This window comes from Zalophus californianus, chromosome 7, assembly GCF_009762305.2.
Source record: "Zalophus californianus isolate mZalCal1 chromosome 7, mZalCal1.pri.v2, whole genome shotgun sequence".
Taxonomy (NCBI): Eukaryota; Metazoa; Chordata; class Mammalia; order Carnivora; family Otariidae; genus Zalophus; species Zalophus californianus.
In genome coordinates, this window is record NC_045601.1 from 30,341,725 (window position 1) to 30,485,903 (window position 144,179).

Genomic DNA, 144,179 nt, shown 5'->3' on the forward strand with positions numbered 1-144,179 from the left:
GCCCAGGGCGGATCCACACTTGGATCTCAATGTGGGGCTCATGGTGGAGTTTGACCTGGGGCTTGGTCTCACAACCTTGGGATCACACCTGAATGGAAATCAAGAATCAGATGCATGGGGCGCCTGGGTGGCTCAGTGGGTTAAGCGTCTGCTTTCGGCTCAGGTCATGATCCCGGGATCCTGGGATTGATTCCCACATTGGGCTCCCTGCTCGTTGGGGAGCCTGTTTCTCTCTCTCCTGGCTCCCCCCTCCCTGCTCGTGCTCTCTCTCTCTTTCAAATAAATAAATAAAATCTTAAAAAAAAAATAAATAAAAGAATCAGATGCTTAACTGACTGAGCCACCCAAGCACCCCTGGATTAAAAATTCTTTAAGACGCCTTCAAATGCCGTGTTACAGTCTATAATTCTAGGTGCTAATTGGTCAAATACTAATCTTTGTAAATGTCCTAGCAGCAAGCACAGCACCTAAAATCTATGAAGTATATATATAGAGTCAGAGATGAATGGATGGTAGCTTTCAAAGGAAGGAAGTATAGTATCTAGGTCCATTTGATAAAGCATAGGATTGTAAATGTTTTCCAACTTTGGTGTAATAAGTGCTTGTTGTAATAAGTACAACATTGTAGAAGTTTATAAAAGAAAAAGAAAAAGCTGTCCATCTCTTGAATGAAGTAACCCATTTCAGCTTTTTGGTGTATAACTGTCCATTCTTTTCTCTAATGCTTATACACAAGTAAGTTGTTTTTATTCATTAGAAAACACTATACATTTTTTAATTTGACAATATATCATGCAAGTTTTTAAATTCATACTTTTAATAGCTATATAATTTTCTTCAGCATGATTGTATAATGCATTTAATTATGTTTCTATTCACCCAAATTTTTGTTATTACAACCAATCTTGTAATAAGTGCCCCTATACATAGAGTCCTGCATACCAGTGTATATAGTTCCAAAGAGTTTATTCTCAAAAGTAAGATTTCCAGGTCAGTGGATAGGCACATTTTAATTTTGTATAAATTTTGCTAAATTATTTTCCAAAATATTCATATTCCCCTCAGCAGTATAAGAGTACCTATTCCCCCAGAGTCTTGCCAGCTTTGAATACATAACTTCTTTAAAAAAATATTTTCCAGTAGATCTAATAAGTGAAAAAAGTTATCTTGCCATTTTAAATTACATTTTTCTAAGTATCAGAAATTCTGGCATTTTTACACATGTTTATTTGCATATGGTTTTGTTCTTTTGCCTTATGCCTTTACTGATTTGCTTTTTATACCCTAGAAATCTTTTCTATTAGGTTATTTGTCTTTTTCTTATAAAATTGTAGGAGCTTTTTGTATAGACGTTAAATCAACCCTTTGTCAGATGGATTGACATAAATTTTGAAAAAACTTTCTACCTATTACTTACCAAATAAGCACTATGATAATATTCATTTTGTAGAATTGATATGGAAATTGAGAGTGTATCAGTACCAAAAATAGTTTCACATTACAGAATAACTGCTATGCCCTGAATCATGTGTCCCCAAAATTAATATGTGAAGCTCTACACTTCAACAAGATGGTGTTTAGAGATAGGACTTTTGGGAGATAATTAAATTTAGATGAGGTCGTGAGGGTGGGGCCCTCATAATGAGATTATCTCCCTTAAGAAGAAACACCAGAGAACTTGCGCTCTCTTTCCTCCTGCCATGGGAGGACACAGCAAGATGGTAGACATCTCCAAGCCAAAAGAAGAGATCTCATTAGAAACTGATCATGCTGGCAACTTGATTTTGGACTTCTAGCCTCTAGAACTATGAGGTAATACATTCCTGTCGTTGAAGCCACCCAGCCATGGTCAAGCTGACTAAGGGATTAACAATTTACAAAACCCAGGGGCCTCTGGGTGGCTCAGATGGTTAAGCATCTTCACTCAGGTCGTGATCCCGGGGTCCTGGGTTCGAGCCCCACATCAGGATCCGGGCTCAGCAGGGAGCCTGCTTCTCCCTCTCCCTCTGCCTCTTCCCCTGCTCCTGGTCTCTCTCTGTATCTCTCTCTCTCTCTAATGAATAAATAAAATCTTTTTTAAAAAAAATTAAAAAAAACAAAACCCAAAGATATGTTGCCTAAAAGAGAGCAGCATCCTTCAACTTTCTCAGCAATTATTGATATCTATTTGGACATTTCCCATCTAAACTGTTAACTGTTTCTTAACTGAACATTGCTTTCAGCATTAAAGGTCTCCTTGTGCTCATTTATTGAGCATCAACCATGCTCACAGAAGTGATGGAAGGGGTACAGGGCATATATAGTTATGGCTATAAAACACACTACCTCAAACTTAGCACCGGGGCGCCTGGGTGGCTCAGTTGGTTAAGCGACTGCCTTCGGCTCAGGTCATGATCCTGGAGTCCCAGGATGGAGTCCCGTATCGGGCTCCCTGCTCAGCAGGGAGTCTGCTTCTCCCTCTGACCCTTCCCCCCTCATGTGCTTTCTCTCTCTCTCTCATTCTCTCTTTCTCAAATAAATAAATAAAATCTTTAAAAAAAAACAAAAACAAAAACTTAGCACCATTTTATTATTCTCACAGACTCTGCCTCTGCTGCAAAAAGTCTCAGACCTAAGCCGAAAACCTCAAACAGCTAAGCGACCCAAACACTTTGAGGCTGGAATCACTCAAAGGCTTTTCTACTCACATGTCTGGTGTCTGGACTGGGGTGACTTGAAGGTTGGGCTCAGCTGAGACTGCCAACTCGAGTGTCTACTCCTGTCTGTCCTCTTCGTGTCGCTTGGGCTTCCTCGTACCATGACAGTTTTAGATGGTGGCTCAGGGCTCCATGTGAGACCATTTCAGTAAACAAAATGGTAGCAACATGGCCTTTTATGACCTAGCCTCAGAAATCGCAAGCATCACTTCCTCTGAGCTACATTAAGCAGTCACAAGCCCACCCAGATTCAAGGAGAGGAGTCATAAACCCTACTTATCAATGGGAGTAGAACTAAAGAATTTGCAGCCATGTTTTAAAACCGTCACCTATAGATGTAAGCTGAACCTAGAGACGTAGATAATATGTACACAGGTACGCATGTGTAAGTATGTGTGTGTGTGTATTAAATGCCCTATAATTCTCACAACAAATCACTTGCCTAGGTTGTATTATGTCTATTTTAGCTTGTCTAGGGTCACATAACCAGTAAATTTTAGAGGCAGGATTCCAATCCATATTCTGCAATGTCACACTAATTCTACTAAACCATATCAACCCCAGGGAAGACTCCATTAGTTTCAATGTTTAAAATTGCCACTCTAATAATTTTGAATTGACACTATATTCGAAGTAGCAGATTTCCCCTGAAAACAAAAGAAGCCAGAGGAAATGAAATTATGTTCAATTTACATAAGCATAATTTACAAAACAGACAAACTCTCAGAGACTTTCAACTTGAAGCCAATCATGTTCAGGCATTGACTCACCCTAAGGCACAGCATTTTCTAGAATTCTAACATGTGACTTCCTGAGTGGTTTTTGTTTTTGTTTTTGTTTTGTTTTGTTTTGCTGGGGCTGCTCCCGCTGCTTGACATATCTACCTCGCTCACTCTCTCTTTTCACAAGCCTCGGCTGACTTGAATCATCAGAGGAATTGACTCAGCTTTTCCTTTCATGGTGCACATAGAGACAGAGTCAAAGATCTTGCTTATAGAGTGGAGCAAACGAGACTCTGGGATGGGCTACTGATTTCCCTCTAGCATCTTCTCCATCAATACCAATCCCGATAGCCTATTTCATCACCCAAATGGCATGGTGAGACACTGACGGGAGCAACCCTCTCATGCCACGGCTCATTTGTGCTGTACGTGGAGAACTCACTAATGAACATTTTCTGGACAAGTCATATTGAAAGTACGATTTTCTGGCCTCAGTGAAGGAATTATACTGAACGTCATCTCAAAGGTTGAGTGTTGAAAGAAAACAGAGAATAATCACTAGAAATACACACACATATAAAATTACATCTTGTATAAAGACTATAAAGTTCATTACTATCTAGAGTCTCTACTTCAATTTTCAGTCATTCACCAAGCAATCCAAATCACAGACGTTAACAACCTTTGCAGAACGCTCTGCTGACCTGCTCTGTTCATTCCCACTGACCATGTACATGTGTGCATTTGTGTGCAGAAGTGTGTGTCCGTATGTTTGCTGGGTCTCTATCGATGAGATGTACACAATGACAGAGTCTTGCTACAACATTAAAAATACCCTGATTCAGGAGACAGGAGATCACTATAATGAGAATGGTCATTCTCAAAGAGAGCTCAAAGGAATATATTTTCTTTAAAAAAGATTACCTTTGCGGGTTCCAAACCCTTTGTATGATTTAAACAAAGGAATAGAAATAAATGCATAAGTGTGAGATCTGGGAGAGCTATAAAAGTCACTGTTTCTATTGAATGAATTATCACTAATATTCAAATGAGCAATTACTAACAAATTGATTTGTCCCCTTGGGCTACATGTTGTCACATTGCCACAAGAAAGATTTCTTTATGCCTTTGTGTCAATAGAGGCTATGTCATAAATAGGTTTGGTACCATTTTATTATATAGCACCAATGAAAGAAAAAAACAAAAGGAGGGAGGGGTGTGTGTGGCTGCCTGAGTGGGAGAGCAAGCCCAGGTAAAAAGCAAGTAAGAGAGAGAGAGGGAGGCAGCATGAATTTTTTTTTATAGATTTTATTTATTTATTTGAGAGAGAGACAGCACATGAGAGGGGGGAGGCTCAGAGGCAAAAGCAGACTCCCTGCTAAGCAGGGAGCCCGATGCAGGACTCGATCCTGGGACTCCAGGATCATGACCTGAGCTGAAGGCAGTCGCCCAACCAACTGAGCCACCCAGGCGCCTGGCAGCATGAATTTTTTATCAGTGCTTCTCTTGACTAAGAAACTAAATTTTAATTTTATCTAAAGATATTTCAGACAATAGAGATAAATAAAAGTCTAGTTTCTTTGGTGATCTAGCTAAAACCATGTATCCCTGGAAAAACATCAAATGCCTTAAAGATGAATTAAATACTATTATTAGACGTGATTTGCCAAGACAAGTGCAGGTCTTTTTTTTTTAAGATTTTATTTATTTATTTGAGAGAGAGAGGGAGTGGGGGGGGAGGGTCAGAGGGAGAAACAGACACCCCGCTGAGCAGGGAGACGATGCGATGTGCGGGACTCAATCCTGGGACTCAGTCCTGGGACTCCGGGATCATGACTTGGGCCGTAGGTAGTCGCTTAACTGACTGAGCCACCCAGGCACCCAAATGCAGGTCTTTTTTCTTGGTCTCTTTCTCATAAGTATAAGGACTAGCACATACTTGACATGTAATAAATAGTATCAAGGCAGGTAACACTATTTTTTGAATTTTTTCCCAGTTAGAAGAATATAGTTGATAAATACTGACTCTATCAGGAAGCTGTATGTTTATAAATTGCCTATTTTTTAGCATAGCGAGGATGGAAACAAATTTTAAGTATGAAGCATTTTATCCTTATTCGATCTCTTATCTACAAAAGGAAGGACAACCCCTTGCTACTTGCATCTTTTCTACAAAAGGCCATGAACCCACCCTGGTGTTGATTCTTTTTATTTGTACATAATCCTCTCAAAGAAAAGATGCAATGAACTGATATTTTAGGTTTGGTTTTTCTTTTGTAACTTTTCCTTTGACCTAATGCATGAATTAAATGAAATCTAATTTGATTAAACCAAAGGATTCTGATTTTTTTTGTTTATTTTTCTAAAAAGGTTTTCATATACACAAAAACAATACCAGAATCCCCGATGGGCTTTCCTAATTCTTAATTACATACATCACTACCATTTAGGCTGGAGTTTTAAGCATATGATCAAGTCATCCAGGCCAAAGAGGAATGTAAAATATTTCTCATGATATGGTCTATTTGTGTCCCTTTCTCCTTAGAGACATTTGTCACTAGACAGATATTTTATTGTTTATTATCTTTTGTGTCTTCCAGGTTGCTCTAGGAAAAAAAAAATCACATTCCATTTGATGACTAATGTATCACAAAAAACACTTTAATCTATGGAAAGATAAGCTTTCTAAAAAAGTACTACAGTGGTATATGTTTCTTGTTTCAGTACAATAAAAATGTAGAGTTATTTATTGTTTTGCAAAGCCTTTTCACACATAATTTGGTACTGACAATTGCTTTACGAGGTAAATGGGATGCATTTTATAGTAGTATTTTACAGATGAGAATATCGAGGCTCACTGAACTGAAGGGACTTGTTCAAGGTCACACGGAGGTCACCATACCTTCCACATCCACTGAACACTCTCTCCACCTCCTGTATAGATGAGTCATCAGTTCTACCCAGCCACTTTATTTTATTTTTTGTGTTATAGTTCAAACAATATTGTTGGGAGAAAAAAAGTGAATATACTGCACAAAAGCAAACAGAGTTTCAAGGGATTCTTTTCAACATTAGAGTTTTCCATAAAAAGATGTGTCATCCCAGGGTCGTGATGTCACTGAGGCTTAAAGAAGAAATGGTGACAACCGCGGGTCCTTTGTTCTTACTAGAGCTCAGTACACTGGTTATGATGGGAATTCACTTAATTGTTTCAGAATCTCAAAGGTGTTTAACGATTCCCACAGATGGACTGTGCCAGGGTCACTGATGTTAGTCAGCTTTTCACAGTTTTTTATTTGATTTATTTGAAAACCATTCATTGACTGCCAAGCATGGTCCAGGCACTCCACAGTGTGTTGGGGCTACAAAAATGAATAAGCATGTTTAATGAGAAAAGCAGGTAAATAAATTAATTAAATTAATAAAGCAAGTTTATGTGCAAACAGGATGTTTGAAGAATCCTGATTTTCCTTTTTGCCGTAAGCAGTGGTCTGTGCTACGTCATAAGTGGTAAGAAGCCTGGCAAAAGAGACAGTTAGTGCATGGTGGTCACTCTAGGCCTACCTGCAGGTGATTTTATAAAAACAGAGGTGAGAGTGAGATGAGAAATGTCTTCTTTTCCCTGAGGAGCCAACACAGTGTTGGCTTAACACTTAAAACATTTCTCTATTTATTGCAGTGACCAAAATACGGTCCAAAGTAATAGGCTTCCTGATCTGGCCAGCACCTCTGCCCTATACTTCTTCTCCTACATGTGGTCAACTTCTACTCTTTCTTTGACACTTTGCACTAACATTGTCCCTTTGAAAAAACACTTCCTGGGCCTCCCCTACCCGCTCTAAGCCACTTTGCCACCCTCCAAACCAAGGTGGGGATAATGTTGGTATAGCTAGAGGTATTCTTCTTGTTTTATTAGTATTATGTTCAACTAGCCAACATAGAGTGTGGCACTCGTTCCTGATATAGCTTTCAACGATTACCACAGTGTATATTTCTTACCACAGTGTATATTTCTCCACTAGGCTGTAACTTCCTTAGGGACAGAAACTACTGATATTTGTATTCACAGACTCCTCCAAAGGATTAGCATAGACTCAGAGACAGTGGCGACATCTCCAAGGGATGGCATATAGTGGGGTGGAGAGAGAGGATTTAACTTTACCTTTACCTATTCCCCCATAGTTTCTATTAGCCATCCCTTCTTTACCCCAAGTAAACATACAGGGCACTTAAAACCAGTATGCGTGCTAGGCCAGTGTAGAACCAAGGCAAGGCCGCTAGCATCCCTTTCCCACAGGATGCTTAGAGGGCTCCTTCTAGGTATCCCTCAAACTCAGCAAGTATCTGTTCAAATGCTTTCAGGAGAGAAGAAAGATGAAGAACAGGAAATAATTTGGATGGTCATGCTTTTTAAAAATCAGGTTTATTGAACTATAACTTACATACAACAAAATGTGCTTCCTCTTTCATATATAAAGTTTGATGACTTTTGACAAATGCATGGTCATAAAACTACTATCATAATCATGGTAGGGAACATTTCTACAATGCTCAAAAATTCTCTTTGAACTACCGGAATTGTAAATGAACTCTTTAGAAGAACCACAAAACTGATCGATGTTGTAGATTAAATAACATATTTTTGCATCTTGGACAACTTAACGTATCTCTCCAAAATGAATGGCTTATTTTCTCTCAGTCATAATGCCATCATTTGGTTGTGTGGCGTTTTTCTTTTGGAAATCTCAAAGCATTTAGCAAATCAGATTGCACTGTCATTTCCCAAAGAAACCTAGTCCAGCTACAGAGATTTATACCTCAATTCAATGAAATCAATGCATCTCTTCCCAATTGACCTGTATGTTTCTCTTCTAGGTATATTGTTTTTAATGAGCTGGACATTTGTTTTATCAAGTAGGCACTTGCCTACTTATTTATTGATTACACTCCCTGGTGACTATGAAAAGGCTCTGCATCCTGGGGACACTTGGTACATTTGGATTTGATTTGATGGATACATGGAATGACACAGCAAACAAGTGAATGACTAAATAAGTGAATGAGTAAAGGAAGAAAGGAATGAATGAGCAGTTGCCTCCATGTCCTGGATGAGGCACTGTCTGAGAGGCACCATGAGGTCAGGTGACTGACAGAAAGCCACTCAGGGACGTGCTAGCAGGCCAGATCAGAAGCCAAGTTTCTTTTCTTTGCTCTCTCCATTTACCCATCAACTCTCATTTTTTAGAAGTCTCCATAAAATATCAACATTAAAGAGTAAAGATGGGGGAATAGGTCACACAAATTAAGTGGTGTTTTAAAAATGAATTTAATATGCAAAGAATGACGTGGGTAAGGATTTCGGGGGTAGATTTCCACTTGATAGGTAAAGGCTTTCCTCTCATTCATCAGGGCTTCCTTTCCATCAGATGGTTTCAGTAATACTTTCTGGTAATGCTCTTTGTGTGTTTTACCATAAGACACTTTGTGTATGTCCATTGTGTTCTTTTTTAACAGCCCTCTTTAGGGAAAAAGGCAATTACTTTCACTGTTGCCCACTCCATGATGACAAGTGGGGAGAGGACACTAGAAGAGGTTCTATATAGTTAGTATGAGAGCCTCCATTGTTCTACCTACCCTTGCACCTTATTTCATTTTTCTCCCCATTTGGACAGATCGGGAATGAATTTGATTAAATTTCCATTGAGAGACTTGTTATATTCAGGAATACGTATCAAAAGAATGCCAATGAGCATAAAACAAAAACGGTCTGCATTTCATAGGAAACCGATTTAAATGGTCCTAACAACAAAAAGAAAAGAAACACGCTATCAAAGTAGCCCTCCCGAGGGGTTGTCAACCGCTTTTCAGTGCGTCCTGAGCCGGTGCCTTCTGTCCGCGGGCTGCTCAGATATTCCTGAATCGCTGCGTCTTCAGCAGCGCTTTCTCTCTCTCTCTGCCTCTCTGGCGCTGCTCTCCCTCCCTCCCTCGGCTTCTGCTCTTTCTTACTCCTTCTCTCAGCTGCTTAACTACAGCTCCCACTGGAACTTGCACGCTCATAAAAACAGGTCTCCTCCGGAGCAGCCTCCAGCCGCGCATCACCTGGAGCCGGGCGGCGGGCTCCGCGCGCTCGCCGCAGAGCCGCCAGGTAGCCGGGGGCGCGCAGGGGGTGCCCCTCTCCGGCTCGCCAGCCGCAGAGCATCTCCCCGGGATCCGCCGCAGCCTGAGGGGCCGGCCGCGCCGATGCCCGCGTTTCGGAGCAGCGATGGGAAGCGCAAAGCCACTGCCCGTGGCAACTGAGAGTGGGGAGAGGTTGCTGCAGTAGCGGCGCTGCAAAATGTGTGAGTGAAGACCGGAGCCCCGCTAGGTTCTCCATCCCGCTCCGTCTTCGCTGTGTCCGGGAGGGCAGCCGGGGACCCCCTGCACTCACCAGGCGGTGCCACCCTGGATCTATAACTGTGAACTCCCTACTGTGGAAAATGGTAAACAAAGACATGAATGGATTCCCAGTCAAGAAATGCTCAGCCTTCCAATTTTTTAAGAAGCGGGTAAGGACAGGTTTTGTTTGTTTCTTTTGTTTTCTGCTCTTCTCTGAAATGCTTTTGATTGCCGGCCTGGGATAAGCCTTAGGTTGTCTTGCAGAACCCCGAAGGAAAGGCGAGCTTCTGGAAGCCGTGGTCCAGCCGGGAATTATACCTGTCTTGATGCAAATTTGTGGGTGGGGGCGCCTCGGAACAGTTGCTTTCAGAGGATGGGGGTGGGCTGGGCTGCCTTAGAGAGGGTTTGAGCCTGGAATGGGAATTTCTCAAAGCCACAAGATGACAGGCAGTGTCAAAGGGAATTGGCCCGGGGTACAATTATGGCTAGTAATTCAGTCAGGGACTAATTCAGTAGCTCTCCTCTCTCTATCTTTGAAGGGTTCAACTTTTTCCACACCTTTCATTGACTGTCTCAAGTGCCTTATTGCCATCTTCATTAGAAGCCACAGCTTCGGCTTCCCAAAGCCAGTAACTTGCAGAGTCTCTGTCTATGGTAAAAATAGCAAAGGACTAGAATGACCTTTTGCAGAAATGATGGAATCCAGCGTTTTAAATTCTCTGTTTCAAGTTGCCTCAATGTTGCTTGGTATGACTGCCTTTCTTTTCGAGAGAACAGCGGATAGTCTGAATCCAAGTGACAAGATGGGGTTATGCTGCTGTATATATTTATTCCTTCAATTCCTTGTTCTTCCATTCAGGGTGTTAACATCACTTTGCTTATAAATGAGCAAAAAAAAAAAGGGGGGGAAAGGTCTTTTTTTGTGTGTTTCACCATAAACCGAATGCATTGTAATAGTCACGCTGGTGGTCTGCATAAACCTGCAGATTTATACACAAGTGGGAGGTAAGAAATGTATAATGGTTAAGGGACTGATGACTGATACTCTTATGGAGAGTTTCGTAAGCAACAGAACCTTCCTTCAGCCCCCAGATGCCCTGTCCTATTTAATCCCCTAGGGCACTGCCATCAAAATGGCTCTCTCCATTCATTCTTCCCGCCCTTCATTCAGGTCCTTTCTGTGCTGTGCCTGAGGCACAGCCTTTCACTTAACCCGCCAGCGGAACACAATGAATTACACACTGGACCAGACCACCACCCTGTACCAAATGGGCAAGCTGGAAAGGCAGTTCTGGAAGCAGTAAGTCAGGCCCAGCTAGAGGGCAGGCATAGGCTCCCTTTGACTGTCTCATCTCATTGATAAAGCACAACCTTCCCTCAAGTCCATGGGCCAAAACATTTGCATTAAAGCCAGGGCAAAACCACCCTGCCCTTCCTGCTGCTCCTGGAGATCCCTCACTAGTGGAGACTGCAGGCTCAACCAAAGCAAGTCAGTGCAACTTCTCAGAGCTCGGCAGTGTTTCTTGGTTATCCCTGTAGCCAAAATGTTTCTTTCCAAGGAATGGGCCCGTTGTGAAAACTAATCTCCAACAGCAAACAAATGTTTTGCTAATAATAAAAAAAAAAAGTCATAGCCCATAATTCAGTGCTTAAACTCTTTACTCTCTTTGAATTAATGAATTTATTTAGTGGTATTGGTGGGAGGGGAATGAGGGTGATATTTTAAAACTCCTCAGTTAGGCATTTTTTTTTATCAACCAAGTAGCTGTTAAGTAGAATTTTTTTTTTTAAGTTGTCACTTATTTTCTTTACTATCAAAATGTACTAACAGATGTATAATTTACCATCTGGTTTCTTTCTGCTTAAAAGCATAATTTACCAATCGTCTTCAGTTGGCACCTCTGTTGACCTTGAATTTTGCAAAGAACTAGCCAGGGTTTTATCTATTTGGCAGAGAGAAAGAGGTCTGTACCAAGATTTTCCGGCCGGCAGCTTCAACTGCCTCTTAACCTGGGTTTATCAGTTGCTGGAGATAGAATCAGAAATCCCCCTGCTGGCCTCCTTACTCCTCAAGGACAGCAAAATCAGCAGAATGTGACTTTGTAAGAAGTCATGGACAGACCCAAAGATAAATTCCTTGATTCTTGTCTACTGGTATACAAGTTCTCTGTTCCAAAAGTTCATGTCATTTTGTACCATGACTTTTGCTTTGGGCTTTGCTTTTTTGTTTGTTTGGTTTTGGGCGTTTTGTTTGTTTGTTTACTTTTTAATTATACAGCCAACATGCAAATAAATGTGTAAAACATTAAGACAATGCTAAGGTAAATCCCACCTCTTCCCCAATCTTCCTCAGATGTAACTGTTGCTACCATGTTGGTGTTCCTTTTTTTAATGTATTTGCAAACACATTCAGTTACTAGAATGTCTTTGTTTTCAGCTAAGAATAATCTATTTTCCTTATATTCTATTGTTGAAGTTCCACACATTTCTGCATATTTATTTTTAACCTAGATGGACAGTCTTACAAAGTGAGCCTTTGTCCAGTGCCCACATAAAACCATGAATAGATCTTGGGGAAAAAAACCCCATAGGTATTTTAGGGCTCACGAGAAAGACGGAGGTTTGGACCCAAACTGTGATTGCAGAAGGCTTAAAGAGTGCTTCTGACAACTCTGAGGCATTCCAAAGGGAGCACCGAGAAGCTCACCAGAGGGGAATATTGATGGCCTGCCCCGTCGTTCATTTAGGAGAGTAAGTATGACCACCATTTATCGAGTGCTTCCTATGTTCTAGAGGTTGAGGGCCAAATACTTTACATGTATGATCTCATTTAATCCTCACAGAAACCCCATGAAGTAAGAGACATTTTTAAATGTGCAAAGTGTGGCTCAGGGAGATTAAACAACCAGCCCAAGGTCATGTAGCGAAAAAGTAGCAGAACTAAAATTTAAATTTTGTTTAACCCAAAACCGGTGTTCTTAGTCCAGACTTTTGATTTCAAATAATCATCCCACCTTTTTTTTTTCTTTTTATTTTCCACCACGGAATCTTTTTTTTTTTTTTCCCAAGTGAAATCTTTGTGTCTCTACCCAATGTGTCAAACCTACGAAGGCAGTTGATCCTCAGCAGACAAGCCTCTCGAAGCTCGTTTCCAGCCCACAATCTGAAGACAGGCAGTCTTGGTGCTATTCCCCCAAATCTTTTGGACTTATGCCTTCCACTCTAATGTCTCAAAAGCTCAACTAAATCAGCTTAATTTCATTTAGTTGAGAATTGCTAAGCTAAACTCCACAAGAGTTCTACTTTCAATCTCTCTGTGTTAATGATAAATTAGCATTAGATGCCTTTGGATTATGTTTTATTCTCAGAGTCTGTAAAAATTCACTTAAAATGGATGGAAAGATGTCCTTATCAGTTTTATTCTCACAATCGGAGAGGTTTAAAAGTTATCAATTGTGCTAAAGATAATCCATTTTCATGGATTTAAAGATCTGTTCATAGTTCAGATTCTTGCATTATGACTCAGAAAACACAAACAAATGGCATTGTCTTCAACTTGATAATCCTAGGTACATAAAAAAGACTTCGATAGCCATAATTATATTGTCTTCTGTAAAATTTCAAAGGCTACCTAGCAACATAGAATTTTGGATTTGGAGTGAACCTTAGAAACGCTCTCATTGACCTCCCTGTTTTAATGATGAAGAGACAGTATCAAGAAGGTGAAGACACCTGCTCAGATTAGAATGGGGCTAAGCGCTGCTCACACATAGGGTTTTCACTTCCAAATCTAGTGTGCTTTCCTTCTCATCATACCCTCTAACTAGTTCAGGCTTCATGCCTTGTCTATTTGTTTTCTTAACAAAGAGAGTAGGAACAAAATCCAGCTCTTGTCTTCATAGAATTAACTGCCTAGTGACCACCAACTTTGACAAGACACTTTGGTCTTGACTCAGTATTTCATGATTTTGTACATTTGAACAATTCCTTATATTGTATTGTTCTTTAGTAATAACAGATTTTATAATCTGTTTATAATCTATAATTATTTATAATTATAAAATAATTTTATAATCACTGTCACTTATACAACACCAACTTTGCTGGGCACTGTTCTCAGAGGCTTAAGTATGGTTACATATGTAAATTCTCACAAAAATCCCAAGGTAGATGCTATTGTTATCCCAATTTCACAGATGAAGAAACTGAGGGGTATGGAGGTGGAGGAAGTAGTCTTAGGGCACACGGCCAGTTAGCAGCAGACTCAGGGTTTGGATCAAAGTGCTTGGCTCCAGAGTCCATAGCCTTAAGCACTGTTCACCTTGCCTGTTGGCGTTAATCAGTCCAGCGTGGTCAGAGGAGAAGTGAAGAGGTATGACTGCCCTAGCTTCCTCCTTTCTCTAAAAATGTCAGGGAACAGAGCAAAGGCTTTCAGCCTGGTAATGATGTTTACCCTGGCAGAGCTGAGGGGGGAAATTTAGTTCCTCTGAAGTGGTGGTTCTCCACCACTGTTCCATTAACAGCATTCCTTTACGTGCATTTCCCTTTACTGTTCTATTATATCTACTTAAAGCATTGAATTGGAATGATAACAGAGATCCTCTTCTATGTGAAACACTCCATGTCTTCCCAGAAGGCTGACATTTATTGAGCTTTTACTAAGAGTCAGGCACTGTTACTATTGTAATCCTCAGAATCACTCGATTATGCCCATCTGACAGCCAAGGACACGGAGCTTCAAAGAGGTTAAGTACCTGGTTCAAGGTCATAGTGCTATTAAGAGGGGTAGCAGAATTCAAAGTCGGGAGGTCAGCTCTAGTCCCACCAATCTTTCCATTGGCATCTCTGGAGTGTGGTGCCATGATGCTAACACTGCTTCAGGGCTGGCTCTCCCCATTGGAAACTACTGTGAGGATGATCCAGAGAGGATTTTGTGGGGAGCTTTTGGCCATAGCTATGGAGACTTAACATTTTCCAAGTGACCTCCGAGTGTAGGAGGAACGCTTTCCGACAAATCTGAGGTCTCCAAGATATATTTGATCATACTTCCAGGAACCACAGTGGAGACTCTGCTGGCTTCTACTGTGCTTTCTTCAGAGGTAGCTGAAATCTGAGTTGTCTGAGTCCCTCTTGTGTGGGCTCCAGCAGCTTAGCACGTGGTCCTGCTCACCCAGCACGGGAACGTCGGGACTGTTGACTCACCTGTAGCTCTCACAGGCCAGGAAGGTCCTTAAGGACAGAGAACCCATGACCTCGTTCCCTATGTCCCTTGCTTGTCAAACCAAATTTGTTAAATGAAAGTATATACAAAATGAATGAATGAATCCTTCCATTACCTTGTCCCTATGTCATTGTCTTGGCCTTTTCCTCCCCGTTTTTCTTTCTTGAAACAGATTAATGACTTAGAAGTCTAATGCATCTCAATTTCCTCTCTGTTTGGATATGGATTATAAATAAATGAAGACTTTGAAAAATAACTTAAGTTGGGTTCAAGGACAAGTTGTCACTATGCTTTAATAGCTGGCAGGTCCCTAGGGAAACTTGACCTCATCTTGTTTGCTGCTGCAGTGTCCAGTCCACAACCTCTTTTCTGTAATGCTTTTCCTGTTGGGTCAATTGAGACAGATGTAGTAAAATTGATTAATCCCTTTTATTGTACACTAATATAAATCTGACTTTAATATTATATAGTATTTGCATTATGTATTCTCCCACCTAGAATTTTTTTTTAAAGATTTATTTATTTATTTGAGAGAGAGAGAGAATGAGAGAGATAGAGAGCACGAGAGGGAAGAGGGTCAGAGGGAGAAGCAGACTCTCTGCCGAGCAGGGAGCCTGATGCGGGACTCGCTCCCGGGACTCCAGGATCATGACCTGGACCTAAGCCGAAGGCAGTCGCTTAACCAACTGAGCCACCCAGGCGCCCCCCCCACCTAGAATTTTAAAAAACATCTTTCCAGTTATTATTTCTCCTCATTTTTCCATGTGGTTTTAGGAGCCACTGAGTGTGAAGAAGAACTGGAACTCAAGATGCTTTTTCCACGTTGACCACTAAGTCCCTGGGGGGTTGGCCTTGGAGCAGGGGCAGTTTGGGCTTGCTGGGTGTGGCTGTGCCGGGGAGTTAGTCGGCAGTACTGCAGAATGCGGGAGAAGTGCCATTCTCACGGAGTCCATGTTTTGGCACCCTGGCCGTCCTCGAGAAAGCCCTATGCTAGTTAGGCTCTCACTCCGCTACAGTGCTTGGGAAATATTTTGAGTGGAAAGTGTAGCAGAGTTCCTTGAAAGTTTCGTTTTTTGAAGAATTAGTGCTAACGTGCTGGTACCATATATAACGCTGGAGTAAGAAATATTCTGAGCTCACCCATATTTGATGATCTGCAAATGCTTCGCAAGATAAAGCAAAACTAAAATGGGGGTGGGCAGCCATAGAAACGCACGTCCCCATCTGAAGAGGTCTGATTATAAAAACATAAAGGGAAGAACTGGAGGAGAATTGGATCCGTAGAAAAATTTAATTAGTAATTTAGGTCAAGCTAAAGATAGTTCACTAGAAGAAATACTGTGGAGGCAGATTTTTAAAGTGCCATTTTTTTTTTTTTAATGCACACCCGTTTTAAGTTTCAGCAGTAAGTCCAAAAAGTTAAATAGTAAATACCAACATCCTTAACATTGGCAGATAAGGAGAAGACTCCTGACTCAGGGAGATGCCGTCAGCTGCCCGCTGACTGACCAGAGCCTCAGATACCAGCTTGTCAGCTCGTCTGAGTGTGGACTCACTGACTTCTCACCAACACCGCAATAAGGACCTTTATTCTTTCCATGGGGTTTATGAAAGTTAAGTTCACAGGGCAAGCGGTTTCCCCAAAGAGCTTTAACTGGAGGGATACGCACAATCTCCCTGGAGATCCGCGTCCTTCCTGTTGGGCAGACTGCCCCGGCCCTTCTCAGGGCCAACGAGATGGCGGCTGCAGGGATGTACCCTGGTCCTTGGTCTAAGGGCCGGCCTTGCCAGCAAGTGACCAGATTTCCCTGGCAGACTATGGAGTTAGGCCGCACATTTGACACGATTCTGTGTGGGAGGAAGAGGAGAGTGAGGTGGGGGGAAGACAACAGGAAAAGCAGAGCAGGCACGTTAGGTGCTCTCTGGCTTCCTCGTGCAGCTGCTCCAGCATTTGTTAGAGTTTGTTTGCTCTCACACCTATTGCTTCGCAGCCTTCTAAAATGATTTCCTAAGTATTTACAACAAAGGAAAATGAAAATCAAGGCTGTAACTAGGGCGGTAGGAGAATCTTCCCCTTAGTAGTGCAAGGTGGCAAAATATTACTCTAATTGCTGTACAGAGTCTGCTGTGATATTTTTCTGGAAGAGTCCACTTAGCTATTTTTATAGCACTGGGGTCACCTTGATCTGTTTTCCCTTCCTAGGTCAGGGCATTCACCCAAAATGCCATTTGCTTGGGGAAACAGTTGACCATGTGGTCGTCTCCTCTTCTTCTCCTCTCTCTCCCCTTCCCCCTCCTCCCCCTTCCCCTCCCCCCTTCCCTTTCCCTCTACCCCTCCTCCTCCTCCCCTTCCCCCTCCTCCCCCCCTTCTGCCTCCTCCCCTTCCCCTCCCCCTTCCCTTTCCCTCTACCCCTCCTCTTCCTCCCCTTCCCCCCTCCCCTCCCCTCCCTCCCTTCCCTTTCCCTCTACCCCTCCCCCTCCTCCCCCTTCCCCCTCCTCCCCCTTCCCCTCCCCCCTTCCCTTTCCCTCTACCCCTCCTCCTCCTCCCCCCCTTCCCCCTTCTCCTCCTCCTCCTCCTCCTTCTTCTTCTTTCCCCCCACCCTCTCTCTCATCTCTAAAGGGTAAGTTCACATCAGAATAAAAGAGACAAAAGTCTGAAGTGAAATATTCCTGGATTCACGTCCCATGGAAAACCAAGAACTCTTTTTCCTCTAACCCAACATGGCTACCAGAATATCTTTCCATTTCAGAGTCTGTTACAGTGAGCTCAGCCAGGATGAAAAATCACCACAGATCAAGATTTTAATTTCTAGAAATAGCGAGGCGAAATGGGTCCCTAAATAGTTAAAACATTTTAAGGTTCAAGTCCATGTGGGACCAACATTAAAATATACTGAGGGAAAAAATTAAAGTTAATAGTTTGAGAATTAAAAATAAATAATAATATATATTTTCAGTGTTTATTAGTCACAACTATAATCTTTCCAATGATCTTTCTGAAAAGTGATCAAATTTCCTTTGAATCCTGAATCTTTTTAGACCAGTACTAATTTGGGTTATATCACAGAAAAAAATTTATGAGACAGAAAACTGTGAGTATATAGCTTTTAGGGTGATTAAAAAGATTGAGGTAAGGCTAAGTAGCACAACAGTGAAGAGGTGGTCTAAAAATAAATACATTAAAAATGAACTCTCTAGTCTCATATAAGAGTTTCTCTAAACCTGGAATATAAACTCCCTGAGGACAGAGATCATGTTTATCTTGTTCACAGCTCAGAGTATCTGGTACATAGTAGACACTCAACAAGATATGTTTAATGAATCAATAAAGATAATTTAGTCAAGGGGCTTGGGGAGGAGGTGTCATGTGTAATTGTAATATAATTACCTGATTAAATAGAGAGGGTATTGATAAAGAGAGGAGGTAAGAATTAAAGAAAATCCTGGCATGATTTCCACTGCTTCTAAGTAGTGCTGTTTGCATGCCAACAAATAAAAGTGTGAAAGACTTAGCAGCTTATGCCTTAATGAATGAATGTACTCTAAAGTAGGTAATGCAATGCATTTTTGTTTAGTTAGGCTTGGCAGAAACTAGATTTGAGCAATAAACCTCTAAACTGGGTTCTATTTTGATGATTAGTTTGGCATTTTTATAATACTAGATGTTAATAATTAAAAAAATTTGTAACAAGTTAGAGGGTTTGATGTAGGAATACTCGTGTCTTTTTTTTAAAAGATTTTTATTTATTTATTTGAGAGAGAGAGAATGAGAGAGAAAGAGAGAGAGAGAGAGAGCATGAGAGGGGGGAGGGTCAGAGGGAGAAGCAGACTCCCCGCTGAGCAGGGAGCCCGATGCGGGACTCGATCCCGGGACTCCAGGATCATGACCTGAGCCGAAGGCAGTCACTTAACCAACTGAGCCACCCAGGTGCCCCGGAATACTTGTGTCTTTTACATCAATTGTACTATGATGTAAAAGAACAGGTGAGTGGAAATATTAATGATTTACTGAAGACTATATTTAATGGAATAATAAAGCTTAAAGAGGTAAGAGGTATCAAAGACATAGATGGCACTGCGTTCATGGAGGGGAATTACAGAATCTCTAATCCATCTGTAGGTGAGAAGTAAGAAAGTATCTAAAAACTATCTTTGATTTTCACAGGGAAATAAGGGTTGTGCCAGTTTTTTAAGGCTGCCATAACAAAATGACAAACTGGGTGGCCTAAGCCACAGAAATTGATTGCCTCACAGCTCTGGAGGCTGAAAATCTGAGATCAAGGTGTCAGTAGGGTTGGTTCCTTCTGAGGCTGGGAGGGAAGGATTTCCTTCCAGGCCTCTCTCCTTGGCTTGTAGATGGCCATCTTTCTTCTCCCTGCATCTTTTTTTTTTTCTCATAAGATTTATTTATTTACTTTAGAGAGAGAAAGAGCAGGAGCGAGTCGGGGGAGGGGCTGAGGGAGAAGAAGAAGGAGAGAGAATTTCAAGCAGACTCCCCACTGAGTGTGGAACCCAGCACAGGGCTGGATCCCAGGATCCTGAGATCATGACCTGAGCCGAAACCAGGAGTTGGACTCTTAGTGGACTACGCCACCCCGGCGCCCCTTCTCCCCGTATCCTTATATCCTCTTCCCTCTGTATGCATCAGTCCAGATTTCCCCTCCTTATAAGGACCTTGATAAGGATACCAGTCACACCTCATTAGCACTCACCTCCTTTTAATGTGATTACCTCTATAAAGATCCTATCTCCAAATACATTCTGAGTTTTTGGGGTTAGGATTTTAATATACAAATGGGGGGGGGCATAATACAACCTATAACAGAAGTTTTTCCTTACCATTGAAGCCTCCTTTACATCTGCAATGGAACATCCCCAATAGAATGGGTTCTAAAGTAGAAATTTTTGCTTTATTAAAATTATGAGTAAGTTCTGGGAAACAAAATCTTGCAGAAAATCTATAACACTAGAGAATATCAGGTGAGACAGAGGTTTGGCAGGCAAAAATATCTTAACTGTTTTAAAGATGGTAATGTGGTAGAAGTGGGAAGAGAGTTGTAACTGGAAAAATATTGCTGCTAAGTTTTTATGTAATAAACCTTGAGGAGCTACATGGCTGATGGAATGTCTGATATAGCATTTAAGAGCTTACAACTAAATAATAACCACGTGTAAATGAATTTCTCCAAAGAATATCAATATAACTGCTTTCTCTTTCCACCACTTGACCTCAGATTTAGTGTTACATAAGAACTAGGACCTGGCAGTTATTGTATACAGGGCCTTAGTTATCAGCTTTGGCAAAGCAGTCATATCTAATTTATTTGTCCATTAGTCAACTTTTCCATGAAAAGGCCCACACCTTCTCACATTGCCAGTAATAAGATGGTGAAGCCATTGCTAATAATTAGTCTTCTAGCATGAAATGAATGCTTTAAATCAAGCATTTGAGAGTAACTCTTCAGACTTAATCTCAATCAGATAGAATTCCAGAATGTGTAATTATTTTTTCATCCCATATCTTGACAATTAGCTCTTGTGTTACACATTTTATTCTTTTCCAAAAATCAGAGCAATGAACATTTCTAACAATGCCTTCCTTCCTAAAGTCATTATCTTCTAAATAGCAGGTTCAGATTTAGTGTTGGAACTCACACTTCGGGGTGTGTGTAGGTTTCTTATCATTAACAACCAGTATTAATTAGCACTTGTGTGTGTCAGGCATTATGATAGAAATGCAAATATAAGAAAGTATATTTTCCTTCCCTGTTCCATCCTACCCTAACCCCAGGAACTCTGATATCATATCCCTGTTATATACTCTTTGTAACTTCCTGTACTTTTTTTTAATGACACCTGTCAATCTGTAATCACATATTATTATAGCTTTTTAATAAATGTCCTTAACATTAATTAATATCCTCCTAGACTATGATCTCTTTGAGAGCTGGGGCTCGTGCTCTCTCTTGCTTACAATGATGTCCTCAGAGCTTGGCTCCTGGAGTGTTATCAATAAATCCTTATTGAAACAAAAAGGAAATAATGAAATGCTAATCTAAGGGGGAGAGGAGAGGAGTTAACACTAAAAACACACAAGTCCTTTCAATTTTATTGCTTTTTTAAAATTTTATTTTGTTTTAAACAGAGACAGATGCGAAGATTTCAAGTCTGAGACACATTTATATTCCAAATGGCATTGCTTTTGAAGTCATTGTCTCTTCTATCTTTTACTGTTCCCTGTGAGGAGATCCACATAATAAATTGCTCTTATAATTTAGCTGTAGGTTAAAGATTTTTCTTTTCTGAAACAAATCACATTTAGCGTGATATAACCCCACAGGTTTGCCTCAGTTGCCAGGAAACTCAAAGCTAAATTTAAAGGTAAATTTCAGTGAACAAATTAGACAAATCTGTAGAAATAACTTCAGTTGCTAAGTTTGGTTTTAATCTTGAATTTTTATTTTAACTCTCTTGTTTTGTGTATCTCGTTGTAAACTGCCTCAGATGTTTTCAAAAGTAAGATAGCATATTATACTAATGCACTGCTATGGTGATAAAACAGCAAACACAGAAGAAATCTAGTTCTAAAGTATGAAGTTCTTCTCTATTAGCTTTTCTTCTTGAAAATACGTGCCTCAGACCAGATGAAATTAACCACTGGACCAGAGCTAACTTTTAAACTATAGGTTTATTATCTCAGTTTGCGTCGAACTGTACTAAATTTATGTTATCTATTGTTGCATTACAAGATAACCCAAACAATGATCAAAACAATCAATTTGTTTTTCTCAGGATCCTATAAATTAGGAATTCAGGTTGACTCCTTAGGATGGTCCTGCTCCATGTCAGTGTCTGGGTCATTCCTTGGCTGTGTTTAGCAGGTGGCTAGACTGGGCCAGAAAGTCCCAGAAAGCTTCACTCTCATATCTGGAGAGTGCTTCATTGCTCCTCTTTTGGCCTCTTTCTTTCTCCATGTAGCTTGGGCTCCTTCCATCATGGTCATAAGGTAGTTGGATGTAGAAGTCTGCTGGCTTCCAAGACAAAGTGCTTCATGAGAGTAGTGGAAGCTGCCCATCTCATAGGGCTCTGCTTTGGAGGTTATAGTGTTGTTTTCACTGCATTTGACTCATCAAAAGAGTCAGAGAGCCAACTCACATTCAAGGGAAGGCATAAACTCCACCTTTCAGTAAGAAGAGTGCAAAGTGAAATTATTGGATGTTTCCATTTGTTCCACTAAAACATAGCATAATTTTCCAAACTGTATCCAGCTGTACTGAATTAATCTATAAGCTTTTATAATCAAAACATATCAGTTACGATCAAAACTAGAAACTCCCAAACCCCCATAGGAGAGAGATATTAAGGACTCCTAATATGGGATCAGACAAACCCAGGTGTACTCTTACGTACTCTTACCTACGTTACTTACAAGCTTTGTAACATTGGACAAGCTATTTAATGTTCCATGTGTAATGGCTTATCTATAAAATGGATTTAATAACAACACATAACTCATAGAACCGTTGAGAGGATTAAATAACAGAATGCATGTAAAGCGTTTAGCCGTCATGTCTGGGACATATTTAGCACCCCAAAATGTAAGATATTATCAAGATGACCTTAAAATTCTGGTTTGTCTTTTTAGCCTACCGTTCTATGCTTTTTGTTATGGTGTAAGTTGTGATTTTACTCATGAGTCCAGTTAGAGACATGCTGCTATTAAATGTCTTTGCTTTTGGATTTTATTGTTTAAAGGTCATTTCTCAAAAGACTTCTTCATGGTCAGCAGGTTTACACTTTTACTGAGTTATTTAGCAGTTTCCAGAGGCTTAGGAACTAGTGAACATAATTAATTTCTCTTCTATAGATACTTATCCCTAGAGCAACTGCAGTGGGCTGGCTGCATTGCCAAAATAGTACTTCATTTGTACAGGATCTCGTTAAATCAAATGATGCCAAATTACTCTACTTTTTTGGTTGCATGCGCACAAGGCACTGACAGAGAAACAGCTACCCAAACCCTTATGTCTAACACATGATTGATGAGATTCTATCTGAATGTAATGCCAAGTCTTGTTTTCCAATTTGCCTTGCTCTACAAAGTCATGACTTGGAATTCATTTGCATATTCAAAAGCACAACCATGTAACTCATGAACACTCTGAAATACTCTTTAAAATCTTTTTATTGCTCCACTTTCATGAAACTATTTCTTATTAAAGACTCAAAAACTTGTATTGCAGGGCATTCCATCCCTCTGTTTTCCTTAACACTAAGACCAAGCTCTTTCATTTGTATTTACTTTGTCCTATGGACACTTAGCCATCTTTATCTTAACTTTCCCTTTCTCGGCATGCCTCCCTGGGGACCACTCCCTCCATGAAGACTCAGTTGTGGCTTCTGTGCTTCAGCACTGTCCAGGTTCTCCTCTTACCTCTGGGCTATTTCTTTATTTCCTTCCAGCCTCCTCCCGCTCTAGCCCACTTCTTTTTTTTTTTTTTTAAGATTTTCTTTATTTATTTATTTGAGAGCGAGAGACAGAGATAGCAAGAGAGAGCAGGAGCGGGGGCGGGGTTGGGGAGAGGGAGAAGCAGACTCCCCACTGAGCAGGAAGCCGGACGTGGGGCTTGATCCCAGGATGCTGGGATCATGACCTGAGTTGAAGGCAGATGCTTAACCAACTGAGCCACCCAGGCGCCCCTCTATCCTACTTCTAACGTGGGAGTGGCTCAGTCTCCAACCATGGCTCACTGACCTCTCTCCCCTTTACCATCTTTTTCTTTCTTTACCTTCTCATTCTGGTTCTCCATCTTTCTCACTTTCCTATGCATTCTCTCCTTTAGCTCCCTCTCCCCAGCAACACCCAAGTTCATTCATTCCCAGGCTTTAAATGCAATCTGTATCTTTCTTAAGTTTATCAGCTCGCTGAATGTCAAATCTCTATTCCCAGTTGTCTACTTTATGTTCCCCTTGAAACGTCTCATGGACACCTTAAACTAATCCTATCTAAAACTGAACTCTTGATTTTCCTTCCCACCTAATTTTATTCTTTTCCCTATTTCCCCCATCTTAAGTAAACGAAACTACCGTCCATTAATCTGCTAGAGCCAGAAGCCTAGCAATTATTATTCATCCTTCATTTCTTCCAACATAAATGTAATTCATCGACACATCCTATTGAGTTTACTTCTAAAATAGTTTTGTTTTTGTTTTTTTTTTTTTAATTCCCCTCGTTTTATCTTCACAGCCTTGGTGCAAGCCATGGCCATTTTTTGGACTCTTTAATAAAGCTTCTTTACTCATTTCTCCACATCTACTCTTGCCTGCCTTTCTCCTCCTTAGCTTTCCCATGAAAAAATCACAGCACTTTTAGACAGATTAACAGCTTTCCCATGTCGTAAGTTTTCCTGAGGAAACAAGGCAGTAAAAGAAGAAAGAACCTCCCCAGAATCATATAGAGAAGTGGCAAACTTGACATTAGAAGCCAAGTTCCTTCTTTGTGGCAATACACTCTTCTCTCAGATATCTACTATTTTGGGTTTTTTCTCCTCTTCTTGATTACGTTCTTTTTTTTTATTGAAGCATTTTATTTTGGGAAGAATTATGGTATTTGAGGCTCTCTTGAAAAAGCAGATGCTAAAATGCTTTAGTTTAAAATTACATTATTCATCCCCACCTATCTCAGGGCAAAAAAGTCACAGAGATTAGGATAGTTACCAGAGGCCCCAAAACCCTGTCAGAGGGAAATGGCCTAATTCTTTCTTTGAAACTAGAACAAACAGACATATTCAAACATTGAGTATTTCCAGATTGGGAATCTTCTTCCAGATTGGGTATCTTTTTTTTTTTTTTTAAGTGGTTTACTAACCCAGGGCATAATAATAATGTTAGGGACCATAATTTTTATGAATTTTACTGTATGTCAACAGACAACTTTAGATAGTTTTGAAAGCCCTCCCTATTCTGGATACATCCAGCATGTTTTACCTTATCCCCTATGCTCCTTGGCATAACTCTCCACCACTGGTAGCTCAGGAATGAACTGGGTCTCCATTTCGTCCTTTTTGCTGTTCTTCTACCTGATAGTTCCTTCTTTGCTCACTCCTCATCCTTAACCCACACGTTGCTAAATTCTACATATTTTCTGTAGCTAGCTGTAGTTCCATGTGATCCATGGAGCTTACCCAGCTACTATAAATTGCCCAGATTTCTTTCTTCAACTCTCCATAAATACTAACTTAAGAGTTACCAATTACCTTTTATTGATTGTTTATAATATGCTCTCACAAGTAGCATTTTCATAGCACTTAATTTGGAACACATTCAATGATGTTTTTTCTCCCTTGTGTCTCACAACTCAGTGCAGGTACCCTTATCCTTGATTCACCAAAATGGATACTGAGCATCAGAAAGGTTAACTTTCCACGGTCACACGGATAAGAAGGCCCATGTCAGTTGACAACATTTGAGATTCTCCTTCCTTTACATCACATCACTTCTCTGGCAACTGTTGTGGGTTTTCACTGGACATTCCATGCTCACTGTCTATTACCCTAGGAACTTCAGAAACTTGCAATGAACTTTTTGTTGTCATGCTAGCATCCTCAGATTCTTTGGTCTACAAGTAGAAGGGAATCCACTTTTGTCCATTCTACCCTCTAAATAGCTTTTGGCTCCCACTTCCATGTACTTACTGACAGTCTGCATTGCCATTTGCCTAGCTCAGGTCACCTTCATTCTTCCCTGGAGAACTGCCACCACCTCCTAACTGGCCTTCTGCTGCCAATCTTGCCCCACAGAACTGCAGTCTAGAAAAGCTTTCTAAAACACAAGTCGGAGCATGATGTGCCTGTGCTCACTAAATTTCAGTGGCTCGTCATAGCTCTCAAAAGAAGGTCCTAATTCACTTACTTTGTACCTGGAGTACTCAAATTCATTGAGACGGACAGTAGAATGGTGGTTTCCAGGAGCTGGGACAGAGGGAGAGGGGAATGAGGAGTTACTGTTTAATGGATTAGAGTTTCTGTTTGGAAAGATGCAAAGGTTCCAGATATGGATGGTGGTGATGATTGTACAACAATGTGAATGTACTGAATTGCACACTTAATGATCACAATGGTAAATGTGTATTATTATGTATATTATGTAGTACATTACGTATGTACAACATCATGCGTGTTTTCTCACAATAGAAAAAGTAAAAGTAAAACACACTTTAATAGATGGGGAATGGCTAAAGAAAAAAAAGGTGAGAAGAGGGATAGGGAGGGCTGAGAGGTAGGAGGTGGCGACAGGCTTCACTGCTACAGGGTTCCTTGCTTGTTTTTGCTCAGGACCTGAGCTACCTTGTACAACCGCAAGTTTGGAAGAAGATTCAGAAAGACCTAAACCTTCCTCTTGATTACCGGTGGATACAAAAGTAGAGCTTTTGAAATGTGTGCTCTAAATTCCCGAGAACTGGATGCCTTTTAGTCACCACCATCCCCTGCCCTCCTGGGGTCTATAAGTGAAATCCTCAAGAGGAATATTGGCATCTCAAACTGTTAGTCAGACCAACCATTTATCTTTCCTCATCCACATTTCAGTTTGACATAAGTGCTTCTCTGCCATGCATCATCAAAGAATCATGAGACCATTTGAGGAGGTAAACATGACTTGATTTTGAAAATCAGATAATTACATCTGATTTATGTCTCCAATGTCTCAATAAATCACCTTAATATCCATGCTTCCTTGAGTTTGGTTTTATATTATTTACTTTTCTTAACTCACAAAAAAACAATCCATGTGGATTCCAAGTCTAATTGTAACCTCATAGTATGCCATCTGACTTCTAGGTTTTTTTTTTTTACATTAAAATGCAAGTTTTATTAAAGTAAATGTTACCAAATCTTTGAGGCTTAAAGGTTTGATATCAAAGTTTGATCTCCACATTATAAAAACAACTGGTTTAAAGTGAAATTTCTATCCAATCAAGGCTTTTTTGACTTTGTGATGTCAACTGTACAGCCTAGCTGATTGTTCTTTTCTTTAATGGTAGTTTGACCAGGAAATAAACATACTTCTTTGTTTGCCTCTAACCTAAAGGTTCCACCATTTAGGGACGCTATGACCAGCAAAACCTCATGAAATATTAAGTCTAATACTCCTTTATAAGCTATCTTAGTTAGTTGCAACTATTTAAGATTTTTAAAAATTTACGAATCTTTCCCAATGAAATGGAAAGACTTTTACAGCTTATTAGAGACTGGCAAATTATAAGCCTTTTTAAATTGTCTAGATACAAAGTATAAATCTCCAGAGCTTAATTCTTATAAAATTGAAAATATTCTCTCCTTCTTCTCACCTTCTTCTGAAACATTCAGACAGAAAACATGAAGTTCAGGGGCGCCTGGGTGTCTCAGTCATTAAGCGTCTGCCTTTGGCTCGGGTCATAGTCCCAGGGTCCTGGGATCGAGCCCCGTATCAGGCTCCCTGCTCGGGGGGGAAGCCTGCATCTCTCTCTCCCACTCCCCTTGTTTGTATTCCCTCTCTCGCTGTGTCTCTCTCTGTCAAATAAATAAATAAAAATCTTAAAAAAAAAAAAGAAAACATGAAGTTCAGCTGAAAACACAGCCTAGAAAAACACAAGTGATCTAATTTGGAAGACAACGTATGAGTCACAGGATAAGCTTTGGCCATGGTACTGCCATTTAATTTCCTTCTTTAGGTCTTTTTGCATTCTGTCAGATGGGAAGACTTTGACGTTTTGATCATTGTGAAGATGTATTGGTAATATTTCTAACATGCTTAGAAAATGGAAATATTTAAGTGACTTGCTAAATCAGAATCCTTAACTGAATGAATCTTTGACCAGCTTCACAAATAAGGTCAGTTTTGTCTGGTGTTGAAAACTTTTAAAAACCATTTCTTTCATAATTTCAATGCATTTTATCTTTTCGCCCCACTTTTCTGTAACTACTTAATTTAGTATTTGTAAATGATCCCTTCCCTTAAAACATGCAATCTCTACCTGCCCTACCTGTTATGTTTTCATAACAAAATCCATTTGTGCAGAGTGATGAACTCTAAGGTTTAATTAGAGGAAAGTAATTTAACTTATCTGAGTCTCACTTGCCCCATCTGTAAAATGGCAAAAGTTCTTTTCACCTCTAAGAATGTATGATTTCTGCAAAATGATCTGCTCTCTTGGTGCGATGTGTAATTAATGCACACACCCACCACTCTCCTACAGTATAGGACCCGATGGATTCTCATCGCAACTCTTTCAAAAGGTTCTTAACAAGGTTCTCCACTGCCCGTGTCTCCTCACTCCAAAACCTCCTACATATGGCTGAGCTGCAGACAAACATTTTATTTGCAAGGAACTTGCTTGCTCACTGAATTGATTACAAACCCGCAGGCTAGTGCCCAAGGTCTTCAGCAACAGAACCCCAGTCGGACCTTTCCTACCTTCCCATCTTCTTCTTCCCTGAATGTTCTCTGCAATTATTTATTTGTTCATCCAAATGTACTTACTGAGGACTAGCTATTGAACACTATGCTATGTGCTAGAAGTAATGATGAGCCAAAACAGAGAAGTTCCAGGCAAGGCTCTACTTACGTGAAGACCCAGCTGGGAAGAAGTGGGGAGTTTATGAGACATAGCGTATAGACCGTGGGGCTGGAGCAGAGACCTGAATGTAGGGGATAACTTTGGAGAGTAAAGTGGAAAAAAAAAAAAAAGCAGTAGCACCAAAAAACAAACAAACAAACAAACAAACAAAAACCCTCAATAGGATCTCACGGACTTCCTTAAAGAGTTGTGTCCTTTTCAAATGCCATCTTTTCCACCAAAAATTTCCTTCTCTCTCTAAACCAAATAAAGCTTGTAGTACAGTCATTTCTGCCTTTATGCCTTCCAAATACTAGACCTATAGAGTCTGCCATCGTAGCCACCAGCTACGACATGTGGCAATTGAGCACCTCAAATGTGACTATTCTCAATTGAAATGTGCTGTAAGTGTAAAGTACATATCAGACTTTAAAGAGTTAGTACAAAAAGAAAAAAAAGTATGATATACCTCATTGATAATTGTATATTGATTTCATTTTGAAACAATAGTATTTTGGATATATTGGGTTTCTAAGAAATTCCATCTTTTTTTTACTTGATTTTATGAGGTCAGTGGAGCATTTTAAAATTACATATGTGGCTTACATTTTATTTCTATTGAACAACACTCTTTTAAACTCTACACTTCCTTAGTATAGTGAATGTTCATTCAATTATACATCTGTTTATCCCCCTAAGGAGCACACTCATTTGTCCATAGTGGAGACTCAATTTAAATTCTTTGCCATTCTCTAAAGGGTTTTTTAAAAAGTGGTTCGCAATTTTAGTACACTACCTACTTTCCACCTGAATTGTATAGGCAAAACTCCACGGTGAAAATAATGGGTGGGGGAGGGGGGCATGTTTTCCCCTGGACCCTAAGAAGGTTAACGTACTGGACATGTGCTGTGACCACGGCAAGCACAGTGGGCTATGACTACTGACTCAGAAGGCTTCTCTATTTCCAAAACAAGAACTTTTATTGCAGTGTATGGAAGGAGCATTAGGACAGAGGATCCTTGTGGTTTCTCACTGTATCTGTGGAAAAAATCTGAGGTTAAGGTTTAAATTAAACTGACATTATAAAGAGCCTTTGGAGTTAGTATGTGTGTTTTAACATCTGTTGCTGTAACTAAACTGACACTGATTATTCTGAATGATGGTTTATGAGTGATGGAATAAAATGTGGTTTCCTGCTTATGAACACTTTCTGGTGTTAACTTGGTCTTCCTTAATGATGAGACAGAGACCAAGGAAAATTATTGAAAGTATAGAAAACATAACACAGAGAAAAAAATTGTTAGGACACCAAGTAACTCTGGTATGAGAAAAGATATTTAGGACTTCCCAACACCACATCTGTAATTTTATGGATTATTTTGTTTTGCCTGCCTTCTGGTTTAGAGCAATTCTTCTTATGGGTCAGAGAGGCCCCCCAAGGTAACCCTGCATGCACATTCACCTTTTTGTTAAGGGGCCTTTGAGGATGAGGAAACATAATTCTTCATCATAAAATGGTTGGAAACACCTCTTTGCCAATTAGAAAAACTGATTTCATGGAAATTATGTTTTACACCTGGAAAAAATGTTTAGTTTTAGACTTCTTTTCTGCAGGCTTATTTTCTGTCCCTCTGCCATAGGAGCCTGTGGCTTCAACCAAACTCATCTCCACCTTGTCCCTTGAAATGCCTGCTGCGCATCCATGTTCATCTCAGCCTTCACCCTCTGCTGCCCAAAGATTCTCTGTGAATGTCTTACAATGAAGCTCCCCTCGAAAGGTTGTCAGATTGCTAATGAAGATTAAGTATGGAGAGAATTCTCATACTAGCCCCTCTGATAGGGCAACAAGAACCTGTAGCAAGCTGCCTCTACGCCAGGTGCCTAGTTTTAGTTCAATGGATTGTGGCCAATATGACAGTCACTTTATTGCTGTTTTTCCTCAGAAGGAGTAGGAATATACCTACTCCTCTCTAATATACCAGTATTGTACTTGTTTATATGAATGTTGTTTCTCTTTATTCCTAAGCTCAAAAAACTTTTGTTAGAAATAACTTATTTAATTGCATCAAGTGCAGTTACAGATGCTAGGATAAAATTGTGTTTGTATATTTGTTGTTGAGGTCCAGCACATTCTGTGGAGAGGCAGTAGGAGGTAGTAGATAGAATTCTAAAAGGAGCAGACCTGGATTCCGCATCTTACTTGCTGGGTGACTTTAGGCAAGGCAAGCGACTTTTTTGAGCCTCAGTATTTTTCATCTATAAGATGGTAATGATGTTGACCTTGTGAAGTATTATGTGTAAGGGGCGATAATTGCACAGTGCCTAGGACACAATAGGCCTTCGATAACAGAAAGCTTCTTCTAGGGTATTGGGACATGTTGGAATCAGTGGAAGAAATTTGACTTTATTTTTACTGATAAGAGTCCTTATTTTATTGAGTACTCATTTGTGAAACATTTGTGAATCTAGAATAGGGGGGAATCATGAAACTCAGATTTTGTAACCTTGGAAATTACATCATTCATAAATTATCACATTTTACATAGTCGTTTATAACACGTGGCACCAAAAATCCAATGAAAGCAAAACAAAACAACCAAGTGCCAATCGTTTGCATTTTAGTGTATTTGATAGCCAATATGATGGTCTTGTGACCCATCAGTGTAGTCTTTAATAATAATGTACATTTGTATATAGTGTTTTCACAAACATTGTCTTTATTAATCCTCGCAATAACTTTTCTGTCCTGGAGGTAGGCATCTGATAGTGGGGATGATGATGATGACTGGGGAAAAGACCATAGTAATATCAGCCGGTGGAGGAGAGCTTGCACATAGAAGAAAGCACAAGACATCTTGGTTCTAATTCTCAATCTGGATGAAAGGAGGGAAGTAAGAAACGATGATGAATTAGGTGCGTACTAATTGTCACACATTTTATTTGGTCCTTGCACTAGCTCAGTCAATAGGAGGATATTCCCATTTGGTAAAGGAGGATGTTGAGGCTCAGGGAGTTAGTAACATGACTAAGGTCACAAGGAGTATTCCAGCCAGAATCCAAATCCCAGCCTGCCAAATGCCAACCCTCATTTCACTACGACCAGGGTACACCTGTTTTAACTTGGGCAAGCTGTTTAACTTAATCAGTGTTCATTTTCCCCAGCTGTCAGAAGGGTCTAAGTGATCCCTTGAGCCGTGTTAACCTCTGACCTTCTAGTCTGGGTCGGATGTTGTCTCTTGCCGGCCAGTGCTCAGCCTGTGTGATCTGAAGACACTCCAAGAAACCTCTTGTCTTGCCTCACCTTCCAGACCATTTTATCTATTAGAGTCAATCCTGGATCAGGTAAAGTCAGTGGCATCCTCATTGTAGGAACATTACTGGCGAAACGGGCAGTCTGCTTTGGAAGGCGAATGCTTTAGCAGCTCCTTTCTCTCAGCCGATCCAAATCCACTGCTTCTGATATTTGCTTCCCAGCAAATTTTGTCTCTCTACCACTTTTAAAAATTATGGGCCTTTAGTAAAGTTAATTGTCTCCCATTTCAGTTGTACATTTGGTTTGGGCCCCTACAAGCCCCTAACAAATAACAGCCTTCAAAAATATTCAAACGTACAAAGGAATGGGTTTGGATTGATAGCATAGCACAATGTCCCCGATGAACCCTAAGCTGGAACTCTCCATCCATCTCTACAGCTGGAGGAGGAGTGCCCAGTAAGTGTCTCTTTACACTAAGTGAAATGCATATGTGCTTTTGGGTTTGGGTTGAAGGAAGAAGAAGGCACGATAAAAGGACAGAGAGTGGATGGGTGGGGGGGCACAGGCCCTCAAGAATGCAGAGGGTGAAGTTTGGAGAGATTGCATAACATTTGTCTTCCTGCCTACATCAAGGGATGGATTTGCACAGTGGTGGAGAAGGGGATGTCGGACAAGACGCTGAAGGGCAGTATTCTCCAGTGGCTTTGAAACTCAGCATGAATCACGCCGCTTGCGCCACCAATGATGGCTGAATGGGACAGAGACCTGGGCAGAGGGATGTTTTCTACCCCCCTAACCATCCGCCTCCTTCATCGCTCCCCCTGCCAGCATTGACAGGTGGTAGCTAATGCATCACGAGGATGCCAGGCACCAGCAAAGGTGGCTATGCAGAGCCAGGAAAATACAAGCAGGCGGGAGGCCCAGATGAGGCTAAAGACCACATACACACAACTGGATCTATTTCTAGGGATACTCTGAGGGGAGACTGCGACTGAGATGTCATTTGGCTACTACCTTTAACCTCTATTGCACCAAAAGGCTCCTTGAGGGCTGGTGCACATTCAAATGAGCAAATCAGATTAGTAAATAGCCACTTTAGAAAATGCTAACAACCTGGCCATGTGGGAAAGACATAAAATGTGTTTTCATTGTGAGGATATCAGGGCTTCAAAAACCCCTCCTTGACTTGAAGAGGGGAAGGACACTGAGGGGGAAAAGCAAGAACCATGCAAGTCCTGGAGCAGTGGTTCTCCAAGTGGGGTCCGTGGAATGGCAACATCAGCTTCGCCTCGGTACTTGATAGAAAGGCAAATCCTGGTCCTCATCCTAGAACTACTGAATCAGAAACTCGGGAGATGGGGTCCAGAAATCTATGTTTTAACAAGCCCTCCATGTGATTCTGATGCAAGCTTAAATTTGAGAACCACTGCCTAGTGGAAGGCCCCCTATGAGGTGGGAGGGAGCTCTGGCAATGGTTTTGACCCTAGAACAGGGGCAAAAGAGCCCCTCTGGGCCCCATTTATGTAATGCTTCTACCATTGGCCTTCTGCCCTTGCTGGAAGAAAAGTTTATGGAGCCCAGTCCCATACCCACCAGAGTATTCCCCTCCTGGAGATCCCATCCCCTTTAGAACATGCTCCTTGCTCCCACATGAGGTTTCCCGTACACATGGCCCCGAGCCCTCTTCCAGTGATGGCCCTCCCAGGGGTGTTGGCAGGGCATGGTTCAGGTAGAAGCTTGAGCTCCAGGTGGTGGGGTGGAGTCTGATGGCTTGGCTGGGGCCTCGGGCAACCCTAGGTGCTATCACAGATCTCTACCCCTGTGTCCACGACAAATCACCTACTCACAGTTTTATCTAAGGGCAACCTAAGTGACCCCAGTTCCAATGACTGATCTGTGAAAAGAAACAAGACCATCGCTATTTTTTTTTCCCCTCAGAAATCTTCTAATCGTTGAGACAAAATCAAGAAATTCTGTGAAAATTGTCTTTGGTGTACTTTTGAAAGAACAGTTAATATGTTTCTGCTTGCCTATTTATATTCTGTAACCTAAATTGATCATTTAATCACCATTCTGAGATAGGCCTTTTTTTACCAGGCTATTATAGGTAGCATTCTGAAATAAGTTCTGAAAACCTAGGTTAACTAGAAAATTAATCTCAATTGAACTTGAATTTTAGACTAACTTTAAATTCCAAATGAATTAATTTTTCTTCTAATCAATAACTAAAAATATATTTTTTTAACCACATACCAGCTTTGGAAATTCTTAAATATGTTTGTTAAAAATTTCTCCATTTTCAGGAAGATGAGAAAGAGCAAATAATTAAGGGCACCATGGAGATTTTAGGACCTGGAAAAATCTATTCCACTAAGACTCATTAGTTCTCTTCAGATTGATATGAAATAATACCTTTCCTTTTTTAGAAATACATTTTAAAACGTTTCAAAGTCTACATCCTACTGAATTAATGTAATTGTATATAATTTAATGAAATAAAAAAAGCAGAAACAAGATTATGTTAACTGGTAGCAGAACACATACAATATCCTTCAAGATAACTAGACATAGGGACTTAAAACAGGCATAATTTCCATCTAAGAACTAATGACTAGAGTTAAAAGGTACCTTGTTTTAAATGAGGAAATCCATTATATTCATCTCAAGTTGCAAGGGATGATTATTATATTGTTATTATATTTTATATTGGTCCCATATTTCAGCTAAAGTTGCTGAAGAGTAGAAAAAATCATTCTAGCAAGCAATCCCATGAAGTGTATACCAGGAAAGGTAAAACTCAAGGGAGAAGCCCTCCATAAGCATGTGAGTGCATGATAGCATCCAGAGTTGGTGCGTACACTTAAAGTATCTATTTCAACGGCTGATTTTTAAGTCACCTCCTAGCTTTGAAGTTATTTCCATAAGATTCACTCAGTAGCTTTGAGAGATGGAGACGGTAGCATTAGGCATCACAACATGATAACGCCATTTGTGCATTTCAAAGTTTGCCTTTTTAAGAACTCAGTTCTTGAGTCTATGCCTATATAGCATAGAGTTTATTTTGCTGGCTAAAAGCATACAAAAAATTGGGAAATTGGACAATGCTAAAGCAATTTGACTGAGAGACAATGCCTAGCTTGGTAAGAAAACCACTGGCTCAAAGTTTATAAACTCGCTAGCTAACCTTCTCCAAATCTTGATCTGGTTGGATGACTTCAAAAAAGCATCAGCTTTACCTTCTACAAAATGAGAACCATGCGTGCGGCTTCACTCAGTGAATGAATATGCATCTGGGGGCTTCCGGCTTAGTTACAATGATCCACAAAGTGGAAATATTGTTTATATGAGCCACAGTGAAGTTCTGGGAAGAACAGTTATAAGAGCAAATAACATTTTAAAGAGCTATAAAAGAGCTATAAGGAAGGGACTCATTTAATGCCTAATACTAAAAAACGCATTATTTTGGCACTTCATTTTAGGGAATGAAAGATTGGTCAGATTTTCTCTTTGCTGTGCCTGCTGAAGGGAAGCTGCCTTCTTTAAAAGAAGGCCCCATTGAACTTTTGCATACAGGCCCAAATGTGCCCTGCTGTCTCCTTCATCCCTTCGTTCATCTTTCACATGATGGCTATTCAAATACTGGAAAACTGTTGTCATGGCCTTTCTGAGTTTTCATTTCCATCTTTCTTATTTGATCTCTACATCAGTCAAGGTTCTCCAGAGAAACAGAACCAGTAAGAGACATATATAAAGAGAGTTATTTCAATGCTTTGGCTCATGTGACTGTGGGAATGGCAAGTCCAAAATGTATAGGGCAGCCCAAGAGGCTGATATGGCAATCTCGGGGCAGAATTTTTTCTTTCTTTCTTTCTTTTTTTTTTTTTTAAGATTTTATTTATTTATTTGAGAGAGAGAATGAGAGAGAGTACATGAGAGGGGGGAAGGTCAGAGGGAGAAGCAGACTCCCTGGCGAGCAGGGAGCCCGATGCGGGACTCGATCCTGGGACTCCAGGATCATGACCTGAGCCGAAGGCAGTCGCTTAACCAACTGAGCCACCCAGGCGCCCCGAATTTCTTCTTTCTAGAGGAAACCTCAGTTTTGTTCTTAAAGCCTTTCACCTGATTGGGTGAGGTCAATCCAGAATGTCAAACATAAGTTCTTCCAGTTGAAGTCAACCGATTGTAGATCTTGATCACAGCTATGAAATTCCTTCACAGCAACACATAGACCAGTGTTTAATTTAATAATCAGGTAAAATAGTGTAACCAAATTGATACCTAGAACTGACAATCATAATCTCTTTCCCTGTTCTATCTGCTTTTATTTGGGTGTTCCCTAGTTTGTCAATACCCCTGTTAAAATCAAAAGAACAAGTCTAGAACTAGTACTCCAGGTTTGATTTAACAAGACAAAAGACAGTGTATTACCTCTCTTGTTCTGGCCTCAAAGTTTCTAATGATAGAGCTTCATTTAAGTAGTCCAGAAAAAAAAACCAAATTAGACCATTCCTATAAGGCTTACAGTAAACTAAAATCCCTGGGGTTTTTCCTACTTGAACTGCTTACAAGCTAGTGTCTCTTATTCCACAATTAGGAGGAAAATAATTTGTGAGTTGACCTGTCGTAGCTCAAGTGTAAAAAAGCTCAAGTACATAGTTAAACTTAATTAGCATGTGTACAAGTTATATGTGGGATTATAGTATGTCAGAACTGAAAAAGATCCTAAAGATCTTGACTTCCCTCTGCCTATACTTGCCAAGTGCCTACAACTTTCTCTGAAGTAACCCTAGTGACTAAAAGCTTCTTGTCTCTTCTGATAGCCAATTTCATTTTTTGGAAAGGAAACTGAATAATTACAAAATAATTACCCTTATAACAGGCATTCCTCATTTTATTATGCTCTGTTGTGTTGCACTTCTCAGGTACCTCATTTTTTACAAATTGAAGTGGGGTGGCAGCTCTTTGTTGAGCAAGTCTTTCAGCACCATTTTTCCAGTAGCATTTACTCATTTTGTGTCTCTGTGTCCCATTTTGTTAATTCTCACAACACTTCAAACTTCTTCATTATCATTATACTTATTATGGTGATCTCAGTGATTACAACTGACTGAAAGCTCAGATAATGGTTAGCATGTTTTAGCAATAAAGTATCCTTTTAAAAAGGTATACATTTTTTAGACATAATGCTGCTTTACACTTGGGCTATAGTGTAGGGTAAACATAACTTTTATATGCATTAGTCAACCAAAAAAATTCATTTGATTCACTTTATTGCAACATGTCCTTTATTGCCATGGTGTAGAGCTGAACCCACAAAATCTCTGAGGTGTACCTGTACAGGTATATTCATTTTACATACTTAGAACTCACATGCCTTCCTGTTACTACCAGCAACTCATCTTCCAATCCTCACCACTTGTTCGATAGGTAGGATCATTACCTCTCAATGGATGAGAAAATACTCAGAGATTTAGTTGCCCAAAGTCACTCATCTAATAAGTGGTAGAAACAACACTTGAAATCACATCTTCTAACAGTACTACGATACTGAGATAAACACTAAAGTGGACAAAAGCTAAAACTATGAATAAGTAGGTAGATGAAAACACTGGATCAGGGCCTAAAAAATGTGGTATGATCTAGATTCGAGGAAACTGGAACAGAAAATGGAGCTGTGAAATCTCCAAAGATTGGCTCTGCTAGTTCATTCGGACCCCACAGAGTGACAGGTGCACACTTAGCTACTAATACAACAAATTCTTTGCTGACCTTGATCCATGCAAGACATTGCTTGGGGTGATAAGTGACACAAAGATGCCCAAAGTGAAATCTTTATCTATAAAGCATTTACAGTCTAGTAAGGGGCACAATTTAAGAAGCTGAATCACCACTATAAGACATCTCTCCATTTCTTTACCCATCTAATCATTCAACAAATACTTAGGAATTTCTATGGGCCCTCAAGACAGTCATGAATAAGATACAGGTAATGAAATGGTAATAGGAACTATACTTTATAGGATAGAGACATCTTTCTACAGGGAAAGGCCACTTGGAAGATTGAAATTGGAAGAAACTTTTCACCCAAAACAGGAATGTGATGAAAAGTCAAGTTGAGGGTTCCCGGTGAAATGGTCCAAGAACTCCTACCCCCAAACATTCTCATGCTGGCCTTTGTGTGTTTTCAGGGGAAAGTGACTAAGCAGGCAACAGCTATAAGGAGACCAGTGATTTTTCAAGAAGGGTGACAAGTGAGAATACTAAAGCCTGATATAATCAGAGAGGCAAAATTCATACCAATGGATGGAAAGGCAAGAAGCACCTGGAGATGAAATTATAAGTGAATCATTGGCCACCGCCCAAGTCAAATAAATGTCAAAAGCAAGTAAGTGCAATGGAAAGCGTTGGACAAAGGACATGTTAGGAATTTTACTGCAGCGCTTGAGGTCTCATACCCTCCCTGAGAAAAAGGAATAGCAGCAGTGGTGGCAAAGGAATTAGTTTTACGACTGAAGCCCAAAGGGAATTCTCAGGGTATAGATGAAGACTTCCTATTTCATGTATGCGTTGTGAGTTATTTTCTCCTAATCCTTCTAGCGTGACATTATGGCAAAAAAAAAAAAAAAAAAAAAAATTCTTCTGTATTTCCCATGACCCCAGGAGGGGAATATACCTCATGGTAATTATCCATGAAAATAAATACTGGCCAGAGTCACTAAAGAGTGCATGAATCATGGTGCTATATAAACATGATACATTCACATGAGAAGTTTGAAGTTGAATGAGGGTTCAAGGAGCAAGATACTTCATGGAGTTATAATGAGCATTTGTGAAGACATTTTTAGAGCCAAGATTTCAAATTTGGGTAAGATTTGGCCTCAAAACTGAGATGAACAAAGGAATAAAATGCATCTCTGTTGACAAGAACACGTGAAGCTCAAAAGACAGAAGACATAGGATTTGTTAGGGAAAAAAACAAATAATCTGTTTTGGCTGGCATCTGTCACAAAGGCAGGTGGGTTGTGGGGAATAGGAATATAAATTGTGCTAGGGCCAGAGCGTGTGGAGTGTCCAGGGGAAATGCTACACAAAGGGGCTTGGCCCATATTCAGTAGACAATTGAAGCGAGCCATTGAGGGTACTAAGCAAGGAAGTAACATAATCAAAACCTGGTTTGGGGAAAATGGATGGAGCAGCAAAGTATAGGGTGGATTGGAAAGGGACAAAAGAAAGAAAGGAAATGAGTAGGCTTTGTACAAGTGTTTAATGACCACTTGGACTGGGACTCTTGGGCTCCAAAAAATGTTCCCTTATGGGGTGAGAAAATGTACTGGTGAGCCAGTTGTCTGTCGACCAGTTCTTCTTTTAATGAACAGCATCTCTTTAATATTTGGTTCACTAGAGAGAGACAGACCTGGAGTTCAAATCCCTCATTGTCATTAATACTCTGTTTTTGTTTTGTTTTAGTGGATTTATCAGCCAAAGTACCCACTAAACACCCCTTCAAGAAATTTTATTTCATGTTTTTTGGAAAATTCTTCCCTATTTTTTGATTAGTTCAGATTTGTTTCCCTTATGCTCAGAACATTTACCCTGTTTTTGTTGTTGTTGTTGTTTTTTAATGAAATGTAGCTGCTTCTTTTATTTCACCCTGGACATGGACAAATGATTTTTTTTATATGCACTGGAACTTGATAGAGTGCTTGGGGACAGCTGGATTGCGGAAAGAAATGAAATCTTGGTCATCATCAATTTAAGATGTAAATGGAGACCACAGGATCCAAAACTGTAAGAACAGTTTGAGTTCAAGCAATTTGACAGTTTTTATAGCCATGTGCAATCTATCTCACAGTCTACTCTGCCATTTCCACAAAAAGCAGCCCCAATACCATCTCCTCTTTTCCCAAACCAGGGCTGACATTCAGTTGGAATGCACAGTAAGCCATACTGATTTTGAAATATTGAAATGTTTCTTTTCTTCTTTTTTTAAGATTTTATTTATTTATCAGAGAGAGAGAGAGACAGAGGCAGGCAGAGGGAGAAGCTTGCTCAGCAAGGGTCCCCGATGTGGGACTCGATCCCAGGACCCTGGGATCATGACCTGAGCAGAAGGCAGATGCTTAACCGACTGAGCTACCCAGGCATCCCGAAATATTGAAATGTTTCTATAAGGGTTCATAAATAGTCACTGTCCAGTGCCCTCTGGGTGTCCCCTCCCTCCAACCAACCCAGCTCTTCCCTCCGGGTCCAGGACTCTTCAAGCACTCCCCACAATCCAGCCAGCAAAGAGGTGAAACTTGGGACAGTAGGGGCCCTACGGGAGCTGCCTGGGTCCTACAACCAGCATCTGCCCCGGCTATTCAGCTTGTGAAGTATTTTGAATTATTATATCTACCTAAAAGCAACTCTCTCTTTCTGTGTAATTTCATTCCTTGTGTCTAACTCCACTGTGGTCTGCATTAAAAAATGTACACTTGCTGGTGGTATGGGTGTGATGTGTCTCCACCTGTCACCAGGTAGACTATCATCTCAGGCTGTTCTCTCCATCCGACAAGAGATGTGCTGCTGGTACTTCCTCAGGTAGCATCCCTAGAGCTTACAATCCAAAAGGAAAGAGAAAACTCTACCTCCTAGCTTCAGTATGAAAAAAATTATTGTGGAGGAGGATTCTGATTGGCTCTGTTTGGGTCACATGCCAACCCTTGGACCAATCACCATGGCCAGGGCCATGGGATTTTATCACTGACTGCCTGAATCACAAATCGGTCCTGTTCAGACATCCATAAACTGTCCTTGGCAGTTCCCCCAAATCATAATCTTTGAAATGATTAGTTCCCAAATAAAGTAGGGGTGGAGAGATAGTATATAACCTCAATACCTGACTTGCTTGAGTGTTGGTCTTATAGTAAAAGACTGGCACAGCACGATGATCGGAAGTTTCTATCAACCATGTAAATGTTGTTTATGAACATGTAAAATGCCATATATGAAGCCCTCCCTACAAAGCTGAGGGTTTTCTCTTTCCTTTTGGGGTTTAATGAGGACCATAGTAATGCAATGCATTAAGTGCATATTTCTGGATTATACATTACATTTCCTTTTTTTTCCCCAAGATTTTATTTATTTGAGAGAGAGAAAGAGCACAAGCAGGGGGAGCAGCAGAGGGAGAGGGAGAAGCAGGCTCTCCACCCAGCAGGGATCCCAGTGCGAGGCTCAATCCCGGGACCCTGGGATCATGACCTGAGCCAAAGGCAGCCTACTGAGCCATTCACGCGTCCCTCCATTTTTTTTTTCTTTAACAAGGCAGCTCATGCTGCTCAGTATTGATATCCCTCAACAGATGACACCATTTCAAGAGAGGGTGGGATCACTGGGGACAATGTTGCTGGGATTTTTCTTTGATTCTGACCCTTTAGCTCTATCATTAGTCTTATTATTACTATTATTATTTACATGCCACAAAAATGCATCTGTCTTGAAAAATATCTTTCTTTTCCTTCTCCACTTACACGGACTCATATTCACAATGATTTTCCTCTCTCTCAGTTGTCCTGAGGTCACAGTAAGTTTCCGAGTTTTATCAATTTCCATAGGATCGTCAAACATCTGCAATTCATTTTCCACTTTTTCAGAACCTCACACAATTTTCGGACATAGTAGGTCCTTAGTAAATATCCATTTATTAGCTGGCTCTCTTCTTGTTTTCAGAGAACAATGGAATCTTACCATTTTCTTTATAAAACATGAAGTGAGAAAAAAATAGAATACTAAAATAGAAACCATTACCAAGACAGCATAAGCATCATTTAGAGGAAAATTGTTTTTGCATAAAAAAGAAACTGAGTGTGCCCTGAGCTTCTCTTATAAGGGGACTCAACAAAGGAACAGAAAGAGCAGGGAGTAATAATGAGTCCTCATTTTGGATGTTGTGAACCATCTCTCTTCTCATTTAGCACTTCAAATTTAATTAAGTAATACACACAGTTCAAATAATGAGGCTTGGTTCAGTCTTTATTATTGCAATTTAAATGGATTTTCTAGCAACTGCCCTTAAGACTGTAAGGTTATTTTAAAAACCTTATGGGTTTTTTTTCAGTTTCTCTAATGGAGGGAATACAAAGTTACAGTAGAAAGTGATTGGAATGCCAAGGAGGAAGAAAATGTCGTGGGTAAAGCAATGTTACTTGATCATTTGTTCATTCAACAAACCTGCTGAGTGCTGCACACCATAGCATCAGGGGCTCCGTATCACGTTAGCGGAACTCCAGTGAGTAAATAGCCTTGAATCTGTGACGTGGTTAGAAAGGACTGCAAACTTTCCTGCTCCCAGCCTGCATTTTACAGCTGAAGGCAGTGAAGTTCAGTGGTTTGGTAACTTCCTCAAGGTAGTCACAAAGCAAGAACTAGAATCCAATTCTCTTAATCTAATTCATTTTTCATTCCTATAGAAAATCATTTTTATATCTTAAATGTATTTCTGTTTGGTAAATTCTGGGGAAATCCAAATCACTTGTAAACTGACTTCTCAACCTCAGAATAACATGAAAACAATATTATACTTGCTGTTTAATAACCTTTCATGTGCCACACCTGACCCTACACTTAACCATAAAAATATGTTAAATTCATAATATACCCAGAGTATGAAGGAGTCTAAGAGCTGTATGAAATAATAAACCTCTAGATTAGATTGAGGGGGGTGGAGTGGGGCGAATGGAAGAAAGGAAAGAGATGGTCTTTGAAGGACAACACCGTAGAGCTCCAACAGGGATGTAGAATGGTGCTTCCACTCTGTATTATATGTGGGGATAACCCCCTCCCAGGGCCCCCTCCTGGGTCTGCCCAGTGACCTCCTATTCATCCCACCCGAACCCAGCCCTCTGAGCCCTGACTCTTTTCATGCTCCGTTCAGCCTTCCCTGGCCCTTATCCAGGTCACCCAGAGCTTAAAAATAAAATTTAAAAATTTTAACTGCCTTTTATAAGCCCCTGTTCTTTCGATCCCACACCCATCCCCATCACAGTTTTATCTTGCTTGTTCCAATGATGAACTCACACTAGCTTTAACACTGTTTTACAACTGTTGATTCCCTGGTGGATTCTTATTTTTTATTTCCTGTGCCTTGAATAGTACCTGGCTTTAAACCAATCAACAGATATTTCTTCATCACTTACTATATGCTGGGAGCTGGGCTAAACTCTGGGGATATAATAGTGAGCCTCTTTCCGTGGGAGCTTCAACTCAGAGTGAAGACAGATAGGAAGTGCGGAGGGGATAGTCTAGGAAGAGGGAACACATAAAATAAACTTTGTGAATGTTCTACTAATGAATATAGGAGAGAAAATAATGTGTTGGTCATTGTGAAACACACATTCTAATAGGGGAAAAAGATAAGTAAAGCAAAGTAAAAGTGTGTGTCTTCTCATGTAAACAAATAAATACCAAAATGGATCAAGAAGCAGTGAGAAGTCAGACAACGGGAGAGTGTCCCAAGTATGTGACTCTTAGCAGGACTACCCAGATGGAGAAGGTGAGTCAGAGGAAAGAATCTGTACACAATCAGACTTAGGAGAGCAGTCTTAAAGACAACCACAAATCAAACAATATGGCGGAAGGTCTGGATGCACGGAGGACACAATGGGAGATAATTCAGACCCTAGGGGACTTGGTATCCAAGGCCAAGGAATGTAGATTTTACCATTTAGATGTTCTTCCATTTGTGTGGCACTTATTAGTGGGTCATGAAATCAACTCAGTGGGTTGTAATCAATATTTTGAAGGACTAGACTAGAAGAGAAAATGTGAGTGCATTCCCTGCAAAAAGGGTAAATTTGGGGGTGGTACCAGTTGTCTCAGTTGCATATATCACTATATTTATTATAAATGTATATGAGTACAGAGATTTCTTATGGTACATCAGTCTTGACCAAACAGGTTTGAAAGTCACTGCTGCTGGTGATGGGGAATCACTGAACAATTTAAAGCAGAGACGAGATCAACTTTTGCCTTTAGAAAGATGCTGTGGTTCCAGTAAGAACAGATTTAAGGGGCAAGGCCATTTAGGAGATGGCTTTCGGAATCCAGAAAAAGGGTATAGACTTGAGAACTAATGATAGATAAATCTGATGATTCATCTCTCTTCATTTGCACTGCTACTATTCTGGCTTGGCCTTCATCACTTCTTTTATTTTATTTTATTTTTTTTTAAGATTTTATTTATTTGAGAGAGAGAGAGAATGAGAGACAGAGAGCATGAGAGGGAGGAGGGTCAGAGGGAGAAGCAGACTCCCCGCTGAGCAGGGAGCCCGATGCGGGACTCGATCCCGGGACTCCAGGATCATGACCTGAGTCGAAGGCAGTCGCTTAACCAACTGAGCCACCCAGGCGCCCCCATCACTTCTTTTATAACCAACTCCTGACTCATCTAGTTACTTGTGTTCTTGACCATCTTATATCCATCCCTCACACTGAATTGAAGACACATCTGACAATCCCACTCTCCTGCTTACAACACTTCAGGGACCACTTATTGCTCCATGCCTCAGTCTTTCTGACCAGCTTCAGTTCCTGCCTCTCCTCTTTGGGCTCATTTTCTACACATCCCATGCAGATCCTTGCCTCTATATTTTGGCTTCTGTCATCTTCTCTGCTGGAAATAGCTTTTCCATTTTAATTCACCTGGCTTCCTTGAACTCAACCTTCAAGACTCAGTTTAACCTTACTTCCTCCACACAGCTTTCCTTGATTTCTCTCAACTGGGCCAAATACCCGCCCCCCCCCCCACCTTTTTCTCACGTGGCATTTTGTATAAAGCTCTCTCATTACATGGAGCATACAGCAAATATTAACCAAATATTCACCCAGTGCCAGGGACTGGGCTTACTTGTATCATTTCATTTCATCTTCACAAAACCCTGATGAGGTAGGTAGTATTGCCCTGGGAAGGTACAGCAATAGTTGTGGTGTTTTCAGCCAACCAGTGTTGTTCTAAAGCTCATGCTTTCAATTGTTTGCTACATTATGCACTTACTACATTATGATAAACCACAGGCTCTTGGGTAAGTCTCTGAAATGCCGGCACCCTCGCTCAAAGATCATGCAAGCAACTGCGTTTCTTTCTGTCCCCACCACCCAGCAGAATGCCCAGCAGATAGCTGAGCTGGTGTTGAAACCTTTAAATGCTGCACGGTAGGCAAGCCAGAGAGGTCCTGGAAAGTGTCCGTTGGATCTGGCAATGAGGTTTATTGGCGTCTTGTTGAAAACTTGTTTCAGTGGGATGAGTCTCTTTGTCATGTTCTTCACTTTAGTCCCTGCAAATATTAGGTGGTCCATAAATATTGTTTACAGAATACGCTGCAATGGGCTGAGGACTAATGTGAGGTGGCTTTCTTCACAAAGTGTGGCTAAGAAGGAAAGGAGTTCAGGTGGTGGTTGGTGAGAGAGTTTCTGGAAGAAGGAAGTCTGTGGGTAAAAAGGGGGGGGTGTTCTGTGTTTAGTTTGCTAGCTTTTTTAGAGATGTTGTAAGAACGTGTTGAATGTGCTAAGAGACAGTGGCCAAGGGAGGGAGAGGTAAAAAAAATATTAGAAAAGGGGATTTCTTGGAGGAACCAGGAGGGCAAGTTTCCAGAGCTCTGGTGAATGAGCTGTGGACAGACAGCTGGTTCTTCCCCAGGGGTCAGCCTAGCATCACCGCATTCCAAGCCTCAATTTTCATTTGCAAGGGAAACAACACATACCGTCCCTTAGGTTTATTACCTGAAATAACTTTTTCCTGCTTCTTCTTTTTTCTTCTTCTTCTTCCTTCTCTTTTAATATTCTAAATCCAGAGGAGACCAATTCAAATCAAAAGGATCAGCCCCGTATCTTAAGATCTTAAGGACTGAGACAAAAATGTTACTTCTATTTCAAAAGGAAGCTTTCTGTCACTGAATTCCTGAGTTTTTTCTATTTAAAACTTGATGGGGTAGGGTCTGGTGAGTGCCTCAGTGGGGAGGAAGAGGAAGGGGATTTTATATCTGTGGAGCTGGAAGTATAGGGCAAGGGCCTTGTTTTGGTGTTGAATTCCCCGAGAACTTGCTGGGGTGGGAGGGGGCCAGCTGGCAGCTGTATGAGGAGAGGGGGCCCTGGGTGCTGCCCACTTGAGCAGCGTCATGGAGAAGGATGGAGCTATGTGTGTCCTCTCTTTCCTTCCTCTTCTCCCAGTCCCCCTGGCCACCCTCCCCCAGACTCGGCCTGGGGAAACACCAGGTTAGACACTGAGGATCTAGAACAGGATGTAAGTAGTGCTGGTCAATGCTGAGAGGACAGGACTGGGAAATCCCAAGGGCAAATGGCACAGGAGAATGGGGAATTCCAAAAGCCACTCAGTCTTCTCAGGGCGCCTGGCCTGGGGAGGTACTGCTGTGTGAGGGAAACAGTTACATAGAGCGTATTTATCACCTTGATGGAGGATGGTAGCAAAGCACGTTAAGAACTATAAATGAATATGGTTGTCAAAAATAATCAAGCAATTCCTATTTTTATTGCCTACTATTTGTAAGACCATATGCCAGCCTCTAGAGAATTAAAAAAAGCCCAAGAAGCTGTTCTCACCCTTATGGTCCAGTTGGAAAGATGACATGAGCATAATAAACAACCAGTGAGCATAAAAGTTCCAAGGTATGGGGCGCCTGGGTGGCTCACTCAGTTAAGCGTCTACCTTCTGCTCAGGTCATGGTCATGATCCTGGGGTCCTGGGATTGAGCCCCGCATCAGGCTCCCTGCTCAGCAGGGAGTCTGCTTCTCCCTCTCTTCTGCCCCCCCCATTCTCTCTCCCTCTCTCTCCCCTGTTCTCTCTCTCTCTCAAATAAAATCTTCAAAAAAAAGTTCTAAGGTTTCATGTAAGGAAATAATAAACACTACTGGTATTCAAAGGAAAGAAAACTGTGATGACCCATATAGCTAGCCTATATATATATATATAGTGGTCATACTTTATATATATATAAATGGTATGACCACTATATATATATATATAAAGATTTTATTTATTTATTTGACAGAGAGAGACACAGCGAGAGAAGGAACACAGCAGGAGGAGTGGGAGAGGGAGAAGCAGGCTTCCCACCGAGCAGAGAGCCCGATGCAGGGCTCGATCCCAGGATCCTGGGATCGTGACCTGAGCCAAAGGCAGACACTTAACAACTGAGCCACCCAGGCGCCCTCACTGTTATATTTTAAGAGCCAAGCTGTGAAGCCCCCTCAGGCAACAATGTAAGAGGGATTTGCTTCCAGGAGTCTTCTCCTGACTTACATTAATGTCATAACCAGCCCACTGGCAGTCACCTTCTGGAAAAGAAGGAGGTGTGAAGGTCCCTTTTTATAACCAACTGAATTATCCAAATAATTCCCAATAGAAAACTCGATTGATTGTATCCAAATTGAAAGTAATTGTGGCATCACAGAAACAAAGTCAGTTTTCTCTAATAAAAACACACGCCCCCCCCTGGAAATTGCAGAGTTGTGTCCAATGTCAAGGTCACTTGGATTTTAAGGAAAGCACAGCTCTTCACGCCCAGAAAACAAAAGGAATGATGAGACAAGCATCATTGTGAGTTCACAAAGAAGTACTTGAACACCCTATAGGTTTTCTGCATCGGTTGATATCATAATCAGCTAAACCATTTTAAATTAAGAGTAATATCTGTTTACTATTACATAATAGGAAAAAAACCACAAATGGAAAATCCCTAGAAGCTGGCTAATACTCTCTTTAATCACATCTGGCAATTTTCTAGTCTGAGGGATTATTGCTTTGGGATACCTTTTTTTTTTTTCCTTCAAGTAAAGAAATTAATAAAACCAGGGCAGACTGGATTTAACAAAGAAATTGGATTAAGATCTTATGTAAACCCTGTTCAGTAAGAGTAGCTGTACGGTTAAATGGCAGGGCCTTACTCTTTCACCCCGATGTCTCGAGAGATAATTGCTTTGGAAAAAAAGTCTGAGGCATTTGAGGGAATTCTGGCTTTGTTCAGGGTAAGGAGGACGTCCCACCCTGGCCTATGTCTGTTGACAAGGCTCTCCCCCAACGGTTGCTGCGTAGCTCGGGATAAAACCAGGGCCCAGGTGGCGGAGGAGCCCGGGCTGCGCCTCACATCCGGGCATTCACTTGTCTCACACACGCAGCTGCCGCTGCCTTCCCAGAGCCATTGTGACCGGTCTCTAAGGAGCTCCCAGAGCCACTCACGGGCAGCTACTTCCCCCGGCAGAGCCTGAGGGGACACAATAGGCCAGTTGGAGCGCCAACCCCCTGAGGGGCAGAGGCAGTGGGGCTCCCCTCAGCGATTTTGGAGGGCACCTTGCCTGACGCCCAGGCCTGAGGGAGAGCCCCTCATGATCACTCACCACCCAGCCACTCTCTGGAGATCGAGTAAACATCCTAAGCCGAGTCCTGAATCGGGCCTGTAAAAACAACTTGGGAGGCTACAAAGCCAACAAAATGCTTAAAGGAGTAGCGGGGAGGGGACATGGTGAAGTCAGAATAAGGACCCAGCCACAGGAGATAAAGCATTTCAAGAGCTATAGCAGGTCGTGAATGACAGCAACAGTCCCACAAAACGGATCACTGTGCCTGTTTTCGTAACACCTTTCTCCCTGGTGCTTCTGGAAAAATGGAATATTTCTAAATTTCCCTCGCCACATTCTCTGGAGAGACAGAGAGAGAATATCACGTTCCCGTGTCCCTAAGACTCAGAATGGGTTAATTTCTTGAAGGTTATTGGGAACCCTGGGGCTTTCTAAGGAAATAGCACCCCTACCCAAACCTTGCCCTCCTGGAATGTGTACAAAACACATACCTGCTCTTAGAAGACTTGAGTAAATCACAGGTTTCAGTAAGTTTAAGTGAAATATAATAGATTCTAATAATCAAAGCCCCTTACCTTACAGAAATATGAGCTTAACCCCTCCTAGCTCCAGGCAAGTCATTGGGTCTTTTGCCCCAGAAGACTTCAGGGGAAGATGGTTGTTTGTTTCCAGTCTCCAATTCATGTTTGCAGCTTGAATCTTTCCTCTGAAATTCAGACCTGATGGTCCAGGTGCCTATTTGATAGCTCACTTTGATGTCTTAAAGCCTTAGGACCTCGGAAGTCTTTACTGTAAAGCTGCCTGCCTTCTCAGGGAGGCCTTCCTTTCTCATAAAATTAGAGTAGAGCCCTCCCATCTCCAGTGATCCTGATCAATCCTCTCTGCTACATTTACCACCTTACATATTATAATTCACTTATTCATTTTATTAAATAAATAATTTATGCCCTTAATAAATAAATTTATTCCCTTAGCCATAACTCAAACTCCATAAGGGAAGGTGTCAGGAATGGCTAGGTTATGCCTGACATACAGTTGGTCATCAATTAATGAACGATGAATGAGGGGCACCTGGTAACTCAGTCGGTTAAGCATGCAACTCATGGTTTCAGCTCAGGTCATGATCTCAGGGTCGTGAGATTGAGCCCCGGGTCAGGCTCTGTGCTGAGCACAGAGTCTACTGGAGATGCTCTCTCTCCCTCTCCCTCTGCCCCTCCCCTGCTGGTGTGGGCTCTCTCTCTTTCTCTCTCTTTAAATAAATGAAATATTTAAAAGAAAAAAAAAAGAATGATGAATGAATGAAAGTTAAAATGTTGAGAGCATTAGATTTTTTTTTAAAGATTTTATTTATTCATTTGAGAGAGAGAGAATGAGAGATAGCATGAGAGGGAAGAGGGTCAGGGGGAGAAGCAGACTCCCCACTGAGCAGGGAGCCCGATGCGGGACTCAATCCTGGGACTCCAGGATCATGACCTGAGCCGAAGGCAGTCGCTTAACCAACTGAGCCACCCAGGCACCCTAGATTGTTTTTTAAAGACGTTAGAAGATGGGGCTTCTGAGTGGCTCAGTCGGTTAAGCATCTGTCTTTGGCTTGGGCCATGATCTCAGGGTCCTGGGATCAAGTCTCACATCGGGCTCCCTGTCAGCAGGGAGCCTGTTTCTCCCTCTGCCCCTCCCCCTGCTCCTTCTCTCTCTCTCTCTCTCTCTCTCTCTCTCCCTCTCTCTCTCACTCTTTCTCAAATAAATAAATAAAGTCTTAAAAAAAGAGAATAAAAAGTTAGAAGAGATCAAATCATTTTATTTGTACTTCATGGAATTCTAGTTCATACTTATTTCTACCTGGTAGAATAACTTCAGGGGGTGGTGCCTGGGTGGCTCAGTTGGTTGAGCATCCAACTCTTGATTTCAGCTTGGGTCCTGGTCTCTCGGTTGTGGGATGGAGTCCAGCATCAGGCATGGTGTTCAGCACAGGAGTCTGCTTGAGATTCTCTCCCTCTGCCTCTGCCCCTTCCCCCGCTCGTGCACTCTCTCACACTCTCTCTCTCTCCCTCAAAATAAATGAATAAAATCTTTGAAAAAAAAAAAAAGGAATAACTTCAGAGGTCAAGTGGTGACCCTTAAAGGTGTGAGGTCTATTTGACTAGGGTTTTGTTTGACAGCTTTGTTTATTTGTTTGCTTGGGGTGTTTTTGTTTGTTTTGTTTTTAAATTTAATTGCACTCCTAGTTTGCCATAGTTCCTACCACTCCCTATGTTCATACACTGGTCCTAGGGTTTTACACATTTCCTGTTCCTGACAGCCTCTGAAGACATTGAGTTTGACAGCTTCTACCCTTGTAGAAATTGGTTCAATGAATTGCTTAAACCATTAGGTATAGTTTTAACCACATGATAATTTAGTGTGTCTTTGGGCAAATTACTAATATCTTTGGGGCTCTTCCAACTCTGAAATTCTATAAAGACATCTATTGGTTATTTGACACCATATGCTCAAGGTCATCTGAACTCTTTTGGGTAATTCTTAGCTGGGCATTAAATGAAATGACAGTTCTCTATGTGATTCTTAGTCCCAGTGATTTCTAATACACAACAGATCACTTAAGTTTATAGATCAATGTATACTTTGAATTGAGATATAATGTCTCTAAATTCTTGTCCTTTGGTAAAACCAGTTTGTTTTTTCTATAACGTAATGAAAACTTAGATTCGGTCACATGGACATTCTTCCATTATAAATTGAATAATTGTAAGACAGTATTGCATAAGATTTACTCTAAATAACGTGGTCCATAAATTTAAGATTTACATTTCAATATACCAAGATTCTTAATCAGTCAGGCCATATAAATTCATTTGAAGATAAATCTTTTTAAAATTCTATTCATAGAAACCCCAAAGTTAAATCTACTTGGCAAAAAAGACCTTGAAAGTAAGCCAGAATAAAAGATTGAATTTAAAATACAAGGTTGGCAACTAATCAAGAATGGTCACCAGACTTCAAGCTCAAAACCTTCTGAATAAGAGTAATAAAAAACATTTTCCATCTCTAATGAAATTTAGTACTTTTTAGATTGATCAAAAACACATTTAGTCTTGGGGCGCCTGGGTGGCTCAGTCGTTGGGCATCTGCCTTCGGCTCAGGTCATGATCCCAGGGTCCTGGGATCGAGCCCCACATCGGGCTCCCTGCTCCATGGGAAGCCTGCTTCTCCCTCTCCCACTCCCCCTGCTTGTGTTCCCTCTCTCCCCGTGTCTCTCTCTGTCAAATAAATAAATAAATAAATAAATAAATAAATAAATAAATCTTAAAAAGACAAAACAAAACACATTTATTCTTAACATCAGGAAAAGAGATTCTACTGTAGTCTCAAACTTTTAGAGTTTCATTTAGACTTTCATTAATGAATCAAATAAACACTTTGAATATACCTACTATGTTAATGGTACCCTGGAGTGCAAGAAATACTGAAGGATACCTCCCAAATATTAACATTTGGATGGTAAACTCAAAAAGGTATTTTAAGTGGCTACTGAAAAGAGTACATATAAATAAAGCAATTAAAAGACACATATGTAACCAAAGAAAGAAATATGATGATTTTAACTGTTTGAGATTCTTATAAACTTTAAAAGAAATTATTCTTGGGGTGCCTGGGTGGCTCAGTCATTAAGCGTCTGCCTTTGGCTCAGGTCATAATCCCAGGGTCCTGGGATGGATGCATCGGGCTCCCTGCTCGGCGGGGAGCCTGCTTCTCCCTCTTCCACTCCCCCTGCCTGTGTTCCTGCTCTCACTATCTCTCTCTCTCTCTGTCAAATAAATAAATAAAACCTTAAAAAAAAAAAGAAATTATTCTTTGAAAAATTACACTGTAAAAAGAAGGAAAACTAAAACACCCATAATCAATGAACATAACAATGAATATAACAGTTTTTATTTTGCCTGTTACTTTCTTGCTTTGTCTGTAGGTAGTACATATATTTTTACATTTGTAATTATAGTGATTGAACAATTCTGTATTTGGCTTTTTTTTTGATATAATTATGTTCTAAGCATTTTCCATATTGCCAGAGTCTTCATATTTATTATTAGTGATAGCATAATAGTCCATCAAATTGCTCAAGTCTTCCTTTGCTATTGTAATTTTAGTTTCTTCTCAGTCTATCCTTAAAGTATTTAATTGTAACATTACTAACTATAATTCAGTACTGTCATTTTATTTCTTTGTTCTTTTGGTATATGCTGATTTCACTAATTGGGCTAAATCCTCAGCAGTTTCAAAGATCATGGAAGACACATTAAATCAAGATTCATTTCAAGCATTCAGTGACCACAAGTCTTATAGTGCTGTGATACTTGTTAAAATTCCATTCTCATAAAGGAATAGATTCTGGATTCAAGGTGACTTTGCTCAATACCAGCACTGTGTCTTGGGAAAATTTGCTTCAGCTCTCTGTGCCTTTGTTTTCCCATCTGTAAAACGGGATTAGTAATACTAAAATTGTTCTGAGGATTAAACAAGACAATGGATGTCAAACATTTACAACAATGCTTCTTATATTTAAAATCCTGTAGAAATAATATCCCTTTTCATGTTAGAAAAGCTTTATATATTCTCTGTGTCTTACAGGAATTCTACATGTAAACAAAACAAGTGGTGAGTTTTCAGATTTTAAAAACAACTGTGAGATAATTTCTTAACCAGAAGCAACTTCTTTTATAATCACGTTTTTGCAATAGTGAAATATATGTCAGTTCATTTCGCAGCAATTGGGTCCCAAGCTAGCAATCATAGGTTAGTGTTTCCTCCAGTAAGAATAACTAGCAATTCGTCAAAGACATTTGTGAATCATTCTGTCAGCATAATCGTAATAGTAAGAGTAAAAGTAAAATAGTCACCATCTACTGAACACTATGTGCCAGGCAAAACAATTGGGCATTTAAAAACATTGTAAAATCTTCATGACAACCTGGGAGGAAATATTATTATCCCAATCATCCCCAGACAGGGAGACAGACTGGGCGAGATGAAATGACCAGCCAAAACCCACACATGCCTAAAAAGCGATTGGTCCTAATTGACCCATTCGGATTGTATTAAGACTTGAAAGATGGAGAAGTAATGAGTAATGAGTATCCATCCACCAAGTCGCCCCCTGGAGTCCCATTAAACATCACAGGAGGTAAAATGCATTTTCTTCTTTTGCATGTTGTAGGTACGAAGATGGATCAAGAGCCCAATGGTCAGTGTGGACAAGCATCAGAGTCCCAGCCTGAAGTACACAGGCCCCTCGGTCATGCACATCCCTCCAGGGGAGCCAGATTTTGAGTCTTCCTTGTGTCCAACGTGCCTGGGAGACCATGCTTTCCAAAGAGGTGTTCTCCCTCAGGAGAAAGAGTCATGTTCATGGGAAACTCAATCCGGGTGTGAAGTAAGTTCATTTTCCTCTGGATCCATTACCCTGAAAGGATTCTAGGCCTTTGCTTTTCTTGTATTCATATCACAGTATGCCAAAAAAACAAAAACAAAAACCAAACATATTTAATACACATGTATAAAGCTTCTGAGGAAGATACAGAATGTGTATCTTCCTAGCCCACTGTAATAAATTGGGGGGGTGGGGGGGAAGGGGAGAGGGAGAACCTCAAGCAGGCTCCATGCGGGGCTTGATCCCACAACCTTGAGATCATGACCTGAGCTGAAATCAAGAGTCAGATGCTCAACTGACTGAGCCACCCAGCCATCCAGTACTAATTTTTCTTAATATCCTTATTAGAAAAATTTTAGCTTCACAGCAAACTTGAATGGAAGGTATAGAGATTTCCCATGTACTCCCTGCCCCCACACAAATATAGCCTCCTCCACTCTCAACACTCCTCACCAGAGTAGTATATCTGTGCCAATTGAAGGACCTATGTTGACACGTCATCACCCAAAGACCATAGTTTGTATTAGGGTTTGCTGTTGGTGTTAAGTTTGGACAAATTTATAATGATATGTATCCATTATTAGAGTATCATATAGAATAGTTTCACTGCCCTAAAAATCCTCTGTACTCTTCCTGTTCGTCCCTCCCCTCTCCCATACCCTGGCAACCATTGATCTTTTCACTCTTCACAGTTTTGCCTCCTCCAGAGTTGGAATATAGTTGGAATCATACAGTATGCTACACTGACTTTAATGCTGTTCCAGGACTGATACAACCATATTTTGGTCAACTAGAAATCCTTCATAAGTTGTTTGATCACACAGAGATCAATTCTTACATAATGCAAAAAATATATCGTAACCATCATCGATGGGTTTGTAGCCTTCACTGAAGTATTTATCTCAATCTGATTTGACCCACAAGAGAGTACTATATCAACCCATATTTCACTATTTTTCCCATATGTAGTACTCATAATTTTTCCTGTATACTCAGATTTTTCACTAAGACTTAATTTATCCTACACCACCAAGAGTTTTGTTTTTTGTTTTTCAATTTTGTTAATCCAAGGAAGCCAGATAACTGCCTTATCTTGCAGCTTCTAAGATTTCAAAAATTTAAAATTGTATTTTTCACTTATAACTCAGTTAGGCTTATATTTATTTTGACTTTTTAAACCCTTAGATTAAACGCTCATGTTATTTTTATTATCATCTTATTAACATAAAACCACAAATTAGGAAGACCGTACATGTTATTACAAAGTACAATTAATTGCAAATCATCTACCAATACATTATTTTAGAACAGTGCATTATAAGATGATAAATGTTAATAACTCTTTCCTGCTTTTTGTTTTTCCTGAAGGAAATGTTTTCCAGAGATAAAGGAATCATTTTAGCTGCTAAAAATGCTTGACTCTGAGTTCAACTCTAGGATATGCAATGTCTCAGTATCTGTTTCCTGCCTACTTTCTAAGGTTACTGGAAAGATCAAATGAGATAACACATATAAACTATTTCATAACCTAGAAAGTGTGCAAATAGAAATCATTATTACTTATGCTTGCTGATTTACATAGTAGCTAAGCCTATGAATCTGTAACACTAAATTAGACTTCCATGACTTAGGTTAGCACTTTGCTGATCTATGAACATTTGCCATGGCGCATTTGTTGTTTAGCTAGACACTGGCTCAACTCCAGGTTGACCATAGAAGGCAATAAATAGATTCTAAATGCAAGGATTGGCAAACTTTTTCTGCAAAGGGCCAGAGAGTAAATGTCTTAGGCTTTGCAGGCCATTCAGTCGCTGTCATTTCTGTTCCGCTCTGCCCTGTAGGGAAAGCAGCCATAGATAATATACAAATGAATGGGCCCAACTGTGTTCAAATAAAAGTTTTTATTTACAAAAGCATGTGGCTGGTCCACCGGCCTTAGTTTGCAGACTTTTAGAGTCGAAAAGAATTTGCCAACTCCTTAGAGTCTAAAGAACTATTCATAACTTAGAGGTAGAAAGAGAGCTCTAGAAATCCTACACAGAGCACAAAGGCCTAGTACTAAATGTTTACTTGAGGGCCTGGTATATGGCCCATTTGTTAGGAGCTAGGGATAGATTAATGAATAAATGGAATTCCATATAAGAGGAAACAATAAACAAAGAGCTGGAAGGAATTTAAGGCAACACTGTGATTCATCCTTTTACTTTATCTGGAATAATAGGTGAATCATTCTCCAATTTACAATGGATAAACTGGCTCTGACTTTGCTGAGTTTTTTTTTCTTAAGGTCACCACAAATCAAGAAGACACTTGATATGTTAACAATTTAACAATGAACTTACATTTTGGGTTCCTATTGGGATTAAACCATGAGATAGTTCCTTGAGAAGGCACCTCTGCCCTTTCAGGAAGTGGCCTTGTATGATAAGATGGAGAGGCTGTTAAATACACAGGCCTAGTAGCAAAGACTCTTAATTTTTTCCTCTGACAACTCCTGATGTGGATAATTTTAAGCAAGTCATTAATTCATCCTTCCCCTTCAGTGTTCCCTCCTATGAAAATTGAGATTATTCACGCTCGCCATCTGGTCTATCCTGGGTTTTTTTTAGTAATTTGAGGATGAGATGGGATTTTTTAAATATTTTGTAAGTGTAAACTTATGTGTAAATAGTGTGCTGGAGTCAACAACTCACATTCTGATGCCAGCTCTGCCACAGTCAATATACAAACTCAAACAAGTCACAAAACCTCTCAAACATATGATGAGCCTAACCCAATTAACTCTAAAGCCCTTTTTAGTCTGAAATCCTACAGCTGGAATTTGATGATCTATAAATGAAAACAAACTCTGTACCTGGCATGAAAAGATAAAACATAGAAAATGAGGTAAGAATGTTTTAAATAAAATAAGAGAGCAAATCAAATGCTAGCCCTTTAAGAATATGGGGGAGGGGGGTGGGTTCTGACTTCAAAAATGGTACATTCTAGGGGTGCCTGGCTGGCTCAGTTGGTTAAGTGTCCGACTTTTTTTTTTTTTTTTTTTTTTTTTAAAGGATGTTGCAGTCTTTTTTTTTTTTTTTTAATGATTTTATTTATTTATTCATGAGCGACAGAGGTGGGGAGAGAGAGAGAGAGAGAGAGAGAGAGAGAGAAGCAGAGGGAGAAGCAGGCTCCCAAGGAGCAGGGAGCCCGATGCGGGACTCGATCCCAGGACCCTGGGATCATGACCTGAGCCGAAGGCAGACGCTTAACCATCTGAGCCACCCAGGCGCCCAAGTGTCCGACTTTTGATTTTAGCTCAGGTCATGATCTCAGGGTTACGGGATTGAGCCTCACGTGGGGCTCCACACTGAGCGTGGAACCTACTTAGGATCCTCTCTCTCTGTGCCCCTCCCCCGACTCGTGCATGCACTCTCTCTCTCTCTCTCAAAAAATAATAATAATTCAAAAAATAGTACATTCTAAATGCTACTTTTAATGTCCAAAACTTGGTAAGAGTTATACTGCAGTTAGTTTGTGCCAGGCTTTGCCAATAGTCCAGTTAGTGGCCTTTAAACATGTTTCTCCCATGGAAGAAATTAGGATATATGTATGGCCAATAAATCACCCAGAAGAATAGCAATATTGTGATGTTACTAGTAGTGCTGTCTAAAATGGACTGTTTACACATTAAACAGACCTTTATGGAAATGGGATGGTAAGATGATAACATTGAGCTCTGTAAGCTATTACTGAGTAATACATGCTAGTGGAACTCAAGTTGTAGCATTTCAGCCTGAAATCAACTTTTGGGCCATAAAGAAATGGAAACCAAAGTAGCTTTTCAATGGGTGCATGCTGACTAAACATATTCACAGACTTTGTTCTGTACCATCTCTCTCACAACACCTTCAGTATCCAGATCAACTAAGCTGGAAGGAAAGGAAAGGATGTTTTAAGAATAAGAATAGGAAAGGAAATTTAGAATAAAGGAAAACATAGGACTGTTTAAGAAGGCAGCCTAAGCATAAAATGTCCTCTCTCCTTCCTGCCTTAAATGACAGGAAAACACACACACATACGCACACATTTTAATTTATAATAGTGCTAGAAAACAAGGTATGCCATTGTATAAATAAGAGACAATTAAGAATCTTTGAAAAACAGAAGGCAGGTAGGATTATGAAGTCCATGAGGAAACCACAGTCCAAGAGGGTCACATCAAAGAACCACTCCAACAGATGGGAACACTGCAAGCCTACATATTCGGAAAGGACTCAGTAAGTTGGAAAATAAAGATGTTCTGGGCAAGGTCTAATAAAAGGAATGTACTTTTAGCAATATAAATTTCAGACAAAATACAATCTAAGACAAAAAAAATTCAAAAAAACAAAGAGGAATATTTCACATTGATGAAAGATATCTGCCAAGAAGATAAAACATTCACAAACCTGGGGCACCTAAGTTGCGCAGTTAGTTAAATGTCTGACTCTTGATTTCGGCTCAGGTCATGATCTCAGGGTCATGATCTCAGGCTTGTGAGATTAAGCCCCACATCAGGCTCTGTTCTTAATGGGGAGTCTGCTTGAGATTCTCTTTCTGCCTCTGCCCTCCCTCCCACATATATGCTGTCTCTCTCTCTCTCTCAAATAATAAATAAATAAATCTTAAAAAAAAAAAAAATTCACGAATCTTTTTTGTACTAAACTACACAACATGGAGGTGTTTAAAACAACCACTAATAGAAATACAAAGAAAAATTAGTTGATTTGTGTCATAGAGGGAAATTTTTATCATACTTCTAGAGTCTTTCGAGAAGACTAAAAATATGTAAGGGTAGAGGATTTTAATAAAGCAATTAACCAAATATGATTTATGTGGAAATTTGTATCTAATAAACAAAGAAAACACATTATTTTAAGCATACATGGAACAATTGCATAAACTGACCAAGAATTAGATCATGAAGCATATCTCATCAAATTCCAAAAAGCAGAAATCACACAGGCCACACGAGCTGATTATAATTTGGTAAAATTGGAAACTAACAAAAACACGAGAGCCAACTGCCATCCCTGGCCAATCCTTTCACCTAGAATCCATGAACACCCTACTATTAACTCTGGGTTTACCTAGAAAATGAAAAAAGGAAATTAAAATCGTTTAAGCGCTTATTCCACCACCAAGAAAATGCAAAATGAAACAATGAGATTGTATTTGCTTTTAATCCATCAGATTGTCAAAGGGTTGAAAAGATGGATAATGTCATAGTGGTAAAAATATGGGCCAAAATGCTGCTGGTAGAAGTTTTTTGGCAATGTTCCTCTATTAAAAATTTTAAGATCTCATACCTTTTAGTTTAGCGAATCTATGTGTCCACATCTACCCTCAATACATCCTCGCTTATGTAATACTGGGGATGGGTACAATGATAACCACTGCGATGTTGGAGATGGTAAAAAAAAAGGGGGGGTGGGGGAACATCTGCAGGTAACAAAACTGTAAACTCAGAGGGAATTGTTGATTATGGCATCTCCATATTGCAGAACAGTATGCAGCAGTGAAAAATGATGTCCATATGTACTGATATATCCCAACTTATATTAGGTTAGGAAAGCAATTTGAAGGTGAATATATATATATATATATATATATATATATATAGCATTATCATTGTCACATTTCTTTTAAACATCATATTTTTCTCTCAATGGGTTTGTATGTGTGTATCTATGGATGTTTGTGTGCACACGTTTGTATGTCTGTGTGTAAAAATGCAAGTAAAAAGACCTGGAAGTATGTTCATCAAACTGAACTGGTGATTACCCCTTCCAGGGATTAGAATCGAGAAGAATTGAGGTGGTCAAGAAGGACTTCAGCTTTGTCTCTACTGGTTGAGTTTTTCAAGACCATCATAATACACTACCTGTGGGTTTGGGGAAAATGCCATGCCCACCAGGAGACTCACTTGTAGAAAGTAAATAGTTACAACTCAGTCCTATTGGTTGAAAGTCAGGCACCACCACAAAGATGGTTTCCAACTGTAAGACCATTCCATCTGGAAATGGACAATGCATGATCTTTATGCTTCCACAGCACCTTGCTTATACTTCTGTTTGCCAGTTATGCTGCCCTGCCCTGTGTGATGTCTTTATGTGTGTCCATTTATTCTCTACACTCCCCGCAGTCATCAGATCTAACGCTTGTTCATTTTCCTGTCTCCTTCAGACCTTGTGTATGTGCTATAAGGTTGATGTGTTCTTTTTTCTCTTTGCCTTTATTAGTTGAAATTGAAATTTTGTTCATGAAAGTGTTTTGAACATGAAAAGGAGAGATTAAGGCTGAAAAGTCTGCAGCCCATGCTGGCTGGAAATCATGTGCATTCCAGAGGCACTGCATGGCCAGGGCTCACGACTGATTCTCATTAAGCTTGCCTTCTCATATGGGATCTATTTGGCAGAGTGAGGATTTCCTCAGACTCCTCTGTCTTCCAACTGAAGGAAGCTTGAAAGGTGCTTAGTCAGCGACCAATAGCTGAAGCCAGGGCACCATGCACTGTTTTTAAGGCCCTAGTGAAGTCAATCCTCCGGAAGGAGCCATCCAAGTTAATAACTTGGAGAAGTTATTAACACGTTACTACAGACGCAAGAATTAACATTGGGTCTTTGCCATGATGAAATGTAAGGTCACTTCCTCTTCTTCCTCCTCAGCGACTCACCAGAGACAATAATAGAAGGCACTTCTAATTAAGCAGACTTTATACGGTTCTGGGAGGGAGTCGGCCCCAAGAGGCTTGTTCAGTGTTTAAGACACCTTACCACCATCTGTTAGGCTACCACAGCCCAAGAAGGTGCACCGTTACCATTTTATTTCCTCTCAAAATTTTTGAGCTGTTTCTTTGAAGCCCAGGAAGCTCAGTACCAAGTGATCACTGAGCAATTGTTTCCACGCTGACTTACTTTCATATCGCCTTGAGTTTTTCTGATCCTTCTTAAGAGGAGGCTATAAAAAATATACTTAAATCATCCAGATGGCTTTATAGATTTCTGGCTTCTTTCAATTTACATAGTAAAAAAAAATTTTTTTTTATGAAGGCTTATAGGGAATAAAATAATAGTGCTTCTATTGCCCTCTTCCCCCAATTTTCTGCTCTTGGCATGACATATTATGGTCTCTGAAGGATGTATGGTGATTTCTAGGCTTATCGCTCATAATGGTCCTTATTCTGCACCAAATTTTATTCCATGTAATCCTTGAGAAAGCACTCATCACATAAAACAAAAGATGAGACTGCTAAGGTGGTGGAGGGACAAGAAAAAGCCCCCCTTTTTATTGCTCTGTATATGTAGAATATAGTGGAGTAGATGACATTCTATCCAGAAATCCTGAGCTCTACATCCAGCTCTACCTCTGGCAGGTCACAGGACCATAGGCATGTTTGCATGTTACTTGATCATCTGAGGCTCTCCTGCAAGCCCTGAAGAAGAAAACAGTGCTGCCCACCTCACAGGACCGATGAGAGGACGGGGAGTAAATGAGCTGTTAAGAAAAACAAAAACAAAACCATAGGCAGGAACATGTGGGTGGCTAGACATTTAAGTGCTGGACTCTTGGCTTCGGCTCAGGTTGAAACTCAGGGCCCAGAGATCGAGCCCCGTGTGGGGCTCTGCTTTCAGCAGGAAGTTGGCTTGAGATTCTCTCTCCTTCTCCCTCTGCCCCTCCTGCTTGTGCAGTCTCCCCACCCCCCTCAAAATAGACAAATCTTTAGGGAAAAAAAACATAAGCAGCATTTGAAATATTATTAGTTGGCAAACACATCTAAGTGTAATAAAAGCTGAAAAGACTTTAAAACAAGTAAATCAGTCTTAAGCAAAACATTCATCACATTTTCAAGCTTTCCTCATTAAAATAATAATAATAATAAAATACTACCTGGAAAATAATATGTCTTAGGAAACATTAAAAATGACTCAGTAAGTTGCCCTCTTAAGATAGTGAAAATTCCTATAATTACTATTATCATTATATATCTGAAATTATTATTCTAATACTGAGGCAGAATTAGAAGATAGCTCCCCCCCCAAAAAAAAACCTTCTAATTCTTTTCACCAGAAAGGTGACATTTTAAAAATTGTTTATTTCAGGCAGGGGTATATAAAATAGAGGAAACTCTATTGGTTTCTCTTTGAAGTTTTCAATATTTTTTCCTTTTGTTCTACAGTAATTTGAAATGTCCTAAGTGACTTCTAATTTAAGCAGTTCTCTTTGGCCAAGAGCCAGAGGAAAGATTGCCTTGTCATCCAAAGCTTCTGCTAAGAGCTATTGGCTGGCCGAAATATCCATTTTTAGGTTTTATGTCTTTTAATATCAGTCTACCTCTTTTCTAACTTTTCCCCATGATTTTCAAAATTCAGGTAAGAATTATTATAGCAGCATTATTGAGATGTTAAAAATAATTCCATTTTCTTTGTATACCAGCTCTGTTTTGGTTCGTGTTCTCCCTCAGTTCCCTCCCCCCCACGCCCCGCCTACTTATCTTGTACCTGGTTGTTGTCATAGTGAATATGTGATAGTGAAGCTGCCATTTTCTCACTTAGCGTTCATTGGAAATATGTATATGTTGTCACATAAGTTTAATAACTATCATTATGGTTAACATCACTTCAAATTTATATCATTCTATGTAACCACATACCTCCTGTTAGTACTTTCATGTTATTAATTGTTTTCTCTTTTTGATAAGGCTGCAAGTGATTTTTTTCCCCCTCAATTTGAATAATCTTGGGATAAATCGAACTTTGGTATAAATCCCCAGTAATAGAGTTTGAAAATAATTATGGTGCCTGTCAAAATACTTCTGAGACCAATTTAGAAAGAGCTGAGTCAATCCAGGATTATATGAACAAATCTACTCACTCCACTAGCATACCTTCCCTTGAAGGTAGTGGCATGTTTTAATTTCTCTTACTTTAGTTAAATGATACTTCAGTGATGGGATATGCATTTCTTTGATTGCCAAAAAAATTAAGGAATTTTTCCATTTTAAAATTTATGACTTGTAATTCATCATGGGAATGATTTCATTCTATCCTTGCCTCTTTCTCTGTTGCAATTTTGTGTTCATTTTCATCGAGTTAAATGAATTCTTTCTATGTAGATTCAAATTCTCTTTTAATCCTATCTGTGGCAGACTTTTTTCTCCCAGTCTGAGTCTTGATTATTACATTCTCAAAAAATGAACCAGGTCTGCTTTTTGGACCATGAGAGGAAATGTCTATGTTCGCTTCAAGCTAAAATAGGCACACCCTCTTCCTTCAGAAAAGGTACTGAGCAGGGCCTTGTTGCCAGCAAAAGGATTGCATGTGAAAGAATGCCAGGTCCGAGGTGAGTATGGCTTTCTGCCTGTGCCATGTGTACATTTCATATCTGGCCAGACAGCTCGATAACCAGGAAGCAGGCTCCTCCTCGTCCAAGTGTACTTCTGTGTTTTCAGTCCATGTTTCCAGGGTTCTTAGAGCCAGGAGGCCACCTCCATCCAATTCAGTGCTGCCTTTCTCTCCCAGAAACAAGAACCAGAGCTCTGGAGGAGAATTCTGCCAGGATCCAGGGCATAGGTGGAGGCAATGCGGACTCCATGTCTCTCACGGTCCCCTCTAGGCACCAACCGAAGTACTGTTTATCCACAACTTGGCACACGCTTCTGCTGTGTTTAAAGACATGATTCAAGGCATCAAAGTTAAATTTTAGAGGTGAACCTTTGGGGTAAAATCAGTTTATGCCTGCACTCGTAGCTCACTTCATTTTATGACCCATGCTCTCCTAGGAGTTACATCCTACCAGTACGCTTCCTTCCCAGGTGATAAGTCTGGAAAGGGATAAGGGAATCCATCCAGGCTATTTAGGACATAAAATATTCCAGGAAAGTTCCTCCCTGCCTTCTCCTGGAAATCTCTAGCCAGTGCTTACTTACACTTACTCTTGGGTTGGAGCATATTTTATTGGCTCTTGTTGTATGTAACCAAATCTTTCCTTCTTCTAATTAAACTTACTCCTTTCAGTATAGTCCTCCCCAGAAACCTAAGGTATTTTCCACTAAAATAATATCCCTTCTTAGTAGTTTTGAGACTTTGAAAATTTTAAAAGGAGACTTTTTATAAACTACTAAAAGTCTACAAGCAAGAGCAAAATTTAAGGAAGTAAAGCAAAGTTTAACAGTATGCCATTTGATTTTTTGCCATTATTTCTTTTTTTCTCAAGGTTTATGCTATATTTTCCCTGGATTACTTATTGAAATGATAGAATTTAATTTATTAAGTAGCATCCCTGTAGTGTAAACTACTCCATAAAGAACAAATTAAACAAGAAATGAACAATTTGGGGAAAAGATTTAATGATAATGTCTTAAAACAGTGTCACAATTCTAAAAATTACCTTTGGGAACCTGAAAATATGCTTCTTACAAACCTTTTAAAGAAAAAGGAAGTAAAAGTGATTAGTATCACCTTGATACTTCCTATTCATATAAAGTAAATTGCTCCTCGTTCATTCTGCTTACAGAGAACCTCAGACGGATACTTAAATGTGCCAAAACATGCATTGGCCCATGGTATTCAGGATGAATAAATCATTTTATTTTCACTTGTCACTAATGTTAGAGCCCCTTGTCTTTGTGAGCTAGTAAGTGAATCAATCTATTTCTAGGCAAGACTCTAGCAAAGATCAATTTGGGTGACATCATCTCTTGAGAGAATCATCGCAACCAGCCAAGTACACCAATATTATGTAAGTGACTCAGCTCTATTCCATAAGAAGATTAAACTTTTCTTATCGACCCTGAATAGTAGACATTGGCATAAGAACCTATTAAAACTCCCTTTGAAGTCAAGCCAAACTCCACAGCTCGCTATCTATAATTTTAGTTTACTTTTCCAGTGTCCATCAGCCTTGATAACTGTATATACATAATTCTATTCTGAAATCACTCTTCTCTCTTATTCTGGTAGGTGTTTTTCCTTTGACTTGATTATAAAATAACCATTTCAAGAGATTCACCTAGATTTCTATTTGAGGGAAAATGCAAGAATTCAACAGCTCTGGGTGGGTTAGATATGTAGCAGACAGGTGGCTCCCTAGTTAAGTAATAGGGAGCAGGGGTTATAAGTCTTTATAGATTAGAAAATGCTAAATGCATTACCTTAGTGGTATCAAAAAAAGAAAAGAAATCAATGACCCTTAGAGTTCTCTTTTTGGCTTTAGAATTGTATGTATCAGCTACACTGAGTTATTTTTAAAGCATTCAATCTGATACCAGCATGAAGGCAGACCTTTCAGGTAGTAAACCACCTATGCAAAATGGTGACAGGGACACGAGAATGCCAAACCCCTCCCAGCCCATGACGGAGACTTGGCTTGTTCTCTTAACTAGTGTTTGTTGAGAGATTCTATTATAGGCCAGACGGTTAAAGTATCCCATGCAGTGATTCCAGGAGAGGGAGGAAATATTGACAAGTAACCAGGCAGTCATAATCACATAATCACATAATCAGTCACAATCATATGGTATGGATACATACCATAGGGGAAGGTATGGACTGCACATAAGAGGATCCCATAGCTAACTACCATAGCTAAGGCTTCCCAGTGGAAGAGTAATTTCAACTAAGAGGTGAAGGATGAGTGAATTAGTGGGATAGGAAAGGATGGGGATAAGAAGCCCAGGCAGATGAGACAAATAACCAAACATTTGGAGGACTGAAGTAACATAGTAAAACTAAAGCAAGGAAAATAAAGCCGAACTGGAAAACAAGAATCCAGGTCGTTAAAGCTTTTCACAAGGTATTTAAAATAACTTATATACTATCCTCAGGGAAACAAAGGTCCACTTAAATGTTTCAATCACAACAGTGTTATCATTAGGCATAAAGAATGAATAGGAGAGAGTCAGATTCCAGAAATTCTTCCTTTAGAGATTTATGGCCTAGGATTAAGGTTTATGGCTCTGACCCTGTTAAGGACAAATGGGCTTGAGATTTAATACAATAAGCTTGGTTATTGTTTTGTAAAGAGAAACAAGGATTTCAGATTGGAGAAAGGGTGATACTAACCAAAAAGCTCTCGTTACCGAAATGGGGGGGCGAGAAATGCTTTAAAAAGAGGGTCAGAACCCATGAACAAACTTTGTTGTTTGCTACATTTGTCATTATTTAGTGACTAAAGAGAAAAGGTAAAATTAGGATGCAGAATTGAAAAGCTTCAAAGAGGATGGCGGTTGAGGGGAGAGGGGGGAATACAGTGAGAGAGGAAACATTTTGGGTGTGATACCAAGGATCACAGGCTATATACTCCATTTGGTGTTTGACTTGAGACATCCCACAGCCTCTTGGAGAGGCAGAGCCTATGGAGATCAGAGTCAGGGAGTTCTGTCTGGTAGGATTGCTTGTCCATGAATAAGCAAAAAGCTGTAAATGGTGGAAGAGAACAGGTGTCCCTAAGGTGTGTCTGCTTAGGTGTCACCAGTCTTTGTATGGGGAGATGATATTATTGACCTTGTATCAATGTTGAGTGTGGTCTGAGCTACATTTCCTAGCATTAAAGACTAGATTTGTACTGATCGGTTTATATTCTCTCACCATAGACTAATAGAACAAATTTTTAATAGACTTGGAGGGTTAGTTTAACTGACCTCCCCTGGGCTTGAACAAGAGGCCTTGGCCTTTAGCACAATGCTCTCATCGACTATACTAATCAGACCTATGGCTTTGGATAGAAGCAAGGGAAAAAAAATAACAGAATTTGAAGAAATGCTTTTTTGAGTGATTTCTAGCCCCTGAAGAATGCAGAAGTTCCAATTTTCTTCATAATTGAAATCCTAACAGCTGTAAGAACTCGACTGTTTATCAAAGATGAAAGCAGAAGTCATAAGACTTTATTTCATGGATTAAGTCTAAAAGCTATATGTGCTTTCATGAAGGCTCATAATGGATTAGTAATGGTTATTATGGATGATAATGTTTATTTAGACAAGTTAGAAATACCAAGTTCAAAAGATGTTTAAAGCAAAAATGGCATAGACCATTTCACAAATGCACAGACCAAAATTATCTATAATTTCAGTGAATGGCATAAATTGTATGACATACAGTTGGCTATGGCTTTCATTTTCATGGTAAGGACAGCTTGTAAATCAGTGACATGACTCATGGGTCTCAGGCATAGTGCATCAATCTAGCACCTGCTTTTCCAATCCGTCAAGTTACATTTCATATCCAAACACAAATAACCATATTATTAACCTCAATCATCAAAATTAATCTTTCAGTATGGAAAGGATGTGCATGTTTAAGCTAATAGGGTTCACTTCCTCCTTGTGGTATATCCCATGCTCTTAATTCATAAAAACAGTGCTATTTCTCTTTGTTGAACATCCCAGAGGTCAATGCTATTTTAGGTTCTGTGTTTGTGGCTTTGTGTGGGCCATATATAGGTAAATTTTACAGAAGGCCACAGCAGGTGTGACTTAGAACTGAGGCCATGTGACAAGCAGCAACATGCTGCCTAACCTCACTTTGGGGAAATCCAAGCTCCGAAGCGGCCACACAGGATGTTTCATCAACAGAGGGATTTTCCCCTCCGCTCTGGGACACATTCCTTCCTTCCTCTTCCTTAACTCGGCAGTACAAAAATCTTCTCAAAGCAGCTAACAATTTGCCCTGTCATGGGGGACCACATTGGAGGATGGGGTGGGTAGGGATAGAGAATGGGGAGTAGTTCAAGTTCTGGGGTTTGAAAGGGACCATAAGAACAAACCTGAAACACACTGGTCAGCCCGTTATGTCTCTGGGCTTGCTACTTGATATTACCCAACACTAAAAAAGAAAAAGATCACTGGCCTACATATGCATCAAGCATCATTTTGGAGTTAGATTTCGGTTGAAAGCCCAGCTCTAACACCATCTGTGTCTTAGAGTTTCCCCGTCTATAAATTGATAATAATACAAACTGAACAGGGTTTCTGTGAGGTTTCAGTGAGAGAAGGTATGGACATTTACTTTCTCTCTGCTTCCATTGTCCCCCAAACTCTATCTTAGTTTCCCAAACCTAAGAAGAATCAAACAGGCTTGTACAGTGAAATTCTATGATTCCGATCACAGGTAATGTGCCAATCTACTACTTCTCTTCACTTTATAATTTGTATCTATTGCATACTAGCCTTATTAATCATAAGTTTATGTCCTATGCCTTTTTGTTAAGCAAAAAAAAAAAAAACAATTAAAAGAGAAAGTAGAAATCACAAAGCAAGTGCATGACTGAACTTGTGTCAGTGTGACTTCTAAAGAACAAGTGAGCTTTTTATTAGTCAAGATATTAGGTCTTAATTCCAGTCTCAGGTGTTGTGTCTGCTTTCCGAATCTCTTGAACTAAACTAGTAAGAAAACTGGAGGAAAGATCTTCAAGTGTGCCCTCTCTCTAGGGCAAAATCTTTAGGTTTCCCACCTGCAATTCTGAAGGTTGTATCTCCCCTAAAGACCTATTATTGACAGAACCACACAGATTATTTGCCCAGTCCACACTGTGACCTGGAAGGTTCTCACGGAAAAACAATTCCATTGGCATTTTATCCCGCGGAACTGCCGCAACCCCACACCCCCCACCCCGGAAGGGCAGATTCTCTGTAGAATCTCAGAAGGCGTCTCAAGCAGGTGTGTCCTTATCTTTAATTGTAGGAGATAATTGCTGCCTGGAAGACAAAACTATTATGGCCTAAAACATAAATAAAACCACAGGTCCTAGAGTTTTGTATCGTTGTTTAGAATTTTCTCAAATTTGATTTTATTATTTTAAACCTTATCCTCATCAAGACAATTATTTTCACCTATAAAGATAAAAATGGAATCGAGTATGAAAAACATAAATAAAAATTATCTATACATTGATGAGCAACATCTTGAGCTTTCTGAGAATATGCCAGGCAGTACAATTCCTTTGTGCAGTGTTAGTGAATAATACAGATAAAAAAAACACTAGTGATTGAGTTTCTTCAAGGACTGTACTTTAAAACTGTAAATTACCATACAAATAACAAGGCTGTAAATTGGTATGTAATGAATTGCCCCAGTTATACTTTTATAATTTACTTTTAATACGCCTCCATTCAAGCAATTTAGAAGTAAAACTTAATCATTAGTGTCTTAAAGATGGCATAGATTCTTGCGTATTCTCAGATTAATTCATTAGAATCGATTCTGTGTTTCTGACATCAGAAGGCAGAAGCTAAATAGGGAAATGTATTGATGACAATGCTTTTAAGTATTTTTTATTTGGAAGGCATGAGAATCTTTTTGAGGTTTTTCCTCACTAATTGAAATATCTGTTCAGACTGCCACTGTGTAATCCAGGCTACTGTTTTGAACATACAAAAAAGTCTAAAGGTTTGAAGGGTAGTAAAGTGACATTAGATATATTTCACGTGGTCAAAACAGTCCCACCACTGGCCCAGATCACCTATTTCCCCTCACTCTCACGCCTTACTGCAAAATCTCATTTCAACATCAACTGTCCATCCTGTTGGCCACCACGTTCCTCAAACGGTACTCCTGCTCAAACTCTGGGAGTCCTGAGTACGAGCACTGGGCAACCACTGCAACTCACTCAGGCCCTTCTCTGGTTTATCCTTTTTCTCACCCAGCATCACCACGGGCCCCCTGGCTTCCCCATTCTACAGCATCCTCTGGGACTGCTGTCAGTAAACTCCACTGAATCAAAAACCTCCCCCTGGCCTCTCCTCTTGTTCTGTGAGATCGGGATATGTGCCACATATTAAATAGTGTTTGTGGGCCAAGTGTGTTTTGAAAAAGCCAGGTGAGGGGCGCCTGGGTGGCTCGGTCGTTAAGCGTCTGCCTTTGGCTCAGGTCATGATCCCAGGGTCCTGGGATCGAGCCCTACATCGGGCTCCCTGCTCCGCAGGAAGCCTGCTTCTCCCTCTCCCACTCCCCCTGCTTGTGTTCCCTCTCTCGCTGTGTCTCTCTCTGTCAAATAAATAAAATCTTAAAAAAAAAAAATGAAAAAGCCAGGTGACATGTCTTAGAGACTTCATTTGGGCCATGTGCTCTGAATCCCGAGGAGGGATGAGCCTGAGCTTCCCCACATACATTGGACCCAAAACCTTTCTTAAAGAAACATCTTCAGGAAAATGCTGCCTTAGCTGAAATTCAGTTTTGCACTGAAGGTGACCCATCTCTGCTACCCTCAAGCATAAATGGCTTCTTCTCCAGCTCCCTCTATCTGGAGGCCAAGGGCTTGGTGAGCACTCTCTAGCTTAGCCTTCAAGAACTTCACCAGCTCTACTGAGCCATGCCCTTGATGGCCATCATCTACTAACCTCCAAGACTCTTCTTCCTCTCCTTTAATAACTTTGGTGCCTGATGTAACAATTTTCCTCTTAATCTTTCACGAACAGTCATTCTGGGCAAACCCAATATTCACACTCACAAGTCAGCTAAGAGTACCAACAACAATGACACTGATGACCACTAATGTGTCATTCTTGAATATCTACTATGAGCTAAGTATCTTAATGCTTGATATGCCATTATCTCATTTAATCTCTCCAAGCATCTCCTCCCGCCATGCCCTACTCCTTCATCATGCCCTTCCACGCATTGCCTTGCACGGCTGCTCCTGGTCATGCAGACATCATCATTCTCTGCTGAAGCTACCTGTCTGCCGGACATTCCTACAGTGTGCTTACAGCAGGGTGGACCCCACTACTGGGCATAGTTTCTACGTAGCTTAGAGCAAGGGTGACACTGGCTGAATTTGCTGTCAGGTTCATAAAACACATTTATAACCATTTGAGAGGTCATCTTTGGCTGCAGCCTTCTTCCCAACGATCCGAGGCCATCGAGCAACATGTTTTCTCTCCTAGAGGCAACTTCCAATGTTTGCTGTCATTTCTTGCTCTTCAGTAGTCCTTTCTCTGTGTGCCTGGCATATGTGTGCCTGGCATATATTCTGTAAAATCACAAGCTGATGAGATGTTAAGATCAGAAGGGGCCATGAGATTCATACATCCCAACCCCCACCCCCCCAACATACCGATAAAGAACTGAGGCCTGGAGAAGCCTGTAAACTGACATTATCCTCAGAAATTGCCGAAAGATTAGATAAAGATAACAGAATTTGCTTATTCCTTTTCAAAAAGGGATTTATTTTTGTTGAATATATCCTTGATGACTTCTTATCTACCAGGTTGTCATGGTTTTAGATCCAAGTCTGTTAGTAAACACACTGTGCACATATATTTCTCTTGATCACTCACTAATTGAGAAGCCGATGTGCTGTCAGAGGGAAATAGGGCCGACTGCTTTCCATAGCAGCACAATGAGGTTCTTTCCGTTGGGTGGGACATTTGGTTCAGATTTCCTTTGCACCAGATGGTTGTCCCCCAAAAGCCCCAAAGCTCCTGGGATCATTAGGATTCCAGATGTGTTTGCTACTGTTGATCTGGGGTGATGTGACCGCACTCTCCTCCTGCCAAGTATGTATTCAGCTGTTAGACTGAACTCAGAAATGTTTGTTGGCATGCTTCTAATATATTTGATAGTTTTCATTTTTAATTTTGATCCTCCAAATAGGCATTATCCAGGAAAGATATTTAGGGTATATAGATATAGTAGTCAAAAACCTCGCCGTATGAAGAGTGTATTCTAGGACCATATTGGTGAACATCTGAGACCATCTAATTCCAGGCCGCAGAGTTCCAAGGCGTCTCCTTTCTTAATGCATTGAACTTGTTCTGAATCCAATTATACTCTTTACATTTCGCAAAATAACTCATTTCGTGTATTCGACAGTAGAATGTACTTTGATATCGGGGGAGAAAAGTGTTTTTACTTTAATGTACTCCAGATTGGAGACCCTTATTAAGGCTGGTCTGCCTTATTTCCCAGCTGTGCTAATTAAAAGCACTAATTATTGCCATGTCAGTATCTCAGGATCATCTTTTGATGCATGAAAGTTTGAGGGAATTAAAAAAAAAAAATGACTGATTTTGGGAATCAGGTGAGAAAATATTCTTTAAATTTTTTTTTTTAAAGTTTTTATGTCAATTTATTTGATTTTGGTTCCTACTTCTTTAGTCTCAGATCTGTTCTGGATTTTTGCCATGTGGAAAATAGTTGCCAGAATCCCCTTCCTTTATATAGCAGTTAGTGTAATTAATGCTGAAAGGGGACTTACCTCACTCCTGATGTTAATAGGCTTCTCAAAAGCAGTTTTCATATCTAATACTTGTAACTTGTGAAGGAATTAATAAACCATATTCCCAGGATCCTCCCTGCCATCTAAAGTCAGGGATTCTCTAAGACCTTATGGTCACTTTCCTAATTCATAAATCAACCCATTTCTTGCTCTCATGAGAAATAATCCAGGTGTGCTTGGGCAGGAAGTAAGCTATTTACTTTTCTAGGCAGAGGGTGGGAGAATGGAAGAAAGATTATCTTTCCAGCTGGAAGGCAATCCTTTCCCAGAGGTACAGATAATCTCTTTGAAGAGTTTCTAGACTCCAGAACAATTAAACTCTAAAAAAAGAATTATTAGGTCATGTAAATTGAAGGAAATGTCATACTGGGAAATAAGATTTCTATTCACAATTTTACTGGTGCAAAATTTTGTGTTATGTGCATTATTTACAGTATATTTTTCTCTGTGGCAGGTTTATTCTGATTTAGATCCTCTGGGACTGCAAACACCTAACTTATTTACTCCCTTCAGTGTACCTTTGCTTGAGAGAAGAGATTATTTGGTGGCAAGCTGTTTCAGTGGAGTCAGACTATGTAATAGGACAGAAAAAAACAAAAAGCTAGGAGAAAACAAAACAGAGAATCTCCTTCCTAAACAAAATATAGATAAATGAAATTGAGTTTATTTTATTAAAATAAGACCAGTGAAAATGTTGGTGGGCTGTGTAAGGAAACTGAAAATAGCCACAGGGCCTTCTACCTTCAGAGTTAACAGCCTTCTGATTTTTGAGAAGGGAAGCATTGTAACTTAGCAGGTAGTAAACCATTCCAATCTGCAACTAATGTAATCATCTCAAAAACCTTGAACATTCAATGCTTAGCCCAAGTCTATTTCAAATATTTGAGTTGCTGGCAAACTACCCCAAAATAGTCATCTCTTGACGATTTTTTTAAAATCACTTCTCTTAGGCTATGGATGAAAACAACAAACTCTGGGGATGAAATATAGAAGCAATTATAGGAAGAGAAAGTACCTAATAGTATGCAAAATGTGCGAGAACTGAGTCATATGTAAAATTTTTTAACTTCTTTACTCTTAAATTCTGGTTCCTGGAATCCCTTCTTCGTAACTGACTCACAGTCTATTTTGAACAAACCTGGCAGTACTACACCCCTTTCACAATAGATTAAAATTCATACCAAAAAGTCAGAGAATGATGGGATGATCAGGTAATACCGACTGAGGAGCCTCGCTCCCATGCAACCCTGTGCGAAACACTAAGCACATGGCTCTCAGGTTGAGGCTGACCTAAACTCTCCATGTTTTGTAGTTATGTTTCCTAATGTTGTGTTTGGAAAAATGAACTTATTAGAAATACCTAGAACATAGTTCAGGAGAGATGCTTGATCTTGTTCCTTATTTAAAATATCTATTTTTTTCCACTTCTAAGACTTCTCTAGAATTTTTATTTTTTTAAGATTTTATTTATTTATTTGACAGAGAGAGTGAGAGAGCACAAGCAGGGGGAATGGCAGGCAGAGGGAGAGGAAGAAGCAGGGTCCCTGCTGAGCAAAGAGCAGGATGCAGGGCTCTATCCCAGGACCCTGGGATCATGACTCGAGCCAAAGGCAGACGCTTAACTGACTAAGCCACCCAGGTGCCCCTTCTCTAGATTTTTTATAATGAATTTTATCATTTTTAAGTAATTCCTTTATTGTCTTTTTTCTAAAAAGAGTTTGGAGCTATATTTTCAGCTTGATTTTAGTTGCTTCTCCTCCTTTTGTTTACAATGTCCAGCTCATTTTGTTTCAGAGTTTATATTCACTTCTTAACTTTAAGAAGATTCTTGCCAGGCACCTGAATCATGGGCCTAGAAGGGACACGAGTATATCCTTTACCTTTAGGCAGAACCACCCAAAGAAGATGCTATCCAAAGATTATTTCTTATAGCTCTAGAGAAAATTGCACAATGTCCACCTGCATGTCATTTTGACATTTAAATTCTTCTGATCTGTCTAACCAAAGCCTTCACACTTCAAATCCAGCCTGTTTGCCTTGTTTTGTACTCAATGCAGATAACTGACCATTTCCTTATAAAAAGCTATTACCCTCAAAGAATATATTCAATTGCCATCTGGTTTTTCTTCAAGAAAATGAGTAACAGTCCCATTTACCTCTCTTCATTGGTCTTATTTTCCAACACTTGAATCATTTTGCCATCTTTGTGGTTGTTTTCTAAATAATGTCCAAGTTCTTCAGTCTTTGAACATGGACTCCCAGAGTTCAGAACAATACTAAGTCGGGATTATCTGACAGTTCCTTCGCATCATTCTCTCATTCTATGTGTATTTATTTTTATATTGCTTTTTAAGTATCTTATCATTAAAAAACATATTTTTGGTCCAGATTTAGATGTGTTTTTAATGCAGCTGATTTAGTAGACATTTTGTAGAGGAGACATTGTACTAAGTCTATATGAAGTAGACATTTTAATGCAATACTGATACATAAGTAAGATTTCTCTAAGAAACATTTATAGAAATTATAACCATAGCTAAAAAAAGGTTTTATTGTATTTCTATTTAATTTTTTTCTAATATCTTTCCTCTACTTAATCTTGGATGAATTTTCCAATTCTATGTTTTTCCAGCAAGTTTCTAGCCAAAAAAAACAAAAAAGAGAAAGAGAGAGAATCAGAAATTAGCTGCATAATACCAGTACAATAACCATGCCAATTTAGTTTGGCACAGTGTGATTATGAACATATTTAGAGCCTTTAGAAATATTTTGGGCTATTTCTGCATGAATTATATTTGAATCTCAGGTCTATTGTTTTCCTTTTTTTGGCGGGGGGAGCAGCCTGAAAATGATTAAAATATATGCAAGTAGGCAATTTGTAGTTCATTAATTTGATTAATACCTCTGAAGGTTTAGGCGTCCTGAAATGGTAACCTTGTCTGGCATATTCAGTATTGGTCTTTGGGATGTTTAACAAGGTACTGCCCTGGCATGTGTATTTTCATTTACCCTGGGAGAGAACCAGGTCCATGGAGAAATCAGACAATGGACGTAATGATTGAGGCCCATAGGACTTAAAGAAAATCTTCATGGGGGAGCTTTGACACTCCCTGTTCCCTGTTTCCCAATGACACAAAATGAACCTGTCATGGATTAATATTAGAGAGTATTATCTCTGCACAGGTCCAGAGAAACTCAAGAACACTAAATTAGAATTGAGGACTAGAGGGGGGTACACATGCATTCAAGATCATCAATAATTCTATGCTGAAAGGCGCATGAGACTATAGCTTCAAAATGCATATATATATATATATATATATATATATATATATACACACATACACGCATACCTATATATATATATATATATATATGTATATGTATGTATTTTTATAGTAACACTTTACATCCGGTCTTTTTCCAATCATCAGAACATTCATCCCTCCATTTCCTAGATATGGACAAAACTGTTCTGTTTGCATTAATATAGGTAGATAGATTTATAGATACTGATGTTAGATAATTTTTACATTATGAAGATAATATAAAAATATTAAAATTTTAGGAAATGGGAAACAAAAGGAAAGCATCCATAATCCCACTACAGTAAAATAATAAGAATTGCTTCATGTATTGCCCTGTCTGACCTTCTGTACACATTTGAAATACAATTTTATATTATGATTTCTTTTATTTAACATAACAATGGGTAACATTTCTCCATACCATGGAAAATACTTAAAAGGCACCATGTGCACGGTGGCTATGCTGTTCTTTACTTGATCATTTTCTCATTAAACATTAGGTTGCTTCCAGTGTGTTGTAATTATGAATAATGTTAAGATGGCTTTGTGCACACAAATTTATGAATTATTTATTAGGATAAATGATCTAAAATGAAATAAATAAAAGTATTGAGCATCTTAAAGCTGTTAAAATATAAGAGCTTTCAGAAAACATTTAAAAATTAAAATACAAGGAGCAGTCTATGAGAATACTAATTTTACAAAACCCTTGCCTGCCAGCACTGAATATTGTCATTTAAAAAATTAGTTCTGTTTATTATTATATCATTTTCTCTTAAAACATAAATATTCTAATCAAACACCATTATTGATAATCCTATCCCTTTACATGGGGAAAAGAGAAATACGTATCATTTAAAATATATTGGTAAGGCATTTTCCTCTTAGGTTTTCAATGAGCAGCTTGGATTACTTAAGAAGTGTGGTGATAAACCTGTACGCTGTTTTTTTGTTTTGTTTTGTTTTAATTTTATTTTATTATGTTATGTTAGTCACCATACAATACATCAGTAGTTTTTGACTTAGTGATCCACGATTCATTGTTTTCGTATAACACCCAGTGCTCCATGTGGTACGTGCCCTCCTTAACACCCATCACCAGGCTGTGCTGTTTTAAGTTATAACCCACCTCAGTAACCTTTGAGGCAGATTTTCCATAGCATCAAGGGCTAAAGTCTAACTGATTTGGAGGAGAGTTATATAAACTGTTGTGTTCTGAGCCATCACCCTCCAGCCTTACTCGGCATCTGTACTGCAAGGTCAAGTCCTGTTATCACATCAAACTCTTAAGGCCTTCTGCACATAGACTGTTTAGTGGTTTTAACTGGGGAACAAGGTGTTGGTAAAAGAAGTGTTAGTTCAGGAAAGAAATTACAAAGATTCTAAGCAAGGTTTTTCCTTTTCTTTTTGACTTCCCCATTCCTGGCCTTGAGGCCTCATCCCTGCCATTTGCCACAAAGTCCAGAGATGTATGTAGGACCATGCACTTACAGTCACACACACACACACACACACACACACACACACACACACACACACACACAAAGAAGAAATTGTTGCAGATATATATTTTGGTATGTATGCATGGGAGTTTCCTGGAAGAACTCACAAGAAACTGTTGGTGGTGGTTCCTGGAGACTGTTGATGATGGTTGTGGAACTAGGGACAGATTTTCTTTCTTCCCCTCAAAAATCAATTTAGTTAAAAAAACAATTACGCCCATGCATGTTCTGAAAAGATATTCTTCTGTTTTCTTTAAGAAACGAAGCATATGTGACCAATATAAATGGAACTGGCACTTTTGTATGGCTATAGAGTAAATAGTAACAGGATGGAGTGACTTTAGCAGATGTGTAAGTAATGGACTGCTCAGATTCATTTTCCTTTATGCACTTGGGTGCTTCACGCTTACTCTCCTTAGGTTAAAATACTCCATGAAAAACAGAAGGCAGGTTTAGGGACCAAGTGGAGGCATTAACAAGCATAGCATACATGAGACGAAGCCTTGCCATCAATCTCTCCCCATCCCCACGTCCCCAGCCGGTCTCTCTCTTCCGCAGCGCCAGTGATTTGTGAATCAGCCACAGCAGGTACAAGACCTGAATTTCCATTCTCTTGACAAATATCATTTGGAACCCCCATGGGGGACCTTAGGATACGCTAAAATAAGGTGACACAAGCAATGACCTGTATGTGTTTACTTTAAGACATACTTTAAGTATGTATATATTTGGAGGCATTCTGGTTTAGTGATGAAAAGCCTGGGCTTGCTAGCTGCATTTTCCTTTTACAAGTTACCTTATTTTGGCATCTGTAAAATGGGCATAATGATAATAATACCTTTCTCATAGGGATGTTGTGAGTACAAAGTGAGTTAGTTAATGTGAAGCACTAGAACAGTATGCTTTTCCCTCTTGGCTTGAGGTGTAGTCTTTTGCCCTAGAAGGTTGCATTTGTGTTTCACCCTCTGAAGTTTTCCAGCACGTGTTTTTCTGGCCTGGCCCAGGGATGGGTCCCTTGCAGCAGTTGTAGCCATCTTTGTAGCTCCCAGACAGGTTTGAAGAGACATGTGCTCCAGGGCCAGGGACTGGGAATGAGGGAGCAGGTGGGGGGGTTAACTCTTGAAGACTGCCACTGAGCTGGGGAGAGGTTGGGGTGAGGGAAAGTAAATGCAAAGCTTTCCTACCGTTTTTAGGCTGCCCACCCCCCTTTTTTAATTCAACCTTCATTTGGTCACTATAAACCTTTGTTTTCCGGAGTTTTAACAAATTTGGTTCTGACAGTTCCTGCTTGCTTTTTGATGTTTCTGCCCAAGGACAGGCGCTTGGAGGTGCCTACTCTGCCATTTTCTCCTGTCACCTCCCTGGATAAGACTTCAAAGGTTGACTTATCCATACTTCCCCTCCTCCCAAGAAGGGACAGCAAGAGTGCCCAGAGGTTGTTCAGAGGGTTCACTGAGTAATGAGATAATAAATATGCTGGCCCATTGTAAACACTCCATAAAAATATGATTAGTAATTATTTGCTGAAATATAGTGTGACTTTAAATTCTAGGTCTAGGGAAAACTTCAGTAGCGCATTGCAGTGACATTTGGTTCCTTGTTTAGGACAGCTAAAAGTAGCATCATTCAAGTCCTCAGTAACAGTCCTATATGCCTTTAAAGATCTGGAATGTCTGTTTGATCCTTGACCAAGCTCTGGATCCACAATTCGGCTTCATGAATATTTTATGCTCCCTATACGGAATGATAAAATACAAACTCAAGCCACTTAAGGATTGTCTAGAGCCCACTGAAAAATAAGTAGGAAAAAATACAGAGACAGAAAGAAAAGATACAAGTAAGCTGCATATGGAAAATACATGCCAGGGGGAGACAGCTAATGCAGGATCTTCTTGGAACACTCATAGGCTCACGTTATTATTCTGCTTACTTCCCAGAAGTTACTTCCCTCAAGTGTTCTGGCTGGGATCAGAACCTACACCTCTTAAAGCTGAAATTCAGTACTTAGTAAAACTATCCACTGCTCCACATGTTATATAGATGTTTTTCATTCCCTGGACATTTTCCCACTTATTTCTTCATGGGCCTAATGACTTACCCACTGAATACCAAAGACATGTTGGATAAAGAATCATTGTCAAGATGTATGATTAACTTGGCTAAATGCTAACACAGTTTCGCAATGAAAACCTTCCACCTCTGCCATTCAAAACTTTGTAAAAGATGTATTCATGGTGTTTTTGCTTATGCAAAAAATACATTTCATAATTGTCAGGTATTGTTTTTAACATGTGTTTCATATCAGATACAAGAAAGGTCAAATGAGATCTTAAAAAAAAATGTTGGCTGGATCTGCTCTAAGTGAGTCTTCCAGCACATCTGGGAACCTCTGTAAAAAATTAACTCAACATTCTGGACTCTTGGGATGGCCAGATTATTAACTGGTTTTGCAGAAGCACTCTGTGAAAGCCAAGGCATTTAAGAAATATTTTTAGACCTATAGACCATTAAATACTGCATAGTTAGCCCACTGTATGAGAAAAACAGCAGGTAGTTAGATGGAGGTGTCTAGTTCCATTCACAGAAGGGAAAAGAAACCATGCATTTGTTGGCAACTGCATTTGACAATTTAGACTCTAGCTAACGTGTTATTGGAAGATTGAATATCAGACTTTTTTATTAAAAGAAAATTAAACATTAAGAATTATAACAAAGAGCAAATTATAATCACATTGGCCTTGAATCTGACATAGCTCCTGTATAGGAAAACAGTAGGAACATTTTTTCCTAGGACCTCACATAAAACCCAGATCCAGATTTCTATTTCTTCCCCCTCTTGTCAAATACCTTTCTGGAGGTAAGGTAAGCTCAAAGAGAAAAATACTAGGGAATATTGTCATTTGCACTGAAAGATACTCAAAACATTTCTCTTTTCCCCATAATGCCTAGGAGTAGGTGTTTGTTCATCATTTAACTTAGGCCTGGAAGTAATCCCTTATGTTACCCTTGTATGGTACAATGACCCTGAAATCGCCATACTTAGTTTCTTCCCTGTATCCAGTGGATAAATACCACTTAGTCCATGTGACTTCTTTTTGGCAGAAGTTGGTTTAAGCATGACAGAGATTCCTGAGAAGTTTAAAACTATGCTGGTACTCCAGTCTCCTCTCCCCTCACATAGGGTCCTGGCACTGTTTTTTTTTTTTTTTTTTAAGTTTCTCATTGCAATGTGTGGCCTTGATTGAGAACCACTGGAAAGCAATGCGTCTTAAGGAGGGGAAAGAAAAATCTAGTTGTGGACTAGACACGGACTAGTCATGGACAAATCCAAATGATGTACTGAATTGAGCCTGAACCTATACACAGTTTTGAAGATGATTCTTCCCAGCCATCTATGGTGTTATAGTCATAGATAATAGTCTGAGAGAGGAATAGAGCCAATCATTAATAACTTTTTCCAGTGAATGTATTTGGTAGCACAGTATAGCCTAAGCAGTTTTCTACATCTTTATGGAAAGAAAAAGAAATCGTTTGAATGGAATGTCAGGAGCTAAATAGCAGGCCAGATCCCAGTCTTACCGTGATGCGGGCCTGCAGTTTCTTCCACTGCTATGCATTTCTGGAAGCATCAACTACTGAGTTAACCCCACTCTCAATCACTCCAGGACTCCAACACCAGAAATTCAGCAGGGTTAAAACCCTAGAAGAAATGAAGACATGTGTTAAACCATCACATTTTGGCATAATGATTATCTCCTTTAATTTCTAATAGCTTAAATTGAGGGGGGCTTACAGACTTCATTTTTAATTGCTTAGAGATTAATAATTCAATCATTTAGCACATGTTTACTGAATGCCTACTGTGTGCAAGCAACCCTCTGGAAGCATGAAATTTGTAAGAGACCATAAAAAATTTATATATTATATATAATATATATATTATATATATTATATATTAAGTGTCATGGGGAAATAAAAAGCAGAAAGAGAAAGACATTTCCATTTTAAGCAGGGTGTCAGGAAGGGCTTGGCAAATGCCTGGAGGATGACATTGGAGCAAATACCTGGAGGAGGTGAGAATTATGCTGATATCTGAGCAAAGAAAGTTCTAGTCTGAGTGCTCAGCAAGCACAGTGCCTGGAAAGAAGTCTTTTTTAGCTGGTACTATTCAGTATATAGATAATTCAATTAACAGAGCAAACTTTTTCCATCAAAAGATTCTGTCTCTTCTAGCCTCCAATTTGTCATGATTCTATTAACATGTTTGATTGTGTGACCATGGCTAATAACTCAAATCAATTATTGAGCCCTACAGGGAGCTAAGCCTAGGCCTAATCCTAAGCCTAACTTTAACTTTGCCAATTTTTCCAGTAAGGAGACTAAGGCTAACAGAGATTATGTAACCTTCCCAGGGTCACTCCCAGAGCCAAGTCTGGGGCTGCCATATTTTATTACAGGTCTATCTGACTCCAAAGCCCATGCTCTAAACAGCCATATCTAATTATTTCTACCAACTTTGATCCAAACTAAATGCAAGGAAGCTTCCCTTAACCACAGTGGAGGTATTACAAACAACATGAATAACTTCTGGCTATCTGTGTGACCTTCTGTAAGTCACTTTACCCCTTTCAGAATTTGTTTTCCCTTCCATTAAATAAGGAGGCTAAGCTAAGTCATGTGTTAAATCCATTCTACCCACAAAATACTATTACTCTGTGATACATTAACTAACGCTGGCCCGTGTACCATCTTTTGAATCCTACCAAACCAATGATGTAGTCAGCGAACATGCAATGATTGCCTTTTCTGAGCCAGGCACAAGCTACAAATACCATGCCCCAAATAATTTCTATTTAAGAATTTAATTACATGCTTTGGTACAGATTATATAAAGGTTTGACCTGGGGGTACCTGGGTGGCTCAGTTGGTTAAGCGACTGCCTTCGGCTCAGGTCATGATCCTAGAGTCCCGGGATCAAGTCCCACATCGGGCTCCCTGCTCACCAGGGAGTCTGCTTCTCCCTCTGACCCTCATGATCTCTCTATCTCATTCTCTCTCTCAAATAAATAAATAAAATCTTTAAAAATAAATAAATAAATAAATAAATAAATAAAGGTTTGACCTGGATTCCAGTCAAACCAACTCTGTGTGTCTTCTTTGTTTCGTGTTTTAACTTACAAATGAAGATGTGTGATTGTTGGTTCTGATGCTATTACTGAAAAATAGCTAAGGTGGGCTCCCTTAAAGCTTCTAAAATGACCACATAGTGGGGTGCATGGGTGGCTCAGTCAGTTAAGTATCTGGCTCTTGATTTTGACTCAGGTCATGTTCTCAGGATCAAGGGATTGAGCCTGGCATGGGGCTCTACACTCAGTGGGGAGTCTGCTTGAGATTCTTTCTCTCCCTCTCCCTCTGCACCTCCCCACTGCTCTCTCAATAATAAATAAATAAATCTTTAAAAAATAAAAAATAAAATGACCACATATAGCCTGACTCCCTACTCGTGTCATCCTATTTATTGCCTCCAGAGTGCTCACCTCAACTGCCAGCATTAGAAAAGAAGTTCCATGAGGGCAGGGACACATCCATCTGGTTCCCGACTATTCCGCTCAGCATTAACCCTGCCATTCAATATGTTTTCCACAAATATTTATTCGATGAAATGTATAATTGAATTAATTTCAAAATTGAAGAGAAATCTAAGTTTTAAGGAACCAACATCAGTTCTCAACAGACATCTTGAAATGTCAAGACTTGGACTCTATCCCTTGATCAGTCACTCACTTAAGCTACATTACCCACTAGTCCTCAATATCCTCCATCTATGAAGCAAGGAGGAAGGTGACGTAAGATCCCTTGCAGCTCCCCAAATCTCTGATCCTTTCAATTCTACTAACATCTGATTTAATAGAGGTTTAACCTGGACATCTTGATTTTATGTAGACCAGAGGTTGAAACTGAAATGCTTGCTGGGCTGGCTGGAAACATAAATAAGCAAAATGGGCTGGATGGTAAATTGTCTTAAGCAATTCACAGTCACAAAGGCCAAATCGAAAAATATAAAAAACCAACAAGAATGCAAGTGAAATAAAGCCTCCAAAAGAAGAACATTTGTCTACTTGCTTGGAATCACAATTTCTTCAGGGGCCAAGAATAGTCCCTATGCTCCATGTCATATGGATGTAATTAATGTTAAGCAACTGAACGATGATAAATCATCAGTTCACCCAGAACTGTAAGACTTGGGATCTCTGTTGAGATTCTTTGACGAATCTCTTGACAAGACTCCTGCTGTCCTTATGTACACTGTGAGGTTGCTGATACCAGATACACAGACTGTGGGATGTTTGTGGTATTGAAACAGTGTGGATGGATTCTCATCCTGCCGTGAGCAATGTGGAGGATTAGCCCAGAGGTAGAGGCTTGAGAACCGCACCCCCCCGCCCCGGTCCCCGCCGCCCACAACTGTGCAAGCGTCACCACTAAGCACCCAAAGATGATATGGTCTGGGTCTGGTCTGGGTCAGAGATGAAGCAAGTGCTGCCAGAAGGACTGTAGTTACAGCACATTAACCAGAGCCTACGTGTGCTCCACGAGCTCACCATGTTAGCTGAGGCACAGCGTAGAGTGGTTTCTTTAGCTGCTGAGGACTGTAGACAGTCATGACCACAGTTGACCATCCTTCCTGGTCCCCAAGTTCCAAAGTTCCAAAGAAATATGTTGGACTCCTCCATCTTCCCTTATTTTCGGTCATCCCTCAAATCTTACAAAATCATTACAGCTGCCCTTCACAGCCATCCCACCCTTTCCATTTTCACAGTGCCCTTGCTCGTCATGCTCTCGTCAGTGTTTCTGCGACAAGGCAGCAGCCTCCTAATCTCCTCGGCTTTCGTCCTTTGTGACTGCCAAGGCTCTTGAATTCCCTCAGAGTGAAGGATTCATTGACATTCAAAGCCTTTCACCATCTGGCTTCTACCTAGTTTCCAGTCATTTCTCCCATGAGCCTTCTATTCCCATGAGATTGTTCCACCAAGAGTTGCCTAACCATATGCCTTATTAAGCGTTGCTCCCACACCTTTGTTTGTATTTGCCCCTCCCACCCTGGATGCTTTTCTACTGCCTATCCACCATTCCAAATGTTGCCAGTATTTTCCAAAACTGCTCAAGTCCTCCCTCTTCTTTAAAGCCTTGCTCGACACCTCTGCCCACACTATTGCTTCCTTTTTTAAAACATGGACAAAATTTAATAGCTATACAACATTCTTCATCTTGGATTTAGAGGTACTTGATATGAGGTTCCATAGACATCTTTGTGGATGTCTATGTCTTACTCCCAAAATCAGAAAGTAGGGTCCTAGTGATCAATGCATTTCCATTGTACCCTTATAACAACCAGGATAGCCCCTTGGCCTTAAACAAAAGCTTAATAAATACTTGTTGGATATAATGAAGTCATTCAAGAGAAAAAAAATCAAGGAAGACTTTTCTTCCCCTGGATACGCAGAACTGAATTTAAGCTTAATATTTGCAGGATGGCTTTACATCCTGTGATTGCATCTAGAGGACGTTTTCTAAAGCTTCACTAAAGCAGTTTAAGAAGCAAAATCTTATTTCCCTAGATATAAAGTGTTCTTGCTTACTTTTGAACATCATGTAACCTGAGATGGGAGAGAATCAACTTCCCTGGTTAAGAAGAAACAAGCATGTTGAGAGTTCCTACTGTATTTTAGGGAGAACTAATGACTTTAGCAGTAAAGTATACTGCATACTTTAGTAGCATACTGCTAAAATCATAAAAAGTCATACACAAATTATAAATAAGTCAAAAACAAATCAGGGACAAATTCATATGTTCTGATTTATTTTTCCTATATCATCACCACAGGTGATTTTTAAATTATTTATATATGCATGTATATTTATTTATTGTGGATCAATGTTCTTTAAATCAGGATAAGATGGAATGAGGAAAGGGGACCATAGCTGTTTCCTTTCTGGCAATCCTGCAAATATTACAACTTGTCATTAACTGAAGGCATTTTATAGAATTAAGATCTGGCTCATTTCTCATGTCAGTGGAATCTCTAATGATTTATTCACAGGTTCATTTCCCAGAGCTTGTCCAAAATTTCTGAACATCTGACATCTCCCTAGATGAGTTATTCTGATGCACCCTACCTTCTAATATTAAACTACTTCTATCCTTGTTTCAAATGCCCTTATCTTTCTAATGTTCTAATGTTATAGTAACTTATGTAAGTACTTCTAGATCTCAGAACTCTAGGGAATAAGCATTCAGCAATGACCTTCTAGAAGTAATCCTCTTTCCTTCACCTTCACACTCTAAAACTTTCCATTCTATTAGGGAAGGAGATTTTCCCTCCTTTCCCTCCAGGGACATATTAGAAATAAGTTGAAAGATAGTACCACTTCTATTAGAAAAATATTTTTTTAAGATAACCTCCCCCAAAAGCCTGTAAGGATTTAAGTAAGTGAGACTAAGTTCCATTGACTTTGTTGAACTCACAACTTTAAAGGATCTCTTCCTAATCATCAGTTCCAAATTGCTCTGTATGCAAAACAGTGCAAGGGCTCATTCTGTTTTTCAGAATGTTTATGCTGTCATTAATTAAATAAATAAACTTTAACAGCCTTCATTAAACTTTAATAAATCTAATTACGGTTGAAATTGTTGGTTGTGCTAATGGCATGTGGTTATGGAAAAAAAAGTCATTAGTTAAAAACATTCTAAAGAAATTATAGATGAAGTGTCATGATGTCTGGTATTTGCTTCACAATATTCCAGCCTAATAAAGAGGGGAATAGATGAACTAAGGCTGGTAAAATGGTAAAGTGTTGAAGACTGTTAAAAGCTGGATAATGGGTGCATAAATGGTTATCATACTGTTTACTTTTGTGTGTGCTTGAAATTTTTATCTCAGTAAAGAGACTTAAAACCAGGAAGAGGCCTGCTAACCTGGAAATGAAAGGCTCGATGAGACAGAATAGCTACTCTCCAATATTTGAGGAATTATTTCTCAAGGAGAGCAGATCTGTGCAACTCAAGAGTGAACTAGAACCGGTGAGCAAAGTTTCAAGGATCCAGATTTCAACTCAACTTGTAAAGAACTTTTAACAATTGGAGCAGTATTTTCATGGAATATGTTATTCCTTTGAAGGAATTTACACTGAGGCCACTTAGTGAAGTCTGAGGGATTTTTGCATTGCTGGCTCAAAATGTCATCCAGGGAATGGTGCGGGTCCACACATTCTTTTTTTTTTTTCCCTTGAGGTTTATATTTTCATGATTTTCTTTTACCACAATTTAACTTTTGAAATCATGTTTCCTATCAATTAAAAACACATTACACTACCAGAAAATTGCATTAATAAAATGTAGATGACTTCCATTTTTATTTACCAAATTGTTTATGTGCCTATCTGATATAGTCACAGATGGAGGAGGGTGACCAATCCCCAGATTTTTTTGTGTGTGGTAAGAACAATTACCATGAAATCCTCCCTATTAATAGATCTTTTCAGTGTACATTACAGTAATACTAACTTTAGGCCCAACATTGTTCAGCAGATCTCTAGAAATTAATCATCTTGTGTAACTGAAACTTTATACCCACTTCCTCAACTCCCTACTTCCCTAACCCCTGGCAATCACCATTCTACTCTCTGATTTTGCGTGTTTGACTACTTTAGATTCCTCTCAGAAGTAGTATCATGCAGTATTTGTCCCTCTATGTTTGGCTTATTTCCCTTAGCATAGGTTTATCCACGTTGTTGCTGATGGTGGGATTTCCTTCTTTTTTAAGGCAGAATAATATTTCACTGTATGTGTATACCACATTTTCTTGATCCATTCATCTGTCTAGAGACACGTAGGTTATTTCTCTCTCCCGGCTGCTGAGACTAATGTTGCAATGAACATAAGGGTGCAAATAACTCTCCAAGATCCTGATTTCTACACGTTCTTTGGTAGTAGCTCACAACAAGAGAAGGAGCTTGTGCTGGATTGCAAACTGATGCACTGCTTCTTTCATCAGTAAAGGCCTGCTATGGAGAGAAAAGGCCAGCAGAACTAAACAAAGTATTAAGTGACATTCTTGACTATTTTGACTGTTGCTGCAATGGAAGGAATTTATCCATTAAATAGTCATAGGGACTTTTCACAGTAATCAAATTATAGATACAAAATATCTATAAATGGAATGTCCTTATTAACCGTAAGATTTATATTTCCCCAATTGAAACATATTGGAAAGCCACACATCACATTAGTATAAAGTTGCACCCAAAAAAAGGATCATTCCTGTTCCCTGGAAATTATTGTGAAGCATCTATTATTTGGATGTGCACTAGGCAGAGATGTTAGTTAGGTTAAATGCATAATATATATATATATATTGCATATGTGTATGTGCTGCTATTTTAAAAATATAGATTCTGTTATGATTATAAAATAACTCATTTTACTTGTTTCAAGTTTTTGTTCAAGTTCTCTTTAGTTAACATACAGTGTGGTATTAGTTTCAGAAGAATTTATTTTAAAGTGCCACTGAATTAAAAAGAGCTCTCCCTTATGTATTTTCCCAAGCATATATACTAAAGGTACCATCTCTATTACAAAGTCCAAAACACGTTTCATGTGATAAGGGTCCTTATCTTAATATATTGCTAATCCTACAAGGCTTCTGCGTACAGCTGTATAGGTTGCACACTGCAAAAATCATGGGAGAAGGGAGCTAGTGGAAGCTGAGTTCCGGCCCCCATGTGCTTATCTAGCCAGGAGCCCTGGCGGTGAAACTGCGTCAGGTCAAGGGTCACCCATGATCCCAATTTGCCCAGGACGGCCATATGTGCTAGCTTCAGGCTTGGACTCTTGCCTATAGAACTGTAGGTTGGAAACAGCTGAAACAGTGAATCCATTTTCACATCACTTCTTTTCTCCTTATGTTTTCAAGGCAAAAGAGCCATGTAATCATGCCAGCATCCTGACCAAGCCTGACCCAAGAGCCTTCTGGACTAATGATGATTCAGGTATTATTGGAAAAATACACTCTGGCCCTGTGATGTACAAGAAGCATTCTGTAGTAAAGCCCTACATAAAGGCAAGGTTTGGGGGGAAATTGTGTTTTGCTTGTTTGTTTGTTTGTTTATACCTAGTCCAACACTTGACTATACTTCACAATCAATTATATATATGTGCATATATATGTACATATATATGTATATGTATATATATGTGTACATATAATACAAGCCCCTTTGTTTTATTTCTTAGTATCTAAAGCATATATATGATCAGGCATAGATTTATGGAGTGTGAAATATCTTCAAGCATTGGGGGTAACAGAGGAATGAGTCTATTCCCTGGAGTGGAGGCCAGAGGTAACAGATAAGGTGGGCAAATACACTGGCCCAAGTTTCTCTTCCAGAGGAAGAAGTGGATTAAAAAAACCCAGGGTGAGTCACACTTGAGAATACTTAGTGGAGGGCAGGCATGACTTCTATCCAGGGGCATAAACTTAGTCAGAATCAGAGGAATGTCACTTTCTGAGATCAGAGAGACTATGCTTCAGGATGTATAATTAAAAATCACCCTCAGACAAAGAGTACGGTATGGAAATGGAAGACTTTTTTTTTCTTTTTCTTTTTCTTTTTTTTTCTTTTTCACAGTTGGGACACAAGGCCTAATTGCATGAGGTAAAGACCCACTAGAAATAAAAAAAGAAGGTTAAGCCAAAGGAGCTAAAATACCTAAGAGAGTGTTACTAGAGCTTTCACCTTTTCTAATTAAATAAGATCTAATTCAATAAAGAACAGTAGTAGAGTAGTAGAGATGATACCTCATATTTGTATCAGGCCTCACAGCTTTATGAAGCGCATTCACAAGAATCTAATTTATGTGTTTTTGGCAACCCTGTGAAATAGGAGGGGCAGCCTATCCACACTGCCCCTGTGTGAGAGATAAAATCAGACCCTGAAAGAGGTTGGCTGACAGATCCAAAGCTCATGACCAGAAAATACCAAAGCTGGGAGTAGGTCGGAGAGCCTGCTGGCCCAGTTCTATAACATGCTTCCTTAGAGAAAGAAGCTGTCTTGTGAGAACCAACGTGGGCTAAGTCCCTGCTTTAATCTTTCCTTTGTAAAAGAGAGGCCGAGGAAGGAAGTACAAAACCGTCTCGTGTCTTTTTTTTTTTCAAAAGACCAGGTTTATAGTCTAAACTTACTATCACTTTCCTCTGTCAAAAAAATTATTCTCTCTTGTTTTCTGCCTTTTGAACAGAGATGAAAAGCACGAAAGTGAATTGGCCTATTTATGCCATCATTTCGGGCCATTAGTGGTACAACCACAGAATAAACAAGCCATTCCCTGGCTAACACCACTATTAAGACCCTCAGCACACATGGTGGGAAGAAGCTACATAGAACAAAACATCCCAATTAAAAAACAAAAATGTTCTTAAAATTATGTAGAGACTGGAATGGGAGGGAAATCTGTACAGAAAATAGTGTTCAGGCACTTTTTGGAGCTGGAAAAATTATGTTACAAGAAAAACTAATGCAGGGAGTGCCTGGGTGGCTCAGTTCACGAAGCGTCTGCCTTCAGCTCAGGTCATGATCCCAGGGTCCTGGGATCAAGTCCCACATCAGGCTCCCTGCTCAGCAGGGAGTCTGCTTCTCCCTCTCCCTCTGCCCCTCCCCCCGTGTGCTCTCTCTCTCTCTCTCTCTCTCTCTTTCATCTCTCAAATAAATAAATAAAATCTTTTAAAAAAGGAAAAGAAAAACTAATGCAGAACATGTAGAGAAATAGCAATAGAAATACTTCAAATCTACTCACTTAAAAAATTTTTTTTAAATTATTTTTGTGTTATCAGTGGGGTCACAAAGATACTGGGTCCCCTTGCAGTGGCTCATCTAGCAAAGAGCTTCCCCAGTAACCAATTCCTAGACTAAGGTCTATGTCTAGTGATCTTGTGGGGAAAGGAAAGGGATTCATTGTTCAGTCAATTCCTGACACAGGGGTATCTATGGTGGTGGAATTATCTTTGGCTTCTTTTAATTCAGTCAATTTTTTTAAAGATTTTATTTATTTATTTGACAGAGAGAGACCCACAGCGAGAGAGGGAACACAAGCAGGGGGAGTGGGAGAGGGAGAAGCAGGCCTCCCACGGAGCAGGGAGCCTGAAGCGGGGCTCGATCCCAGGACCCTGGGATCATGACCTGAGCCGGAGGCAGACGCTTAACGACTGAGCCACCCAGGCGCCCCAATTCAGTCAATTCATATATTTCAAAGCTCTGATACTAAGTACATACATTTTTATAAGTACAGTTTTCTGATGCATGGATCACATCCCACTTTATCTCTGGTAAAAGGCTTTGTTTGAAGTCTGTTTTTTTCTGATAATAATACAACCAAGCCAGCCTTTTCATGCCTACTCTTCACATGGTATATCTTTTCTACCTATTTACTTTCAACTTATCTGTCTGTGTCTTACAGTTAAAGTGCTTCTCATATAGACCTCTTATAGTTAGATTTCCTTTTAAATCCTATCTGAAAATCTGTGTTTTTGTTTTTGTTTTTATTTGGAATGTTTATGTCTATACCTATATATAGATATATAATGGATATTATTCGGTCATAAGAAAGAATATGTATACCACATCCTTTTTATCCATCCATCTGTGGGTGGACACCTAGGTTGCTTCCATATCTTGGTTATCATAAATAATGCTGCAATAAACATAGGAGTGTATATATCTTTTCAAGTTAGTTTTTTTGTTTTCTTTGGGTAAATATCCAATAGTGGAATTACTGAATCAAATGGTATTTCTATTTTTAATTTTTTGAGGAATCCTCATACTGTTTTCCAGAGTAACTGCCCCAGTTTGCAATCCAACCAACAGTGCAAGAGGGTCCAACACTCATTATTTCTTGTGTTTTGATTTCACTCTGAGAGGTGTAAGGTGATTGTGGTTTTGATTTGCATTTTCACATGATGATTACTGATTGTCTCTTGGCCATCTCTATGTCTTCTTTAGAAAAATGTCTATTCAATTTCTCTGCCCATTTTTAAATCAGATCATTTGGTTTTTTGGTGTTGAGTTGTGTAAGTCCTCTATATATTTTGGATATTAACCTTTGATCAGATATGTCATTTCAAATATCTTCTCCCACTTAGTAGGTTGCCTTTTTGTTTTGTGGATGGTTTCCTATGCTGTGCAAAAGCTTTTTATTTTGGTGTAGTCCTAATATTTATTTTTGCTTTTGTTTCCCCTGCCTCAGGAGACATAGATAGACAATGTTGCTAAGGCTGATGTCCAAGAGATTCTGCCTATGTTTTCTTTAAGGAGTTTTATGGTTTCAGATCTCGCGTTTAGCTTCCATAGGTTCCATACAGATTTTAAGATTATTTGTTCTAGTTCTGTGAAAAATACTATTGGTATTTTGACAGGGACTGCATTGGGTCTATAGATTTCTTGGCGTAGGACAGACATTTTGATGATATTAATTCTTCTAATCCATAAGCACAAAATATCTGTATATAATATGTCATCTTCCACTGGTTGCTTTAATCTTTTTAATCTTTGGTTTTTGTCAGTTTGACTGTGATGTGTCTTAACTAGAGTCTGTGTTCTTTAAGATGTAGACCCCTCAGGTTTAGGAATTTAAATATCCTTCTAGTCTATTAGTATTTTTCTTAGAATTTGAATCTGAAGGATGCAATTATTTCTGCTGTGGTTTCTACACTGCCCCGTGTCCTTTGTTCTTCAGCATATCAGCAGTCCAACTAAAACTTTTCCTAAATGCCTTCAATTCTATTAAGTGTAAACACAAGCTAAAGCAACTTTATAGCCATCCGTCTGCAACATGCAAACGTGTGAGCCTATAAATGGGTCTAGTCACAGTATGAATTTTGTTATGGGCAACTTTTACCAACTCCTGAAATAATTGTGATAAAATTATTCCATCATTTCCTACAGCAAATATATTTCAGCAAACGGCCTATTTCCATTCAAAGCTAGCCATCATCAGAGTATTTTACTTATTTGACCTAATGTACATATAATCTCTTGATACACAGTTTAAGTAGAGTTAAATATTAGGGGTAATTAGTCCACATTGATAGAAAGAGATGCTAAATTTTAAAACTCTTTTGTTTTGAAATAAAAGCATACTGAGGGTTTGTGCACCCTGAAATCTGGTGAGACTGTCTAGCTATTTCATACTCACTGTCTTTCTGCATGACTATCAGAGGACAGGACTGGCTTGCTCAGTTGCCATGAGCAGATATGGTAGCTGGAGAAACAAAAGTAATTTTAAAAAGCTTTTTTTTTTTGAACATAATATAGAAGTAGCATTTCATCATAGGAAAGAAATGGAAAATAGAGAAAGGAAGAAAATTAATCAGCCATAATCCTACCACCCACACTTGTTTTCATTGGACTGGACTCTCGCGCATTCCCAGCATTTGTCCTGACAATGAACAAACAGGCTACACAAGTTTAGGTTCTTTCCTATTTTCTTTGTTTTTAAGCTTTGAAACCTGAGTTGTTTGTTTTTGCACACCTTTGTTTCTCGACTGCTCGTCCTTCAGTGGCCTGTAACATTCTCTTAAAGTAGAATTTCCAGGTAGGATGAGTTTCTCCACACTTGCAAAATGTGCGTTTTTCCCAGTACTCATACTAGCTACACAGATAATGCTCTTTGCTTAGAGGAAGTCAGATAATGAAGTGGTTAAACAATAAGGTTTCTTTTGCAAAGGCATGATTTTAACTGGGCACTTGATTTGCCAGGTAGGAAAATGGAACCCTCTGATGTTCTCTCTGGGCTTTGATTTAAAGTCACCTTTTCACAAGAAAATGTAATTCTACCCTTGGGATTTTCAGAATGTCTATATTTCTTTCAAGCAAAAATTAAAGTACAAGAATCATTATTGTGCAGTTTTTTTCCGGAGGGAAGAAGAAGTGAATTTTCTCTTCTGTTTTTCAGAATTACACATTGTTTCTTTATATTTTCTAAGGAGTCATCACATTTTAAAATTCAGCCCAAATTTCTGGGGCTGTAGAAATCACTATAAAGTGGCATATTCATATTTATTCAGAAGCAGTAATAGTTTAGTTACCAAATGTAGAAACAAAATGATTCATAGTTTAAAAACATATGGACTACAGAAATATATCAGTATTTCAGAGAATACGTAAAATTAGATCATTGAGTTAATATAAGGAGAGGGAGGACTTCATTATAAAGATTTTAAAAAGTGAAGAAACATAATTTCTAGACTTTTTTTCTTAAAAAGCAAAATGCTCTTGTATTTATATCTAGAAAATAGTTGCTTCATCCCTCAAAGTATGGCATTATCTAACAAAAAAGAAAAATGTGATACAAGCTAAACAGGATCTGCTTACATGGAAACTTTCCCTCTGATACATGCTGGCCAGTGTAGACTTTGCCTCTTGCCATTAAAGATAAACCATTTAGTAAGAATCTATGGATAGGTGAAAATCTTGCAAGTGGACTAACCTCATTTACTCCGGTTCCAACTACAGAAAGGTAGCTATCTCAGTAGTAAGGTCATCTTACCCAGAGTGAGGAATGGCACCAGCAGCAGAGCTAGGCTTTGGAAGGACCAAAAACACAATCATAAGGACTCTGCACTCAACACGCTTTTGACTGCCCCTCTTTCTCTAACTCAAGCTTTTCAAAATCAGACTTGGTATTAATTTCCTCCATCATAGATCAGGTAGCCATAATCATCCTTAGTTTCCTGAACCACACATCTCTTTCAGTCAACTGGACCCAAGCACCCTAGAGCTGACCAGCAAGCCATTTGGCCAGGCTTGCCAGTGAACATGTGTGGAGCAACAGGAAATGGCTCAGCTGTTCACCTTCTGCTGTGGTTGGTGCTGTGAACTCCTGAGAAGGGCCACCTGAGTTGGCCACCAACTTCAGTGCTTCTTACCCGTGTGACTTGGACAAACTGTTTCACCCTTCTGTACTTTCCGTTCTTTCACCTGCAAAAAATGGAATATTTATAATAGATTGCAGAGTTTTGTGACAGTTAAAGGAAAGAATGCAGGTAAATGTACTCAGAACTATGTCCAGCATGTAGCTTGGGGTCAACTTATGTTAGCTCTTCTTACTTGTAGAAAGAATTATGTCATTTATACAAATCTGAGCACAGATACTCCTGCTTTATTTAGGGCTTACAAACCATGGGCTGAAAGAATACATTTTATTTTGTTATTTTGTTATTTATTGCTGTTACTGTCTCTTACTTTACTGGACCTATAGCTTGTGTTTTTTTATTTTCCTCTCTGAACCACAAAGCTCATTATTCACTGTCGACTGTTATCTGGTTCCCCAGACACAAGCCTGATAAGTTTCCTGAAAATAGACATATGGCTGGACATAAAATCCTCAAGCTGGAAAGAACCTTAGACATGGCCTAGTCATTTAGATAAAATATCACCTTCTTCAGCAAGGATCTGTAAAGCTAGACACTTTGTTTTTACATGACTTTAACCTTTTACAATGGTTTCGAGGGTTCCAAGTTCAAGGACGAGTTATTTATTCCAGTGAGTAGCAGAGTATCATTTCAGAACCCTCTGTTTAAAGACAGAGTCATGCTCATCTAGCATTTAAGTTACGTTTGACGGCAAAAGTTTGTCAAATCTGATCCTCCTGATCGTCCTGCCGCCAAGTGTGTGCATATGTGACTGCAAACTCTGTTCAGCTCAGCACAGAGAAGCCCCCTCCGTCTCCCTCGGACCGTGGAAATGACGAGTTTAGCTTTCTGAAGCTTTACAGTTGGAGCAAAATCTGTTTCTGCCTTTGTTGAACTCACACTTGTCTCTTCCTCTGTGTGACGACCAAAATTATTTGTTATTGCTGCTGTTTTACCCAAGGCTGAACTAACAGTATTTCACAATGGCTGAATTTTCTGATCCCCAGAACTCTTTTTAAATGTTTGCATACAGTATTTCCTTGTGCCCATTTTACCCAGATCAGTCATTTCATGTCTAAGATCTTTGATTTTTTGTAGTATTAAAGGGCATTTTATTATGGCTAAAATGGTACCAGAAAATTTTCTCACTTAAGAAAATGCAAGGAAAGTAGATTGAATTCAACTTCATAGTTTCCCCAGTTATTTTTCTCACATTTTAATGGATATTTTGTTTTATTAGTTTGCATCAGACTAATCAGACAGCAGATTTGAGTGGATTTTGGTTGTAGCTAATGTGAAAATGTCCTGATGTATTTTATTATTTTAAACGTGCGGAAATAATTCTTCCTCTGGGAGTTTTCTTTCTCCTCAAGAAGAGTGCCCCATAATACATGATACATAATACATGAGACAATATTTCAAGAGGTTATATGTCTGTCATAGGAGAAACCAAAGAAAAAAGCGTTTGGGATTGTTGTCTTAATAACAGAAGCATTTTATTGAGTCAAATATAAACATAGCTTTCAAGTTTTGAAGAAAAATTACTTTCCAATTTTACAATTGTACATTATAAAGAGAACAGGTCAGTGACTAATAATGCAAACAGGCTATCCCAGGGATGAAATAGCCCTTGGAAAGGGGCAGGTGTGGGATAGAGAGGGAAGTATTGGGAATGGAGGGGTGGGGTACATGGGGGCAGGAGGGGCATGGGGGTATGGAGAAGTATATATACCTGGGATGCTCAAAATGGAAACAGAATTGGAATTTAGGGCAGGGAGCCTCCAGCAAGCCCATCTGTAAAATAGAGAAGTAATGGATGTAAGTCCACTCTAAGATTCTTCCTTACTCAGAAACTCTTATTCGATGAAGATGGAAATTGATAGTAAAAATAAAGTGCAAACGAGCGTAGGAAAAAAAAAGCTCAGTGTGGGTTGGGGCCTTTGGCACAGACTTCAATGAGCAGTGTGGCTCTGGGGGCCCATCTTTCCCTCCTCAGAAACCTGTGGCACTGTGTGTTGTATCCAAGTGATGAATCGCTGAATTCTAGTCCTGAAACCAAAATTACGCTGCATGTTAACTACTTAAAATTTAAATTAAAAAAAAAAAAGAAGAAGAAAGAAAAAGAAATACATGGCAATCAGCTCTTCCACTGATTAAAATTTTGGCTCTTAGAGGACAATTTTATATGACTAGTTCAGCTGCGCTCTTCTGGTAGGTATTACATTACATAAAACACTTGCGTTTTCAAATTGTCCTCTCATACCTCCCCTCATCTGATCTTTCCAATTGCCCTGTGGGATTAACAAAATGGGTGTTAACCCAGAGGATACTTGAAGAAGTTAAGTGTTTTGCCCAGAGCTAACTATTGAGTCATAAATACTAAAATACAGAACTGAAACCAAATCTGGAAACTCCTGCCACTCTCCTGCTATAACCTCCCAAAGGTAAGAAGGAAGCTGTGCAGTGAAAATCGCTTGAGTGCGTACACAAATGTTTGGGGAAAGGACAGAAAGTCAAGAATGAGATTCAAACTGAGATGTGGCCTTGCCAAGGGGTTGGGGCAGCTGGCAAAAGGGGGAAAATTAAGGGAAGTGCAGGCTTTGTTTTACAGGAGGGAGGTATAAGGTATCCCTTCCTGCCCAGCACTCCGCTGGGTTCTGTGGGGAAAAGGAACAATGGCTTTTCCCCTTGGAAGTTCAGGTAGATAAACTGGACCGACACAGGTAGGCTATGAACAAAATAATGTAAATCCAAGATAAAATAGTTACAGCTGCCTCCAGATATGTGAAGGACTGTCATTTGGAATAGAGGGGGAAGCAGATTATTTCCCTGGTTAAAAGCACAGCTTTCGGTGTCAGAAAAATCTAGATTTGCATTCTGGTTTTACCACTTCTAGCTATGTTGCATCACACAACTAATGCTTACCCCTTTAAGCCTCAGGTCTTAAGAACATAGAGGGGGAGAGTAAGTTCTTCATATGCTTCTTATGAGGATTAAATGAGAAATTGCATAAAAAAACACTAAAGCGTAGTGTCTGCCACTCAGTGTAGTCATTCAAAGTTAGCTGTTATAACAGATGTACCGGAGGACTTACCAAGAGGAACACATTCATTTCTACTTATCCACATGCGCCTGGCAACTCTAGGTGTGCCGGTGTTGGAATGTGTAGAGGAGCTAGTCCCTAAAAAAACTTCCATGAGGATATTTGAACATGGTCTACGGAATAACTTTATTAACTGATGCCGGTTGACAATGGTAGAGATGGCCTTGGAAGTAGAGGTGATTCCAGCGGAAAAAATAAAAGAAACAAGAAACAGTTCGAGAAATGGGTTAACAGGAATATCGTAGAGAGGTTCATAGTTCCTAAGGGCCTTTTCACACTGATAGAATCAGTTCACAATTCTATAAGTACCATGAAGTGAGAACAGCGGTGCTGGTCAAGTAAAAGCCCTAACTTTCCCATCTATACCATAGTTTCAGACTTCAAAACAAAGAGAAAAAGAAAATTTAGTGTGTGGGCTATGAACGGTACTTCACGCACATGAGCACATGAACACAATACAGTAAGATGAGTGGTGGTTGGGTTATTTTTAGAAATGACAGGGAGTCTACAATGATCCAGCTGCATACCTTCATCCCATCTCTTGGTGAGAAAAATTATCCGAAACCAGTCAAAATGAGAAAGGATGGCTCTGTGAAGAAAAATAATTGGCTTATGTGGGACAGATAAGGTGTTAGATCCAGCAGCTCATGTTCTAACAAAGCTACCTGTGTTAGATGGTTTTACTCTTATTCCTGAAAGTCACCTACCTAGGTCTAGTATGTGTGTTCTTCTTTGATATCTTTATGTGAATGTGTTTTCAAACATTTTCAAAATATTAAAATTTTAATGTTTTCATAATACTAATGTCATATACAATGTAGATTCTATATCACACATAAATACACATAACATATTGCATGTAATATTAATTCTAATCCTCTATAACTGTTTTAAGAAAAGATATGGAAAAAAAAAAATAGCAGTCCTGACGGACCCTACAAGGTCCCCATTAACCTTAGAGAAACTGATAATCCTAAAGAAAATGAAAATCCTAAGAAAAGTACACGGGTAGTGGGAAGAAATAAGAAGGAGGCAGAGGAGGGTGGCAGTGGGGCTTAGACATAAACTGTGTATGCTGGGCTCATTTCTGCCCTTTGGTTATTTGTTCCTGTTGTAAAAGGCAAAGTCATAAGGCAGTGGGCCATTAGTGATGCTTCTGAGAGCAGCTTGTGGACGTAAAGGTACAGTATTTACAATGTGATAAAGAGGAAAAAAACATGCTTTTGCTCCTAAAAGGTAAATTCAAGGCTTATGAAGCAGGACTTGCCAAACTAGATTTATGTTGGTATATAAAAAGGTATATAAACAACCTGATTTGAAGAATGAATTCCAAACAGGTCTATCATGGTGATCTATGCCTGTGTTCTAAGGCTTTCAATTTTTAAGCAATATTTTATGAATTGTGAAATAGAACCATTGTAGATACTGACAGTAATAGGCTTATCTCTTTGGAATAGTCATTTGCTCTAAATGAGGGTAGAGTAGTGTGGAATTTTAAACATAAAGCTTTAGAAGCAAATAACATTACAGCAACTTCTTTAAGTGACCATATTGATTTCGAAAGTGAGGCATTCTTCGGTTTCTATCTTTTGCTCACATCTGTTTAATTTCTTCTCTGTGATTTTCCTGTGGTCTTATACAAAGCTTATTTTTTTTTAGACTTTATTTATATCTTTTGTGCAGTCGTGATTATGAAAAAAGCTTGGTGTTATCACACACACACACACACACACACACACTCACACACACACACACAACAGAAGTAGTTAATATATCTGAAACTCTTAGCCAAGCCATCAAATCGTTCTTTCAGGACAACCAATCTTATTTGTTAAAAGGACTCTGTAATCACAGCTCAAAAACAAATAGTACTATCAAAAGTGTCTGACGGTATAACCATATGCTCTGAGAAAATTTGGCAGTGACAGCTAATCATAGTTCTGATCCAGGATACAATTATAAAAAACAGAAATAAATGTATTCCCATTAACTCGTCTAGAATAAACATCTCCCACTGCAATGTGTGACCTGAGCAAAGAATTGTGGCTTTTAATGGTCATCTTAGGGTTTTAAAGCTGAGGAATAGTAAGTAGGAGAAATTATGGTGGGCCCAGCAGAGAGACTTATTCATTAAATATGTCCAATATTTACTGTACATTGATAATATGCAAGGCATGTGTTAGGAAATAAAGGAAAGACAAGTGCACAAAATAATCCTGCTTTTTCCATGTCTCTAATTACTAGAAAAGTATAGACATGTGCACAGATTGCTACCATCCCTGCTCAGCTGAAGGGGTCACTGCTAGCAGGGATGACATCATGAGGTTATTGGTGGTCATCAGGGTTGGGGACAAGCTTCAAAACTTCAGAATAAGCTCTGTGGAAAATGAAGTTCCTGTTCTATCTCCTGAAATTCTAGGAATAACCAATCATGGAGGCATACTGGTTGCCTCCCAAAGTAACAGAAATCAAGAAGTCACCTTTTCTTGGGGCTTTTTGAGGCATCAGGACTAAGGTGCCGTAACCTGGCACCCAGAGTGTTCGGCAACCTCAAATTGCCAAGTTGTGGTTCTGCTGTGTAAAATATAAAATACATTTTAGGTGACCCTCTGAATTTTCTACAAAAATTGTCCAGTGCTAAGATAATACCTTCCATACTTTGACTCAATATTTTTCAAATACTTTAAGTGAGTGGTCAAGTAGTATAGTTAGGGCATCACTAATAGTTCTTTGAATTTTTGCCTGATAAACTGATGCAGTGCCCAATTTTCACAGGGTTACAAAGAATATTGTAAATTATTAGCTAAAAGAAGAGTGGGAGGCCATGACAAACAACAAAACCCAAATATCAAACCTAGCCAGGAATGTTTTAAAAATAGTGAAATGTATTCAAATCTACTAAGCACTAAGAAAGCAGCAAATGATGTAGAATCCTCAGGAAATGAAAATCCAAGTGCTTAGTATCAAGTCAATAGGTTAGTGCGTTTCCATATTTCTGTGTGCGATAAAGCTTGCATGTGACCCCCTCGGGTTATGAATGACACCACTTGAGATACTGACATCTATAAACACAATCATGGAAGTAGACAGCTGGAGTCCTAATCCCTTTCTGGGACACTGCTGAAGGACAGCAGGGAAGGAAGTCCTCTCAGTGGGCAGAACTGAAGAGCAGTTCCCCTGGTTGCTCATTTTGCTTGGAAGGAAAACTGGCCAGACATGTGATTATATATCCATCATGGGAGGTGGCTAATGATTTGGCTGGATGGTCAGGCAATAAAAATGGGTGACAAGGAAAGTCTGGGGAAGAGAAATATAGATAAACTTCTCTGAATAGGCAAAAAAAAAGTGAAGATACTTGTGTTGCATGTGAATGACTTCCAAAGGGTGACCTCAGCAAAGGGAGATTTTAATAATCAAGTGGATAGGATGACCCATTCTGTGGATATCAGTTAGCCTCTTTCCCAGACACCCCTGTCATCGCTGAATGGGCTGGTGAACAGAATGGCCATGGTGGCCAAAATGGAGGTTATACATGGGCTCAGCAACATGGACTTCCATTCACCAAGGCCAGCCTAATTACAGCCAGGGCTGAGTGCCTATTCTGCCAGCAACAGAGACCAATCCTGAGCCTCTGATGTCACATCATTCGGGTGATCATTCAACTATTTAGGAGGCGATTACATCCAACCCTCCCATCATGGAAAGGACAGCCTCTTGTTCCTACCAGAATATACACTTACTCTGGATACAGATTTGCCCTTCTTGCACACAATGCTTCTACCAATACAATCATCCGTGGACTTACAGAATGCCGTATCCATCATCATGGTATTCTATGCAGCATTGCTTCTGATCATGGCAAATGAAGTATGGAAATGGGCCCTATGTTCATGGAATCCACTGGTCTTACCATATTCCCTAATACCCTGAGGTGACTGGCTTGACAGAATAGAGGAATGGCCTTTTGAAGACTCAGTTATAGTGCCAGCTAGATGGTAATACTTTGCAGGGCTGGAGCAAGGTTTTCCAGGAGCCTATAGATGTTCTGAATCAGCATCCAATATATGTGCTGCTTCTTCCACTGCTGGGATTCACAGATCCAGAAGTCAAGGAGTGGAAATGGGAGTGGCACCACTCACTATTAGCCCTAGTGTCCTACTAGCAACATTTTTGCTTCCTGTCTTCCCACCTTTGTGCTCTGCTGGCCTAAAACCTTGGTTCCAAAGGGAGGAAAGCTTCCTTTGGGAGACACAGCAATGATTTCATTGAACTGGAAGTTAAGACTGCCACTCAGCTGCTTTGGGCTCTTTGTGCCCCTAAATCAGCAGGCAAAGAAAGGAGGTACTATGCTGCCTGGGATGATTGGTCCTGATGACTAAGGAGAAATTGGATTGCTACTCCATAATGGAGGTAAGGAAGAGTATGTCTGGTATATGGGAGATCCCTCAGGAGTCTCTTACTGTTACCATGCCCTTTGATTAAATTCAGTGGAAAACTACAACAACCCAGTCCAGACAGGACTACTAATGGCCCAGACCCTGTTGGGAAGGAAGGTTTGCATCACCCTATTAGGTAAAGAACCACAGTCAGTTGAGGTGCTTGCTAAAGACAAATAGGTAGTGGAATAAAATAGTTATAAATACCAGTTGTGACCACATGACCAATTATAGAAACAAAGACTGTGATTGTCATGAGTATTTCTTCCTTACTTGTTATGAATATGTTTGTGTTTGTGTGTGTGTATGTAAATCTCTTTGTTTCCTTCCCTCTCTTATCCCCTTGTCATGTAACATAAGATGCATTGACTTTATATCACAGTATTTAAGAATTGTAAACTTTATATCACAGTACTTAAGTTATAGGATATCAAGAAGCATAAACATCCTACAAGAACTTTACATCCTCTTCTGGGGAAAAAGTTATTAGATTTTCAGCTATATGCAAGATAGTCACATCATGTTAGGTAGAAGTATTGACCTTATTATTGTCTTTATATGGAGATTAAATATAATTTAAGAAGATGCATATGAGTGCCAAATTGACAGAAGGTGAGCTTGTGATAGTTAATTTTATGTATCAACTTGGCCGGGCCACAATGCTTAGATACTTGGTGAAACATTATCTTAGATGTTTCTATAAGAGTATTTTTTGTATGAGGTTAACATTTAAATCTTTGAGTAAAGCAGATTGTCTTCCACGATGTGGTTGAGCTTTATCCCAACAGCTGAACCGTGGAAGGCCTTAACAGAGCAAAAACTGACCTCCCTTGAGCAAAAAGGAATTCTATCAGCAGACGACCTTCAGACTTGACCTGCAATGTTAGTTCTTTTTTTTTTTTAAAGATTTTATTTATTTATTTATTTGAGAGAGAGAGAGAGAGAGAACATGAGAGGGGGGATGGTCAGAGGGAGAAGCAGACTCCCAGCTGAGCAGGGAGCCTGATGTGGGACTTGATCCTGGGACTCCAGGATCATGACCTGAGCTGAAGGCAGTCACTTAACCAACTGAGCCACCCAGGCACCCTGCAATGTTAGTTCTTAACTGAGTCTGCAGCCAACCAAGATTTTGGACTTGACAACCTCCATAGTCACATGAACCAATTTTTTAAAAATAAAAACTCCTCTCTCTGTATATACACACGCATGCATGCACACACACACACACACACACATAATAATACATATATAGTTCTTACCTGGAACTATTAGCTCTGCTCCTCTGGAGAACCTTGACTAACATACATGGAGGTATGTGTAATCACAGAGATCTGAAAACACAGTTACTTACCAACCTGCTACTTGTACATGCACCTGGCCACTTCTGACAACATAATGGTCATTCTACTATGGCTTTAAAAAACAACACACTAGGGGCGCCTGGGTGGCTCAGTCAGTTAAGTGTCTGCCTTCGGCTCGGGTCATGATCCCAGGGTGCTGGGATGGAGCCCCACATCGGGCTCCCTCTCCTCCCTGCTCATGTCCTCTCTCTCAAATAAATAAATTTAAAAAATAAAAATAAATAAAATAAAATGACATAGTAGGTGCTGCACAACAGGGACCCTTTTATTAAGGCCCTACCATTGTGTAGTGAAAGATATTTTAAAAGAAAATAAAGTAGCAGTGTTTTGTAATAAATGTTCATTCAGGCTTCCAGGCAATATGAAAGTTATGGAAGACCTTTACAACTACAAGATGGGAAACCCTCTGTGAGGTGGCCATGTTTTCCTGCGTGTCCTCAGGCTCTTGGGGAAACGTTGGCTGAATGACAGAAATCAAAGAGGTTATTACAGCATGCTTTTCTATAAACCAAATTCATATGGCATCATTAATGGAGAGGGTTTTCCCCTCCCTTTATTCCTACGTATCTACAAATACGGTAGGATATCTTGCTACCATCATCTACTGAGGGTACATCTGCTTTCACAGATTCTGCTGGGCTATCACAGAAAGCTGGACAGAGACCTTGAGAGTGCCAACTGCACCACTCTGGGCAAGTTAGTTTGCTGTTTCTTTAAACTTTAAAAAAGGGCAGTTCTCCTTGGTCAACTACCAACATCTCATGAATGTGATCATTCCACACCTGCAAAACTGGGGAGGTTCATAAAGGGAACAGACCAGAGGGCCTTTGGTGGAAAGCAGAAGTATCACAGAACCTAATGGATTCTCACTTTAAAATTCTATTTTAAGAGACAGTGAAGAATTGGTGGGGGTGGGGGGCGGGGAGCGGGGGCAATGGAGAATTTAGGGAGCAAGTTTAAAAGAAGATTAAAAAAAGGGATACATTTTTCTGACTCATTGGACAATTATCTGTGGTCCTTGGAATAAGAGGCTGAATTGGCATTTACCAGGCTGGGCAGATGAAAGCCTAGATGGCCACCCACCCAATGGTTTGATTCTCTGAACTTGACAAAGTATCCATTAAATGTTGTCTGTGAAAAAGAGTATCTACTTCAGTTTTCTCGAAAAATGATTATTCAATATGATTGTTTAGTGGCCTCATCAGACCAAAAGAATGGCCTTGATTTAAAAATCTTCATTGTACATCATTCATAAAATTTAGTGCCTCAGTTTTCTGAAGTTGAGTAGCATAATATATAATATGTAACAAAATACCTGAACTCAAGACTTTTTTGTTTGGTTTGATTTTGTCTTGCTTTTCATAGTGAGTTGTAGAGGGATTGCTAAGAAAATGTACCCTTGATTATTAGGTGAAGGGAGGAAAACAAAATTTGGTTGAGAATCTATTGTGTGCCCAGCAATAGATAAGGGGCATATTATTAAGTCATTTCATTTATTAAGCACTTCTGGGCCACACATTCTTCTGGGCCCCAGCGATACTATGGAGAATAAAACAAATATTCCTATCTTACAGAAACTGCTTTCTAGTGCAAGGAGACAAACAATGAACCCAAGAAAAATGTCAGATAATAAAACTAATATGCAGATAATTGAAATAGCGTGAGTGACGAAGGATGGCCAGCTGGTTAGTTTAGGTCCACTGTGTAAGTGATGTTTACTCTGAGATCTAAATGGCAAGAAGGATCCAGCCATGTGAGCACCAGGAGGAAATCATCCCAGGTGGAGGGCATGGCATAGACAAAGTCCCAAAGGCAGACACAAGGCTGGCTTTGCAAAAGGAGTAGAGCCAAGATGGTACCAGCCTGGAGAGCAAAGGGAAAAATGGAAAGAGGGAATGAGGGTAGGGCCTGATTAATGAACATTAGGCCGGCAAGAAACATGAATCTTGCTCATGTGGTCTCATCTTCAAGGAACTCAACAGTCCAGAGAGGCACTTGAGATGTAAATAACTAAGCCACAAAATCCCTGACTAAAGGCTACAATGCTGGGTAGAGAAGGGGAAGGTTCCAAAGGATTAGCCACATGAGGTTGTTCTAGGCATCCAAGAAGTTCCTTTTAGATTTATCTTTTCCCAGACAATATTACAGCTACAGGAGAACTCCCAGCTTAGTCCTCACTTGAAAAAGTAAGTATTACAAATGGTTAAATTTGTCCCAGGCTATATTTTAATGGCATTTAGGCATAGCTGGGCCTTAAGAGAAAGGAGAAGTATCTGTAAGCTTACCTTTGCTTTGGGGAAAACACTATCCAATTTAGCCAAATACATACGGAGTTTGCCATCCTTGAGTGTGGCAATGTTGCCCATCTTGGGTATCTTTCTTAGACCCAGGACTTAGCACTCTGCCTGGCACAAAAGCAGTGCTTCATAGAGGTCTGAATGACTTAAAACTAACAGGCCACACATAGTCAGTTGGAGCTTGTTCTTCTTTCCCTGAGGACAAGCTGAATAACGGAGGAAAAGTGTCCTCTGTGCTAGCTAGCCTTCTCTGATCTGCTTTCAATTACCCTACCTTCTCAGTAGGCCCAAATGTACATTCTATTGTGTCCCATCCACCCTAAACAATTAAAAACTCCTTTGGGTTAGCTTTTAGCTTACTCCCTGCTTGTTCTACTTAAACTTTAGCCTTACTTGATAAATAAGTGTTTATTCTGTTATCATGGTATTTAGTTCTTTGGTACAACCCATTCTGGAGCATTGTCCATAGGGAGACCAAAAGAGGAGGGGGCCATCCAAAGAACAAAATGGATTGTCTTTTCAGGCCTTTGATGGAATTCCCATCACACAGGCCGGTCCTTGGCCTAGCAGATTAAGTGGCCCATATGGTTCATGTGCTTAAAGCACAGCACATTACCATTATTGTCTTGAGTTGTGAGAGTCATTTGTGTTGTATGATATGTTCTGTTTGTAGTTGTGATGTGTGTAGGGTGGGGGTAAGGAACACAGACCTGTCATACTTCCTGTGTGAGATTCCAACTTGAGTGAGGCACTTACTAAATTCTCTATTTCATTTATTTTTTGCAATTCATATTAAGTTAGCATCCCCATCATACAGATCATCAAGGTTTAGAGAATCCTTTGTCTAGGATCTCAGAGGTAAGGAGCCTCAGGCGTAGCCCACTAACGTGGACCACAAGGAGCCCCACCTTCAGCAAGCTGCCGACACTCCAGAGCTTGCTGAGGGAGGTGACATAAAGGTATATGTAGCTTCTGTTCAGGGTTGAAATCAAAAGGAATTTCACTAAACTGCTTTACACTCAAATGATGCCCGTCAGCCTTCCACCAGCCATCTCATCCCTGGTCTTCCCATGTCGGTTACTGTCGCATTTATCTTGTTTTGTTGCTGCAATTTGTAGGCAGGGTTTACAGGAAACGGTCCTTGGTTAGGACGAGCTTCTGTTGCTTCTTGCTAGATAAATTACAGGGTCATAAATGGGAGAGATTTAGGGAGAGGTTGATTCTGGGCAAATGAAAGCTTTCAGGCTTCACTTCAGTCTGGCAAAAGATGTCTGCCAAACATCCAGCTTCCTTATTTACTCTTGTCACTTGGTAGATAGAGTGGGGGTGAAAGAGAGCCCTTTATACCGTCTTCATGTAGGTCACAACTTTAATATGTGTGTCCCATGAAGGATTCAGCCTGCGAGGAAATTTCAAGCCCTGTGAGGCTTGAATGTTAGGCTGGGCTGGGGGACTTACAGGGAAAGTCAGTGCAGGTGTGTATTCACCTAGGACAGAGTGAAGGAAGAGGCTCTGAAGGCCAAAGCTCTCTGGATTTCCTTGCCTCCATGCCTGGCATTTTACCATTACAAATCAATATTTTTGAATTGACAGGGGCCTTTTAAAATACAAATGCCTAACAATAAAGCTATGTCGTTAATATATAAGGCTTTCAGTAAGACCATAGTCCTCTTGTGTTTAGAAAATCGCAGATAATACTGAATTTGACTTAAAGAATTTTTCCAATTTACTCTGTGTTATTTTTCATAATCATCCAGAAAATTCTCTGGAAGTCATTTTCCAGGTCAATCCTGTGAGCCAAATATAAAGCTGTCAAATATGTGCTCTTTCTCGCCCTTCATACTATATTCTGGTTGATAGTTATTTTTTATTTTTATTTATTGCTCACTGGATCATGCTACATTAGACAATGACAACCTCCCAGAGATGAGAATAAGGTGGGGCGCCTGGGTGGCTCAGTCAGTGAAGCGTCCGCCTTCGGCTCAGGTCATGATCCCAGGGTCCTGGGATCGAGTTCCATGTCGGGTTCCCTGCTCAGCCGGGTGCTTCTCCCTCTGCATGCCATTCCCCCTGCCTGTGCTCTCTCTCTCTCTCTGATAAGTAAATACAATCTTAAAAAAATAATAATAAGGAAAGAAAAGTGCTATTTTGCTATTGCAGCCACCGTAGCAAGGGCCCTGTACATTTTGCTTGTGTGAGAGGGCTGAGTAAGGGCCGTGTTTCCAAGTCATTCCAGAGGTGCTATGTAACACCTCAGAGTTTGGTACTCATGCTCTGTCTTCTGCCTAGAACGACATTCCTCTTTTGTCCCCGGCTGACCTTTCCAGGATCAGCACAAATACTATGTCTTTGTGGGAGACTTTCCTCAGTAACTGCATGTCTGCTGCCTCTCCCCAGTAGAAAAGTTCTCTCTCTGTGCTTCTAAGGTAGATTGCTCAGACCTCTGTTACCTCTGTTTTAACACTCATCATATTGTATCATAATTTATGCATGTGCTCCCCACTCGGAATGACAGTCTGTGAATTTCAAATAACGGGATTATTCATACTGGTGTCCCTTGAGCTTAATATTCATACTTACTTAATAAATGCTTGTTAAATGCTTGCATGAACAAATGGAAGGGAGGGAGGAAGAGAGGGAAGGAGGGAAGGAGGGAGAAAGCCTGGGAGACAGGGAAGGAGAATCAGGTCAATACCTCCTGTGGCGATTAGCTGAGAGCAGGGCTTCGAGGCCTCTGGCCTTAGCAGGGAGGAGGGTGGAAGGCAGTATTTTTCCGAGTTTGCAGGACCGCAGAGCGCACCAGGGCTGTGGGTGGCAAGTAGGAGAGGCATAGTAGTTAACTTCAGTGACAGAGAAGGGTTACAGGGAGGCGATAAATTCGGTTTCAAAAGCAAGTTTTGCTACTTCACAATTTTGCCTATCATCTGCTCAACTCAGAAGAAAAATAACAGCAATTGCTGAATCCTCAATAGCTGAAAAGTGCTCTTGGAGAAAACAACCTAAGGCCTCTATACTAGACAGCCACGTGTACATTATGTAGCAAAACCCTATTCCAAGGTTCTTACAGTGTAGAGTCTTGCTTTCTTCAAAACCACTGTCTTGGAAAAGAAATAAGGCCTGCATAAATAAAGCATGTAGTTGTGTGCGTTTTAATAACATTGAACGCTGGTATTCGAAGAAATAGTTATCTATTCAATCAGATCCTTACCTTCTTTATGCATGTCACTTTTGACAAATAAGAGTACAGGATGTGATAATCACTATAGAACCTGTGATCTATAGGCTCTTATTTAACCAGCACTGCTGATTACTTACCTATAATAGCTCTTGTGAATAAACTCATTTGCTGCCATCTTTTTCTGTTTGATGAATACTGTTAAAAAAAAAAAAAGGCATGCATTTGGTGACAACCTTCAACAAAAACTGATCCATTTAGTTGCTCTCTAGAGTAATAATTTTTTTTTTTTGGTGTTTCTCTGTACTTTTTTTTTTTTTTTTGGTGATGCTCCAGGAAAAGGATTCTATAAGCATCAATGAATGAATCAATAAGCATGGGAACCTAAACTGTGCACATAATTGTTCTAGAATTTTTGGCCCTTTGGGCAATACAAAACAATTATATTCTCGTTATCAATGGAAAGTATTGTACCTTACATAGCTGACACACTTAAGTAGTCGAAGAGCTAAGTCCTTATAAAAATATTTTTGGGGACACCTGGTGACTCAGTTGGTTAAGTGTCTGACTCTTGGTTTCTATGCAGGTCATGATCTCAGGGTCATGGGATGGAGCCCAGCTTTGGGCTCCCCACTCAGCAGGGAGTTGACCTGAGGATTTTCTCTCCCTCCCCCTACCCGCCACCCTGCTTTCTCTCTCTCTCTCTCTCAAATAAATGAATAAATCTTTTAAAAAAATATTTTTCAAAATATTTCCTTTCATATGTTGAGAAATATCAGGAATTTGTTTTCTGAGCCTGCCAATTAAATGAAAAGGGTCCTATCTTAGTAAAGCTTTCAGGTTTCAGTATTTACAGTCCTTCATTAAGGAAAATTAAAGTAGAAGAACTAAGTGATTTCTGAAGCATTAAAATACACATGCACTGGAAAATGATTTGTTTCCGTGCAAACTTTATATCTTGGTGAATCATTTCCATTTGAGTGTTTTGATTGCAGTTTCCCCACTATGCGGCATAAATGAGATTACTGGCTTGAAGGAGTGGGGAGGTAATTAGCCTATCTCCTACCAAGCCATCTGTATTTTCTGTGACTGCACAAGGTGTCGTAGAGAAATTACCTGGAACTGATTAAACCTCGGGAGAAGTGGGGGAAATTCTGCATTTCAGAGTGGTTCTGCCAGAGAACGCGATCGCCCTCTGGGTTGCATTTACAAGCACAATTTGGTGACGCAACTCTGGCCACTTCGCCACCAGGGAGTAAGAGGAAAGGGGCCGGATTCCTCCGGTAGGAAGACGCTCTGGACCAAAGAAAGAGGCTGGCGACGGGAAGGAAGAACAGATCAAGCGTTTGAATAGCAGCCACAGGGCAACCCAAAGCCTGTGCAGAGTTAAGAGGCCCGTGTCTCACACCATTCCCCCGTCTACCAACCCCCCTACCGCATCCACCCGCCGCTGTGTGTCACCTTCCTGTTCGGAAGTCTTAGTAGGTTGCTGGGACAGAACAGGGGGCGCCTGCTCCACCCTTCAGGTATCCGGTTGGAAGAAAAACCAGTCTCAACAACTTGATTCTCTACGTTAAATGATAAGTTTAGCAGACGGTCCGTCTCCAACTGCCCAACATTAGGGTAGGGGGAGGAAGGAGAACATCAGAGGTTCCTTTTCTGTTCCAACCACAAATCATATGGTTGTGCCTCTTCTCTATTCCACTTAGAGCCCTCTAACTTGAATTCCATGTTCCTCCTGGAATGCATGTGGCAGAGCTTCTTTGAAAATATGAACACTCTGCATGTGTTTTGAATTTTTTCTGGACTGATTTGTGATGATAATCAGTCAAAGTTAAATTTCTTGTGTGTCTTACTGGGGGTGTAATAAACGCAGGACGCTGATGACTGTAATTTTCTGAGTGATGTTGCAATGGAGAGAATAAATGGCCCAGTGTTGAACTTTGCAGCTTGCTCCCTTCCTGTATGTAAATTGCCTTTATATAAAGTGGGGTGCATAACAGAGCAGGACAGCTGTCTTGCGCTCCTCTGCTCCCCGTCACCTCGGCTTCCAGCCTTATCAGGCGCATAGCAGGGAGGTTATTCCAGCCATAACTGAGCTCGACCTCCAACCTCCAGAAAGTAATCCCCGACCTTCATATCCTCGGCAACCTGAAGAATGAAAGAGGAAGCTATACAATCCCCTTTGAAAGGTTTGTGTACTTTTATTACTATACTTTGGAGGGGATGGGTAAACCGAAGATGCTTTAGAGGATCTGAGGTTCCTTGGCCTGGGGAAGGCACAGGAGGTGAGGACGCAGGGGACGGTGTCTGATGGAAGGTTTCTCAGTTTCACATTTTAAGAACAAACAAGCAGAAATCTTGGTGCAGGTTGGTGTTTCTGGGCAGTCTTTGCCACATCTGTGCTCTCTCTCTCTTTTATTAAGTTCAATTAGCCAACAGATAGTACATCATTAGTTTCTGATATAGTGATTCATGGGTTGCATATAACACCCAGGGCAAATTTGCTCTCTTTAAAAGGGGGCGGAGTGGTATGGGATAAGGGACCGGCTGGGCTAGTTGAAATGGAACACGCAATATGGGGGGCACTGGCGGTAACATAGTAGTATTGTATGAAGAATCCATGGAAGAGGAAGCAGTAATGGGCCAGTTACTGTGATTTGGAGTTTCCTAAACCTTGCTTGAGTTGGGAGCGTCAGTATCAGGCACTGAGAAGTGTTTTAACGGTGGGTGCTGAGCAACGGTTCCCAGCCACTCTCCAGGACAGATGTGTGTTCCCTTCTCCCAGTCTGGGGCTGTTGCAACTGAGCAAACCAAGAAGCCTCGGAGGCTACAGATCATATTAGGGCAAATGAGGTGGCTGTACCTGCAAAACAAATCCCTGCCCAGGACGAAAGAAAAACCGCTTCACATGCTATTCTTGGGTTTGACAGCCGGTATTTCGGAGTGTGTCAGACCCAGTAAGCAACTCAAAAATGGCAGGGCCCTTGACAGGGGGTCAGGGCAGGGCAGCCACCGCAGAGAGCACCAGCAAGCGCTGGGTACCGGCCCTGCAAACCTTAGTGACTTGCAGCCGCCGTCTCCCGTTCCAGCGGCCCCGTAGCTCTGCTCGTGGCTCCCCCGCCCAGCGCTGGCCCGAGTCCCCGCGCCGGCGGTCAAACTGCAGCGCCCAGGCATGTCCCAGCGGCGGGGGGACAGGAAGGCCCCGCACCACTGCTCTGCCAAGCTACCCTCTCTCCTCCGCTTTCTGGAGCGCAGGCACCGGGCTACTCTTTCACGAGGGCGCGAGTCCCAGTTTACTTGGGACTTGGGAGAGAAAGTAAGGTGGTTAAACTGTAAGAAGACTCCCGGGTCAGCCCTGAAATAAACCGGAGGGGTAGGGAAGACGAGGACAAACTGAGGGTTTTTAAGACAATGTAACGCGACCTTGCAGAGTTTTCAGGTGGGAGAGCGGGAGAGGGAATCGGGGAGTCGCCGCCGCCCGGGGTCACGCCAGGTCGGCGCCTCGCGCGGAGCCACCACTCCCCGAACTTGCCACTTCCTCACGTGTTCATGGCGTGGCGGAGATTAAAGATGCAAGAAAAAAAATTACAGGCGGAACGGACAGAATGTTCTCAAAGATTAGGGGGAAAAAAAGTGAAATGCAGATTGTACTTTTTTTTTTTTCCCTTAGTGCAGAGACGAACTTTATTTCCGCCCCCTCCCCTACACATTCCTGACCTCTCCCTCCCCCTTCCCTCTTTCTTTCCTTCCTTCCTCCGCTTCCAAGTTCTGGGATTTTGCAGCCTTGCTTGGCTTTGGCCAAAAGCACAAAAAAGGCGTTTTCGGAAGCGGCTCGGCCGTGCACAAGGGCCATTTGTTTGTTTTGGGTCTCAGGGCAGGAAATCTTGCCCGGCCTGAGTCACGGCGGCTCCTTCAAGGAAACGTCAGTGTTCTCCAGTCGCCCTCGCCCGCTGCGCGCCCGGCGGCCGCTGCCCATGGGGGAGATGCAGGGCGCGCTGGCCAGGGCCCGGCTCGAGTCTCTGCTCCGGCCCCGCCACAAAAAGAGGGCCGAGGCGCAGAAACGCAGCGAGTCCTTCCTGCTGACCGGCCTGGGTAAGCGCCGCGGCCGCCACGCGGGGACTGTCCCGCTCCGCCGCTAGTCGCTCGGCTCCGGCGAGAGGGACCGGGGGTGGGTGCGCGTTCGCAGGGCGGAGGGACGGAGAACGGGAGAGAGGGCGGCGGGAGCAGAGGACCCGCCCGGCGTCCCGGACCCACGGTGACCCCGCAGATGAGGGCGCGCGGGGCCACCCTCGTCCGACGGACACCTCGGGCTGGTGGTGCGCGGCCGCCGGGTGGGGGCTGACGAGGCTGCCGGGGGAGTGAGGGGAGAGGGCTGGCTCCGGGACCGGGAGGGAGTCGGCAGTCAGGGTTTGACAAACCAGAGCGGGCATAGAGCCACCGGCTGGCCGAGCACCGGGCGGAAAGCGCCCCAGTGCCGGGACTCTGATTCCCTAGCTGGGCGGAATAAATGAGAAAGGTGGAAAATTACCCCGGACTCTCCCTTCCCCCGCCCCCTCCGCCTGCGGTTTCCCTCTCTCCGGCCAGGGAGCCGAGAGAGGCAGGTAACAGACCCGCGCCGGGCCTCCCGGGCAGTCCCCGAGCCCCCCCGCCCCCGCCCCGGGCTTGTCCTCCGGCCGGGGGTCGAACCGTCCGCCACCGTCCGGGAGTGAGCAGCCTGCCGGGCTGCGCGACCGCCGGAGGCGGGGCTTGGGGGCGGGGCCTGGGCGGGGCCGCTTCCTCATTGTCGCGTGGGCCCCGCCCCTGCGGCGGCTCAGGGCTTATAAAGCGGGCGGCGAAGCGCCCGGCCAGTGTTGGCTGAGCAAGTCTCCCGTCAGTAACGTCTCCCTGCGCGCTCTGTCTGCGGAGATGACGGTGAAAACCGAGGCTGCTAGGGGCACCCTCACTTACTCCAGAATGAGGGGAATGGTAGCAATTCTCATCGGTGAGTGTAGAAATTAATACTGAACTTCTAGGATATGCGAGGTGGAAATTTTTTTAAGGTCGCGCGTCAGATGAGTGTGTGTGGCGTCGGACGTTACGAAGCCATCTAGACGTTTGTTTATTTCTCCTCTCTTAATTCACAGCTTTCATGAAACAGAGGAGGATGGGCCTGAACGACTTTATTCAGAAGATTGCCAATAACTCCTATGCATGCAAACAGTAAGTTTTGGGGAGGACTGGGAGAAATAAAAATAAGTAGTAGAGTTTCAGCTTACCAGCAGTAAAGACACATTCTCATCAGAGGATTGATCAGAAAGCTGAAGCCTTCCCCGAGGGTGGGAGCCCTTTTCTCTTTTAAGTCCCGGTTGAAAACATTTTAAACATTAAAACTAATGGGCTGATTTGGCCAGCCCTAGAGCTGTAAGATAAAATATTCATGTTTGCCTAATTCACCCCCTGTTGCCATGAAGAACAACCCTCATCCCTGTATTTAACTGGGTTTATTATTTTCTTTGGCTATTACTTTCTTTAACTGAGTAATTTCTTTGGATGTTTTTGGTTGAAACACTCTGAACGGTTGGGGAAAAGTTGAGCCAGAAACTACTGGTGTTGCTGTGCCCCCTTGTGTCGAGTTAAGGAGGTTCTAAGTCGTTCCTTTCTCTTTAGCCCTGAAGTTCAGTCCATTTTGAAAATCTCCCAACCTCAGGAGCCTGAGCTTATGAATGCCAACCCTTCTCCTCCAGTAAGTATTCTCTATTTGTGATGCTTCTGTAGAGGAATCTTGTAAATGAGTCAGTTAGTATTCCTACATTGATGGATTACAATAGCATTTCTAGAAATTCGTATTAAGACAGGAATGCCTAGTTAATGGCATAACAAGTGACATAGCACTTACTTAACTATTGAGTCAGTGAAGTATTTTAAAAGGCCTATTGCCTCAAAGTTTTATCTGGTTACAACACGATTGTGTACAATTTCCATACTCCCATTTGAAATATTAATGTGTACGGATGAAAAGTAGTCTTGGTTGTGTCTATGATGTGTGGTGGCTTGCCTCAGTCATTTGCAGATGTAGTGTCTTTTACATTGCCTGTCCTTGATTGTTGTGTTCCTTTGAAGCAAGGATACTAAAAGAAAACTTTTCTTTTCCAGCCAAGTCCTTCTCAGCAAATCAACCTTGGCCCATCATCCAATCCTCATGCTAAACCATCTGACTTTCACTTCTTGAAAGTGATTGGGAAAGGCAGTTTTGGGAAGGTAATTTCAGATCTGAAGACCTCATAATTTATAGTCTTTCATTCACATTCATTTAACATTCTCCGTGGGTATAGGTAGCAAAATGATTTTTTTTTAATTGAAATTCCAGGTTCTTCTAGCAAGACACAAAGCAGAAGAAGCATTCTATGCAGTCAAAGTTTTACAGAAGAAAGCCATCCTGAAAAAGAAGGAGGTACGAAATGCATTTGATGGACTGGACCTGAATGAAAATAGACATTCATTGAGTGGTTTTACCTTGGAATTTGGGTACCAAGTTGAAATTTGCCACTAAATCTTTAATTGTCCTTTTTCTAGGAAAAGCATATTATGTCGGAACGGAATGTTCTACTGAAGAATGTGAAACACCCTTTCCTGGTGGGGCTTCACTTCTCTTTCCAGACTGCTGACAAATTGTACTTTGTCCTTGACTACATCAACGGTGGAGAGGTGAGTGGCGGGAATATGAGCTAACCTTTGGATGTCTGGGCATTGGCATTCCTGGTTTTAGTTTGAGAGGAAAGTTTTTCAATGATATTTAGGGGGTAAAAGTTACCAGAATTAGCCTTTCCTTCAACCTGAAGGTTGGAAATAGTTAACAGACTATTTAAGGCCACTTCCTGCAATTGTCCCCTTTAGCTATATATGTCGAGACTTAATTAAATGCATTGTTATCAAGCCTTGGCAACCCAGCCTAACTTTGTTCTGTCTCCTGCAGCTGTTCTACCATCTCCAGAGGGAGCGTTGCTTCCTGGAACCACGGGCTCGCTTCTATGCTGCTGAAATAGCCAGTGCCTTGGGTTACCTGCACTCCCTGAACATCGTTTATAGGTAAGCTGGAGAGCTCTCAAGGTTACCTTCCCAGGTAGAAAGGAGAAAGGAGACCGAGCCCTAGTCTTTGACAGAGCCTTAAAATAATTTTGTATTTATGTACAGCTTGGTCACCTAAAACCAGATCCCCTGGCATGTGAGCTGCCTTGACTCCATGCCACCAGGGAACTAGCCAGCTAGGATTGTGCCTAATCCAGAATAGATTAGCAAAACAAGGACTCCCTTTTTTTTTATTCACTATACAGCTACAGTGAATTGGAAATGCTTCTGACACCCCGAGCTATTATTTCACAGAGGCTTTCTTATGAAGTGAAATTAACTGACACAACTTTTTTCTTTTTCTTTTTCTTTTTTTCTTTTGCAGAGACTTAAAACCAGAGAATATTCTGCTGGATTCACAGGGACACATTGTCCTTACTGACTTTGGGCTCTGCAAGGAGAACATCGAACACAATGGCACGACATCCACCTTCTGTGGCACGCCTGAGGTAGGCGCACTCTCCACTTAGTGCCTGGTCTGCCCCCTCCTGGGAGAGCCAAGTGCAAAAATCAAGTACTACCAGAAAGATAGATTGTTCTTGGAGGTTTCTCAGTCCAATTGAGTGCAAGGAAAATACATTTGCTGTTTGGTGCAGCATGAGAAATCCCAAGGCCTCGTGTTGCTTTCATTAAGACCAGCTGTTTGCAAAAGCCATGCCATAGAAAGGTTGTAAATTCCCACGTAAGCTATCTCTTGGGTGCCCAGTCGCTTCCTAAATACCAGTACACATACCTGGCCAGTCAGCCTCCAAGTCCAGCAGTTTTATCAGGAAGTGATGTAAAGAAATGTATCCTGCAAGTGGATCCAGGGTCTCAGCCCTTTCAAAGTGCATGCCTGGTCGCGGGATTGCCCGGTTTCACAGACTTCTAAACTCTGTTTTCCTGCCTTCTGTTTCAGTATCTCGCCCCCGAGGTGCTCCATAAGCAGCCTTATGACAGGACCGTGGACTGGTGGTGCCTGGGGGCCGTCTTATATGAGATGCTGTATGGCCTGGTGAGTAGCGCGTTGAGAGCCATGGAATCTTGCCCCTGGTTTGATAGTGCTCCCTAGAATGTGGTCGTCTTAAAATCCAGACTTATCAGGGTGCACAAGCCCCATTGCAGACCTGGTCGTTGTGTTTTGCCCCTTTATCAATAAGCTTATCAGATGCTGATAAGAGAGGCCCATTGGTTATTTTGTAAGTGTTTTAGAGTAAGCTCTTAGTGAATTTTTCTTTTGTAAATTCACATTTGACTAGCTATGACCCCCTTAACCCATGTGAGAGAAAATGTGGCTTATTAGTATCTACTCCCTGATAAGGGTCGCGAAATAGACATTTTAAAAATCCAGGGCAAAGAAAACCTATTAAGGAAAGACTTGGTCAAATCTCGCTTAACCTGGTTGAAGACTTTTTCTCTGTTGGTCGTGTGTGCCATACAAACGTTCCAGCTGAGCGTTAATTTCCCCTCTTCTTTCAGCCTCCTTTTTACAGCCGAAACACAGCTGAGATGTATGACAACATTCTGAACAAGCCCCTCCAGCTGAAGCCAAATATTACCAATTCTGCCAGACACCTCCTGGAGGGCCTCCTGCAGAAGGAGAGGACGAAGAGGCTGGGCGCCAAGGACGACTTCGTGAGTACCTTTTTCCCGTTCTCCTGGGCTGTCTGGGAAGCACACCAGATCCCCACTGCCCTTCTTAAATTCCACCTGTCTAAACTCATCTCCCGTTTCTTCTCGACAGATGGAGATTAAGAATCATGTCTTCTTCTCCCTGATTAACTGGGATGATCTCATTAATAAGAAGATTACTCCCCCTTTTAACCCAAATGTGGTGAGTATCTCTTTCTTCCGAGTATGGGAGGGCCCAAAGGACACTTCTTGCAGTCAAGAGTTGTTGGTGGTAGAGGGGAGGGCCCTGAGGAATACATTGGCAGATCTTTTATTCACAAACCATTATTTTCCCTAGATAAAAAGTAGAATTTTTGTCCCAACCAAGCTAACATAACCTTTCCACACATTCACCAATTACAGTATCAAAGGATAAAAAGTGAACACTCTCCTCGTTACTTAAATTTTATGTGGCCTGTGGGTTTTTTGCCTGAAATAGATGGTTATCATGGGAGTTTCCATATAGTACCCCAAAGACACGAGCTCCAGTATTTCAAGCCCAAAATGAGCATTTTCCTGTCCTGTCGGCACACTGAATTCTTGACACTGAGTGGTTTTTTTTTTTTTTCTTCCCTCAATAGAGTGGACCTAGCGACCTGCGGCACTTCGATCCTGAGTTCACCGAAGAGCCGGTCCCCAACTCCATCGGCAGGTCCCCCGACAGCATCCTCCTCACAGCCAGCGTCAAGGAAGCGGCCGAGGCCTTCCTAGGCTTTTCCTATGCTCCTCCTATGGACTCTTTCCTCTGAACAGTCCTCGGGGTGGTCTTGAAGGATTTTGTGTGTGTGTGTGTGTGTGTAAGCGTTTTAGTTAGCCTCGTGGCAGAGCTGCCCGCTGACAGGACATCTTAAAAGAGAATTTGCACATCTCTGGAAGCTTGCACATCTTGGCAGTCTTATTGCACACTGTTTGCTGGAAGCTTTTTGAAGAGCACATCCTCCTCAGTGAGCTCATGAGGTTTTCATTTTTATTCTTCCTTCCAACATGGTGCTATCTCTGCAATGAGCATTTACGTGCCGCCATAGACAGATGCAGTAGTCTTTTATTAGGATGATGCAGTTCTAAGAATGGTTTTCGGAAGGTCTGTCTGGGCCGTGATAACGAATCTTATGAAATGTGCCTTTTCTGATGAGATCGTGTTAGCTCCAAAGCTTTTCCTATTGCAGAGTGTTTCAGTTCTTTATTTTTCCTTGTGGATTTACTGTGTGAACAGTGGTATGAGTGTGGTATGCTTGATCACAGATGGGTTTAGTTCTAAGCATCAATGTGACACTTGCAGGACACTACAATGTGGGACATTGTTTGTTTCTTCCATATTTGGAAGATAAATTTATGTGTAGACCGTTTTGTTTTTTTTTTTGTAAGATACAGTTAATAACTAAAATTTATTGAAAATGGTCTTGCAATGACTTGTATCCAGATGCTTAAAGAAAGCATTGCTGCTACAAATATTTCTATTTTTAGAAAGGGTTTTTATGGACCAATGCCCCAGTTGTCAGTCAAAGCCTGGTATTTTCATTGTTTAAAATGTCACCTGTAAAATGGGCATTATTTATGTTTTTCTTTTTTTTTTGCATTCCTGATAATTGTATGTATTGTATAAAGAAAGTCTGTACATTGGGTTATAGCACTAGTATATTTAAACTTACAGGCTTATTTGTAATGTAAACCACCATTTTAATGTACTGTAATTAACATGGTTATAATATGTACAATTCTTTCCCCCCTCCCCACCACACAACTTTTTTTGTGTGTGATAAACCAACTTTGGTTTGCAATAAAACCTCGAAAAATATTTACATGAATTGTGTTGTGTGTGTTATTTTGTATATTTCCATTGGGGCTGAGTGGGGTGCAGAGGGGTAACAATGGGTCCAATATAACCCTGGGAAACTGCTGTACTTTGCAGCTCAGTGGTTGGCCTCCAACAGTAGCAGCTTCAGACTCCAGGGAGGTATAGAGTGGTCCTAAAGCCAGGTAATCTTCCAGGTCTTAGCAGTGTTTTATGATGTCAGTCAAACAAACCCTTTTCAATGTACAAATCCATTTCACAAGGACAGCCATGAAGCCATGTTCTCTGTATTTATTGCCTACCCTCTGAAGTTGGCTGTTTGTCCTGACATCTGGCTTGCCTAAAGTAACAGGTAATTCTTTCAACAACTACTTTGGGTACCTACTCTTGGGCCAAGCCCTGCTCTAGCGCTGGGGAGGTAGCAGTGGGCAAAGCAGACAAATCTTTGCCCTTAAAAAGCCTAATGGAAAAGGCAAACTTTCTCAATAAAGCAGTTTGTTGAAATGGAAGCCAAGATAATAGTTGAAGCAGAACACTGCTGAAGATGGTGGGGATGTTTGTCATAAAGGGATATGTCCCCAAGAAGCTGAGCTGGCGGAACTTCTGGTTTCTGAGAGCACCCACAGCTGAATGGAGTCTGGGGCCAGCTCAGAGAAGGACTCCTGAGGAGCCAGTCCCTGTGTAGACCAGCAGCTGCTTAAGGCGGCCCCGCTGACTGTGGGTCTGGTGTGCGGAGGCCAGTCGTGGGGCCCATCCCACTGCAAAACCTACTGAGGAAGAAGGGAAAATACTAAGATACTAAGAGTTCATCATTTTGAGTCCAAATTGTACTTTTTCACTTTTCTAGGCCTGTCACACAAATACCTGGCAAATAGGGAGTCCTCAAACAGCTGATGGCTGCTGCCGTGACCTCTAAGCGCCGTGACCTCTAAGCCCGCTGCGCTGCCTTCACCCGACCTCTCCGTTTAACCAGGGATTCCACCAGGAAAGTTGTGGTCGTCTTCCCCTATATCCTGGTTCTTACGACTCACTTCACACACACACACCCTCTCCCCCAACACACCCCCGTTCCTCCCAAGGCTTCTAAGGGCTGAACAGGTATTTGGAGATGCCTTAGTTCTTCCCCCTGGTAACCCACTGAAGGAAGGGGACCAAAGTGAGTCAATGACTTCTCGTTGAATGTGGGCCCCCCTTTGCATTTGAGATGCTATTGGACCTACAGACGCTAGCTAGCTGCATGTTAAATCCCCTCCCAGACACACAGGCCAAAGTCAACTAGAGCAACAAAGAGAATCTAAAGCCTGCATTTTCCTAATAAAGATTGATAACCAGCTCTGACTGGGAGACGATTTGCCTATCTTCCCCTCATTCTCATTATCGATAAGGGTTACGAATTCCTTCTTGAACAATGAGCGCTTGAATCACATTTTTATTGGGACACAGTTCTTGCAGGTTGAGCATCTCCAATCTAATTATAGATAGAGGGGCTAGGTGTGGATGACAGAGCTTTTTACTTTTTTAACGTAGAAATTTGGTTTATTGGGTTATAGTCCATCACTGTAGAGGATCTCATTGTGTTGCTCGGGAACAGATAAGAGCAGAGGAGTCCTGGGGGTTGTCACACAAATATGGGAGGAGATTAGATCAAACACAAGTGGGTGGGAAGGGAACAAGGCAAGAACAAGGAAGTCAAGAAAGAACGAGGGATCAATTTTTTTAAAAAAGCAAATATTTACTGAGTACTGTGATGGCAAGTCATGCACATGCAGGAGCATCTTTTGTCTACGAAAGTAAAGTACATCCCTGCTAGCATTTGAAACTACATTTGAGCGTGGTGTTTGCAAAGGGGGACAGTACACTTCTCCATTGTTCTCTCCCTGTGGATCTGTTCAACAATGGGTTTGGGGGAATGTATTCAGCTATGATCCCCACAAGTTAAAATGGGACTTTGAAACCACTGCTACCATGAAGACTAAGTCAGTCACTGCACTTAGGACTTTTGCCATCTACCTGGGGAGACATGGCACCTACTCATGGCGTCTGGCATGTGCTGAATGAGGGATAAAGAGAACTTCAGAAGTCCAGAGGGTTCTGTGGGGTCAGCTGCCTGGAGCAGGCTTCACAGAGGGCATGCCAAAGATTATTATACCAACTGGTTCTATTTGTAGGAAGTCTAACTGGGTGCAGGCCCTGAGCATTCAAGTACACTAATACCTAACACTATTGAGCTCTTGTTATACACCAGACATTATTGTAAGTACTGTCTAGTTTATTTAAATCTTCAGAACAACGCTGCGATGTCAAAAGTGAACAGACTAGCACAGGCAGGTAACTTGCTGATTAGTGAGTGGTGAAGTAAGAAGGCAAATCTTGATGGCCTGTCCTCAAAGCCTGTGCTTGTAACCATTATGATATTCTGCCTAACAGGTGACAATAGGTATAGGAGCAAATAATAGTAGCCATTCACTTATTATTTCATCCGACTTCTACTAAGATACCTTGTAGGTGTCATGCTATGCAGAGAGGGAGAAAAGGGGGTGGGATTTGCAATTATAATGTAGACACTCTCAGTTGTTGAAGATGAAATGCAGCTGGGAATACACCAGACCTTGCCGTGGGAGCATAAATTAGCACAACCACTTTGGAAAAACTGGCCTTATTTCCTAAAGATGATCATACGTATAACCTATCACCTAGTAATTCCACTCCATGATTTATACCCCAAAGAATGTACATCTAGCAATAAAAACTTTGCAATAGTGTTCATAGTAATACTATTCATATTAGCCCCAAATGGGAATGATTCAAAATATCTACCAATAGTAAAATAAATTAGTGTATGGAATGGAATATATACTGGAATGCATATAATGGAATACTATATACTACAATGAAGATGAATGAATAATTGCTACATACAACAACAGGGACTAAATCTCACAAACATAGAAGCCAGACTTCATGATTTAATTTATACAAAATTTGAAAGCAGACATACAAAATGAATCTTTATAGAAGTCAGGATATGACCGCCTTTGGGGAGGAGAGGCAAGTGGGGATAATGATCAAGAGGGTCCAGGAAAGGGGTGGTCTTCTGCCTGCTGGTAATTTCTTGATCTGGTTAGTGGTTTCAGGGAGTGGTTTTGCTTTTTTATATTTCATCAAGTTTTATGCTAATGATATGTGCATTTTTCTCTGTGATGTATCAACAAAAATGTTCATTAAAAAATATGTAGTATAATAAAAAAAGGATGTCATCGGAATGCAGAGGAAGAGCACCTTACCTAATTTGGGGGCTAAGTTTTCAGGTAGTTTAGGCCAGAGATGCTTAGGGAAATCTGGAGTGTTCAGATAGGCTGTTTTGGGAACTGAATCTTGGAAGTGAGGCAGAAAGAGGGGCATTTCGGGTGCTGGCTGGTAGAGGTCGGGGAGCAAGGGGGCAGCCTGCGTAAGTACAGTGGATGGAATATTGGGAAAAGGAAGGGTGTCAGACAGATCTGGGTCTGAATCCCAACTCTACTAATCAGCTTTCCAGCTTTGTGCAAGTTGTAACTCTCTCCTAACCTACCTCTTCACAGTTATCTGTGGGACAAGGCCAGAAGGAATTGGAATTCAAAGAATGCAAATTAATTTCTTCTTTCCCAGCTCATTACATTTCTCAATTTCCCCTCCTCCTTACTGGAGTGTAGGAGAAAAAGATATTAAAAAACAGTGAGGAATCATTTTGAATAGAGAGACGGACCTTGTCATTGCTGTTCCTGAAAGTCTCACGGAGAAGTTTAGAATTCATAAAGTAGGAATAGGAAGCGTTTGGAGGCTCTCCATGAGGAAAGTGGAGCGATCGGAAGGAGCGCTCTGGTGACCCTTGCCAAGAGCTGTGAGTGTGGGGAGGGCTTTTCAATTAAAAGAAGAAGAAAAAAGGAAGCCACCTAGGAGACTTCTGATAGTCGTCCCATTGGCGGTGGTGAGGAAAGGATAAAGAGATGTTTTGAAGACCCCCAAATCAATGGAGTTTAGTGAGTCACTGAGAATGGAGGAAGAAGGGTTAATCCCAAACAAGGCACCTTCAATGTAGTTTGTTCATTAATGTAATTGACTTGACTTATTGAAGTGGTTGTAGTAACTGCAATAACAGAATCTGAGACAAAGGCCACCCACCAGTTTCTTCAACGTCCCCAAGACATAAGGAATCAGATGATCAATTATCAATTAGCATAATTAGCAAGGCAAGACGTTACACACTGCAGTCAATCTCTACCCATCCTGTTAAAAAAAATTTCTTGCCTCATCCATCAAAAAGCCTCTAAAAACCCTATTCCATGTGCCTCAAGCCTTGTCTTAAGAGCATAATGATGTTAAACTTGACCTGGTGTTAATCAGAACAACCCTTCTATTAAGAAAAATACACTTATCTAAGTTAATTAAGCCCAATTTGAGAAATTAAATGTTTTCCTCTTTGTTTTGTTTTGTTTTGGTACTTTTATTTTTTTTATTGAAATCCAATTAATTAATATGTAATGTATTATTTGTTTCAGAAGTAGAGGTCAGTGATTCATCAGTCTTGTATAACACTCAGTGCTCATTACATCACATGGCCTCCTTAATGTCCATCACCCAGTTACCCCATCCCCCCCATCCCCTCCCCTCCCCTCCAGCAACCCTCAGTTTGTTTCCTATGATTAAGAGTCTCTTATGCTTTGTCTCCCTCTCTGATTTCATCTTTATTTTTCCCTTCCTTCCCCTATGCTCCTCTGTTTTGTCTCTTAAATTCCACATATGAGTGAGATCATATGATAATTGTCTTTCTCTGAGTGACTTTAAATGTTTTCCTCTTATTGCCTGAAAATTGTTACCCAGTCACTAAAACCAACAATTAATGATTATTGCTTATACTTCCCTTGTACTTAGATGTTTGGTCTACTTTGGCCTTACATACCTGTTATATAAGAACATATTTCACTTATACATGTTTTTTCTGCTTTCCACATCTTCTCTGTGAAAAACTACGGCAGCAAGACTTGGGGTAATCCTTGATGTTTGCTTAGTGTTTACCTATAACATTATGTTCAGACAGATAAGCTTGTGTATTTGGATACCTTGGAAACCATGGACTCCAAAGGATAGAGCTCTTGGTTTCTTCTTTTCTGTGTTGTTTGTTCAGGGCTCCACCTAGCATATCACAGCATATCATGATGATGATACTGTAACAACAATATACAAGGTACAGACTGTTTCCAAGAGAATATACATACAGACAATCACTACTTGTGAACAGTAGGTCAAGGGTCATAAGCATAAAAACATAGTGTCACCTTACATACACATATATAAAACAGATGAGCCTCAGCCAATTTGTTCATGATATCTAGATAATCCTAACACACTTCTGCTCAGTATTATTTTACTGCCACTTTGGGTAGTCATATCCACTCTTAATGTAGCATTCCAGAGGCCAAAGTCATTGCCCTCCCCAACCAGACCTAAACTGCTCGATTCTAAATGTGCTGCTGTGTTGCTAGCAAAGTGCAGTACGGATCTCTCTGTTTGGGCAATAATTAATTAAATTAAAGTTAATTGAATTTAATTAATTAAAGGCTGGAAATGATTTGGAGTCCAAATTAAAAACAGTGGTTATATTTTCCTCTGAAAGATCATGAGAAAGAAACATAGGGTGATGATCTGATCTTCAAATTAAGTTACATGATACCTAAAATGCTGGACACTGTGGGATAAACTTAGAGAAAATATAATTTTTCAAATCAAACATATTTGTGACAGCTCTTTTAAAAACAGAACAAAATAAAGAGGAAATAATCAGGGAGGAGGAAAGAATGTGAGTTAAATGGTGCTTTCCTTTATTTATAAATGGGTAACATTCTCATGGTAAAATAAATAAATAAAAACATGATGGGTTGAAATGAGTAATAATTTCACAGTTGCCTCTCCCAGCCATTCCCACCCCAACTTCCCTTTGGTGGGAATAACCAATAGTAAGCTTTTGGTGTATCTTTTCAGAACTGTGGTATGCATGTACAAGCATAAAGGCTTCCTTCCAATAACACAGAATTAGAATTTTAAAGGAGGGAGCAGAGGAGGTGTCTTGACTGCTGGTTGATTTCTTTTTTTAAGTTATCTTAATTGTTCGTATTTTTTTAAGAAGCTCAAACTCTCACTTGTGGGATTCTAGTGTCTAAAAAAATGTTGGTGCAACAGAATCTTAACATTGCATGTGGACTTTTTCATTTGGTGGTGAATGAAAACACAGCAATCTGGTTTCATGTTGCAGAAAAAACAAACAGAGTGGTAGACTCACTGAGACACAAGACTTGGCTTTCCAAGGTTGCCCTTTGTACAATTTGTACAATTTTTGCCTTGCCCACAATCTTTGGAACCTAACAGCTCAGCAACTTGCTCTAGCTACACTCTTTCTAAAACAGCGGAAAACCATCTCGATTTTCCAGTCACTAAAGAGCTGTTTCATGTCTCAGGCACACCTGAATGTTTTCACAAAAGTTACCTGGTTAGGGGATAATACTTGCCCTTCCAACTATTCCCACATTTCTTTAAGTCATTCTCCCTCTCGACTCTCCCGTCCTTTCCAATTCCACAGAATCATAAAAATGTCAGGAAGAAAAAGATTACTAGGTCCGGGGGTCATAAACTCAGCGCCTTTAAGAACCAGACTTGTAAATCATATTAGAATAAGACAAAGGGAGTCACGGACAATTAAAATAATAACTAAGATCAAAAATAAAAATTGTGTTGGCCAGGTAAAACGAGTCTAATGGGCAGAAACAACTGCAAATTTTCTAGTCTAATCTCATATGCAATTATGTAAAATTCAATGAGCCTCCCTCTCTTTTGCATTCTTGTCATTCCTTAACTATGAGCAACACAACAAAAAACAAAACCCCAAACATGGGATGGAAAGCTCTGCTTCTCTCAACTACACAACAGTGAGGAAGAAATGGGTTTACAAGAACAGGAGTCTGGCATTAGATGACACAGAGCCCATTGCTCAGTGTTGATAGAGACTGTCCCTAGCTCCCAATCATATTCACACATCAGGGGTTCCCAACTTCCGTCAGAATTCTATAACTGGTTTTGGAAAGGAAGCTGGCAGGCTTTTTAGTGTATGATCTAGGAGCTTTCAAGAGGCCCCCTTTTTAGCAGACCACTCGCTCACAAGGGAAAATGGATCATATAGTTTTATAATAATCTAAAGAATGTTCTGTCTCCCATAAAAGGATAAGGAACCAGCTTGGCCAAGCTATCCTGAGTTCCAATGAACAGGATGCCAAGAAAAGATATGTTGAGGGAGACAGCATAGCAAATTAGGAAAAAATCTCTGATTTTTAAAACCCATCTCCACTTCTTAGTCTCCCTGAGCCTTCCTTCCTTCTTTTCCCAAATTGGGACTAAAAGCATTTCTTTTGTACGATAGAGGATCTGAGGTAATATGTGTCAGGACACAGAAAAATGTACTTCAACAAGTAAGTAAATAACAGTGCTCTTGGCACTTGATTGGGGGAGCTGAGGGCCTGGGACCACTCAGATCTTCTGCATGCTTCATAACTTAAAGTACTGCTTCCAGTCAACAGCTCCAACTATGCATCTTTAAAAGAACAGAGAATGACCACGTGCCCTGAGATCCCTGGGCATATCCACCTTCCAGCTGCAATAGGCAGATTGTGAAGGGTTACAATACAATATGTAAGTAAATAATCCCATGTTCCAGTTATATGGAGTTCAAGGTGTTCCTAATAGTCCCAAAGGATTATTAAACTTTTCAAATTAAATTCCTTTTATGTTTCTTAAGCATACACCATAAAGTAAGGGTGAATTGTGCCACATTACTCATCAACAAAAACAGAGTGGAGCAGCGCTCTATAGGCTGACACTATACCATGTCAACCTTGTCTTTAAAGACAGAAGAGATGAGTCACACACTCACAAAGGCTCTGTTCGTACTGTTTCATTATTGCTAACATCAGTACAGTCAAATCTGTGGAAGAAACCCAGGGTTGTTGGGGTCATATCTGGATATAAGCCAGAAGATTTGGGCTCAGGTTCTGCCTTCGTCATCTTGGTAAATCTCCTTTTCCGTAAAATGGGGATACTGGTAACTAACCATTGTGTTTTTCTTACAGGTCAGTGCAAAGATGCAACAAGACAGATGCTGTATGAGAATGGGCTTCACCGACCAGGAAGTGATCAGTTAGCTTCAGATGCTTCTCGCGAGACAGCCTGCCTTGAACAGTACCAATTTACATGACTTTTTATTTTAATACTTGAGACCTCTAGGAGTCTGTTAAGACTTTCCTAATAGATTGTCCTACTCAGAGTTCTTACTTAGTAGAAATTGGATTTTAAACACATCTAATGCATATGTTTATTTGAATTGCCTTTGAAAACATTTCCCCTTTAAAAACGGAAGTTTTTTCAAGGAATTAAATCCCCAGATTCGGAGATGAAGAATTGTTCTTCATTTTGCTAACCCCTAACATGATGAAATCTTATATGTGAGCAAGCAATTTAAAATATAAGGTATAGGGGCAACTGGGTGGCTCAGTCTGTTAAGCGTCCAACTCTTGATTTTGGCTCTAGTCATGATCTCAAGATCATGAGATGAAGCCCCCAGCTGGGTTCCCAGCTGGGCATAGTGGAGCCTGCTTAAGATTCTCTCTCTCAGGCGCCTGGGTGGCTCAGTTGGTTAAGCAACTGCCTTCAGCTCAGGTCATGATCCTGGAGTCCCGGGATCGAGTCCCGCATCGGGCTCCCTGCTCAGCAGGGAGTCTGCTTCTCCCTCTGACCCTCTTCCCTCTCATGCTCTCTATCTCTCATTCTCTCTCTCTCAAATAAATAAAATCTTAAAAAAAAAAAAAGATTCTCTCTCTCCCTCTGCCCCTCTTCTCTCTCTCTTTCTCTTTCTCTCTCTCCCCCTCCCTAAAAAATAAATAAATAAGTTATAAAAGATATTACTAAATAATGAACATCCACATCATTATTTCACTTTTCTTTAAGCTTTATTTAAATGAGAATCACAGAATGGAGAGAGAGAGAGTGAGAGAGAGAGAGATCCTGATAGTATGAATCCTTGTTGCTATTCAATATATCTAACATAGTTTTAGAGGGTCCAGTAACATAAAAAGAGCAGGAAAGGAAATAAGAGGTATAAGTATCAGAAAAGAAAAGGCAAAATTGTCAATGATGCAGATGATGTGATTCTACAGAAACACGAAAAAGTCAGCAAACTACAGACCTACTTGGGGAGTTCAGCAAGATTGCCTCATATAGTATCTACCTACACAATTCAATAATGTTCCTCTACTCAGTAGTAACATAACAGAAAAAAATATTTTCTTTATCTCTATAGCAAAAATTATAAAGTACCTAGGAATTAAGTAACCTAACAGAATGTGCAACAATTTTATAGAGGAAAAAATTATCTCTATTAAAGGGACTGACTACATGACAAGAAATACCATGTTCATGGATGAGGATGTCATAATTTTGCAAAAGTATTGACTCTCCCCAAATCTATCTATTGGTTTCAGTAGATTTCTGATGAAAATTCTAACAGGATTGTTTTAGGGGGAATTGAACAATCAATTATGAAATGTATATGAAAGATTACATCTTACCATCCACTAATATTTCATATAAAATGTACATGAAAGAGTTGATCCACTGTAACAGAAAATGGAGGGTAAAGAAGGGGCAGGGGATCTACTAGATCTTAAAACATATTACAGAGACATCAAAAACAGTGTTAAAGCAGCATGCAGTTGGAGTATGGACAGACAAATGGGCCAAAATAGATGGCATATAAAAATATGAGATTAGTGCCACCACAAATCAACAGAGAAACTGTGGATTATTCAGCAAATAATGTTAGGAAATTTAGCTCATTGTATGAAGAAAAAAAAGTTGGATCTCTACTTCACATGACATTTGAAAACCTAAATAAGAAAGATAAAACTATAAATCTAATAGAAAAAATCAAAGACTATCAAGTCATTGATTAGCTATACTTAGTAAGCAGGTACATCAAGTTGAGAGAAACCTCTTGGTCTGCAAAGCTGAGAGTCTTCTGTATGAGGTTTGGGGATCACCGTATAAGCGGGATTAGGGAAACAGGAAGGATTTTAACGAATGTGGAGTAAGCTTCCAGAGAAAAGTGGGAGCAACCCACATCCACAGGGCACTTTACACTGCCACAGGCTGACTCATTTTGTCTTATCAGATGGGAGAGGCAAACAAGGTAATTCTCTTTTTATATATGCTAAAGTTGAAGCTTTGAAAAGTTCACCTGACTAGACACCCGTGGAGTCAATGGAAGAGTCACACCCGAAGCCACTGCTTCTGACACCTGAGACTTTTCTTTTCAAAGCCTCTTCTGAGCATGCTGGCATATTTACCAGCAGCGAGCCAGTGAGTGGAAGAGCCACTGCCTGCAAAGGACAGGCCAGCTATTTTAGTCTCCCTTCCATAGAGACTACCAGTTTTTGAGACAGACACTTGAAACTGGAGAAAGGAACCTAAGGTCACCAGTAAATAACTTTGGAATATGCGGTTCAAGTTCAAATGAGCCATTTAAAGTGAATAGCTCCATTAAAATTTGTTACAAATCTCCTGAGAGGCAGTTTCTTCTGTTTAATGGTGTCTAAGGTCTGTGTTAAAGAGACAGTAATACATACTCTACCTTCCTCCTAGAACTGCTGTAAGAATCAAATGAGAGGGGTTCTTACATATAAGAATTACCATCCTTTTTTAATTTTCTGATTCCCTTTAACGTGTGAAATAACCTCAACATCAGTCTGCAGCGCCACCTAGTGGATAAATATGTCTTTGCCATTCACCAGCTCCATGGAAAAAATATTTATCCTTGCTATTTTCAGTGTCTCTTCTGTAACTCAGGGACAACATACCTGATAAATAAGATAATGCATCCACAGTGCCTCACATACATGTAGGTTTCAACAATTGTTAGCCCCTTAATCTTTCCTCCTTTCTGAGATATTCTGAGTTGTGTGTAGGAAGGTGTCATGTGTTCTGGTAGCTGGAACAATATTTGATGCTTTTCCTTTGCTCGTACGTAAGATAAGGGAATTATCTGAAAGACTGTCTGCATGGCAAGACTTCTAACAATGTTGAGAAAACTTTTCTGTCAATATTATTCAGCTATTCAGAAGTATCCAGTCTTTTCAATGGTATTTAAAGAGATACAACCCAGGGCGCCTGCTTGGCTCAGTCATTAAGGGTCTGCCTTCGGCTCAGGTCATGATCCCAGGGTCCTGGGATCGAGCCCCACATTGGGCTCCTTGCTCGGCGGGAAGCCTGCTTCTCCCTCTCCCTCTCCCACTCCCCCTGCTTGTGTTCCCTCTCTCGCTGTGTCTGTCTCTGTCAAATAAATAAATAAAATCTTAAAAAAAATAGATAAAAAGGATAAATAATTTTTCCATGGAGCTGGTGAATGGCAAAGACCGAACTCAAGTCAGGTCTTGCTGACCCCAGAAGCCCTCATATTTTGATGGTTTCCCACCCAGGAGAGTGACCAATGGAAACATGCTCCTCTCTGACCCAAATATCTTTCACTGTATATGATATCCAGTCAACTGGCAGCCAGATTATGTGACATCAGGAAATTGAAGACTGTTAATGTCAACCTCTTCATTTTTAAAGAGAAAGTTGGGAAAGCTCAGATCCTTCCCTGGACATTACTAGAATCAAAACAGGTGTGTTACAATAAATGCATATTACTTTATATTGTCTGCTTTGAGGAAGCACATGTTTACCAAGCTTTTATTACTATTTCTCTATTCTTGAGCTCTGACCACATTTTTATAATTTTTCTCACTGCATCACGGACTTCTGAGAAGGGCCCACTGGGTGGTTCCTCCTTGGCTCATGTGCTTATTATTTAATATGATATGGTAAGAAGAAGGAAAATTGGAAGTCAAAGCTAATCTGGAAAAGAGACTGGTGTCACTAGACCTTGATATTAATTTTCCAGATGACTTTGCAGCTGAGTTGGCATGACTGTGTGACATTAGAAGACTGAAAGTAAGTAATAAGGTTAATGGAAAGCCCATGTCTGCAACCACATAGCATGTGCCATAAAGTAGGAATAGCACACAAGTATTTGCACTCATCACATACACGTACTTAGTTCTAAAAGCAACAGGGACTTTTCAAGAAGGACTGCTTCACATTGTTTCTGTGGCAGCTCAGGCTGGAACTCCTGTTCCACGGGTTCTTTCAGATGAAAATTCCCCATGAAATGGGCATAAGAGAGTAATCCAGCATTTGCCAAGTGAGGGCTGGTGAGGGCTGGGCTAAGCAGCCAGCCTTCTGCACTGGGCTGTACTCTGGGGGAAGGCATCTCGCTGTGCTCTGTCACGTGAAACCATAAGCAAACCCAGCAAGTCCTGCTGTGGTGGCCAAGGTGATAGTTGGAACCCGATAGACAGGAACCAAACTAGATCAGGCATCTCGGGACCCAGACATAGTGCTCGGGCTCTTACCTGTCTCAGGGCTTTCCGTTTGCTCTTCCTTCTTTCTGAAAGGCTGCTTCACCTGTTCCTCATTTGATGAAAATGTGCTCCTCCACCCTATCTAAAGCATCTCCTCTATATTCTGTCTCCCTAGCATTTCCTTTAGCACACCACACTGTGATTATTCATTTGTGTTTCTTCTTAGAATGTAAGTTCCCAGAGGACAGAAACTTTACCTATCTGATCTCTATTAAAATCCTAGCACCCATACACCTAGCATATAGTAAGTGCTCACTCAATACATGTTTGTTGGATGATCAAGGGAGTAATTCACTTGTATAATATTTTAGAGCATTTAAAAAAAAATCTCTGCTACAAAAGCAGAGGTGTTATTACTTGGATCGATGTTAACTGGTCAACTAGTCAGAACAAACAAACAAAACAAGTCAGTAGCTTGACATTAAAACTTGGGATGAAAAAAAAGTAGCTATAACATGATATATGACAGAATCAGAATTCAAGATTATTGAGAGACAAAATGGAAATTGGTAAAAAAGTAAATATGAAGTTTCAGATAAGAGTCCAAAGAGTCAATTTTACAACTATAAAAGTGACAAAGTTGGATTTCATAGTACATATGAAAATTAGACAATTTAATTGATTGCAAACTCAGGATGAGTCAAGGGCAAATGAAGTCTCCCCAAACCAAGTGCACTCTTAGGCTGATTACCAGAAATACTGTATTCAAAAGAAAAACAGTTCTATTTATTTCTACCAATGAGGTGATACCAGGAGAAGAAAGTTGTGTTTCTGGCAGGGTATTTCAAGAAAACCACCCCAATTAAATAATCAGGGTGGGAAAGGTACTGAAACCTATCTGTTTACATATGCAAAAACCAATGTCTCCCTAGGAAAGGAGGTGTTGTACATGGCAGTTAGCCTGAAGGGGGCGTGCAGATAGGGAGCTTGATAGCTGTGCACAAATATTTCGTGTGGAGGAGGAGTTAGCCTTCTCTTGCTGTCCTGTGTGGCAGGACAGGGGGAAATCACATGAAGGCAGGCTTTGAAGCAATCCGAGGAGGTAGCGAGATCTTGGGAGTTAACATGACCATCTTGTGACTTTATGTGTTAGTCAGAGTTCTCCAGAGAAACGGAACCAATAGGATATGTACAGATAATGCATAAGAGGAGATTTATTGCAAGAATTTGCTCATGTGAGTAGAGACGCTGCGAAGTCCCACAACCTGCCATCTGCAGGCTGGAGACCCAGGAAAACCAGCAATGTAAGTCAATCTGAGTCTGAAGGTCCAAGAATCAGGAGCACCAATGTCAGAGGGCCAGAGAAGATGCATGTCCCAGTTTAAGCAAAGAGAACACATTCACCCTCCCTCTGTCTTCGTGTTCTATTCGGGTCCTCAACAGATTGGATGATGTTCACCTGCATTGGTAGGGACCATCTTTTTTACTCAGTCTACCAATTCAAATGCTAATCTCTCCCAAAAGCAACCTCACAAACATACCCAGAAAGTAATGCTTTGCCAGCTATCTGGGCATCACTTTGCCCAGTCAAGGTGACATATAAAATGACCCATTACACTCTGTAACTACTTTGAGGGCAGGTTGTACTGGATCAGGGAGAGTCCTGAGCAGGTAACCCCCACATTTTCCTCCAGCTCTAAATATTTTACACTTCTGATGGTCTCTCCAGGATGTTGAGAATAAAACAAAACCATTTAAAAGTGTATACAAGCACTCTATCAGCATAGCATATAATTTTTACCTACCATTAACATTTTCTGCCTATACATTATTACATTATTACTTAAACACAAGTTTATTGGAGTTCTTTGAAATAACTAAGAAAGAGTTCTAGAATCAGATTATAACAAGAAAATGGGAAAGTCATTCAGTTGCCTATCTTTCAGTAATTGTGATGTAGAAGTGCCATGTTTGCAGTTCACCAGCTTGGAAAGTCTCCTTCCAGGGGAAACAGGAGACCAAACCCCATTCTTTTAGAGGCCTGATAAGAGCTCTGTTGATGTCAGTCACCAATGTTTCACAGGAGAATCCTCAGGGAAATTGGGATTAAGGAATTCTCTGGGAAAAGTCCCAGAACATTTATTTTAAACCACTATTACAACAGCTGTCAGATCAGCCTGGGGCACATTCTGGAAATAGACATTCCCTTGGTCTTCCTCACCCTATCTCCCCCAGCCCCACTCCAATTCATATGTGAGAGGGCATGAGTCTCTTTACACAGAAGGATTTTCTAAAAGTGTGGGTTGTGGATAAGTAAACTTTGGAATGCATTCTGGGAGATGGCTAAACCTAAAATCCTTCCTTAGAAGTGATAGTTAAATAGGATAGATTCTCATTTGTCAGGGGCAATTTAAAGTACTCATCAGGGTAGGATAACTGTGCCATCCCAGACCCCCAGGACACACCTATGACAAGCACCTACCTGGAGGTTGCTTAGGTGGAAGTTACCCAAACCTAGGATCACTCTGATAGGATAGGATAAGTCACTGTAGATGTAGATCTGTGTTGATGTCTATGTGGTTTAGTTATTGGGCTCAGGTGGAGAGCAGCAGGTCCTCCCCACTTGCTAGCATGTAAGGACATGGTCAGTTCATAACATTTTCTCTGGAGAAAATCACGCCAGCCCTTGTGCTCGCCTAAAATTACGGACCAATTGCACTGAATTGCATCCAAATTCTAGGTAGAGGAAAATAAAATAAACTGTTAATAGCCCTCAATGGATGAGAAACAACTTCTAAATCCAAACCTGGAACTAATTTTCCATGAGAAAACATCCAGGAATCTAGAATAAGTCCTAGGGTCGAGGAGCGGCAGACCTAACAGTTTCTGGACACTGTGTAGGTCCCCAGACCTGCAGAAGACACTGGCCATTGTTCCTCAAGCTCAGCTTTTCTGAGACCTCCTGTGGCTGGATTATTTCTGCTTGACCCATAAGCCTTTGGTTTCTCTGGCTTCTTCCATCCCATTTTCTCCCTGGACCACATCAAGAAACCTGGCATCCCAGTTGTCTCTAAATTTTGCCAACTCCTTAACTTCATGTCCTTTAAATCAGACTTATTTTAAGGCATTCGACTAAATGGATGTAAGTATTGTATTTTCTTTGAAGTCAGTGCTTTTAATTTTACCATGGATATATGAACAATTGCTTTGTTTTGCTTTTCTCCATCTCCAAAAATAGGTAGAGGTTTGATTTGAACTTTCTATGGCTTAGTCATAAAAATGTAAGCAGCATAAGAAATTGTATTATCTCCATTGCATTTGGCACAAATATTGAGATCAAATAACCAGTAAAAGTATTATTAGTTTAACTTTTTCAAAGGAAGCATATTCCTGGTCCATTATCCCAATGAGTAATGCAGAGACATTTTCTAAGCTATTTTTTATCCAAGACTTGTAAGTGCTGTATAAATGCAGCATCGGGTTACATTTGGTGGTGCTATTATCATTCCTATTTTACAAGTGGGAAAAGTGAGAGGTTAAATGTCCTAGAGCTAAAGCACAAGTCATCTCCCAAGCCAGGATTTGATGCCATTGCTCTTGGCTTCCCATCTCCATTTTACCAACAAGGTCATTGCCCTCTCCTTGCTATAAATGTTCTCCTGCTCGTGGTGCAAAACCTGCCAAAGGAGCACCCTACAAACACAAGGTCTGAGGTTTAATCCTGCATGAGATTATGCAAAATGGCTTGCTCCCCATTCTATTTTTTTTTAAGATTTTATTTATTTGACAGAGAGAACACAGCAGAGGGAGAGAGAGGGAGAAGCAGGTTCCCTGCTGAGCAAGGAGCCCGATGTGGGACTCGATCCCAGGACCCTGGGATCATGACCTGGGTCGAAGGCAGCCACTTAACCGACTGAGCCACCCAGGCGTCCCCTGCTCCCCGTTCTAAAATGAGTCCAAGGCTTAACCAACTGAGCCACCCAGGCACCCCTAAGAATAACTGGTGGTTTGCCTAGATCTCTGACATTTTGAATTAATTTAATTATATTAACTGATTCTATCATCCTTTTTGGACTCACGGACTTTCTAAAACAGTAATAAGAGAACAATAGTCCCAGCCTGTCCAGGCAATCCAGAATTCTTTCTATTTGTATCAGTGAGAGGTTTTTAGGATCTTGCTTCCTGATGTCTTTATCCTAAACATTTTAGTTTTCCCACGGAGGTAACTGCTCTGTTCCCAGAATTTCCCAGGCTACATTCCTGTCTGAGTACCACTCCCAGATTGTTTTCCAGAATTTTGCTTTTGTGTCCCGCGGCCTATATGTTCTCACAAAGCCATGTATTTCAGAAAGTGCCGTGTCAATGGTTTATGGAGTGTCTGAGAAAAGTAGGTCAGTCCATCCCAGGATTCACTGAGGGAAGTCAGTTATTCACTGTTTGTAATCAGAGAGACAGTCTATTATATTGGTGGCCCTTGTGCTTCTCACAGAGAGGCCATTTTATTAGCTCAAACTGGTTGGTGTGTGCCCACGTTTTTTGTTTTTTGTTTTTTTGTAAAAAATTTTATTTCTTTATTTTGACAGAGAGAGAGAGAGACAGCAAGAGAGGGAACACAAGCAGGGGAAGTGGGAGAGGGAGAAGCAGGCTTCCCGCGGAGCAGGGAGCCCGATGCGGGGCTCGATCGCAGGACCCTGGGATCATGACCTGAGCCGAAGGCAGATGCTCAATGACTGAGCCACCCAGGTGCCCCTGTACCCACATTTCGTGGCCTCTCTGGAGTGGTGTATGCATCTCAGAGGACACTGTGGCCCCGCAGCTCCCTGTTCCCAGCATAATGTCCTCATAGTCTTCCAGTGGCAAAAAAAGAAATTCTAACCAAGAATATCCAACAATTTGCATCGGTGCTGTAACTATGAAAAGTGATTAGGATGGAATTATGACCACCGTTCTCCAGTAATGGAATGTTCCACTTGGAAGGATTTAGCATTATTTTGAGTTATGCTGATAGTCACTTGCGAACTCTTAGGTTAATACTCTGATGGCCAGTTTCTGCTGCAAAAATAGAATTAACATTTTTTCTTCCACAATGGAGAGACTTTTCTCTGCAGGGAACACTCAATAAAGCAGAATCACAAATATTTTGAAATAGCCTTCTGTGCTTTCTTTAAATGCAACATGCTTGAAAGGAGAATAATTCAAATGAAAATAACCGGAACGTACAAAAACTATGAACACATTGCATCAGAACATGAGGAAGGTGTGCAGTTCTGTGACAATTTTGCTCTGGGGGGCCAGGAGATAAGGCTGGGAAACGGTAACTGGGTGTGCTGGGTTGTTCCAGAGAACTAAGGAGAATCAAGAGAAGGAAAACCTTCTATAGAACCTATACTATGGAAACATTTATTGAGATCAGTCATTGCTTTTTCTGTAAGGAATGGGACCCGGTGTGTATTTCTGTATTTGGAGGAGAGGAGAGGGAAACATGGAAAGAAGAGAGACCTAATCAGGCCAGGAAAAAATAAAGGAAATGCCTCCGTTGGGGACGCCTGGGCGGCTCAGTGGGTTAAGCGGCTGCCTTCGGCTCAGGTCATGATCCCAGGGTCCTGGGGTCGAGCCCCGCATGGGGCTCCCTGCTCGGCGGAGAGCCTGCTTCTCCCTCTGCCTCTGTCTGCCGCTCTGCCTACTTGTGCCCTCTCTCTCTCTCTCTCTCTCTCTCTCTCTGTTATCACCCTCAGGGGATCCTGAGGGTAACTTGGTGCCACCACAGGAGAATAGTCACAGGGTCTTGGAGCTAATATTACTACTCTTACTTAAATTGGCCTCTTCACGTCAAGAGGAGTTCAATTAAATACAGTTCTTCCAGTGCTTCCGGAGTACCTGTTCCCCATGGGAATCCTAATGGTTCCAGGACTTTCTTCTATAATAGGCCAGTGTGTTTTCACAATTCCTCCTCAACTTTCAGCTTCTGAGAACTTTCCTTCATTCGCTTTGTCAAGTGTTTAGTATTACTGCAGCAGCAAAGTGGGAAACAAATTTCCCATGAGGTGATAAGTGTTTTAAGAGGATTTAGCTGCTTGTCTTTTGAGAAGTCCACATGATTCATGCAAATCCTCTTAAATTTCCCTTCTAGGCCATGACTGCTGTGTTACAGGCCGGAAAGGATGCAGGAGAGGAGTAGCAAAAGATTGAAGCCGAAAATTCTGCTACCACGATGGTTCCTAAAATGGCATTTGCCTCTTTTTGAGAAACATTGCTGAATGTTTTATGCATAGTAGGCCCTCAGTAAAAATTTTTAGTTTATTTATTGAGGAATCCAATCTTTAAATTGGACCTAAGGTAAAAGTGAGAAACCCTTGACCCCATAATTAAATATATGGTGAATGAAATCATTATAGCCTGTCCTTTAATTTCATGTACAAGGCTGTTCTCCCAAACCTAAAAATTTTATAGAAATCTTACTCTTACCTTGCCTTTGGACACAATGATGCAGCTCCAGCATATCATAAATGTTCTTTATTTTCTTTTCATTCCTGAAAAAACTACCACAGGCCAATGAATATCTGATCAAAACTAGAGATTCCTAGCTTTGGACATGACTAGTGATTTACACCTTTGCTCCAAATGTATTGTTTAGAAGACCTATCCTTTTCTGTTTATAAGCCAGCTTCCTGACTTTCATATTTTCAGCTTACAATTAATTTATAAAATAATGAATTCTGATACAATAAAATATTTTCGAACATTTTCATCCACCTTGCTGCACACACACTTTACAAGGAGCTCGAACCTTCCCATTGGCTGTCAGGTAGTGACCTCATGCAAGAGCTCAAAATGTTTATTCCTCAGGTAAGTCTACAACAGTCTAAAGGCAGCACTACCATGTGTGGATTAGGAAAGAGTTAGATGTTGCCTTTATAGAAAAAGGTTACAGCTGGGACAAGGGAAAGAAAACCCTAGACACTTATTCATCTGTAACCTCCTTGGGACATTCCCAGGTATAATCTGAAATCCACCCCCATCCACAGAGGGCAGGAAGAGACCAAAGAAAGAGGAAAACCACTCTAGATGGGTAGATGAAAGTTTTAGTAATAAGCAAGGAACTGACTTACAAGGCTTGTCTTGGGCACAAGATGAGTAGTTTTCCACACTCACCCCACCAAATCTTAAAAGTTTATATAGAAAGGCCTTAATTATGTTTAATCATGTATACCATCCAGATGCTCTCAACACCACATTTTCTATCTCAAGCTTGTATTCTTGGGCAGCTTCTGGGAAGAGGGAAGGCAAGAGGAACATGTATTCTGAGGACAAGGGAAGGGTGAGAAGCCTCTAATTGTCTGGGTCCATTTCACAGATCAACAGGCAGTCATGTCTTTTTGAAGACCACCCCCAAGAGACATGCTTACAGTGTTAAGACCTTTCCAACTTTCCAAAACCTGGAGGGATATTGTTTTCTCCATTTTTTTGTAAAGATTTATTCATTTATAAGAGAGAGCAGATGAGTGGGGGGAGGGGCAAAGAGAGAGGGAGATAGAGAACCTCAAGCAGACCCCTCACTGAGTGCAGAGCCCGACCCAGGGCTCGATCTCACAACCCTGGGATCGTGAGCTGAGCCAAAATCAAGAGTTGGATGCTTAACTGACTGAGCCACCCAGGCACCCTGTTTTCCCCATTTTTTAAAATGAAAAACTTAGGCTCAATGAAGTTTAACTTACAAGGTCAAATTACAAAAAAAAATATGTGGCTGATCCAGGACGGGAACTGAGAAATATATATTTTTTTAAAGATTTTATTTATTTGACAGAGAGACACAGCGAGAGAAGGAACACAAGCAGGGGGAGTGGGAGAGGGGGAAGCAGGCTTCCCGCTGAGCAGGGAGCCCGATGCGGGGCTCGATCCCAGGACCCTGGGATCGCGACCTGAGCCGAAGGCAGACGCTTAACGACTGAGCCACCCACGTGCCACGGGAACTCAGAAATATTTAGATTTATAAGTTATGCCCCTCCCAGGCAGAAACAAGGTACTCCAAAGCAACTCTTCTCTCCTTAAATGACACTACTGTGACAGAATTTGTTGCTAAAGCTCCCATTGTGTTGCTGTTGTTGTCATTGTTCTTACCATTTGTAGGACCTACACTGAGGAACTTGGGGTAGACCAGATGCTCTGTCTCTCTACACATCAAAAAAAAAAAAAAATCCCTGGCAGCTCTAAACACCAGCATAAGTAATTGGAAAATGCAGAAACCTTCTATCAAAGGTTACCCATGTAGGGGCGCCTGGGTGGCTCAGTTGGTTGGGCGACTGCCTTCAGCTCAGGTCGTGATCCTGGAGTCCTGGGATCGAGTCCCACATTGGGCTCCCTGCTCAGCGGGGAGTCTGCTTCTCCCTCTGACCCTCTTCCCTCTCGTGCTCTCTATCTCTCATTCTCTCTCTCTCAAATAAATAAAATCTTAAAAAAAAAAAAAACTGCTAATAAAAAAAAAGGTTACCCATGTAGGCCTTTGTCATATATTTTTGACTGGGCTCATTGGCTTCAAATCTGATCTTTAATGAATTGTCAGACACTACAGCAATATCAAGTACACGCGAAAGAGAAAAAATCAGAGAGAAATAAGGTGTTTGACAGAAAGGGCTATTTTGGAAACCTATAAACGAAGAACAAACCAACCAAGCTATTTTTCTTAATCTGTTGTTCATTCTTGTGAAAGCATTTGGCTGATGAATCATCTTAGTAATGCCTTTTAAAAATCAGAAATGTGCTGTGCTAGCTTTATAACCAAACTAGATATGGTCAGACATGTCTCTCATGCATAGCTGATTCAGAGAGATTCTGTTTGGCCAGATGTTACAATGAGATCACTTTATGTGAAAATTTAGAGCAAATCGTGATACTCTAAGTCCCCATCTGTTTAATTAGTTAGAAATCTAGTCTTTTCTTAGGGTTCACCTCCCCAAACTTTTTGAAGAGTCCCTGGGTCTTATGTGTGTCTGTGAATCAGTTTCCTTTGCCATATACTAGGGAAATGGACAATCACAATTTACTCTTAAGGTCAGACTCCTTAAAGCAAGACGCTATTGTGGGAATTTCCCATTGTCTTCAGTTCATTAAATTTTTTTTAAAAACTTACATGCAGTAAATTGCACAAGTATATATATATATAAAACCACAACCAAGATCAAGATATGCCATGTTTTCAGTGCCCCTGAAGCCTCCCTGAGCTTCTCTCATTCAATTCATCAAAGATAATCACTGCAACAATGTCTTTCTATCCCTAAAGATTTGCTTTTTACTGTATTTGGTCTTCATTTATAGGGAACCACGCAGAAGGTTGTCTCATCTGTTTGGCTTCTTTCGCTCAATATTATTTCTGTGAGATTCACCAATGTTGTACATAATCTGATTTTATTCTTTTTTTAATTGCTGAATAGTATTCCATTCCATTCTATTCTACCAGTTTAAAAGTAAATCTTCTCTGAATATTCTTATGCAGGCTCTTTCTGTAAAAATACACTCATTTCTCTCAATTATATATTTAACAGTGAAATCACTGCATATATTGGGAATGTATATACATATTTAATATAATTATATATAAATATTGATTGGTTGATCAATTAATTGCTGGAACATAAGGTTTATATATTTGCTTCATTTTGGTAGATACTGCCTGTTTCTAAAGTAGTTGTACCAGTTTACATAAGAGCCCTCATCTCTCTCCTAGTGGCACAGCTGATCTGATACCACAACCACTCTTCAGATGCTAGAAACTCAAATTATCCAGGGCGCCTGGGTGGCTCAGTTGGTTAAGCGACTGCCTTTGGCTCAGGTCATGATCCTGGAGTCCCAGGATCGAGTCCCGCATCGGGCTCCCTGCTCAGCAGTGAGTCTGCTTCTCCCTCTGACCCTCCCCTCTCTCATGCTCTCTCTATCTCATTCTCTCTCTTAAATAAATAAATAAAATTAAAAAAAAAAAGAAACTCAAATTATCCCTTTCAAAGTGAGAGGACAATGATACACCATCCCTTTATATCATAATCAGGGAAGGGGCCTGTGGCAAATCTGCCTGATCCTGCATATTTGTGTTCTTTGGTTTTGTTTTAAAATTTATTTATTTGAGTGGGGGGGGGGGTGAGGAGGGGCAGACGGAGAGGGAGAGAGAGAATCTCAAGCAACCGCCTGATAAGCACAGAGCCCGATGTAGGGCTCAATCCCACGACCCTGAGATCATGACCTGAGTCAAAATCAAGAGTCAGATGCTTAACTGACTAAGCCACCCAGGTGCCCCATATTTGGGTTCTTTTAATTCACACATACATAGCTATTTTCTTCCAGAGTGACAGAGCCAAGCTGGATTTTAATCTCAGCCCCATGCTATACCTGCAACACTCTCCTTGCTTCAACAACTAGCTTTGGTTCTGGGTTCGATTTATTACGTCAGGTTCCTTGTTCCTTTTTAGGAGCTCTGTAGTTCTTTTTCTGTAATCCGGAACCATCCAGTCCATAAATCATAGAGGTAATACCTAACCCTCAAAGAGCGTCAAAGTTTCTCTTTTTTGAGGACAAGACTCCTATATAAAGTTGTAGACAAAGGTAGATGGTTGGGAGGTGAGACAATCTCAACTCAACCTGCCAACAACAGCCAAGACCCCAAAACATCTTTCTGAGACTGGAGACTGACAGTTTATACGACTGACACCTTATAAGCAGAAGGAAACATCATTTCAAACCAGCTCTTAGTTTTCCTGTTTATCTGTGAATGGAAGCTTGAATTTACTGCTCTATTCTTAAATTTTTTTTTATTTTTCATCTTATTTATTTACTTATTTTTTAGGAAAAAAACAATTGAAGAGAGTTGTTGGTTATGCAAATGTAAAGAAAATATTTGCTTCTGAAATCTGAAGCTTGAGAAGATGAGGAACTGTTCAATATATTAGTATGGAAACTGTTCTTGTGTACTGCTACTCACAGGACTTGTTTCTTTTGAGAATATGCTTTTCCTTTTCCTTCATAGAAAAGGCTTGTTCTCTAACCGTCCCAGGGGTTGTGGGAGGGGGGACAAAGCTGCCAGACAACAGGGCACAGGGCAGCTGGGTGGGAACTAAAGAGCCAGTCGATGGAGCCACCCCCCTTCGGCCCCAGGAAGCCTGACCTCCGGACTCTGGGTGCAGGCTCAGCTAGCTTCCCGTGGTCTTTTCCTTTCTCTCAACTGTCATTTTCTGCCATGATTTCTAAGTCTTGAGCAAAGCGTTGTTAAAATCAGGGGGTGGTGCCAGCTGCCCTATGGGGACTTGGACCAGGGCTGTGTCCACACCAGCTAAGTCGCAAGTGGGAGGGGAGAGGTGTGCTGGTGCTGGGGAGGGAGAGCGTCATGCGGAGGCAGAGAGCAAATGGCAAGGACTATGCATTTATTGGATAAATACAGATCCATCTCTGGAGAGTCTTGGAGATAACTTGGGAAGGGAAACTACGAAACTGAACTTCCTGCTGTGGCTAACACTGCAGATTAGAGTGGTTGCTACATGGACGTGAAAGCGAATAATAACACCGACAGTCGGAGAAGTTGCTGTTAAGGATTTGGGGATAATTCGTAACTCTACTTGCAAAGTTATCTGAGCCCTAGGCTCCTGCCTGACCCAAACATCCCGTTGCTTTAGGAACCTCGGCCAGTGTCCTCTGTGAGGCTGTCGCAGGTCATCTAGGCTGGGTTAATCCCCCCAATCCACATAACTTAATTAACTTAAAATTACTATAAAAGATTTACCCTGCTTCTCTTCAGGGTAAAAAAGATTGATTTCTTTTTCCTTAAAATAAGATAGCTTCTGGATTATCAGATTTTGGAGATTTTTTTTTTTCTTTGTGTTTTTCTGCTGCATCTGAATGATTAAAACTAAGTATTGCTTTTTAGAAAATTAAATGGTACTAGTATATGTATATTGGCAACTAACGTATTAAATGGCCTAACAAGCAGTTTCTTCAAAATATAAGGTTACTTCAAACCTTTCCAAATTTTTTTAAGGCATGCTGATGTGTTAGCATGTCAGAAAGTACATACCATGCATTTGAAAAAAGTAGTAAATACCAGCTATATTTGTTATAAAGTGATACTGTTTTAAGTCTCTTGAAAGAATCTCTAGGGAAAACTTATCCACACTGAATGGATAAATATAAATTATATAGCTTATTGAAACCCTCCTTATTTTAAGACTGAAAAAAACTAATATATATACTTTGCAAAATAAATTTTATTTCCTCTTCTAGTGGTCATAAGTAATGTGAGACTATCTTTGCAAATTTTATAATTTACCGTATGAATCAGTTTTAAACAACCTTGTTAGTCAATACAATGAGAGTCATTTATAAGAATGGAAGGCAGGCTCTATAATTTGATGAAGAGGATTCTCTTTTCTCCCAAATATCTTTTACATCGACTTTCCTAAAATTATTGCCATTAATCTCTTCTTTAAGATAATGCACCAGAAATCCCTGTTAAAGTACACTAAACTGCCAACGACAATTAATTTCCTAATAGGAAATTAATCTATGGTAGTAGTTAGGTAACCACCGGAAGAAATGGATCAAAGGATGAGTAAGCTTTGATGAGGTTTAGAAGACTGGAGATTAAAGTCCCAGTGAAGAAACTGGGTTGACCAGGTGTCATCAGGAGGGTCTCCGAGAAAGACAGTAAATGCGGGGAAACAGGAAGGAGGTGTGCTGTATCCACATTTGAATAGAGTTGGTCACATGAGTGAAATATATGATTCTCTTCATTTTTTTTTAAGATTTTATTCATTTATTTGAGAGAGAGAGAGAGCACGAGCAGGGGTAGGGTGGAGGAAGAGAGAGAAGCAGACTCCCCGCCAAGCGAGGAGCCTGACACAGGGCTTGACCCCAGGACCCTGGGATCATGACCTGAACCAAAGGCAGAGGCTTAACCAACTGAGCCACCCAGGTGCCCCTATGATTCTCTTTAAAAACCGAATTAAAACCCATGTTCAACATTTCCTTTTATCTTTAATTACTTAGGTATAAAAGCACTAAGAGAATAAACTCTTATTATAAAAGATTCAAACAATTCAAAGGAAAGTGATTCTCAACCATTACCCCTAATCAGAATCCGTTATAGAGTTAACTACTACTA

At 40.5% G+C, this 144,179-nt stretch overlaps 1 protein-coding gene and 2 long non-coding RNA genes across 6 annotated transcripts; 1 reads left to right on the forward strand and 2 right to left on the reverse strand.

Annotated features, from left to right (window-relative positions):
• The first annotated feature begins 9,710 nt into the window (after window positions 1–9,710).
• SGK1 (serum/glucocorticoid regulated kinase 1) lies at window positions 9,711–118,578 on the forward strand. Of its 4 annotated transcripts, XM_035728555.1 has the most exons (14): window positions 9,711–9,963; window positions 53,421–53,636; window positions 87,654–87,729; window positions 113,143–113,218; window positions 113,666–113,741; window positions 114,152–114,256; window positions 114,366–114,449; window positions 114,572–114,703; window positions 114,972–115,084; window positions 115,449–115,572; window positions 116,022–116,117; window positions 116,582–116,737; window positions 116,847–116,936; window positions 117,355–118,578. In XM_035728555.1, the coding sequence occupies exons 1-14, from the start codon at window positions 9,895–9,897 to the stop codon at window positions 117,520–117,522; spliced, it is 1,581 nt and encodes a 526-aa protein (XP_035584448.1). In that variant the 5' UTR covers window positions 9,711–9,894; the 3' UTR covers window positions 117,523–118,578. The 4 variants fall into 4 exon arrangements, with proteins under 4 accessions (XP_035584448.1, XP_027458549.1, XP_027458546.1 ...); XM_027602748.2 differs by lacking the exons at window positions 9,711–9,963; window positions 53,421–53,636; window positions 87,654–87,729 and adding an exon at window positions 109,531–110,208; XM_027602745.2 differs by lacking the exons at window positions 9,711–9,963; window positions 53,421–53,636; window positions 87,654–87,729 and adding an exon at window positions 111,755–112,111.
• LOC113927110 lies at window positions 91,927–95,842 on the reverse strand. The gene is made up of 3 exons (XR_003521504.1): window positions 95,377–95,842; window positions 93,586–93,711; window positions 91,927–91,993 (listed from the first exon to the last, which is right to left on the reverse strand). It is a non-coding gene; the product is annotated as an uncharacterized LOC113927110 (long non-coding RNA).
• LOC113927109 lies at window positions 105,633–108,215 on the reverse strand. Its single transcript, XR_003521503.2, has 3 exons — window positions 108,157–108,215; window positions 107,537–107,646; window positions 105,633–106,012 (listed from the first exon to the last, which is right to left on the reverse strand). It is a non-coding gene; the product is annotated as an uncharacterized LOC113927109 (long non-coding RNA).
• Window positions 118,579–144,179: the final 25,601 nt, after the last annotated feature.

What these genes read in the sequence shown, in the direction of transcription:
- SGK1 (XM_035728555.1), top strand. Translation starts at nt 9,895, where the DNA reads ATGGTAAACAAAGACATGAATGGATTCCCAGTCAAGAAATGCTCAGCC. An exon ending in TCCCTGAACATCGTTTATAG is followed by an intron (nt 115,085 to 115,448) that starts GTAAGCTGGAGA and finishes TTTCTTTTGCAG; the next exon opens with AGACTTAAAACCAGAGAATA. An exon ending in CCCCTTTTAACCCAAATGTG is followed by an intron (nt 116,937 to 117,354) that starts GTGAGTATCTCT and finishes TTCCCTCAATAG; the next exon opens with AGTGGACCTAGCGACCTGCG.